Source organism: Colias philodice, chromosome 12, assembly GCF_061535455.1.
Source record: "Colias philodice isolate Cphi_HAF_F1 chromosome 12, ilColPhil1 Martin Lab GWU primary, whole genome shotgun sequence".
NCBI lineage: Eukaryota > Metazoa > Arthropoda > Insecta > Lepidoptera > Pieridae > Colias > Colias philodice.
Genome location: NC_143097.1, coordinates 5,217,232 through 5,339,127, shown reverse-complemented (window position 1 = coordinate 5,339,127; position 121,896 = coordinate 5,217,232). Strand labels below are relative to the sequence as shown.

The 121,896-nt window shown below is 32.8% G+C and overlaps 10 protein-coding genes and 1 non-coding gene across 18 annotated transcripts; 6 read left to right on the top strand and 5 right to left on the bottom strand.

The window, feature by feature from the left end:
• Nucleotides 1-4,737: 4,737 nt before the first annotated feature.
• On the top strand, nucleotides 4,738-22,437 carry LOC149483986 (dipeptidase 1-like). The gene is made up of 2 exons (XM_089702040.1): nucleotides 4,738-4,990; nucleotides 20,744-22,437. The coding sequence occupies exons 1-2, from the start codon at nucleotides 4,832-4,834 to the stop codon at nucleotides 22,085-22,087; spliced, it is 1,503 nt and encodes a 500-aa protein (XP_089558166.1). The 5' UTR covers nucleotides 4,738-4,831; the 3' UTR covers nucleotides 22,088-22,437.
• Nucleotides 22,438-25,162: 2,725 nt separating this feature from the next.
• On the top strand, nucleotides 25,163-31,381 carry olf186-M (Ki-ras-induced actin-interacting protein-IP3R-interacting domain olf186-M). Of its 5 annotated transcripts, none has more exons than XM_089701500.1 (6): nucleotides 25,389-25,485; nucleotides 25,909-26,372; nucleotides 26,504-26,659; nucleotides 26,818-26,911; nucleotides 27,460-27,544; nucleotides 28,134-31,381. In XM_089701500.1, exons 1-6 carry the CDS (start codon nucleotides 25,422-25,424, stop codon nucleotides 28,168-28,170), a joined length of 900 nt encoding a protein of 299 aa, XP_089557626.1. In that variant the 5' UTR covers nucleotides 25,389-25,421; the 3' UTR covers nucleotides 28,171-31,381. The 5 variants fall into 5 exon arrangements, 3 of the variants coding, with proteins under 3 accessions (XP_089557627.1, XP_089557626.1, XP_089557625.1); XR_016316371.1 differs by lacking the exon at nucleotides 27,460-27,544 and having other exon boundaries at nucleotides 25,395-25,485; nucleotides 28,134-28,499; nucleotides 28,774-31,381; XR_016316372.1 differs by lacking the exon at nucleotides 27,460-27,544 and having other exon boundaries at nucleotides 25,395-25,485; nucleotides 28,134-31,081; nucleotides 31,133-31,381.
• Nucleotides 31,382-31,494: 113 nt separating this feature from the next.
• Nucleotides 31,495-40,233, bottom strand: LOC149483984 (sodium/potassium-transporting ATPase subunit alpha-like). Its single transcript, XM_089701502.1, has 17 exons — nucleotides 40,054-40,233; nucleotides 39,832-39,981; nucleotides 39,589-39,761; nucleotides 39,334-39,504; nucleotides 39,089-39,218; nucleotides 38,781-39,017; nucleotides 38,434-38,646; nucleotides 38,234-38,254; nucleotides 37,865-38,055; nucleotides 37,277-37,711; nucleotides 33,643-33,844; nucleotides 33,316-33,470; nucleotides 33,001-33,187; nucleotides 32,464-32,703; nucleotides 31,928-32,116; nucleotides 31,736-31,853; nucleotides 31,495-31,620 (listed from the first exon to the last, which is right to left on the bottom strand). The coding sequence occupies exons 1-17, from the start codon at nucleotides 40,199-40,201 to the stop codon at nucleotides 31,506-31,508; spliced, it is 3,075 nt and encodes a 1,024-aa protein (XP_089557628.1). The 5' UTR covers nucleotides 40,202-40,233; the 3' UTR covers nucleotides 31,495-31,505.
• A 748-nt stretch (nucleotides 40,234-40,981) lies between these two features.
• On the bottom strand, nucleotides 40,982-42,780 carry Dci (Dodecenoyl-CoA delta-isomerase). The gene is made up of 3 exons (XM_089701498.1): nucleotides 42,310-42,780; nucleotides 42,041-42,130; nucleotides 40,982-41,394 (listed from the first exon to the last, which is right to left on the bottom strand). The coding sequence occupies exons 1-3, from the start codon at nucleotides 42,667-42,669 to the stop codon at nucleotides 41,125-41,127; spliced, it is 720 nt and encodes a 239-aa protein (XP_089557624.1). The 5' UTR covers nucleotides 42,670-42,780; the 3' UTR covers nucleotides 40,982-41,124.
• Nucleotides 42,781-44,432: 1,652 nt separating this feature from the next.
• Nucleotides 44,433-47,712, top strand: LOC149483982 (phosphoglycolate phosphatase). 4 transcript variants are annotated; one of them, XM_089701496.1, is made up of 6 exons: nucleotides 44,433-44,671; nucleotides 45,034-45,182; nucleotides 45,303-45,463; nucleotides 45,555-45,692; nucleotides 45,779-46,122; nucleotides 46,476-47,711. In XM_089701496.1, the coding sequence occupies exons 2-6, from the start codon at nucleotides 45,086-45,088 to the stop codon at nucleotides 46,642-46,644; spliced, it is 909 nt and encodes a 302-aa protein (XP_089557622.1). In that variant the 5' UTR covers nucleotides 44,433-44,671; nucleotides 45,034-45,085; the 3' UTR covers nucleotides 46,645-47,711. The 4 variants fall into 4 exon arrangements, with proteins under 4 accessions (XP_089557622.1, XP_089557620.1, XP_089557621.1 ...); XM_089701494.1 differs by having other exon boundaries at nucleotides 44,434-44,671; nucleotides 45,031-45,182; XM_089701495.1 differs by lacking the exon at nucleotides 44,433-44,671 and adding an exon at nucleotides 44,677-44,791 and having other exon boundaries at nucleotides 45,031-45,182.
• A 1,732-nt stretch (nucleotides 47,713-49,444) lies between these two features.
• ringer (tubulin polymerization-promoting protein ringmaker) lies at nucleotides 49,445-70,939 on the top strand. Its single transcript, XM_089701603.1, has 4 exons — nucleotides 49,445-49,603; nucleotides 68,630-68,770; nucleotides 69,232-69,513; nucleotides 70,686-70,939. Exons 2-4 carry the CDS (start codon nucleotides 68,633-68,635, stop codon nucleotides 70,875-70,877), a joined length of 612 nt encoding a protein of 203 aa, XP_089557729.1. The 5' UTR covers nucleotides 49,445-49,603; nucleotides 68,630-68,632; the 3' UTR covers nucleotides 70,878-70,939.
• Nucleotides 70,940-71,584: 645 nt separating this feature from the next.
• On the bottom strand, nucleotides 71,585-78,862 carry LOC149483980 (type 1 phosphatidylinositol 4,5-bisphosphate 4-phosphatase). The gene is made up of 4 exons (XM_089701594.1): nucleotides 78,674-78,862; nucleotides 78,272-78,441; nucleotides 76,432-76,641; nucleotides 71,585-74,528 (listed from the first exon to the last, which is right to left on the bottom strand). The coding sequence occupies exons 1-4, from the start codon at nucleotides 78,714-78,716 to the stop codon at nucleotides 74,244-74,246; spliced, it is 708 nt and encodes a 235-aa protein (XP_089557720.1). The 5' UTR covers nucleotides 78,717-78,862; the 3' UTR covers nucleotides 71,585-74,243.
• Nucleotides 78,863-79,136: 274 nt separating this feature from the next.
• l(3)72Dn (UTP4 small subunit processome component l(3)72Dn) lies at nucleotides 79,137-85,090 on the top strand. The gene is made up of 11 exons (XM_089701575.1): nucleotides 79,137-79,350; nucleotides 79,908-80,287; nucleotides 80,379-80,560; nucleotides 80,702-80,889; nucleotides 81,355-81,510; nucleotides 81,847-82,153; nucleotides 82,309-82,492; nucleotides 82,796-83,010; nucleotides 83,310-83,480; nucleotides 84,493-84,573; nucleotides 84,948-85,090. The coding sequence occupies exons 1-11, from the start codon at nucleotides 79,250-79,252 to the stop codon at nucleotides 85,074-85,076; spliced, it is 2,094 nt and encodes a 697-aa protein (XP_089557701.1). The 5' UTR covers nucleotides 79,137-79,249; the 3' UTR covers nucleotides 85,077-85,090.
• Nucleotides 85,069-87,711, bottom strand: LOC149483978 (uncharacterized). The gene is made up of 5 exons (XM_089701632.1): nucleotides 87,614-87,711; nucleotides 87,377-87,483; nucleotides 86,912-87,028; nucleotides 86,541-86,679; nucleotides 85,069-85,422 (listed from the first exon to the last, which is right to left on the bottom strand). The coding sequence occupies exons 1-5, from the start codon at nucleotides 87,694-87,696 to the stop codon at nucleotides 85,296-85,298; spliced, it is 573 nt and encodes a 190-aa protein (XP_089557758.1). The 5' UTR covers nucleotides 87,697-87,711; the 3' UTR covers nucleotides 85,069-85,295.
• An 11,110-nt stretch (nucleotides 87,712-98,821) lies between these two features.
• LOC149483977 (uncharacterized) lies at nucleotides 98,822-101,597 on the top strand. Its single transcript, XM_089701897.1, has 5 exons — nucleotides 98,822-98,863; nucleotides 98,958-99,105; nucleotides 99,217-99,600; nucleotides 99,708-100,106; nucleotides 101,212-101,597. Exons 1-5 carry the CDS (start codon nucleotides 98,822-98,824, stop codon nucleotides 101,595-101,597), a joined length of 1,359 nt encoding a protein of 452 aa, XP_089558023.1.
• A 769-nt stretch (nucleotides 101,598-102,366) lies between these two features.
• TRNAE-UUC (transfer RNA glutamic acid (anticodon UUC)) lies at nucleotides 102,367-102,438 on the bottom strand. The gene has a single exon. It is a non-coding gene; the product is annotated as a tRNA-Glu (tRNA).
• Between the last annotated feature and the right edge of the window lie 19,458 nt (nucleotides 102,439-121,896).

Here is a 121,896-nt window from a genome sequence, read left to right as displayed (position 1 = left end):
CATTTTCAAACAACGTTACCTTGGTTAATAATAGGTGTAAAATTATAAATATGATCGTTATGACTTACAAAATAAAAAATGCGTATTATCACAGAATAGTGAATACGAATAGTAACGTTCAGTATAATCGATCGCTTCGAATAAATTTGTTGTAATGAAAATAGTCGCAGTTTCTTATGTGTTTTCATTGTTAAAAAATTGTTTTGATTAATTAGCGTCACTTGGCATATATATTTTCTTATATATAAATGTAGCTCCATTGGCAATCTAAATAATAATATGTTCGATATATTCACAAGCGTATAGTTAGTTATATCAAACAGATGGAATGCGTTGTAAAAAAACGCTATCAATGACAATCATTGACGGTGTGTCGTCACAGCTACGCATTATCTATATAATATTCTGGAATCTGGATATCGCTGATACGACACACGTCGCTCGTGATCCCATCCGCAACTAATTGTTGACATGACATTGTGAGACATGCGACAAACTGTTAATGTGCTAGGCCACTTAACGGTGACCTACAGTGAGATGTCACTACTTCGTACGATTCTGACCCAAATATGCAAAAGTATGCTCCCATTTTATACATTTCACCCTTTTGTATCTTTTTAATTATAAGAGTCATGTGTTGCTTTATAATATAAAATCAAAAGCAGAAAGAGAAAATATTCGAAACAATTTTTTACTAAGCTTTTCATCTAAATATGCACGAAATAAAATAAGATGTTTGGGGTTTTTATGCCATGCAGAAAAAATGACAAAAGGCGCAGGCAGTCATTTCTGGAGGCCAAAATTGTTGTTTGTTAAAATCTTTTATATTAATTCGTGACAAGCATTGTTATCGTAGCTTGAGAGTAAGGATGTGTTTTGCAATATGCAACATTTCTGAGATACAAACACTGTAATTTATATGCGGCTTTGCAGAAATTACAAGCGAGACAGTTCTGAAGCGGGTGCTTGCTTTGCGAATGCCAAATGTCTTACAAACTTTGTGAAAATAAGTAGTAATTTACAATATTTCCCGAAATCGTGTCTATTCTCGTATGTTTCTTTTAATTATCGTTACCTCATGAATATGCATACTACTTAGCACTTATAATTATTGTGAAAACAGTCCTATATACTATAGTTCATTTAGCTAAACTTAAAGTAATGAGTGAATTAATAGATACAGATAAAGCTATATTTTGTTTCCTGCAATTTTTAAATCCAATCATTCCATCAAGAATAAATTCGTAGACAGCTCTACACATAGTTATGTTATGATTGTATATGAAATTTTTAATGTTACTGTTTTATAACTGTTGGTTTTTCTAAACGTAGGAGTTACCTAATAAAAACCTTTTGTGTTAGTTACGTCTCAACATCCTACGTCCTGCCTCCTACTTGATTTACTGAGTTATCAATTGTTTAACTTCAATTTATGGATTTAAAAAATTTGGGAAGATAAAGAAGTATATTGAGTGGGTTGTGTACTATTTAAAGACCATTTTTTTATCATTAAAAATATCATTAGAAACGTAGTTCTAATGCAAAAATAAAATTACAATCAAATATTGTATAATAAATTTGCAGAGAGCGTTTTTAGTAATATAATTTTTCTTTCATATCATTTTTAATCATATACCATAGCTCCCATAGCTGACATGTAGCAGCGACATGGGTCCATATAAATCAAAATTATTTTCGCATAAAACGGTGCCTTTGATGCATTCATTTTAATTTAATGGAGCGCTCAAACAAGGCGTATTTAACACGTTTTAGTTTTAATTATACAATATAGACATTAAGGAAATATGTACCTACCTACCTTTTTTTTACCGCGGTAAGAGCTTGGTTTTAGCTGACTATCAAGGTAAGCGGTTACCGTGAGTCTGTGTCCAAATGACGAGTCAAAAATAGATATAATTATATGCACTTGAAAAATTTGGTAGCATTTTATAAATATGTACAAGTACTTTAAAAGTTTGAAAAATCTAAAAGAGCACGCACACAATATTATATTTCTCGGTAAAAAGTAAAAACCATCGAATTCAATTCCTCTTAATACTGAAACAAATGAAAAAAAAACAATAGGTTATTTCGCTCGTTATAGTGATCACATACAGGATCCATACATACAGACGTTATACAAACGGACAACCAAGACAGAACATTTTTAAACTGTTTAATACTTTAAGATTAAATAATATTATAAATATAATGTGTCTCAAATATTGTCTTTTTTAGGGTTTTAGGAGAAAAAGTGTTTTGATAGACAGACAACAAGTGATCACGTGGAGGTGTAAAGCTGAAATTTATATTATATTAAATACTGTCCCTTGAAGCTGTGATTATTTTTTAATTCTAAACCAATCAAATAACGCGATCAAAAGACAGATTGCGAATTTCGAAATTTTGCAGCATAAATATGCATAAAAATTTCGAAACAAAAAAACAAAGAAACATGTAAAAAACAGGTTTGTTCGGAACCCTCGGCGCACAAGTCCAACTCGTACTTGGCCGGCTTATTTTTCTCACTATGTACCTATGTATTTATATTTGTTTAAAAGTCCAATATAACCTAAGAATATAACAATAAAACGTGACATTTGTCATGTTGCAAAATGACTTGTTTTTCGTAAAATAAGAGTAGGTAGAGCACTAATTCTCACGCTTCGCTTATAATTTTTCTAAATTTAAAAATGTAGTTTTAATATAATCACATTTCTGTGTTTTTTTAATAAATTGGTAGATATCGAATAGTTGGTATTGTGTCAAATAGTGATAGGTTGGTTTAGCAAATCCTATCAAAGTTATCATAGTCGTAAGAAAAGGTTTTGGCGTAGCTATCTCGTACTGGGCGTTGTTCCAAATATAGTGTTGCAGTTTCTTCCGCAAGTTATCATAAATATATTCTATTGCTAATATGCTTTTATGCCACCTTAAAACTTTAAAATAAGATTCGATTTTAATTACTTCAGATGTGTTGAATAATTCCGCAGATAAGTACGCTCGTCTTAAAAATCTATATAAGTAATTAAGTAAAGTTACTTGTCTACATGTACTCTGCAAATTTAAACTCAGATCGTATTTTTGTTTTGAGTTCATCTAAGAAAAATATTTTTTTTAATGTAATTATATGTGTATTGTCACTTACATGAAGAAAAAAATAATTATTGTTCATGGACCAAAATCAATTTGTTGGTTCAAAATCGAATTGTGTTATATTTCACTTTATGAAAGACTAGCGTGCATACAGTGGCGAAAAAGTAAATACATATGTATATTATTTGTAAAGATCTGACATGAATACAAAGTATCATTAACTTTTTTCTTTGGTTGCTATTTATTAGACAAAATATCCTATTGCTTAAAAAAGGTTCCTGAATACAGAGTATTCATTGCTTATTTACGTATTTTATATAAGTAATTGCGTAACCCACATTTCATAAAAATGATTTATTTATCCAACATTAAAGAAAAGATAAAAGGTATAAATTTCTTAATACGAGTTTAATAAAATAGATTATTATACATAACTTGGTCAATATGCGGCTTTATCTGAAGAGGAAATTTTCACTTTCTCCGGTCAATACCACATCCGTTGTTTTCTCCAGAGAATGTTCTTTGGATTACGTGTTTAATATAAAGTAGTCCAAAATAGGATATTTATACTATCTGAACACCGAGTTGATCAGATTTTAGTTAACACAGAAGTAGGAACTTTTCTTTTCCAAAATATTTTACATTTAAAGTTGCATTAATTTTTAATGAAGATTTTTTTCAGCAATTCGAGTAATATTAACAGAATTTCACACTGTTATAACATAATCTTTATATTGGCTAAAAGGCGTAGGTACTAATGGAAATAAAATACCTATATTACTCGAGTGTTTGTCCATAAATTGTATTGAATATTTACGATACTTTTTCTAACATATATTAAAAGTGACATAAATGTAACGTATAACGCTCCAGAGACATATTTTTGTTGAGATAAAGGACAATTTACTGTTTTTTACATAACAACGTGACATTACCCGTGTTGCTTTGCTACTTTAATTAAGTCGTACAAGGGTGATGATGAAATGTAGCAAAGGTGTAAAAGCTGATTGATATTAAGTATTAACTTATGAAGTACTTACCTACTTTACTGTAACTAAAAAGGAGGTGAAAACATAAATATTGTGTTACATGCAATTTACCTGTATAATTTTGGGTATTAGGTAATTAGGCCATAAATATATATTTATTGGTTTTATATATTCGCATTAAAGAAAATATTCAACATCTTAGTCGTAGAATAAGGAAATATAATATAATAAAATATTTGTATTATTTTTGTTAGACTCCGCCGAATATCTTAGGTATTCACCTGCATACCATAGATTGATAGTTAACGATTGTGCATCTGAAAGATTCGTCCGGCACTCGTTGCAGGGCACGGAGGCTGGGTCGGTGGGCGGGCGGGTTGTCACGTGGAGCTCGGGGCGCCGGCGCGGCCGGGTCGCCCGGGCGGACGGCCGGGCTCACGGCCGCGGCATTCCTCAGCCGACAGTCGGCCGCTACGCTATGCGCGCCGTCGCGCCCTCAGCTGCGCTCGCCGCGGCTCCCCGCTGCACGGCCCCAATGGCCCGGGCCCGATGCGAGCCTCGCGCCGCCGCTGCCAGCGGTGCCTTGCTGCGCTGAGCCACAAGCTGCATGGTGGAGGGCGCCGTGCGGGGGGCGGGGAGGCAGGTGGCTTCGCGCAGGTGCGGCCCGCGCAAGGCCTGGGGCTCTGTTAGAAGCGCGCGGAGGCGCGGGCACGCCGCGGCGCGCGCCCGCCCTCCTGCTCGCGCTCATGGAGCCGCCCTGGGAGATAGAGCTCGAGCTTCGTCGGCATATCGAGAGCTGTGCCTGCACCTGCGACCACATGGGCTACGGAAACTACATGGACTATCAGGTGGCGCCGGCCGCTCACCCCTGTATATGCCGCGCGATCACCTCACCCCACGCCCACGTATGTGTCCCCTAGTTGCGTCCTGTCGCATGCTAAATCATCCGCGGACCCTTATCACGCCTCTCTGTTTGTAGTGTTCACATGTCATTCACTGTGTATCATAGATGTGTTTTGTTTTCCGTTTATCTTGAAATTGTGTACATATCAATTTAACTGTAAGCAATAATTACATGTTTAAGTATTGTTTCTTTTTGTATTTTTATTTGCATTTCTGTTTCGTTTGTTTTCAAATTTCTAGACATCATCTGTGAAAAATAAATGAATATACTTTAACCATCTCTTTGTATTAAGCTTTTCAATGTTTTATGTTGGTTCTAATAACCATTTTCTTTATAACTTTATGTTTACGCATTAAGTTTAGCTTTCAATGTCTAAGTAGTCGAATACTAGATATTATGAACATGGTAGAAAATTTCATTCAACTAAGCTTTTAATAAAACGTACAAATACCCAGTAAATTTCATGTATTTACTCACAAGGGATATGTGTGAAGGCCTAAAACCCGTTTCACACATTTGTTCGGCCATGTATATGTAATAAATCGTGTTTATGGATTAGGCAATAAAAGATAATATTGTAATAGTAATTCCATTACCGACTGCTTAACATAATGAAGGCGCACTAACAACACATTAGGTTAAGGACTTTGATGAATGACTCATAATTAATTCGTCCACCAAACACTTAAGACTATTTTCGCTTGGCCGGCTAGACGTGTAGAAGCATACTCACACGGGTTCTATGAACGCCAGAGAGATCATGAATTTTAAAAGCAGATGCTTTGTTGAAGACGCCTTGTTGACTATCATGTTTGAAAGTTTTACAGGATTTTTCGATTCATACGTGGCGTGCTCTTGACATGAAGGACTTGTCACATGTGTGATATTTAAGTTAATCGAATGAACTATTAATTATTAACAACTATTAATCTAAAAGTAACGGTATAGAAGACAAGTATTAATTAGGTACTACCAACAATTACAACCAACATAGGTACTACCAAAAAATGGAATAAACATTATATCTAAGCATTATATTGAATGCCATAAAATAGTATACTTACCTATAAGCTTCGTCAAATATAACTAATATCTGTTGGTCAAGAACTACAACGAAAAGAAAATCAATGATAAATAATGGCATTAACAAAATAAATACATGCTTGTTTGTCGCCGTTACAATCATATACCTACTTATTATTTTATATGCCCAGTTCTCACACAAGAAGGCGAAGGTGATATTTGTACATTTTCATTTATAGAAACGCTTTGTGCGTGTATAAATTTACCAAAAAAATAATGGTACAAATAAGAATGTTTATATTTAGGAAGGTAGAAATAATTTTGTGCTATTACTTGCATAAACTATCCACTGAAATTATTATAGCTTACAATAACAGCATACGCTCAGCAAAATTATATATAGGCCTAGACCCTGGAAATATATATACTAAATTTAAAAATACAATTTCTTATATTGATTCAATCAAGATAGGGATTGTTTTGACAAATCTATATATCTTCTTCTTCTTATATATAAAAATGAATCGCAAAATGTGTTGGTAAGCGCATAACTCGAGAACGGCTGAACCGATTTCGATAATTCTTTTTTTATTATATTCCTTGAAGTACGAGGATGGTTCTTATGTAGAGAAAACGTAAACATGTACCACGGGCGAAGCCGGGGCGGACCGCTAGTATTATATAAAAGAAAGTCGTGTTAGTTACTCCACTTATAACTCAAAAACGGCTGAACCGATTTAGCTGAAAATTGGCAGGGAGGTAGTTTAGAGCCAGCTGAGAAGGATACTAAATACGTATCACGGGCGAAGCCGGAGCGGACCACTAGTAATATATAATTATTATAAATTTTCAATACTTAAAATGCCTTCAAACAATATTCTATTCTATTAAATTTATATAATCTATCCGTATTGGTTGATAAAAAGGAATTATGGTATTTCAAGGCAAATTAAAATGCAATATGGATTATTAGATTTCGGCAAATTTTTCCAGCATTCAATTAAAAAGTTGTTACTTTACTTTTTATACAAATCTGTCTCAAAGCGTGATAAAAGTTTTACGGAACGGTTAAATATAAATTGGATTTCTTTCGTAGTGATAGGGCGAAGTTAAACCAATAAATTGTCCTGATTCTAACTAAGATCAACATTTTATCTTGTAAAAACTTTCCTTAAAATGTTTATTTATCAACATATTGATTACACTAAACTTTTAAGACAATATTTTGTTTTGCGTATTTACTTGTTCGAAGTTTGTTTGTTTATTATGAAATTTTGAATATTTAATTAATTATTTGTACCTACATATTACCTACCTATGTTATCAGTTATGGTATTTATAATTATACCCTATTACAAAAAGGTAATCAAATGTAGAAATTGTAAATTAATCAGTTTAATTTGAAACCCTTCAAAGTCAAAGGGCTTTTAGACTGTATAGGCATCTTCTAGGCAAGAGCATGTACTTCAGTAAAGCTCTTAAGCTACTTTATAGGTATTATATATCCAATTGACATAAAAATTGAGTTGATAGCTAGTTTATAATCCTGTATCTTGCATCTTGAATGAAGTATCGTATAACAAATGCTCATAGTAGGAGGATCTAACAAAGTATATATATTATTATTGAATTAATATCTACATTTAAATAGGTAGATAATGTGTTTCTGTAGAGCTTTTTTAGAATATTCTGTTCGGAAAGGTCTTTTGTTAAAAAAATAACAACAAAGAAGTTGGTCTTGATACTGCACAATTTGCGGATTTCTGAATCTGAATAGGTTTGCATTCTATTGTTAAGTATATATTCAGTCGTTGAATAATCAGGCCATTACGAAAGAGACACGTCCGTAGATTTATCACTTATTTGTAATATGTATCAATATTGGAGCAATTCGTTGTTATAAATTAACAATCAGTGAAAAGAATTTCAAATCGGAGCGCGACCGCGTTTTCGTAATTACCAACCAACTCATTCGAGCAATTTGCATAACTGATTGAGTTGCAAAGCTAACATCTTCCATTCAAAACGAATACGGACGTAAAATATTGAGATATCTTCTCCTTAATCACGGCAGGTAGATGGTTATCACAGTTTGCCTTAATAAAATATTCCCCAGAGCTTTTCATGACTTCCCCTTAGTATTCCCAAGCATAAAGGATAACTTTTACAAAGTTGTGTTTGTTCTTACAACTCCGTCTAGTAAACAATATTCACGTACAAGAGAAAAGTACCTAATCGACCGTTAAAAAGCTTCTTATCCTACCTTACAGTTGTAGCCATTATTTATACGTAAATATTGATTCGTTCTATCTTTGTATACAACAGCTTGTTCATAAGGGTGGGCTGATGCCTAATTTTAAAGAATGACCTAGTTTTAAAATGCGGTCATCCAAAAAGGGTCTCACTTCAAAAAATGTTACGACGCATAATCGCTGCTTGCTCAGTAGAAATAGAAGCGGCAGCTGTATGACTAAACGATCGTTGTAAATTGGCTGGTATATACTAGAACTACCTCTATTTTTATGATTGGAAAATTGGCTATTTAGAACATCACGAAGGTTTAAAATTCAGTAAAGTTAACACGCAGATTTTTTTATATTTCATGGCTAGTTCAAGTAGTTTTGTGAATGTAGGTAGCGAAACAATAATTTTATTACATCATTATTTGAATTTTCTTTGTATAAAAATAAATGTGAGAAGTGTTCTTTATGTTACGCCCAAATCCCAATGTTGACAGGATCCGCAAAATCTCTGAATAGTAGATTGATTACAATTACGCCCTGCGTTCATTAAACCAGACTCGGTTGAAGGAACATTCAGGTCTCCGCGTTCTATAAAAGAGTGATGCGTTCGGATGGTTAGTTCCGAGGTAACAATGGGGGCGCAAATTTCACGCGACATTATACCGGTCGCTGGGGTACACAGTGCAGAGTGCAGACTACATAAGCTGAACCGCCCGGTATTGCTTTAAAGTTTAAATGAATCCATTTAACTCCGCCTACGCTCTTGTAAATTTTCTAAATGCAACTTAATTAACTAGTCCTTCAACCAACTATTAAGATTTAAGTGAATATAAAATATATAAAGTATATATAAAACGTTTCAATTAATAGGATCATAACATTCGATTTTACATCATTTTAATGTTTGTTTACAAAAAAAAGTCTCCATGCTTTGTTATAGGATCTCGTTTACCAACTGTAGCTTTTAACAAACGTTCTCGACGAAATGTTGAAAGCGAGTGTTGAATAGAGAAACTAGCATTTTCCAGGTAGTTTCGGTTTCTCTTATTTCATTCAAGTTTGAGGACTTTTAATGCTACTAGAGAGTTTATTTAGCCTTTTTACGTTTTAAATAGGGCAAGAAGGAAATTGTAAAGAAGAACGTGTTATTTTAATAAAATAAATTAAAATACCTACCCCTTCTTTCTTTCTTTCTTTATAATTTAGGTAATATTAAAAATCTTTTTTTAATATTACCTAAATTATAAGAGTATTTTTATAGAGCATTATAGTTTTATATACTAAATTATTTTAATCAGTATTCTTCTAAAAAATAATATGTAATTCGTAATTTAGGCGTGAGTTAATTAAGTATATTCAAAAATTCACTGCCTACAATTTTATTTATTTCTAGGAGCTTTTATGCATTTTTTGTACTTCGTGATTAAATATATCAATAATTTTTTACTTTGGCTCAATAAACCTAGTACATATATAGATTGTAGGTAGGTACACACTTGGAAAACTATTGACCGCTATGACCTCTTGTTAAACAGGGTTGAATATAGCTTGTCGGTTGGATTTTATCTGAATCTAAGTTATTGAGAGCTGCCAGGTTCAGGAGACAAGTAGGTACCTATCACGGATGTGTGATGTAATCTGGAGTATTTTGCATCAGGTAGCTTTTCATTACACATCCATAATTACATATTACACATTGCTTTGATAAACTAAATCTTTATTCTGATGAAAAAATCTAAGGTAATAAACATTTCAATAAAACTAAATAAATTATGATGAGAGGCCAACGTATAGGTATAATATGTAATATTTTATTTACTTTCGTATGATATTAGGTAGGATTATGGAGAATAGGTATTAGGAGGACCTAAGATTTTTTAGGATGACTTCTTTTTCGTACTTTATCACACACAAGTCATTTTGTACCTACTCAAAATTTTGTATTCAAAATACACTTAGGTACTACACTTACACAGGCATATATACATGTAAGAATCCGACATAACCCACGGCTCCTTCCCCGGGGGCCGTGGGTATCTTTGGAAGATTTCCCCACTATAAAAAAAAAAAAAAAAAAAAAAAAGGCATATATACATGTCTGTGTACACTTACCTAAATATGTACTATGTATATTATTAATAATTATATTGTTGTAATTGTAGCATTCAACTAACAGAAAACTTCAGTGTTTCTGTTAACTTCATGTTTTTACTTTTTACTAACATTAGTATTGTTTGTCTGAACACATTCATGCCCGCCACCGTCAGCTCTTGGAAATACTTACTAAAAGTCTTAAAAGTTTATAACACAAGGTCTCATACAGAAAGTAGAACATTGTGAAAAACATACAGCTGGACTCATTAAAAGATTTTTCTACATAACAAAAGGCTTTTTCTAAGAACAAAACGAAAAGTAATAAGATTGAAATGAACAAGATCATACATGTTTAATTGAAAATATTGTGAGTAGGTTTAATTTATAGTAATTCCTATTCGATAATATCAATTTTTCATCTAAAGGCTAAGTAGGTACCTATCTACCTATATATCGAAATTTATCATAAATGAATTGATGGGCTTATTTAGATATAAATATAATTCTATTATTTGCACAGATACTCTCCAATGACAAAATAAATGACAAAATAATTTAAGTAAAATTAATACCTACATGTATTTTTTTATTAGGTTTCATATTTACCTACATTTCATTATTAAGATTATTTTATAGCATTCTTTTATTTCATTTGTGTACATAAGTAATCAGTTTTAACGCTTTATGAATGAATAACAACATTTGTTTAATGTTTACTCCCTTGAAATCCCGGTTTGAGGGAGGCATTCACGCCAGTACTCTCTGTAAATGGGTCAGAGGCTATTCAGGTCCCCCTAGAACCTCCCCATATTATGTGTTCCCCTTGCATAATTGAACATGCGGCAAATTATTGTCATTCTGTTGAAACCTACACATGCAGCAGTCGAATTCTATTGCTGTGTTCTCAACGCCAATTGGATCACATATGCATATTGTAATAAAGGTGTCAAATATGATTTAAATAATTGAGTCACGTATTTTAGAAACCTTAATGCATTACAAATTACCATCTCCAGGAAATTATGCAACATATTTTTTATTAACTTGTATAATAAATAGTGTGAGATAATTTCCCGCTTCGATATTATAAAACAATAACACTAACCTTACCTAACCTAAATGTTTAACTCTCCAGCCCAATATTGAAAAACAAAACAATCAAGACAATCTGTTGATCTATGTAGATATTTAAATGGCATTAATTAAACCATAATTAAACTAGAATATTGGATTATAACTATAAGTGTTTTTAAAGATGAAAAATAATTTTAATTGTATGTGTGCATTTGTTAATTAAATTTATCGTTTCTTTACCCATAATTATTAGTATCACCATGTCTGGTGCACTACATACAAAAGACGATTAATGCCATCCGTCTACCAATAGATGCCGCTAAGTGTATCATTTTAACCAGCAAAAAATAAAATTAGATTTAATTGCAATTTCATTGCTTTTTATAATTTTTTACATACTTTTGTAAATGGAACCTACCTATTTAATTTAATTTTCACTCGATTTTAACTAATTTTACAGAAAAGTATATATTCAAAACAACGCCATCTCATGAAACTACTATAAACAAGTTATTCTCCTCCGATTTGGCGATGCTAAACGAATACTAGATGGCACTAAGACGTTTTTACGTTACTTTTCACGTTTTTAACACAGACTAATAATAATATCACAGACCACAGACTAATAATAATATACTACGTTTTTAATACATAACCTCATTGCCTTTGCAGTACCTATAAAAAATATTGTAAATGGGTTAAAGCCGTTATTAATTATTACTAACTGCGTTCCTGTAGCGGCTTATATTAGGTAGGTACCTAGTGTATTGATCGTTTTCATACGAAAAATGAATTGTCGGAAAACTTGCGAGATTGTGTGAATATTTGATTGCAAGATCTCATTACAAAATAATATACATAATACAACCTATACTTAAACCGTAGTAAGTATATTATTTCTAGTCACATTTAATTATAAGTATATAAATTATAAATAAATATTAAAGGACAATATTACACAAATCGACCTAGTCCCACAGTAATCTCAATTAAGGCTTATGTTGTGGGTACTAGACGACGATAAATATAATTTAATATTTTATAAATACATTTATAGATAACACCCAGACCCAAAAACAAATAATCAAGTTCATCACACAAATATTTGCCCTGACCGGGGATCGAACCCGCGACCGTCAGCACAGTAGGCAGTTACTTTACCTCTGCGCCAACCGCGTCGTTAAGAATATCAAGAAATCATCATAATGATAATAAATCGAAACTAAAGTTAAATACCTACCTACGTCATCTTGTTTTATTTTCTAAATAATCCTATCAGATTACCTTTATATGAAGTATGAACCAAAAAGTTTTGAGGTTTAAACCGTAGAAAAGGTTTTGAATGATCCTTTGCGTTTTTTTCTTTATGCGCCTAAAATTAAATATTTCGACATCGATTCCCATAAGAATGAAGTATTTTCCCGTTATAAAAAGTAGCCTATGTTCATCAGGTAGGTATAATTTTTGCTTCGAATGGTGAAATAATTTTTCAAATCAATCCAGTAGTTTCGGATCCTATTCAATACAAACAAACAAACAATCAAATCATTTCTGTTTTGTAGATAAATACGAAAGTTACTCCGTCATAGTAGGACAAAATAGAAAATAGTGGGACCACGAGAAAATAGGTATTCCCGCACGCGTCTGAACCGATTTTGACGGAAATTTCGGTATACATACACGGTACATACCTACGTTGAAAAAGGACATCTCAATTTTGTTGCATAAATAGGATTCAAGGTGTAGGAACAGGGATTAAATAAGGCACACGGTTGAAGCCGTAGAATGAAAGTTGGTAATTTATAAGATTAATTTATTGTAAAATAAACTACTTCATTTTACTTAAACATACCTATTCTATTTATCATTCATTGACTTATCATAAACTTTTGAGTCTAGTTAGGTACTAGTACCTATTATGTGAAAATTTTGAAAAAAATGTTTTCTTTAGGAAATTATTAGCATTAATTACCTTGTCTTGTCATTAATTTATTTACCTACTTGGTAATAATCGGTCGAACACTTGTTTAAAGTTTATTTTCCTTGTCTTTTCCAGGTAATCTAAATTATTTAATTTTTGCAGTAGGTAATTAATTCATTTCGGCTTGAACAGACAAGGCCATTAGGTGAAGCGAGATTGCCAAATATGGGTGATCTGTAGATTGCCGTCCTGCTGTCGAGCGTTCGCGGTACGGACGCCGCGCTGTTGCCGCACCGTGCATTTTGTATGAAAACAAACGACCGGCCGTGCGCCGTACGACAAACGCACAGCTTCGGCACTGTAGCGACTAGCGGTCCGATACGAAACGCATAAATTGAAAGAGCCATAAGTGTTGGAACAACATTCCACCACCATTTAACCAGTTTGACAAATATTAATAATTTTCGTTTCCAATACCGGAGACATATTTTAAAATCCTGTTCTAACCCTGCATTTGTATCGAATTACAGTTTACACATAAACTTTAATTAAATATTTATTTTATTTACTGGTTATAATATAACATAACATTATATAGACCGTTATTTTCTGCCTATTTATCATTATAATTATAAACATTGTAAGTATATGTTAACGGAAATGTATGTAATCCGTCATTGTATAAAATTCCCAGGAAATGTATGTAATTCCTAAAATCGCATGGAAATGTGTGAAATAAATTATTTTATAGTACACATTTCCTAGGAAATCCATACATTTCCTAACTAACAGTCGGAAATGTAAAACATCTAAGATATTGGAAGGTCAAGGTACGCGGGACGAGGGGTATGTATGTCGCAATCGGATTGTATAATCCGCCGAATTACAAACGGCCGGCATTTTGTAATATGCCGAAAATTCGTAATCAGAATTTTTTGGTTTGGATAAGGGGGTGGGTTAGGTTAGGTTCGTGTTTTTTAGAACTATACAGAACTGGGAACTTTAAAAAATTCATTTTGTTACTTTTATTAGTAGGTACGATCCTTATAAGTATTTTAGTGTATTCAACCAATTTAAAATGTGGGACTATTTTACAACAATTTGAATATGAATTGTATTATTGTATACAATATCGAAGCTTTTTAAGAAATGTATAAAATACTTTTTTAAGAATTATTATCATACATAATATTATGTTACCGGCAATATATTAAACCCGGCATTGTATGCAATTCTTAGTAAATGTAGGTATGTTATTCCGAGAAACAGTCGGAATTAAATAAATTAAATTCGTCACATTATCTATCTAAATTATCAGAATCTATAAAGGACTATATTATATCCCTCAATAATTTATAGGTAAGAAGATAGATTAGGCTTTTAATTTTCTTAAAATTGTACCGTTTTAGAGCATTGTAGTCTTTGATTTTTTGCATTTTATGCGATCATTGTGCTGGGAAAATCGTATTTCAGCGACAATTTTGTATGACGTCGTACAATTTTTATAAGATGATCGTAGATCTGAATATATTATCTTTAAATTAAGATATTACTTTGTTCTCACGTGCAATTGCTTTGAGTTAAAATGGTACCGTAAAATAGCGTTTTTTGTTAAAAATCGGTAATAGCACCCTTTAATAAATGAAAATTTGATTTGATTGAATATAAGTTGATTTAAGAAATGTTAATTAGTAAGATAATATGAACATATTATTATTATTTTACGGTAAGACTGTTACCCGATTGTCTCAATAAGTGCTATAATAAAAAAAATAACAACGTGTTTTATTACAGAAATCATTAATTACTTTATATACATTTCCTAATACGATATTGGAATTATATATAATTCCAAGGAAGATTATACATTTACTAGGATATTAAAATAATTTTTTTTTAATAATTAATAAAAAATATCCTGTCCAGGATTTTTCCAGTCAAACTATTTTTAATACACTTAATTTATTATAAAATTGGTCTCATTCTATTATCACGCCGTTGCATTTCGACTTATATTCGGATCTTAGACCACTAGGATTTGTATACAATTCCTTGATTTCATACATTTCCGGTAACATATACATAATTTCATTTTATTTATTTACATTAAGTATATACATAATTACATACTGATATTATATCTACCTATACATATATATATATGTATATATATGTATATCATGTTTTAACTGATGTATTTATTTATAAGTATTTATCATATTAATAGAAATATATCTTTCACATAATATACTCATGTTAAATTATCATTATATACAATTCTAGACTGAAACTCCAATAGTCACTTGGGGTCACTGAAAATCAGTGGTGGTGAGGTATTAATCACCTTGCCATCATATACTGAGTTGGCTCCATTTGTCAGGTCACTCACTGCCACATTACAGTTCTTAGGAATAAGATTATTTTTATTTAATTATTTTTCTTTTTATTTCTTTTTGTTTTTCCTTCGTTTATAAATGTATCTCGTGTTGTGATCTTGACAATAAATATGTTTTATTTATTTATTTATTTAATGTCCCTTACTGCATGCTTTTCATGCAGTTGTCCGCACAATATGTATTGTGGTCTTTGTCCATACACACTTTCTCCAAAGCCCTGCTTTGGTCTTGTTTGATGTATAAGCTCCTGTATATTAGTAAAAGTTAATCAAATATTTAATTCTTATTTCTTGAAATTTGGTATAGTATTCTTTGTGTGATACAAATCAAAACCAACAGTCAGGTTAGGTAGACTACAATTTACAAAACTGGCAGGGTTGCCATGCAATGGTTGGTGGTTAATGAAACACTTGACTCGACTGTAAGCTTGTATTGAACTGCTTAAACTGTAGAACAACAGGACTATATATTCTAGACGCACACATACAATAGATTACACACTACACTGTAAACTGTAGAATTAATATTAAAGACATAGTTCACTATACAGGGTGTCCCACTGTTGGTATACTAAGCTCAAAGGAGGTTATAGTTTTGCATACGCTGAGTACGTAAAAAATAATTTAAAAAATCCAGACGCATTTTTTTTTCAAATAGATGAATTTTTAAAACTCTATGTGTACACCCAAAACAAGCAACCTGCCCAACTTTGCCACCAGCACGTGAGCTATCGTTTAAGATTATGTTTTCATAGACAAAATGCTCATATTAGAGAAGCAGTATATGCGCGCTGCGCGAAGCTAGAGAAGAAAACATGGATTTTCAGGAAAAATTTAGCAAAAAATTTTGGACCCAATTTTTTTTTTAAGTATTTTTTACGTGATCAGTGTATGCAAAACTACAAGTTCCTTCGCGCTTAGTATACCAATAGTGGGACACCCTGTATAATTATTTTGTAGTCTTTGATTATTTATACAACAGACTAGAAATAAATACTATGTATGCGATTATACCTATTCTAGCCATCCATTTTCGTGTTCCTTAAAATTAAGTACATCTTAGTCAAAGGGCAACTTATTGTGCCCTTGCCCGTAATGCACTCATAATAATTTTAAGTTGAATGTTTGTCATTCTTTATGTACCAAACACAGTCACGGCCACGGCGCTCATTCCATTTTACTGGTATTAAAACAGATGAAATCCTTCATGATCCCATATCCTTCTTAGTAGCAAATGTAGAAATCCATAATCCATAAATCCATAATTGTGTCTACAATGTTTTTGTGGAGAATCGTATTTACATTTGGGATGGATTAATTCTTCTCCTCTCTTGAACAAATTTGTTATTGCGAACGTAAGCAATAAGTCTGTAATAAAACAATCTTATATTGGGTTACAAATCCAGAAACCAATCATTAAAAATCATGTTTGTAAAAATTTATGTTCAGAGAAAATATCAGTTTACCATATAAAGCTTATTTTCTGCCTGTAGATTCTACATAACCTCACAGTCCATCAATCATATTTAGCACTTATTTTTAAAATATTAGTCAACAATTAAAAACGAAAACAAACAAAGCTTCTCGTTTTGGTTTTGACAGAATCTCGTAAATAAACTGAACTAAATACCCACAGATCAAAGAAACTAAAGGGAGATATGGTTAGGGGGCGGGGCCGGTGTCGCAGCAATATGCCCAAAAAAAGAACACATGCTGTTTGTTCCATTCAGTTGACGTTCGACCGTCGGCCGGGTATTATTTGACAATGCCGTGTTGTTCCGTTAAAGTTTGTAAAAACCGAAGTGAAACCAGCAACTTTAAGTCAAATGGAATCACATACCATCGGTAAGTACTGAAAATTATACGATTTTCTTACTAAAATTTCAAAAACAATATTACGTAGAGTGATTTCTTGTCTTCATTATGTGACAGAAAAACAGTCACAATAATTTATGTAAATAGTTTACAATGCTTCTTCTGTACGTGACTCTATTCAAACGCGAAGTTCGAATACCGCAATGTATAATGAACATAATAAAGCTAACAAAACGTTCGATCGTGTAGTACAGGCCGCTGCTCGCGGTCGTTAGTTGAGGATGCGCGTCGAGTGTGTCCATGTCGATAAGATTCGGATTTTTTATCGTATTATGTATTATTTTACTACCTTATTTTTATATCATAATGTATAACTATTAGCTTAATATCTGATTGTATTATTATTATTTGATAGGTACTCGAGCAATAATTTTATAGTAATTATTATACATGGATTAAAAAAAGAAGTCACTTATTTCATACTTATATTACTTTACAATAAGTCAATAGGCAATGCTTTATGTACTTCATCACCATCAATGCTACCATCAAGGTGTCCATTTCTATTTTCTACGTAGTTACTGTATTGCCTATAAATTGTTTTAATTTTAACGTTTCTCATTTTATCGACAAGCAATCCCTATCGTAAACGCATATCTTGCGGCTGTGTGGTGCTGTATACGTACGTCACTTACAATCTAGTGTGCGAACGAATAGTCGCTCTCAAATTTTTGTGTGATGACACGCACACAACGCGAAGTATTGTTTTTATTTTGTTTACTGTTGTGTGCGTAAATTTGTTATGAGACACAGGTTTCGTACTCAGCGCAAGCGATTGGCATCTCTCTAGATCTCTATGTAAATACCAGTCATAATAATGTAGGTACTCTGTGAGTCAGCTTTGTCTAATTAAAAATCCGAGTAGGTACAAAATCAGTGTTGCCAACTTTTTTTTTCGAACCCACATATTGGAGCCTCGTGGCCCACCAGAAATCCACTAAAGTAATCGGTCTTTAAAACCACCAGAAAAAACACTAAAAAATATCCAGAGACATGTAAATATTGAATGCCCGTTGGCGAATTTTTTGCGAGTTATTTGTAAATAACATCTATTTTGAACTAAGTAATTTTTATTTTTGTTACAATATATGTATTTAAAGATCATCTTCAGAAGAATCTTCTTCTAGAGTTTCAGTATGTGAAGAATAAATTTCTATGAAAGAAATTTTTGTGTGGTTTCGGCATATTTAATGTAAAACCCTTTTAAGGTAAAACTATATTACTTCACAAAATTAATTAAAATACGACAAGCTAGAGGCTACCGCGCGGCCGCGGCATTACCAATACCGACTGATTGTTTATACAGATTGTTTTTGTACACAAATAAAGAATGTACAATGTACATATAACCTTTTGAATCAAATCATACTTTAGATCAATAGTAATAAAGTCTATAATCAAAAATATTCAAGCAATAGACAAACAACTTTCGGGGAATTCCCGTATGTTCGTTCTGTTACCAACATGACACAAAATCATACCCTTGTTTCACATAGTTCAAGTCGTTCTTTTTGAGTATTTATGTAAATCTTTCTATTGGTTGAAACTCGTACCTTACCACTAATTGAACTCATCTAAACCACTAGGAAAATCCACCAGCCACTAAAACCAATATTTGTCCGCTAAATGGGGGAGCTAAACCACCAGATGTAGTGGAAATTTCACTGAGTTGGCAACACTGTACAAAATATTATGTTGACAGTTGACAGTTGTCAAGTGTGACGCCAAAGACTTGAAAATAAAAGGTACGTGTACATATATTTACATTAGTGCCATCTAGTGGCTCTGGAAGGAAAAGAACATCAAGTCTGTGTTTAACGTGCCATCTAGTGTGTTAAAAGCAAAATACCAAGAGATATAATCGAACATGTAGTACGTTTATTCCCCACTGGCGCTTTAATTGCGTAAATTTATAGTGCATATTTTTTTGTATGGAGTGAACCGTCTGTTGTATACGTAGTATATTATTATTAGTCTGTGGTATCACAATAACCTTTTAGTCTTATACAGTGCCATCCACAACTAGGTTAATTAGCAAGTTAGATAATGACTTGAATATGTCAGAAATCAGAATCCATTAGTTATACCTTTATATAAATCTATAAACAAGTAACAATCAATGGAATGATAATGAGCGAATGAGATATGCGTTTCGTATGGTAGGTATTGTATCTGTACAGCATTCTGAAAATGTCGGTCACGATTGAAATACCCTTTGTGCCGTTCTAAGCCTATATAATATTATGTGTTGCTTGTGCAGGTTTTTTATGTCAGAAGTTTTTTTGGTTTGAACATAATAATCACTCTTAGCAGAAGGTTTATTAAGTAGTAATTAATAATTATTGCCTACCATATAAAACAAAACTGATACACAGTGATTTACTCTTATACAAGTTGTACCATTTTGGCATAACTAGGTACCAATACTTTACATGATATCAATAGCAATATTTGTTTTTAGAATCTGCTTAGAAGTAAATCCCACAGAACATAATATAGATAATAAGTATACCGGGATAAATCGTAAGATTTTACCAAATGAATAGTGTTAGACGTTCGTAATAAACAAAGATCACAGAACCTGTTCGGACTTTTATCATTACCATGAGTAAGTAAATCTTAGGTTTTACTCGAAAATCTTAGGATTTACCGTAATTCCCGAATTCAAGTAAAACGTAGGACCTACTATTATACGTATGTATATATTAAATCTTATAAAACCTTTACAGAAACATAATTGTATGCACCTTTATGTAGGTAATAGAAACTCGTGTACCTACCTAAGCTACACCACTTATGTATAAATAAAGAACTACTGAATAGATATTTTTAGATATTTTGATAATACCTAATCTACCTAATCTAACTGTTAAAAGTTTGAAAATCTAAACACGGTAACCCGGGCGTAGTAATGGTTACAGCACTTATAATATAAGAATAGTTGAAAGGATTTTGGACTAAGTATGTTGGATTTCTCTCCAATGAAAATCCAAATCCAATCAAAGTAAGACTAAAATAAAAGCTCACAAAAAAGGATATCTAGGCGTAGCCGAGACGTGAAACTACTTTATAATAATCAAAATTATGAAAATAGTGACAATTATTTATATTGCTTATCTTTTTTTATAGGCGGCGGTACCAGAAGGAATGACGTTTCCTGGTTCCATACCAGATGTAGCAGAACGTTGCGGTCGTTGGGCACCGGATTCACTCTCAGCTTCCGCATCAGGAAGCTCTGACGAAAAGCCAACGCCGAGGCGGCCAAGATGGAGAATTGCCCTTGCTGGGCTCGTCGTGTTGGCCGGTCTTGGCGCCGCCCTTGCGTTGCCTCTCGCTCTTGGTGGTGGTGGTCGCGCGACGCCCGAGCAGCGACTAACTACCATAAGGCGGATGTTACGTGATTTTCCATTAATCGATGGCCATAACGATTTGGCTTGGAACGTTAGAAAATTCTTACATAATAAAATAGGAGATTTTAATTTAAGTGCCGGCTTGGAAGGCCTCGAGCCGTGGGCTCGTTCGCGCTGGTCGCACACTGATATACCACGGCTACGACTCGGTCAAGTCGGTGCGCAATTCTGGTCAGCATATGTCCCTTGTGGTGCGCGAGACAAAGATGCGGTGCAACTAGCCCTAGAACAGATGGATGTCATTAAAAGAATAGTCGATATGAACGCGGCCCATCTTGCATTGGTTACTGATGCCGCAGAACTATTAGAGGCCCATCGTGATGGTCGGATAGCTTCACTGATTGGAGTTGAAGGTGGTCATGCCCTGGGAGATTCACTTGCGGTGCTGCGCGCATTTTATCAGTTGGGTGCTCGATATCTTACGGTTACTCATACGTGTGATACGCGATGGGCGCGTGCCGCTGGCACTTCTGGTGGACTCACAGAGTTCGGACGCGCCGTGGTGCGTGAAATGAATCGTTTAGGGATGATAGTGGATCTGTCACATGCAGGAGAAGAAACAGCGAGAGATGCTCTAGAAACAACTCAAGCTCCGGTCGTTTTTTCACATTCAGGTGCAGCAGCAATATGTAACTCATCCCGTAATGTTCCGGATGACCTGTTACGCATGATTGCTGCAAATGGAGGTGTCGTTATGATTAATTTTTATGCTAAGCTCGTAACGTGTGGAGAACGCGCCACTGTGGAAGACGTAGTAGCTCACATAAACCATGTTCGTCGAGTAGCTGGTGTAGAGCATGTAGGATTGGGTGCAGGATATGATGGTATTGATGCACCTCCTGAAGGGTTAGAAGATGTTTCACGGTATCCTCATTTGCTCGCAGAATTATTGCGAGATCCAGACTGGAGTGAAGATGACGTGCGTAAACTTGCTGGTATGAATGTTGTACGCGTTATGCAAGATGTAGAGCGTGTGCGTGATCAATGGCGACGTGCAGCCGTTTTACCGGGCGAAGAATCTCCTGGAGTTCGCCGCGGTGACTGCGTGTATGGGCCTGCGTGACGCAGGCTCCGAGCCGCGCGCTTTCGCGGCCCTCCTCGTACTGCTCAATATTGACATTTGTTGAACGTAGTTATAAAATATGTATATTAGTGTCCAAATGTGATTTAGCGATTAAAGTAATCTTTACCTGACCTCGAAGCACAAATTGTTTAGCTAAGGAGCCGTACGCGCTGGGCGCTTCGTCTCGGTGTCGGCACGCGCGGTCCGATCGCTAAACTCTTCTCCATCCATGCACACGACTTCGTTGACGAAAGCCCAATGCGATTCGGATTTATATGACGTGAGCCAATGAAGATATTAAAAACGGAATAAAGTGTTTATAGAAAAAAATAAATATTCTTTATTTATAATTCTGTCTTTTCTTTCTAATTCACAAATGATTAAGGTCTTTTCAGAAGAATTAATAATTAAGAATTTTGATATCAGTTCATCACTACATAGTATAAAACAAAGTCGCTTTCTCTGTCCCTATATGTATGCTTAAATCTTTAAAACTACGCAACGGATTTTGATGCGGTTTTTTTAATAGATAGTGGAAGAGGAGATTCAAGAGGAAGGTTTTAGTATATAATTTATTATGTTTTAGACAAAGCGGGCGAAGCCGCGGGCGGATAGCTAATAAAATAACTAAATAATAAGCATTTTTTTTTTCATTAAAACCATGTACAAATTTTAGTGAAACAACAATATACCTACTTCAATATCTGTACCACAGAATACATAATAGTAGCTAGACGCTATACTCATACATAACAGTGAATATTTGAATATGTAGGTATGTCTGTTGTCGGTACGCCATTGTTATTACATAATATAAAGTACATAAGTTTAAAGTAGATATATATGTAGAATGTAGATAGGTACGTTGTAAGTATACGATTTTCCCAAAAAACGAAAGTTCTTTAATTCGTAGCGCTTTTTTATTTATTTTTTAGAATGTAGATACGTTGTATACGATTTTCCCAAAAAACTAAAGTACTTAATTCGTAGCGCTTTTTTATTTATTTATTAATTATATATGCTTTGATTCAATTTGAAAGAGTAAAACGACACCACATCACTACAAATTTCGTTGTTTTATTTACGTAGTAACTTAGATATTATTATGTTCGAACAAGAAAGTAATATAATTTATCTTCTTCTATACTTAATAATATTATAAAGCTGAAGAGTTTGTTTGTTTGTTTGAATCTCAGGAACTACTGGTCCGATTTGAAAAATTCTTTCGGTGTTAGATAGCCCATTTATCCAGGAAGGTTATAGGCATATATATTATTGCGCTTTATATCTCAACAATAGATCATTGCGCTAAGACCAACAGGAGCGGAGCCTCGCGGTGGAAACCGCTAAGCGCAGCTAGTCCTTCATATTATACTCTTCGTTTTAATACAATATATTTTTTAATTCATACTAATATTATAAAGCTGAAGGGTTTGTTTGTTGATTAAACTTATTTCAGTGTAAGATGATCATTTATTGAATAATTCTTGTGATATTGTAGGTTGTATATTGTAGGTACAATGTATATCATAATATGTACCTATTAAATATAATGACAAAAATAAGCACAATATTTTTACTTTTTTATTTTAACCAACGTTGTTGTTTTAATTGTTAATGTATAATTAAGTTTATTAAGGGGTAATTTTACTATCATTGATTAAAACTTATCCGTCGAATAAAGTATTAAACACGATCACATTAAAATCTCACCTGCTTCATAAATATTAAAAGTCTGCCAAATAGGATACATTTTTGGAATGGTTGTTTGTTATGTTACTCGACGAATAAGCGCACATTGTTTTAAGAAATTAATATATTTTTTTTTGTAATTCTGATAGGAAGTTTTAGTCTGTGGGATAGGATAGGACAGGGGACGACGAAACTACTCATATACGGCTAAAGTAAAAAAATATTATCTATTGCCATAGGTATACCTACCCTTAGGGTTGCTTTTTTTTATGAGCGGAACCTTATATCAACTCGGAGCGGCTAGAACCAATGCTAGAACAGTCATAAGATAATGGTAGTTAGGGCGACCAAGAATTTTGTTTGACATTGTACCATCTCATCGGTATTTTTTTATTTTATGTAAGACTTAAAAGCGAGACGGTCTCGCTTGTAAGATAAAAGGCTTCATTAGGTACGATAAAAGCTATATTATTCAGCTATGTATTGAAATTATTACTTACGGTATTTACACTTAAATAAGGTAACATATTATACGTACACTATGTTTTAGTTTATTTTTGCATATACATTAAGTAGCGTATCATCAATATAATATGTACAGGACCTTTTTCTCGTTCGCTTTTCAAGCAATTTCTCCCATATTTTGTTAAGCCATGGTCACCTAATTAGAAAGAGACAAGTTGGGGACAAGAAAGCTCTCAGTGGGACCGTTTATTTAACATGGTGTACAGTTTACCCCGTTTTCCAATTACAGCACTAGAGCGCATTATGCGGCATAATGCTTAACGTTGAACGTTCCAACTACAGCAACGCTTCGCACAATCGAGCACTAGAAAAAGTAATGCGCGTGAATTGATGCGTGCAATCGATTTATTGTTAGTAATTATTAATTGTTGGAAAACATTTTAAAGCTTTCGTTTCATTGTAGTTTTTTCGAAATAATCAAAGTTAATTCAAATTATGTTAAAAAAATAAATATAAGTATGGATGAAGGTACAAACATTGAAAAAAATGTTAATGTTAATGTTAATGTTAAAATAACCGTAAATATTTTTCAACCAATTATTATGTATACCACTTTATGAGGTTATTGCTAACTCTATGAATATTTTTTTTTTCAACACTGAACTTAGCGCAACCTGCTGGTGCGTTTCACGTTCCAATTAAGCATCAGCATAATTCGGCATTGTGCGGCACTGAGTCGCATTATGCTCTGTAATTGGAAAACAGCCTTAGTTATTTGTATAACGTCTTTGTAAACGGATAGTTGTGCTTTTACCTATAATAAGATCTGTGTATGATGTATATAGATTATCTATGTAATATGTCACTTGTCAGTAAGCTTGTCAGTGACACTTGACAGCTCCCAGCACAGCTCCCAGAGTCCCAGCTTACGACTGACGTTTATTTTTATGCTGAAGTTCAATTCAATCTTTATTCATAGGACCTTCATCATAAAAAAAAACATATTAGAATATTAATTTATTTTACTTCTTCGAAGAATTGTACATTAAAAAAAGAGGAGAGTTTAATAGTGCTTATTTCATTTCATATACATGTCAAAAAAATTGTAAATTAAGTGGTAAGTACAATTTTTCTTCACCTTCACTTTGAATCAAACATTAAATCCCAGAATTTTCGCATGCAGTTAACAAATCCTTTATTGCATGCAGCCTTTTATATTAAAAGGATGGATCCAAAGCAAGGTTTGTTTCGTGAAATCATTGCATAGTTCCATTAAAAGTAGCATAGACTAATACGTATACTAGTATGTATATATGCGAAAAGATGTACTAGTCGTGTACTAAATGTTTGTTTTGTGAGCTGTATGTGCAAATGAAGATAATTTGTGATAGTGAAGTCATGAACTTTTTATGATAGTTCTCATCTGTGCATGTCATTTCTAATGTGAAGATATTATATATTATGATCATAAATAATGGAATCATAATATATGGTATTTGTATATAATGTAGGAACGAAATACCTGTAAACTATTTAACGTAGAATAATCCAAGACTTATGATAATAAACTTATGTTTAAATTATGTGGTATTAATAAGAGTAAATGCAGATTAAATTTAAATTTTGCATAATAAACAATTTCACATTTATAAATATTATTCTAGATACTTTCAATGAATCAGTTTCCTCAATATTAGAACGGAAAGTACGCGGTTGGCTCAGTGGAGTTATTGACGACATGCGTCGTAGCAGCCCGGTGCAGCAGTGGCTGGACTCACTGCCAATTGACAATGATCAGACTCAAGTTGAATCCAATGTCGCAATCACTTTAAATGGAACTAATGAAAATGAAGTTGATACAAGAACAGTTTCTGGAGATATCAAGGCTGAAGATACCATCACTGAAAACACAGTAATTGAAGCTAACCATGATATTTTACAAGATGACCAAACATTGGATATTCCAGAAACAAAAGAAATATGGAAGAGAAAATCTTTAGAGAGTGGAGTCCTTACTAATGTCCAATCAAAGAGCTCTAAAATAAAATTAAAAAGAGATCATTCCATTCAGTCTGAAGGTTGCTCACCTAGAATTAAAAATCCTTTACTAAGAGATCAGTCACTGCAAGTGAGTATTGAAAGTTATTGCTGATAAAAACTTAACTAATAATTTGTGAACATTGATTTACTTAAGATAATTTATCATGCCCTGCATACTGCTATGTAATTTAGATTTTATTTTATTTTCCATGATTTCAGTCTGATGCCAGTGGGTCTAGTGGCAGTTCTGTTTTAAATGTGCTGGGAGCAAGAAAAGTTGATGCCGAGTCTGTTTTATTAGCATTGGGCTTTGGTCCAAGTGAGAAGCAACAAAAACTTCAGAGAATACCTGACAGATTTTTAGTGCCATCAAAGGTGAGTTTTACATTTCCTACCTACCTATATACCATTAAACAATATCCTTATTTTTCTCATATCATAGACAAACAAGGTGTTAAATTTTGTAATCATTTATTAACATTGTTTCTCTAAATTATATGTGATTTTATAAGTTAATATGTTTTTTCTTGCAGTTGCAAGGAATAAGCACCGAGCAATTTATTAAAAACGAACAGCACTCCATGAAAATGCATGATTGTGGAGTGTTTGGCTACCGAGGATTAACTGGTATGTACTTTTTGACATATTTTATGTTCGTATTATTTCATATAAAAAAAATTATAATTACTAAATTTATCTTTTGGGTATCTCCTGGGCTTGGAACATTATTTACATTAAATATTTCTGGTGTATTATCTTTGTAATCCTATTTATAAATACTAACCAAATGCTTATATAATTTGTTTTTCATTTACAATTTTTACAGTTACAATTGTACAAATTGTAAATGAAAAACATACTTAATTTATTGTATAGGAAAAAATATTACTCAATTACTACTAATTATATTGATAATCATCAACATAACATTTATCATGGTAATTAGTAATTACAATTAAAAAAAAAGTGAAAAAAATATTCTGTTTTTTATTCTACTCAATTTCAACATGTGTCAATTATATTAAGTTATGATTTTATATTCATCATGATAATACTAGGTATAATTATAATGTGTTGTATTTACTAATATTCTGGTCATTATTTTAACAAACAGGGAAGGCTTTTTAATATAACAATAATGTGTTCACTAATGATACTAACAAAATTACTAACAGAGCACTGCACTCCAGTGTGTCGGTTTATGAAACCAGTAGCATCTAACTATCACATCTCATACCAGGTTCCGCAGATTGCAGTACAGTAAGTACTTTGTTATTTGTTTTTATAATACATATTATATTATGTAATAATTTTTATCAAATTTGGAGGTATATCCAATACAATTTTTTCCAGTAATATTACAACATTAACCTAGTCTTAATAATATATGGATGTAAGCTGAAATTGTTAATCTTTGGCAATTAATTGTGTAGCATACATAATGATAATAATAATTAAATATTAATAAATAATGATGAATCATCCTGTGTTAAGGAAACAACAATATGAAAATGAGATAGAACATGTTTATCGTGTGAATTACTTCATCAGTTGCCTTATTTTGTAAATATTGAAATAATCTGCTTTGTGTTTATGATTTACACTTTTGAATACTTAAACCGAATGCTAAAAAAAAGGGATTTTTCATACAAAAATATCCTCAGAGAAAAGAGATTTCAATTGGTTAATATCGTTTGATTCCTGATGTTTATTTTAATGAAATCTTCAAAGTTTATCAATTTAATTGCCAATTTCAATCCAATACTTTTGATACTAGCGTACAGCGGTGTTACCCTTATACATTATTTTTGAATATACATATTTCTATTTCTTTCTTAATTAATTGCAGGGAATCCCCATGTTCCACCATCGACAATTGTAGCTAAAATAATAGATTGTTTGCTACAAGACGAAGAGTGTCGTCAAGAAGCTTTAACAAAAGCTCGACATTCAATAGCCGACATGCGAAGCGCGCCTGCCATTCACGCACATATAGCTGCCAGACTTCGGAGCACCTGATTTATTTTTAACAAATCCGTAATTATTAATCTACCCTATTGTTAGTTAAATTTTTGAACGATATGGCATTTACAAACCAATAACACAGATCCCTTAAAGTAAATTAATTAGTAAAGTATTGAATTCGTATAATCGTGATATAGAATAACTTTTTGTAGGCTCAACTGACAATTCAAAACATAATATTCTTCATTAGGCGCGGGTCAAACACAAGCGGCGCGGGCGCGGGCGTGCCATAAGCGCACCTCTTGAATCTGTTTTGCACCACGTCCTTCTTATACATTTTGTATGAAAGAATTTTGGACAGGCGTCGAGACGGCACGCCACGGTTGTGCCAAGGTTGCGCCTTTCCAAAATTATTTCATACAAAATGCCAATAGCGCACCCGATGCACGCCGGCAGCGCGCCCGCGGCGCGCTCCCGGCGCGCCCGCGGCGCGCCGCGCCGCTTGTATATGTCCCGCGCCTTAGTACTACCGTGCAAATAGTTTGATAGACATGGTATTAGATAAAAATTGTTTTGAGATAATGTAAGGTATATTTTTTTGTAAATTATCTGTAGATCTGATGAGAATTTGGTCTGAGAGCACACTGATACCATATTATATACAAAATGAATTATTAATCATAAAGTAATATTTATATCTCAAAATATTTACAATGATATATAAATGTATTCTTATTACTATTCATTAGAACATCATGTTTCAGTGAGTGAAAAAAAAAATACCTATAATGGTTCAAATTATATTATCATTTTTAATGATTTGGCTGTGTAAAAGTTGCGTTGCTAATACTAAACTGTGTTTAGAAAAAATAATAACGTTTAACTGCGCGGCCACACACTCGACGAGTGGTAATTGATATAGGAAGTAACGAGGAAAGTAGGCAGTTGCCACGTTACTCGTCATGCCTCGTCACGTCATGCGTCGTGCTCATCGTCCTGCTCACTGCTCCCTATTTTGTCGGTTTTTGCGCGCGAGTCAAAGGACCGGCAATACGAGTGCGAATGACTGGCCATGTAATCACGCGATCGCACTTCGCAATTTCACATCGAGCGCTCGCGCAAGACGCACACGTATGCAAAATTGGAAATCATGTCGTCGCCAAGCATGGAATGGTCAAATGAAAAAGTGTTATAATTTTTTTATGTTTGAGGACGACGACGACGATGTATATTTATTTTGACTACCTATATTATATATATATATATATATTACAATTAGCTATATAATACATATTTTAATTAGCTATACTAAAAATGCATAGCGCGCACGCTGCCATCGTTTCAACGACCATTGTGTGAGACATTGCAAATGACAAGTGAGGAGCGTCGCGATTATTGCGCGAGTGGCCAGAGAGGGCAATGTCGCGGCGAATAACGGCAGCGCGATGAACAGCGCGAGGAGCATAGTGTGGCTGCAGCATAAAAACAATACGATGAGCACGAATAAAATATTAGATTGCGCACTTAAAATCTTGGCGCTAATCAACGATATAGCCTAATACTTAAAAATGAAAACCCACTAATGCCAAACATAGAGGCCATTGAGAGCATAATGACTTATTGTAATTTTAAATTTACTGACTCAAGTATAGTATAAGCATCGTGGCTCAATGTAATTTAGTTCTTAATCCAAGAGATACTTAAAAATTATCTGACCATACTGCAGCAACCAGTAAATATATTTATAATTATTATGACATAATAATTTAGCTTAATGAATTTATTTAATGTTTACTTAATAAGTTTTTAATGTTTTAGAGATGACCTTTTTCATATTATTATAAATAAAGATTTATCATATACATTTCTAGTTATAAGTAAGTATGTAATATCAATATTAAATATTTTTGAATAAGTACATAGGTAATATACATAGTTAAGTCTGAATTCGAATTTCTTGTTGTACTTATTTCCTGATACTTAATTGATTGACTTATTTTTTGTAACATTCTAAACTTTACATAAAACTTGCCTCAATTTTTATAACAGTAACGTGTCATTAGAAGTTGTAAAAAATTTTTGAAATGTTTTATGATTTATCTGTTGTGTGCTTAATATACCTAGATCCTATAGTCTAACTTGTCAACAATAAATAACAACAATTTTTAGGTGTGCAAATTGTAATATATAACATATTATAATAATGTAAATTACAAGCATAATGTTTTTACAATAGCACAATTTGTTTATCAACTTTTAATGACCGAAAATAATGTACAATGTAGTTCACAAATTTTTAGGTTGTGGTTTTTTATTTAGTTGGTTTCTTTTTATTCTGGTTACCAGTTCTTAAATGTATAAATGTCAAAAAAATTATAGTATAGCATTGAGATAATATTACTACGTATGGAGGAGACACCACGAACAAAATCTGTGCGCCATTTTTTTGCTCTAACTAAGTTTTAAAAATTATTATTTAGTTAGGTACTTAACGATGAAAGTTATTCCTTTGCACTTTTCCGTATTATTTGTATTATTTGTGCAATATCGTAACGCACACGAAGGCATGCTTGATGCGTTTCACTTTAAAACCATTAAAAAATACCGCTCAACATACGTCACATGACGTTTGTTGAGTGGAACATAAGTGATGTAGGCGGTGTCGTCTCCATATTAATATTATCTCAATGTAGTATAGTGAGATGTTCAAATTAAATTCTGAGATAATTAGATAATGTAGAAACCATTGTGATAGTAGATTATATTTTGTCCTATGGAATAAAAATCTCCATTTTATGTTGCCATTTCGCTCTTTTTTGTGAGAAAAAGTAAGTATGTTTTATTATTATTTAAACCTATTTTTTCTTAAGTATTAATTAAAAGAATAATAATTAATCTTAATATTTTGATTGATCCGTGCCTTAATCAAATATATAAATATCTAACATAGTAGAATTTTTGGAGGATTCTGTACTTCCTATATTGTTAATTTTATTATACTTTGCTCATTATAAGTTACTTAATTATTCATAGTTAACTAATTTTATAAATCTCGACAATTTTTTTAGATGTGCAATACTTTTAGTGCAAATATCTTTGTTGTTATGGAGTGATTAAATTTCTTTATATTTATTGGATGTTTTTATTTTAACACGTATTTTATTTATTGGAAACATATTATTTTCATTATTAAGAAATGGTTACAACACCATGAAGAATATGAGTATTTATTTTAAACCTAATTATATTAATCAAACTAGTAAAATGTAAGCTTATTAAACCAACCGGAAAACTTTTCTCTACGTATGCAATATTTTCTGAATTCGTCAAATATAAACATCAATAAAGAAAAAGGTAGGGCCAGGAACCACCTGCAAATAAAATTAGTTTCTTACATTATGTATATTAACAAATAAATTACTAAATAGCTACCTATATACATACTATATTTCTATTTTTATTCTACAATTATTATTAATGTCATACCATTTCAGTCGTAGGGGATACGCGCGAAAGAAGGTATTGACTCCCGGCACGTAGCATACTATACACGCAAGAATAAGTTCAAAAACTAATCCGAAGTTCAGAGCTTTATTCTTCATACCTATGAAAAAAAAATATTGTTACTCTTCCGAATATAGTCAAGATATATGCTATATTTTTGCTTTATAGTCTCACCGGCGTAAAAAATTGAATTGAATCTTGTTTTACAAATAATTCCGTTCGTCATTTGTGTTATAACAATCGCTACGAAATACGCCGCTTGGCAAGCGCGTTCTAATTCTTTCCGCTCTGGATACGTCCACTCCTGTCCGAGCGAATCTTGCACGTCACTGACGGCCTCATTATCCCATTTTTGCCTTATTCCTGTTGTTATAGCTTGGTTGAATAAAACATTACCATTATTGTATTAAATGTTAATTCTTTAAGGTAAGTAATAACGAAGCATGCTCATGCATTTTTAGGACATAAAAATAGTAACGTAAATAGGTATATAGCATATAGGTAGGTACCTACTCAGTAAGTATTTTGAAAATTAATGGTTAGGTAATTAAAATTGTTAATCAATAGCATAATTAACAATTCAGTTTGGTACCTAAGTAGTAGATATAATTAGAAACTACTTAACTCAAATATGTAGTTGGTCTAATGAATAAGTAGCGAAAGGTCTACGGTGAATAAAATGGTCATTAGTTTCGCATGTCACAAATTACCGAATAGCTGGTAAGGATAAAATCCATGCTCAGCCATCACTATAAAGTACGCGAACATGCCAGCTGCGAATTCAATGAGACCCAAGTGTCCATACGCTAATCGGATCATAGAGCAGGATACTAAAGGGTCGCCGTGTCGAGGAGGCCGCGCCATCACATCTTGCTCGGCTCGCTCGTGGGCCAGAGAAACCGCGGGCCACATGTCGGTACCCAGGTCGACACACAGTATCGTCATAACACCTTAAATGAGTTCTGTTATATAGTTTTATGAGTTTTATCGCTTGCAACTTCCATTTAATGTAATACATTAATTATAGGTATATATTAAACGAGCATTAGAAATAAAATTTATTTTACGTTCTAGATATAAAAAGCAATTTACTTGTGTATACCTATAATTATAATAGATAATATTAATTAACAATCGAAGAGCCTGTTAACATAAGGTCAGATAATAAGGTTATACATTTGAGTAAGAATTTACACATTTTTTTGTACTAAGTAACTAGGTAACTTGGAAAATAATTATATTTTTACCTAGCGGTAATGGTATTGAAAATAGAATGAACATCAAGACTGGTATTATTTCCGGTACGTTGGATATAAGGATATAGCAAACTGATTTCTTTAAATTATCGAAAATCTTTCGTCCTTCCTCGATGCCTGTTACGATTGTGGCAAAGTTATCATCCATCAAAATAATATCAGCAGTTTGTTTTGATACCTGCAACATGACTGAATTTCATCCTCTATATTGTAGCACTAACATTGCATTTCACTAACAGTACGTTTCAAAATACGTACAGTTTAACTGCATTACATATTTTTAATAAGTATATTTAAAGTAAAAACCTGTGATCCAGTGAGGCCCATGGATATGCCAATATCGGCCCGTCTAAGTGCAGGGGCATCATTAACACCATCGCCTGTCACAGCTACCACGCTGCCTTGCCTCTGACACGCTTCTACGATTTGAAGCTTTTGTGTGGGCGAAGTACGCGCGAATACTAATGAATGCAATAGTTGAGTAAAAGTAAGTTCCATTATAATGTATGTGCATGCTAGTGCGCTTTTTAACTTAGGAGAAACATATTCCATTAGAAATACTATTTCTAAAATGGAACTAAATCAACATTATTAATTTATTTTGTTACTACATCTACTTCCTTCCTTTCTAACCTATTTCATAATGCTTTTCCAAAGTCAGAAACAGAAGATCCGGGGTCATATTGCGTAATTCAGAGCCAGTGACCACGTGGCATTTCGGCGACGTGGCTATCCCAACTTCTAGCGCCACCGCACGGGCAGTGGCTGGGTGGTCTCCGGTTACCATTATCACTCGGACCCCAGCTGCACGAACTCTTTCTATGGCTGATTGTACCTAATAATTTAATATGTACCTACGTTGCTTGAAAAATCACCAACGCTACAGTTGCCGGCACGTAACTAGACAACTATTTAGCAGCTCCGTCACGCTGGAACCCGCTTTAAAAAAAACCTTACTTTTTTTCAGCCTATTTTACCTACAAACGATGCTAATAAATGTAGTATAGGTCAATTTTTTGTAGTCTTATTAGTTACTTAGAAAACATCATTGATATCGTTCGAAGTAAAAAATATAAATAATAGCGTGTTGATTAGTTTTGGAATGGGTTCCAAATTGATTGTAGTTTATTGTAGTGGCAAGAAAATTCTTTATTTGCGTTGTTTTATCTCAAATTATTGCAAGAAGGTCACAATAACAAGATTTTAAAAAATAAATAACACTTGTTCAAAAACTACAAACGATGCCAATAAATGTAGTATAGGTCAATTTTTTGTAGTCTTATTAGTTACTTAGAAAACATCATTGATATCGTTCGAAGTAAAAAATATAAATAATAGCGTGTTGATTAGTTTTGGAATGGGTTCCAAATTGATTGTAGTTTATTGTAGTGGCAAGAAAATTTTTTATTTGCGTTGTTTCATCTCAAATTATTGCAAGAAGGTCACAATAACAAGATTTTAAAAAATAAATAACACTTGTTCAAAAACTACAAACGATGCCAATAAATGTAGTATAGGTCAATTTTTTGCAGCTCAAGTTTTCTTTATTTGCGTTGTTCTTTATTTGCGTTGTTTTATCTCAAATTATTGCAAGAAGGTCACAATAACAAGATTTTAAAAAATAAATAACACTTGTCCAAAAACTACAAACGATGCCAATAAATGTAGTATAGGTCAATTTTTTGTAGTCTTATTAGTTACTTAGAAAACATCATTGATATCGTTCGAAGTAAAAAATATAAATAATAGCGTGTTGATTAGTTTTGGAATGGGTTCCAAATTGATTGTAGTTTATTGTAATGGCAAGAAAATTCTTTATTTGCGTTGTTTTATCTCAAATTATTGCAAGAAGGTCACAATAACAAGATTTAAAAAAATAAATAACACTTGTTCAAAAACTACAAACGATGCCAATAAATGTAGTATAGGTCAATTTTTTGCAGCTCAAGTTTTCAATACTTACGAAAGTCCGTTAGTTGGCTGTCATTATTTTTTAATACGAAAAACAGCACATACTTGTAAGTCCAACGATTTTGAATTTATATTTTGAGGTATAATCGATGCTACATTTACTGTAGGCACTATAGTAACTGTAAACTTGTGTACGCACGCTTATATTTAATCGGTAATGTCCATATACATATAAAGGTATGCTGTCGGAAGACAAACTGTGAAACTACGAACGATTTCCTTTTCTATTTTCTAACGTTTTAAAATGTATCTCTCTATCAAACACTAAGTAGATTTATTCATTCGCACTTATAATCAGTAATAAGCAAGACATACAAATATAAAGGTACTGTGACAATTGTTCATATCGTTTGTAGTTTTTATGCCAGTGTCATTTTATTATACCACTACAATTTGGCTAGTTTTATCTGATTTTTCTTGAAGTTATTTTAGAGGATAAATTATTTTACCAGTACTACAATAAACGATAAATGACAATATTAATTCCAATTTTTTATATTGCACTATTTTGAGTTTTTTTTCGTTTCGGATGGAATTTATCCATTATTTCATTTTAATTACTTTTGTCGTCTCAGCAGTTTCGGATTATTAAGTGACTTTGTAACATTGAACAGCAAACTACTGAACATTAAAGATATCCAACTCTTTTTTTTTTTTAACATATATCATGTGCAATTTAATGTACACTAAATTACGAAACTCCCACACGCATACACAAACACGCACGTGTGCGAAGATGTATGTATGAGCATGAATATTTTTTTTTAACTACAAACGACACGAAATCCAAGGCTCATAATTGTTTTGAATATATTAACTTATTGAACACTAAATTTTTTGTTTTTTATTGCTTACAGGGGTTCAGCAGCCACTACAAACATATGAGTTTAGCTACAATCAACTACATTGTTTGTAGTTTTTGAACAAGTGTTATTTATTTTTTAAAATCTCGTTATTGTGACCTTCTTGCAATAATTTGAGATGAAACAACGCAAATAAAAAATTTTCTTGCCACTACAATAAACTACAATCAATTTGGAACCCATTCCAAAACTAATCAACACGCTATTATTTATATTTTTTACTTCGAACGATATCAATGATGTTTTCTAAGTAACTAATAAGACTACAAAAAATTGACCTATAAGTACTACATTTATTGGCATCGTTTGTAGTTTTTGAACAAGTGTTATTTATTTTTTAAAATCTTGTTATTGTGACCTTCTTGCAATAATTTGAGATAAAACAACGCAAATAAAGAATTTTCTTGCCACTACAATAAACTACAATCAATTTGGAACCCATTCCAAAACTAATCAACACGCTATTATTTATATTTTTTACTTCGAACGATATCAATGATGTTTTCTAAGTAACTAATAAGACTACAAAAAATTGACCTATACTACATTTATTGGCATCGTTTGTAGTTTTTGAACAAGTGTTATTTAATTTTTAAAATCTTCTTATTGTGACCTTCTTGCAATAATTTGAGATAAAACAACGCAAATAAAGAATTTTCTTGCCACTACAATAAACTACAATCAATTTGGAACCCATTCCAAAACTAATCAACACGCTATTATTTATATTTTTTACTTCGAACGATATCAATGATGTTTTCTAAGTAACTAATAAGACTACAAAAAATTGACCTATACTACATTTATTGGCATCGTTTGTAGTTTTTGAACAAGTGTTATTTATTTTTTAAAATCTTGTTATTGTGACCTTCTTGCAATAATTTTAGATAAAACAACGCAAATAAAGAATTTTCTTGCCACTACAATAAACTACAATCAATTTGGAACCCATTCCAAAACTAATCAACACGCTATTATTTATATTTTTTACTTCGAACGATATCAATGATGTTTTCTAAGTAACTAATAAGACTACAAAAAATTGACCTATACCTACTACATTTATTAGCATCGTTTGTAGGTAAAATAGGCTGAAAAAAAGTAAGGTTTTTTTTAAAGCGGGTTCCAGCGTGACGGAGCTCTATTTAGCATAGTGGGGGAAGCTTTCGCATGTAACAGCAACACTGCGCCAATAACTTGTAAAAATACGTGCCGACAATAATTATATTTTTATACCCCTTTTAAGAATGATGATATAATTAATTCGCGCCCACATAGTCGAAGTTCATTGGAAAGCCCTGTCTTCATTTAACTCATTTGTAATTGTGCTTATAATTTATATTCTATATATTAAATACGTTATAAAATATTAATGCTAAAATAATGCCATATCTGGACTAGTAGGATTACTATCCTAAAGCTGAGATGATTACCTCTTCTCTCGGTGGATCGATGAGACCCATTAAACCAAGAAAACGAAGATTTTCAACTGGGAAGTTAACATCTTCAGCATCGAATTCATATCCCGTTGGATATTCTTTAGGATCTAGGTGCAGATCAGCAAATGCTAAGATACGTTCACCTGTCACAAATATGATTATATACAAATTAAAAAAAATATTACTTCCTGAGTTATCTGTGGGTTGGTTAATTATATAATTATGTAGTAATATCTTCATTTCTACATTGTTCATACCCGTGTTTGCCATTTCTTCAATAGCATTATCAATGACTTCCTTTATTTCTTCAGTAGTTTCAATGGTTTTGTTGTCGAAAGCGATAGTAGAGCTTCGAGCTAATATTACTTCAGGCGCTCCTTTCATTACCAGAACATATGTTGATGTTGATTTGTTTAAATGAATACTGATCTGTAAGTTTCAATGCTTTACAAACATTATGAATTAGGTACAAAATTCCGATGATGACAGATGATATTAAATACATATTATATCAAACCATCAGTTTTATAATACCTAAAAAACATTTCTTGGAGAGACGCTAAAAAATGTGATGAATCTTACTTGATATTTGTTAACAGAATTAAAAGGAATTTCTGTAAGTTTTGGAAAGTCCTTTCTAATGAAAACTGGGTTATCGCACTGGGACAAGAAATTTAATATCGCTTTTTCTGAAGCATCGCCCTGAATATACCCGTTCCCATTTATCGTAGCGTTACTGCAAAGTGCACCACAGATTTTTAAACTGTGGAATGCTGAAAATGTGTTTAATTTTAGGTATTGTAACAAGATTTTAATTTTCATTTAAAAATTACTTAAATAAATTATTATGGATAGCGTGGTCATCGAGGAAGGTCTTTAGATTTTAATATAAAATTTGTTACCTAAGTAAGTTTTTGACTACGCGGGCGAAGCCGCGATGAAAATACTTGCCTGGGTTTATTTTCAATTGTTCTGAAAACAATGAATAGGAATGTTGATTAGAACTTTTTGAGGGCTTTCATTTAAATGTAAAAATAGTTTATTATTCATAAATATTTTATAAAGACCACTTCAAAATAAGTAACTAGTTAAATAACTAATAACATAACTATATTCAAAATTCATTAAATTAATAAAAAATTGTTTTCTACCCATTTCTGAATCCGAGAGTGTGTAGGTTTTATTACCAATCCAAATATGGCGGACACGCATTTTATTTTCCGTGAGGGTACCAGTTTTATCCGAACATATTGTGGTACAAGCACCTAAAGCTTCCATGGCTTCCAAATTTTTCACCAGACAATTTTTTGTTACCATGTGTTTTGCTGTTAATGTCAATGACGCTGTTACCGTTGGTTGTAAGCCTTCGAAACATAGAAAAACTTTTTACTCCCGCAAACTTTAAACTCAGCAACATCTAGCAGAACTTGCACAAGTCGAACATTTTCATATTCTAAGTGTGTAAGGAAGTCAAGAGAAAGAATCTTTATCAACATACCTTCTGGAATATTGGCCACGACAATGCCTATAACAAATATAGTTGTTTGCATAAACGGGTATCCAAGAGCTAGCGACGCACTGGCAATAAAGAGACCTAAGCTCAACGCCCATACAGACATATATCTCATTAAGAGGCGAATTTCCCGCGACAAAGGAGACGGGGCTGGCTGTAGTCTTGCTGCAAGACCCGCAACACGACCTAGTGCAGTTAAATCTCCACAACATATCACGACACCTAAAAAAACCCTGGATAATTGATATTAATGTTGATTTACAATTTGGCATCTGTTTTATCTTATTTCTTACCATTTGCACATCCCTCCACACATAATGCAGAAAAGAATGCCACATTTTGCGATTCAAGTATATTAAGAGTACCTTCTGTGTTGCTACGTGGAACAGCTAAGCATTCTCCCGTCAATGATGAATTATCCACCTATCGATTTTTATTAAAATCTATTAAACATAGACCTTCCATACTTCGTAAAGCATATTAATTCAGCAGGACTGAAACTAGGAAAATTTGAAGTTTTGGATACTTATGTACATACTTTAAAACCTTTACTATCGATAATGCGAATATCTGCGGGGATAACATCACCAGCCTTGACATGAATGATATCTCCTCTCACTAAATCACGCACCGGAGTGTCCACATTCATGACTCCATCCCGAATACAACTTGTATTCATTGGTATCATGTTATTGAAGGTTTTCATTATCTATAGAGAAATCGTTATTAGTTTGATAAAGTTACAATGTCTGGTAAATAATGTAACTATCTATTAGCAAGTTAAAGACCATGCCTTAGAACTTTTATAGTTTTGTAGAAAGCTAAACAGTCCACAAATAACATCGACTGCAATTAACACGCATCCCAAATACAAGTTGTCTGTACTTGGATGTGGTTTAGTAAATACTTCGATAAGGTATGCAGTCAAACATAAAATAGCTCCCAGCCAAATTAAAATAGAAAAACCTGCGCAAAGAAAAAATACAGTTAGAGAATCCCTCTTATTCTTTATCAGGTTATATATTTTATCAAGTACCTGTGCATAATGATTTGAATAACATGCGAGACCATCCATATTGCGAAGCTGGAGTTAAGGTATTAGGACCGTAATATTCCAATAATTCTTTAGCTCTTTCACTTGTCAAACCTACTGCAGGGTTGGTATCGAGTGAAGAATACAATTCGTCTATAATTAAAAGAAAGCATTTAACGTTTGAAGATTATATAAAGGGTGAAAAAGTAAGATAATTATACTTACTTAACGGTATAAGATGCGCATCGGTTTGGATTTCTTTTTTCAAAATATTTAAACGAGTACTACTGAGATCCCTAGATCGAAGACCTTTAGGATTGTTAGGACGGAATAAATCGGATATAGAAGAAAAACTCGAAGTTCGCGAATTCATTTTTGTTATAAATATAATTTAAAGTAGGTATTCAAGTTAATTTTTTTTTTCGTGTATCCATCTAGATGGCTCTGGAAATTTCTTTTTAAATTTGGAATTATGGAATAATGTAAATTGATTATACCTAAATGTCGTTTTTTTTTGACTAATCCATACTAATATTATAAATGCGAAAGTAACTCTGTCTGTCTGTCTGTTACTGAATCACGCCTAAACTACTGAACCAATTTTCATGAAATTTGGTATGGAGATATTTTGATAGGTACCCCAGAAAGGACATAGGCTACTTTTTATCCCGGGAAAATGACGCAATCCCGGAAATCCCACGGGAACTATGCGGGTTTTTCTTTGACTGCGCGGGCGAAGCCGCGGGCGGAAACCTAGTTTGTAATTAAAAGGAGAAAAAATAAATAAATTCAGATCATGCTACACGGATAAATAAGGTGATAAATGACAACTCTAAAAATATCAAAAATATTATTATCAACATAACATATTTATGACTATACAAGGATGGAAAAACATCTAGGTACTATAATTGACTATTTCATTACTAGTGACTATTTCAAGGGAAAAACAAATGACACAGTAAAAGAGGACAATGCTTATTTAACATTAATCATTTTCCAACAATAGCGTCATATGGTTCTTTTTTTATCGGTAAATAATTATCAATTATCGCTGATTATTTTCACACAGAGGCAGCAATGAAAATAAAAAATATAATATAGCATTAAAAACTAAGTTTTCTGATTTGGGTGCAAATTAAAAGGATGTTATTCAATTAAAAGTATATTAAAATAAATGTTTGACATTTTATATACAAATATGATCTCTTTACCTACCCTCAAAATAACTTAAAAAAATATTAATTATTGGAAATACCTTCACCTATGCTAATTATATTATATTATATATAATTCTTATAATTTGCTTGTACCATATACCCTTTTACCTATATTTCTAAGTTCTTGAATTTCAAGTTTATTTATCTCTATGAGTTTCTTTATATTTGGTTCACGCATTAACCTTTTTGTGGTTATCAAAGAATGTTGAGATAGTTTCAGTAACTCTTTAATATTCTTCCATGATTTGCTTTGTAATTCTTGCTTTTTGTATACATTACTTATAAGTCCATATTGTAAAGCCTCCTTAGCAGTCATTTTGTAATTTAACATCAACATTTGACGTGCCTGCAAACATTTGGAAAAAAAAACTTATGAATTCAAATTTAACTACAGCACTAAATATTTCTGTACTAAAGTTCTACACTACTATAGTCTGTCCACTATAAGAATTGCTTTTTGACAGCTCGACGGGTGATACCAGAAGTGATGTTCAAAAGATTATCGATTGTGATAGCATTTCAATTATAAATTCAAAATATTATCATAAATCGAATCAGGTACGTAAATAATAATTACAACGTAAACGTACTAATAAGATATGTAATAATAAGACCACATATCTATGCATTGTATGTTAAAACTAAACTAAACTAATATTTTATTATTTATTGGTTTCTATCTTACAATTTGGTTGTCTTTACGTTTAAATTATTTATCATAATACAAGAGTTTTTCTGTATCGGATATATTTTACAGAGTATTTCTATCAAATATTTTAATCTATCGACCCATCATTGAATAATTCTGTGTAGGCATCACTAAGTGGGCGGGACCTGTCCATGAAGTACGATAATTATTTGTATGACATTTAAACATAGACAATACAATCCTACATAGGCGTGAAGCTGTCAAAAAGCAAATAATATAATGGACAGAGTATAGATGAATACACTTCTTTAAAATTTTAACCTCAATTATAAATATAACTTACCATTCTCTCTCCCAATAACGAAGGAAAAGTTATGGATGAGCAAGCTTCAGATACCAAATCCAACTTGCTAAATGGTGTATAAAAGAAAGCCTGAAACAAACATTATTTTATACACAAGTTATTAAGTCAGTTGTACATGTTACAGATATTTTACATATTGCATAGATTACCTCCTATACAGTTAAAAACTCACAAAACTCATAATGAAGTTATTTTTCAATACATATTACACAAACAGGTTATTTTTTTTAAAGATGAATACTACTTACATCTTCTGACGCATAAACAAAATCACATAGCGGTAAAGTTGTTACAGCTATTCCAACTGCAGGACCATTAACAATAGCAATCAAAAGCTTAGGGAATAATATTATAGACTCAATAAATTGTTCAATTGCTTTCAACAGAGCATCTGTATTTCCTGGGTCGTTGTTTAAATCATTACCACTGCAGTAGAAATCTCCAGTTCCAGTCAAAACGACGATTGAAATGTTATCATCTGTTGCTGCATTATTTATCAATTTATTTATCTCAACATACATATTATAATCAATGGCGTTTTTCTTTTTAGGTTTATTGAATTGTATTATTCTAACATTTGATTCATCGCGTACTTGTATTCTATTCATTTTATATTATTATGAATTTTATTTTTATTTTTTTAAACTTAATGCAAAATTTGTAAACAACACATTTGACATATATTTGACTGTTGACACATGAGTATGTTCTGCACAGATTACTATTTAGTATTTAATAGTCAGAATGTTCTGTGCACATGAGATTTAAGTTTTTATTCGGAGGTTCAGAGGTCAACATTTCCACAGATTAAGGGTGCTTTTACACCACAGTTTAACACCGTGAACACTGTGGTGAACATGTGGGTGAACAGTGAACACCTATTAAATATTAATAAGATTATGTAATTTATTTTATTTATTTATTTATTATTAATAATAATGTGTGAGGATATCTATTTAGCTGTGCTGTAAAAATGGCTGGCGATTTTCAGCAAAGCTGTGCGAGGAAAATATATGCGGTGCGAGAATGCGTTGAAATGTCTTTTATGTGTTAATAAAAATTTATATGGAATTTTCCTCCAATCATGTGCGAGGATGTACACTAGCGAGGAATTTGTTTGTAAATAACCAATAGTATCGCTACGAACGCTAAGGGGCTGACTCCACGAGCGAGAGAATCGCGGCGATATTATCGTCGTGCCACGTATTTCTATACACTCTCTATGGAACCGTCTCCACACGGCGATATTATCGCCGCGATGCGACGAGTGGCAATGAGCGCGCGAAACGTCATTACATCGTCGCTAGCCCGCCGCGACCAGCAGCGGGCTAGCGACGAGCGCGCGGCGGGCCCGCTGTCAAACGCAGCGTCATTTCAGCGTTGCCTCTGGTCTTCTCGTAGTTCTCTTCAAGGAAACGTGGCGATACCGTTACGAGTCGCCGCGGAAACGCTGCGATTCCGTTACGACTCGCGACGATACGCGGCGGAATTATCGCTCGTTCGTGGAGATTATCCGACGATATAAGGGCGGACTCGTCGCGATTCTCTCGCTCGTGGAGTCAGCGCCTAAGCGCTTCATACTTCAAATCATATTGTAGCTGCTCAGTTTGCACAGCAAGGGTTTGTGCAATGTGGACCCGTTTAGTACCTAAGCAGTAAGCAGTTTTATGTCGGTTCTGTAGCATACCTTAGCTATAATCTTTAGCATAGGTAGCTTTAAAGCGATAAGGCCGCCAAATTGTACATTTAAGTTACCTATCTATCCCCGTTTTCCAATTACAGCACTAGAGCGCATTATGCGGCATAATGCTTAACGTTGAATGTTCCAACTACAGCAACGCTTTGCACAATCGAGCACTAGAAAAAGTAATGCGCGTGAATTGATGCGTGCAATCGATTTATCGTTATTAATTTTATTATTAATTGTTGGAAAAAAATTTAAAGCTTTCGTTTCATTGTAGTTTTTTCGAAATAATCAAAGTTAATTCAAATTGTGTTAAGAAAATAAATAAAAGACGTGTGGCACTCGGGGACTGCCGCGGTAAAGCTATTGCATGCTATGCCTTCAAGCCACACCTCCGCGCCCGTCGGAGTGGGGAGCGTGAGGTTTTTCGTTACGCAATTTCTGGATTCGGTCCCCGCGCTCAAGGCCCGCGATAGAAGCTATGCAATAGCTTAATATAAGTATGGATGAAGGTACAAACATTGAAAAAAATGTTAATGAAATAATCAAAATCCAAATTACTTAAAATAACCGTAAATATTTTTCATCCAATTATTATGTATGTACCACTTTATTTACACATGCTAAGAATATTTTTTTTCAACACTGAACTTAGCGCAACCTGCTGGTGCATTTCACGTTCCAATTAAGCATCAGCATAATTCGGCATTGTGCGGCACTGAGTCGCATTATTCCTGTGCATTATTCTCTGTAATTGGAAAACAGCCTATAAATGTTATTTTTTGTGTGCATTGTACAGATAAAGTGTTTTCTATTCTATTCTATTCTATATTTTTGGACAATGTCAAAAAGGTCAAATTTGACGTTTTAGACATTTTTGACGTTCCGTTCCGTAACCGATACGTTTGTGATTAGGTTGTACTTCAGTAAGTAACATCTCTAAATAATATATTTTAATATCTTACCCGTTACAGAGTTCAATAAAACTGTGCTGACAAATAACTGGTTTAAGCTTATATACATTACTAATGAGTATAACGAGATAGGTGCATATATTTAATATCATATCAATCAAGTAATCAACTCTATAGGGTGATTGAAAAAAAAATTATTTAAACTACACTTATCCATTTCATAGTCAGTAATTTGAATCCATAAAGTGTCTTAAATTTACAATTGCTTTCGCTGTAGCAGAAAAAATTTGTAAATGAGTTGGTTTTATATTTAAAATGATCTGCCGCTTCATGAATAGAGTCCTAAAAGCCAATAACCTTTGTAATAATAGTAGGTTTCATTGTTGGAATAAGATAAAAGAAAACGCTGTCCTACAAAATAAAAGGATGTTCAAATCGGCTGTATTCAATCTTGAGGAGGCATCTAAGGATAAAATTCAAGAGTTCCTGAATTCATTTGACACTGTTCTGTCAGATTGTGATGGTGAGTGCTAAATACCCAGTTTGTTGCTTAATTTATACTTTGAAATATTATCATTATTCTATGTATTTATTACTACTACATTATTAATTTATTTAATATCATTTAACATTTTGATTGCAGGTGTGTTATGGATAAACAATAATGCCATACCTGGATCAGCTGATGTAATGAATTATTTTAGGAAAATTGGAAAGAGAGTATTCTATGTGACTAATAATTCTACAAAAATTAGAGCAGATTTTGCTATCAAAGCTCAAGAATTGGGTTTTGTTGCTGAACCGGTAAAGTATAACATACACTTTATTGATTAAAACTTAACAACAACATAATATTGAATTTTTATGAAATATAACATGACTCTTTGTTCTTTAGGAAGAAATTTTGTCAACAGCATATCTAGTAGCTCATTATTTAAAAGGTATTGGGTTCAAAAAGAAGGTGTATCTTATTGGATCAAATGGTATTGGTGATGAATTGAAAGCTGTTGGAATTCGGCACATAGGAATTGGAGTAGGTGTTTAATAAATTATTTACCTAATGCTTTTTCAAATGAGCAAAGTAATTACTAATATTACATCTTCATCATTTTATTTCAGCCAGATCATGTAAAACCAGACTTTAAATCCATGACAAATTCAGATTTAGATCCCGAAGTGGGTGCTGTTGTGGTTGGTTTTGATGAGCATGTTAGTTATCCCAAGTTAATGAAGGCTGCATCATACCTGGCAAATGAGGAATGCCTTTTTGTTGCTACAAACACAGATGAAAGGTTTCCGAAATCCAGTACAATTATTGTACCCGGTACAGGCACATTGGTGAGGGCAGTTGAAACATGTTCAGAAAGAAAAGCTTTAGTGCTGGGAAAACCAAATGATTATGTGCGCAAGTTTTTAGAGTCATTTGGACTGGACCCCGCAAGAACTTTGATGATTGGTGATAGGTAAGTCTATGTCATTTCATTCCTTAAAAGTACCAATCCCATATTATTTGTAAGTTTACATCAAAAATTAATTTAGAATGATTACTTACATTAGAATTAATTTATCTTGACTATTATGTTTATCTATTTCATAATACTCATGTTTTTTATCACAACATTGGCAAGTCTTTGTTTAATTTTGTAATAAGATAAAATACTTTGTCTTTCATCATCCTTCTTTAATATTATATAACACGTCATGTGAATGATATAAGTATTACTAAATTAATTAATAAGGATAACTTAATCCAAACAAAATAATCCACTGATGGATGCTAGCTAGCAAAAATTTTAAACCTATAATACTATTTCAGATGTAACACTGACATTGAATTTGGTGTGAGGTGCGGTTTTCAAACACTGCTTGTGTTAACAGGAGTCACTTCCACAAAGGATTTGGAAAAAATGAGGAGCGAGAGAAAGGAACCTTTGCCTGATGTAGTACTGCCTAAACTAGGTAGTCTACTGAACTTAGTGTCATAGTGCAATTATTGTTTAATAGTACAATGCTTTAAGCATAGTCATAGGTCAATTGTACAATCTTTGTGATACACAATATTTGTAATTTGTATTTATTTTATGCAATTATATTGCCATTATCACTGTGTGATTAAGACCTAAGATTTTATTTTGAACTATTTGAAACCATTTTATTACACCATCTTTTTCTTCTTTCCTTTGAACAAGTACACACATCATTAATTAATATTATAAAATGAAATGGAAAGTTCTTTGTTAAATTTTGTTATTTATTTAAAAAAAGTACATATTTTTTAAATAATTCTGAGATCATTGACAATAACTATTACTATAAATAGATAGTAAGAGTTTATAATAACTTAAAATAGAAACTTTATAATGTGTAGATGTGCTTTTAGACTTGCAAAACAAGAAAGTTATTTGTATTAGCTAATGCTGTGTATATTCTAAAGTATAATTATATGTTCTTGAAACAATTCAAACGTTATTAGTTATATCTGCAGTTCTATATCTCTACTCCAATTTGTAAAAAATATAGCAGAAAATCTTATAAAAAAAAAATTAATGTGGCACTCGGGGACTGCCGCGGTAAAGCTATTGCATGCTATGCCTTCAAGCCACACCTCCGCGCCCGTCGGAGTGGGGAGCGTGAGGTTTTTTCCTTACGGAATTTCTGGATTCGGTCCCCGCGCTCAAGGCCCGCGATAGAAGCTATGCAATAGCTTAATAATAAAAAAGGTTCATTCAGTATACCCACATGTTATGTATTGCTAGTTTTATATCAATTAGTAATATTTTATCCAAAATGTGGATAAAAAGCTTTAAAATGCTTTTATAAGTGTTCAAATATAATTAATCTGTATTTTAATGAAGGTGTTGAACACCTAAGTAGAGCGTAATAGGTACGTAAGTAACTTTTTTTGGGTGAGATTATTACTATTTTTGTATGATTGTAAAATAATAATGAGTAAGTGCTAATGCTTAATCTTTTTAATCGGTTTTAATGGGTCATTGAAATCAATTGTTCTTGGAAAAAAATTAATAAAAGTATGGTTTAATATAATATTATGTTTTATTTTATAAAAACTACCCACGTAAGATTAAATGGTCTGCAAATAACATAGCTCGCTAGTAAATTACTGTTTATTATTATCACGACAGTTTCGGTTTATATTTCTCAGCTTAGACCACAATGAACACGATACTCCTAACTCCACCACAGTCGTATACGAATTAAAATAAATTTCTTGGTTATATTTGTATACGTAGTATATTATTATTAGTCTGTGGTTATATTATGGTTATAGTCTAAGATCCGGCTGCGGGATTAGTGCGTTCATAGTTTTTTTTGCTAAAACCTAAATTTTTATGTATATTTATTACTCGGAGAATAGATATCTACCAGGTTGCCTATCAAAATTTGGCCGCTAGTATTTTCTATTATTTTTGGTAAACAATTTCGTAAAGTTGCTTTTTAAATAAAAGTACCTCTACATCACGGCAATTTATAAAGATTTTAAAAAATCACGATTGCCGTTGCACACCTGGCCGCACCAAATTAATAATTAAAACTATTTTTTTTCCATTAAAAGGAAAAACTAACTCACGAGCGCGGTTGAAACCGCGACACAGCTAGTCTGTCAAAATAACCAAATAGTGGCTACTATGTGGTAGGAAAAGTCTGTACTGGGTGTATGTGCATGTGTAAAATTAGTAGGTAGGTGTTTTGTAATTGTTTAGTAAATAAGTACCTACTCAACCTCAAAAAATATTAAAATTGATCCGATTTGCTAGTTGCTTAATTTTAAACGTACAACAAAGCCGGGACGGCATACGTTGTTCTGCCTCTCTTATCATTTAGAGGTATGAAAAATAGACGTTGGCCGATTCTCACATTATCTACCCAATAGGCACACAAAATGAATACAGTACAATGTGCAGTACAATCTTGATTCTTGCTACGTATCTGTCCACTGAATGTTATGTAAATCGTGCGATTGTCACATTTATATTATTAGGAATTTTAATTATCTATCTAAATATTCTTCTTTTGTTTAGTCATAAATGATAATGTGTACTTAAAATCCTTACTAATATTATAATTAATGCGAAAGTAACTCTGTCTGTCTGTCTGTTACTCAATCACGCCTAAACTACTGAACCAATTAGCATGAAAAACAAACTACTGAAAAAATTTGGTATGGAGATATTTTGATACCCGAGAAAGGACATAGGCTACCTTTTATTGCAAAATATGTACCACGGGCGAAGCCGGGGCGGACCACTAGTATAAAATAATTCTAGGTTACGTGAATATACGAGATAATTTTTTACAGCTTTTAGGTAAAAAGGTAGATAAGCCGCGTATTGAATAATAAATAATTAAGTAGGTTTCGGTAATTTTACCGACTAATAAACATTAAAAATAAAAAAGTTTTTCCTATTTTTTGTTCAGATTGTATTAGGTACCTAGTTACTTTAAACTTACCTACTTATTTTTTTAAATTACATGATTGAAAATTTGCCTCTATCTAGGTATATCTACTAGATACATTATACACTATCAATACAGATCTTGCTCTACTCTTTTATTTGGTTAACGTAAAAGTTACTATTAAATTACGGGGTTCGATAAGACAGTGCGGAAAATTTTATGAACGACTTTTTAACACATTGCTCCTAGTAACAAGAACCAGCGTTATGTATGCAGCCACTTAGCCATTCACCGAGTGTGTTCTAGAAACAATAGTGTAAAAGAGGGTTTTCATTACAAAGATGAGCCCCAAATCTGGGAAGTAGGAAGCGGAGGAAGCGTCATAGAACACGCATGCTCAGTTTGCAAAGCGCTCAATGGTCGCTTGTCAACAAAACAGTGTCGGTTGAGCCGTGAATAGAAACCACCGTGTGCTACACGTCGGAGTTAGTGCGTGTGACCTCATCATAAGAGGATACAAATTTATATGTGAGTTTGGAATTTTTTATGGCATTTATTTGTACATTTTATAAACTTGTGATAAACTAAAACTTTTACATCAAGCGAAAAAGAAGGTGTCACCAAAATTCATCTCAGATTTAATGAAATCATTCCTATATCAAGGTGGTGGGCTAGTGCGAAAAATTCGGCAAATATTCATTACTATTAAAATCAATTTATAAACTCTGCACATGAATATAAAATGTGAAATTAAATTAAATTATAAAAGAAGGCCGCTGAGTATTAGAAGTAGGAAAACTGAAAATAAACATCGTGGATAAGAGGTAGAGTGATCTCACTCTACCTATATTAAACATTTGCCGAATTTTTTTACGTAAGTATATCTTTTATAAATAGGTATATACAATTTACAATTATAAATAAAAAATAGTTAAGTGACGTCAGTATAGGAAGGGTGTAACCGTAATTCAAGTCGCTGACTGCCCTATCTCGCCCTAACCACTTGAGAATAGAGCGAACCATGAAAATTGTTTACGAAACACATTATGATCAGCTTATTATAACACGTATTACGAAACTTTATCAATAGGAAATTAGATTCGTGTGAATGTTAAACCTTATGATAACAACCTGATAGGACAATAACATGCAATTTTTGATAAGATAATAGTTTCACTTGGTTGCACTTGGTCCTTCAAAAGTGAATAACAAAACACTGGTATCTTTCCTTAAAAACAATTTATTTTCAAGGTAACACGTCAATGTTTACTGTACCTACTTTTAATAGAGCTGTCTTCTATGTATGAATTTGCGTATGCGCATCATTAGGTATGTTACGCCACAAGATGCTAATCATAAAATGAAGGCCAAACTATAATCCTTCAACAGAAATCTATGACATTAATATTTGTTAAACTAATTTGTTTTGTATTGTTATGTAAGTAGAGATATCTATTTTACACATAATATGCACAAGGCACAACCTAGAGCTAAGAGCAGTGTAGTTGGGGGAGCTTGTACCTAACTTATTCCTACATTTTACATAAGTATGCTATTTATTTGAAATTGATTTACATATATACCTACTCATAAATAAATCGTAAATATCCTACGTTTAAAATACGTACCTAGCTGTTAGGTAACTATAAGTACCTATAGGTGTACTGATTTGTATATAGTTCTGTGGGTAATAGTATTTATAAATATTACCTAAATGTTTATTGCATATTAATTAGTTACAACCCACTTCGATTTTCTCAATAATTGGTAGTGAAAATGTTGAGTTAGAAACTTGGGAGGCCGTTAGCATCTCAGTTTTTACTCGTGCTATTCACTTTCATCGTTTCCCGCCATGTCGTTTTTTACCAATTTCTCGTCTAGATGTTGAAATGATTATAAACTAGCTGTGCCCTGCGGATTTACCCGCAGTGCCTTTAGCCTTCTTCGATATCTAACACCGAAAGAATTTTTCAAATCGGACCGTAGTTCCCGGGATTAGCGCGTTCAAACAAACAAACTCTTCAGCTTTATTATATTAGTATACCTAGATTAGAAACGTTTTTTTATTAATACATTTCTATGCATAAAAATATTATGAACCTGTTTGTTTTTAAACACGCAGTACTTAGTAAATACTAGCGCCAAATAATAAGCTCATTATTTTGGAGTCAAATTTTTGCTGGAGGTATTTTATTCAGGTGTTCTGGATAGGTATTTTAAGTACATAATCAGATATTTTATTAACTCAAGTTGTACAAAAAATCAGCAAAAATAACTTTGCATTATACTGATTTTTCATGCTGCATTAGCAGAATGACAAAACTTGAATCAATATGCACTGTTAATTAATTTATTGAAGCTTTTTTTTTTACTAAGCTAGGTTACTGATATATTTATGGCCCCTTTTTGTGGGTTGTAAAAACAACGTTCTCTTTGTTAAAATAGGTGATTTGGATATGAACGTTCATCACTAGTATTAAACACTGTTCACGGTTCACCACATCGATGTCAAGCACAAAATAAAATTTAAATCGGTACCCATAGTGGTAGAGTTATTTTTATAAAAGAATGAGATGAGTCATAGCAAGATTTATGCATCTATGAATGTAGCTGACGTCATGCTTTCAATGGTGGTGAATGGTGATACGTGTTTCTACATAATGAAAATAATATTTTTCTATAGATAATAATGTATGGTTATGCAGAGAAGTTTTATACTAGATATGTTTAATATACTTGCTCATTACAATTTAATTGAATATCAATGATTTATAACTTGTTTTACTACACAACTAACAACTTACTACAAAGTACTTAGTTAGTTTTTATAAGAAAATTCTTGTAGTTTATTTTGATAGTAGAATAATAACAAAATTCGGCACCGATCAGCCAAATGTGATTCAGATTACCAATTTTATATACCTACCTGCTTACTGCGCAGTCAAGAAACTTACAAGAAGTCTTAGTTATAGCTACGCTACTATCAACTATGATGCCCTGATTTCAATGAATGTGTCTATTGCAGGCGCTAGACATGTGATCAAATACGCAAATACCTACAAAGTCGCGAAGTGTGGCACTGACATTTGCCTATTTGTTCAAAGTTTGAACACATATTTGAAGTTTGCCGAGTCGAGTCGGTTTTTCTGCGAACATCAAAGTAATCAAACTTCAAAGTTGCTTCAAAGTTTGTGCGCCCTGCCACACTTGTTGCAATGCTTAGTAACGCGCGCGCCGCTGACCGGAGCAGTTGTGTGTGTGTATATTTTGAGTGTCATAATGGAGTGGAGTAATGATGTAGTTATCGAATTTCTTCAGCTACTTGAAGCGGAACCCTCCATATGGGATCCAAAAAACAAAGACCACAAAAACCGTAACGTTGTAAACGACGCATGGGTCCGAATAAAAAATAATTTATCACTACCGTTTACGGTAGATGAACTAAAAAGAAAGAGAAATAGCCGCACTCAAATAAAACAGATTGACGGCGTCCACAAAATCGTCTTCCGATCTATCAGCCATCTTTGCAATAACTGTGCCGTAAAACATTTGAAAACAAGTCTAGCAGGCATATTTGTAATCGTGTTTGCGTCAAAGTTTTCACTTCAAAGTTTGTACAAATGTTTGCTCAAACTTTGAAGCCAATGTGTAGCGCCAGCCTATGAAAATGGGTCGTGCTTGAGAGTTGTTTCAATCTGCCACTAAAAAGCCCATTACGAAAGCTTATAAAGCACATTGGTAGATACTAGATAGCTGGGATTTATGAAATACCTATCTACTTATTTTTATAAATTTTTGTCTGAAGTACCGTTTACCTCATCTTCTATAAAATATTTCTTGATATTACCTGTACTGTTGTCAACTTCTAAATCAGACCCTAGGTATTGATGACAAGAAAATGATACTAACTAATACCCAATAAAAATTATTTTATTAGTATGAGTAGGTACTAACGCATCCACTGAGCTAAAAGAAAATTCACCATAATTTACCACATCCATATTATGTATTTATAATTAAGAGTACCTACTACTCATTAGGTATTATTGCATTACATTTCGCGGGTCCAATTAACTAGGTAAAAATATACCTAAAACCTTTTTAATCAATATATAATAAAATAATGAATCCTACTAATCCTATCCTACATTCTACTATCCTATCCTACTAATATTAAATAAAATAAATGCGAAAGTTTGTGAGGATGGATGTGTATGTGTATGTTTGTTACTCTTTCACGCGAATATACTACTGAATCTGTTACAATGAAATTTAGCACACATATAGACACAACTTAATAATAATAATAATAAAAGGGCGTAGGGATGTGACGACCCCATCGCCCACGGTTGGAATATCTATTGTCTACGTGACAATAGATATTCCACCCGTGCAATCAGTCAACCCGCAGGACACCTTGTGGCGGGGTGTCGGGGAGTAGCGACCCCGCGGGAACCGAGTGCTCCCGGGGGAGGCCCCTGTCTTCATCTCCGGCTCGCCTTCACCGGCCGGTCGGAGTGAAGCCTGACGAGGACAGGACCCCCACCTCTGGCTTGCCTTAACCGGCCGGCCAGAGTGGAGTCGCGAGAGCTTTTAGCTCGAAGGGTGGATGCGAAGCGTAAGTGGCGAGTGGGCACGTGATGCTGGACCCTCAGGGAGCGCGTGATCGTAGTTTAAAGTCCAGGGACGCCTCTCCACCCTTAGCTGCTCACAATATGTTGCCCCCTTGTCGCACTATTGCAGCGACTTATTTCGGGGGCCCATACAGTGAGAGGGCGAGTCACCACTCACCACCTGCCAACATATTTTTACTTTCTTTTAGTAGAAAGGCAGGTGCCATAGTTTCCCATAGTCCTCAGTACCAGTCCATTTAGCATCCCAATCCATAGCCCAATCATTAAATTTCCATACCCTGCAATAGTCCTACATCGGCCGCGGACTGCCCAGGGCTGTATCTCTATAGTGCAGTCATGGGCAGGCTGCGGCTGGTGTCCCACAACACATTAAAATTCTCGAAAGGGCCTCTGCGTGTTGGATCCGTGTCCCCACGTAAGCCTTCCAAAGATCCGGGTACCGTCCTTCTGGTGGTACCCGAGTATTATGGAACAGAGAAACATAATAATAATAAGGGCGTAGGGATGTGACGACCCCATCGCCCACGGTTGGAATATCTATTGTCTACGTGACAATAGATATTCCACCCGTGCAATCAGTCAACCCGCAGGACACCTTGTGGCGGGGTGTCGGGGAGTAGCGACCCCGCGGGAACCGAGTGCTCCCGGGGGAGGCCCCTGTCTTCATCTCCGGCTCGCCTTCACCGGCCGGTCGGAGTGAAGCCTGACGAGGACAGGACCCCCGCCTCTGGCTTGCCTTAACCGGCCGGCCAGAGTGGAGTCGCGAGAGCTTTTAGCTCGAAGGGTGGATGCGAAGCGTAAGTGGCGAGTGGGCACGTGATGCTGGACCCTCAGGGAGCGCGTGATCGTAGTTTAAAGTCCAGGGACGCCTCTCCACCCTTAGCTGCTCACAATATGTTGCCCCCTTGTCGCACTATTGCAGCGACTTATTTCGGGGGCCCATACAGTGAGAGGGCGAGTCACCACCTGCCAACAATTTTTTGCTATATCTTAGTAGAAAGGCAGGTGCCATAGTCTTCCATAGTCCTTAATTCCGGTCCATTAACATCCCATTCCATAGCCCAGTTTATTTTATTCCTTTATCTTGCAATAGTCCTACATCGGCCGCGGACTGCCTAGGGCTGTATCTCTATAGTGCAGTCATGGGCAGGCTGCGGCTGGTGTCCCACAACACATTAAAATTCTCGAAAGGGCCTCTGCGTGTTGGATCCGTGTCCCCACGTAAGCCTTCCAAAGATCCGGGTACTGTCCTTCTGGTGGTACCCGAGTATTATGGAACAGAGAAACATAATAATAATAATACAAAAGATTTATTGCAACCAACAGAACATACATAATAATACACAATACAAAAAAAGGAAAACAGACATAAAATAACACAAAATTATAAGGATTTTACAACACTTACAGTTATTAGTTACACTTATAGTACACGAATGTATTATCTGTGTTGCGCGCTGGCTGCAATTTGGCCCTGGCTCAGCATAATGTTGTGGGAGCAAGCTCCACAACGCTGATAATTCTGCCAGATACCCAGATGAATAGTTTGCGCCTCCAATCAAGTAGGTATATATAAGTATAATAAAAATAGAATAATTAATTATGAATGTAAAGAAATAATAAATGTGTAATAATAATAATATATAAGCAGTAGAATAGATATATTTGGTCAAGTAAAATCAGTATTTATATGTAGGTATATAGGTAGGTATGTACTATGTATGTATGTATAATGTGTTAATTTATAAGTTTGGATACGTATAGTCAAAGGAAATAAAATTACGATGATTGTAATTTGAGCAGTAGTGATTTGTAAGTGCGACGAAAGTTGGATTTGCACTTGAGTTTTTTTATTGGAGGTGGTATGTTGTTCCAACATTTCGTCGCATTATATTTAAATGACCCACGAAAGGCGGTAGTTTTATGTTGGGGAATTGATAACTCTTGGGTCCCACTTCTTATTTCACCTCTTTTAGTATACTTACGCCACAATAGTTTTGTGTACAGATATTCAGGCTGCTTTGTATTGACCGTATCAAATAAAAGGCAAGCTAATAATAAATCTTGCCGACCTTTCATTTTTAAAAACTTTATGCTATTAAGAAAAGGGGTGACGTGAGACCTGGGTGGGATTGTGACGCAAAATCTGGCACAGGAGTTTTGGACCCTCTGAATAAGACGGTGTGCTTTTGCCGTTAGACAAGGTCCATAAACAGGGAGAGCATAATTTAATTTAGATAGTACGATGCTTTCGCACAATCGTATTCGTAGATCGACACTCAGAAAAGGCCGAATATTGTAAAGAACTTTGAGTCGATAAAAGCAATTACTAACTAAATTAGTGACATAATCTTCGAACCTTAACTGAGCGTCGAAATCGATGCCCAGGTTACGAGCAATTGTAACCCGCTCTATAGGGGTGGAATTTACAAAAACGGTGGGATCTGCTTTAACCAAGTCAGAGACTTGCTTCTTAGACCCAACAACAAGATATTTAGACTTGGATGGATTAAGAACCAATGAGTTTTTATGAGACCAGTCTGATATGCGTTCCAAATCCTCATTCATTTTCCTGGTGCATTCTTCTATTCGGTCTCTATCAATAGGAATGTAAAGTTGCAAATCATCGGCATATAAATGATATTGGGAGTTATTTATGCAAGAGGTGATATCTGCCGAGTACATGATAAATAAAAGAGGACCGAGAATAGAGCCCTGAGGAACCCCTCTATTGACAGGCACAAGCGAAGAAAGATCTCTGTTGCCGTCACCTTTAACCAGCATTACTCTTTGGTGACGTTGGCGAAGATAGCTATCAAACCAAGATGAAGCAATAGAATTGAAACCATAGAAATTAAGCTTTGAGAGAAGAAGAGAAATATTTATACAGTCAAAGGCCCTAGAAAAATCAAGCAGAGTTAGAATCGATGGCTGGCCATTGTCGCGTGCAGAGAGCAAGTTATCCACAACATCAATCAATGCAGTACAGGTACTACGAAGTTTTCTAAAACCTGACTGGTACTCCGGTAAGATATTATTTGATTCGCAGTACTTAGTGACTTGGTTGTAGACAACTCGCTCTAAGATCTTGGAGAGGTAAGGAAGAATACTGATTGGCCTAAGGTCCTTGAGGGCAGTGGGATTGTTGTTTTTTGGTATGGGCCGCACCAGGGCTGTCTTCCACTGCGATGGGAAAAGTGAAGAAGAGAGAGATGTATTAATAATTTCAGTAAAAGCATGAAGAGAATGTGGAAGTGTTAAAAGAAACATGTCCCTGGTTATTCCATCAACTCCTTCTGCATTACTTTTGATGTCCAGAATAAGTTTTCCGACATAGCTTTCACTAACGGGTTCGAATGTAAAAGTACTGTCACAGTAACGATTTTCGTTAAAATAAGCAAGGTCGACAGGGTCAGCAGTACTTTGACCGGGAACATCCAGGAAATGTTTATTTATTGCGTCGGCGTCACACAAATGTTGCGGGATCTCACCAGTGCATTTAAAATCAGGGATAATATTTCTTTTCAAATTTTTCCACAGAAGTTTAGCGTTATTCTTGTGTTGGTTTATGTTATGATCGAAGAAGGCTTTCTTTTCATAGAACAAGCTAGTGTTCACTAATCCTTTCAAATTTTTATAGTCCTGAAGATGAACGTCAAGGTTAGTTTTTCGATATTTATAATGTTGCTCATCTCTCAACTTCATCATGTACCTTACGTTACTAGTTAACCATGGATACGACACTTTTTTTATTAAAGACTTCTTTATAGGGGCAAATGAGTCAAATAAGTTTATAATCAAGTGATTGAATGCATCTACCATCTGATTCACATTGGATAAACGCACAATTGTATCCCAGGGAAGAACAGAAACAGCTTTATTAAAATTATTAATATCTATGTCCTTTAAGGGTCTAAATATTATGTGTTTGGGGGACAAGGTGTTTTTTCTTAATTTGAATTCTGTTGTGATAAATGCATGAGCACCAAGGTCTGGGATATGCTCAACTTTTATTTTAGCTACAGGAGCATTTGTACAAACAACATCAATAAGTGACTGACTATGATCGGTGAAGTGTGTAGGCTCATTGACATGATTTACCAATTGCAGAGATTGTAAGAATGCATTCAAGCGTGCGGTATTTGGGTCTCGTTTGTTAATGAGATTTATATTAAAATCACCAGTTAGCACCAGATAGTCGTAGTCACTGAATGCAGATATAGTGTCTGTTAAAGTGTCCAAAAAGACATCGACGCTTAGCCATGGCGGGCGGTATGCTGTGCCGACAATGACGCGACGAGAGTTTATCTTCATCCTCAGCCACATCTGTTCGACAGATGCAGGAGAAGAGGGAATGGTACAGTCTCGCGCTCTCATACCACGCCTTACGTAGAACCCTACACCTCCACCCCTACTGCGTACTTCGGGAGGGCGGGGTCGGTGACGGAGATTAAAGCCGGGCAATGAAGGAGCATGTGCTGCCTGCCCATCCCGAAGCCAGGTCTCATTGATCGCAAAGATATCTGGTTGTGAGCGATCAAATGCAGCACGGAACTCATCCTGTCGTGTACCCAGAGAACCCGCATTAAAAAATCCAATAATTAAACTAGTAGACTTGGCCATAACAATTAAATAATAAATAGTAACTACCTAATGCAATAATTTTAAAATCATACGTATCCCGGGTGCGATTATTTAATTGATAAGAATAATTGTATGGTAAACTATAATAAAAATTTAAGGTAATAAATAATGTTTTGTGAAAATAAATACTTTTAGATACAACAGGAATAACAAAAATAATATTAAAGATAATGTTAGCATATGTTATAATCTCATATGGTAGTAGGTATGTTGTAATATATAAATAATAAAGTAATATTATTTGATTGTGTATGATAAAAGATATAGGATAAAATTTATTCAATAGCATTCCCAAAATTCTTAAAAGTTCATAATATGATATGATTTTATATTTTTTTATATGTTCATTGTCCAAAATGGTACCTGAAGAATTATCAGCTGTATCGTGGAGTAGGAAGTAAATAAACAGAATAATAGAATTAACATATAATATTGCCATAACTGACCACGATACCAAGTTTCGCACAACCACAACGCAATCACAGTTATCTACCTTATGTTTAATTAAAATAGCGACAAAAAGTAATATTAAATTAAGAATTAAAACAATTTTCACAATACTATAATATAAGTTCATACAGTTTAAACGTAACACATTATTTAGAAAAAAGTTGAGTACAAAGAAAGGGTCTGACCACAATATAAAGTACATAATTTTAAGTATTGAAATTGAATTCAAGATAGAAAATGAATAGTTCATTAACAGATTAATATCATATTCAAATATACGGCGCAATCCACCACAAATACATAGAAAATATTGAAATATATAAAACTCAAGCTTATTAAATAATACAATATTATATCTAATTTTTGTTATCAACATTGTACGGCACATTTTTGTTTCTGAATACACGGGTAATATCGTGTTCATTACGAAATAAACAAATTTTTGTGGTTTCACTTTGTCTTGCATATATACGTCCCTCCTTCGTCCAGGCAAATCTCCAATTTTGTGCCTTACACATTTCACGTAGTTTACCGAAAAGTAGGCGATTAGATTTAGTTAATCTTTCATTAATATAAATTGATTTTTGATGGTGAGGTGGGAGTCCAAGATCAGCTGTTGTCAAGTTGCGTTTAATGCGAGCCTGCTTTATAAAATCATTTTTTATTGATCGGCGCGTGAGTTTTACAGCGATAAGCCGGGGACGCGGGGAGCGGGAATCAAGGTGCAAGCCATTCGTAGAAATCGTAGAATCATTAGTACGATGTTTAGACCCTATGCGATAAGCACATACGATGTCGCGTTCTTCGATTTCGATGCCGAGTTTTAGTGCAGTGGTGATAACAAGATGTGTCAGGGACTCGTTGTTAGTTTCGGGAATGCCAGATATTTCTATATCATTGAGTAAATCAAGCTGATAACGTTCGTTTAACTCGGATTGTAATGCATTAACGGTATCACTAAGATTAGTTGTGTCCCGGGAAGAAAGTTGATCGCGTATGGTGCTTAATTCGGCCCTCAGTGAGACGTTATCGTTTTCCAGTGCCAGGATTTTCTCCTTGTGAGTATGCAGCTCGTTTTGATAATCAGCCAGTTGATCACGCAAGATGTTAATAGTGTTCGAGAATTCTTTTTTTATCTCAGTGAGGGCGGCACTTATATTACTTTCAAGTAGGGATTTCAACTGATCGTAAGTAAATGGGGAAGGTGGGACTACAGGGGAACTATTTGATGATGAGCTGGTTTCATGAGAAGTGTTTTCTAACTGGGCTTTAGCGGGTGTTTCATCGCCTTTACGTCGAGATGTAACGTTCTTACAGAGAGGACAAAGCCACGATCGTTTTAATTCTTTAAGATTTTTCTTGAAGTAGTCGACGGAAATATTGATACACTTGTAGTGATAAGACCCCGCACAGGTAGTACAGTCTAGTTTTTCATCATGCCTTAAAAGTTTCTTACACGCAGCACAATTCATGATAGATTAATACGTTAATAGTAAAGTTAAGAAACAATTTTTACTTGCAAACCTGCTTCACATAAATATGTCCCACTAAATTCACCAATTACACAGTGAAATGTAACTTATATACTTTAAATACAATTAATTATTCACAGAACTTTTAAAAACAGCTGTTAACTTTCGAGGCGCAAACTACCCTCTCAAAACTTGGTTAGGTTTCATCCCGGAAATCCCACGGGAACGGGAACTACGTGGGTATTTCTCTGAAAACGCGGGCGAAGCCGCGGGCGGGAAGCTAGTAAATAATAATTAAGAATGACGAAACTCAAAGCATTGCATTGCTAATAACGAAAAATTTTTTTGCCTTTCTTTAGGTCAACAAGACCCAACAAAAATTTTAATTAGCTATATATTCTTTAGACCGTATTAACATATTATGAAGACTTTTAAATATAAGTAGTACCTACATATTAGGTTATTGGAACTTACACTTGAAACCTTGGTGCCTAAACGACGCGACAACGGTTGATTAAATTCGGTCGCCATTTTAATTACGATAAACGGATAGACAGTATTATTGCAAGAATTGTAGGTTTGCCAAATACCTAATTCATTTTATAGAAATAATAGAAAATGATTTGCTATTTTCCTGTATTGTCGATTCTCAGTGGTCTATTTATACAATATACAGGGTAATTGCGCTGGTTTGCCGTCCAGTTTCGGTTTTCGTCCATTTGACTGACCTGCTACAATCACGTGCGTAAAACTTGAATACAAACCTACCTTCCCGCGCAAGTTTGCACTTTTTACGGTCCTTAATGTGTAAGCAACAGTACTATCAACATCAAAATTTGATTTGACAAGAAGAGAGTTCAAAAAATTAACGTAAAAGTAGCCGCTTCCCATCCGTGCCTTGCAGATGTCATCGCGCGAGAGAAAAATTTGCCGGCGAGAAAAGTTCATGGTAAGTTAAATCACTGTTTTAGCTAGTTAACGTACTTAATGTTTTTGGTACGTATGTTTAGTTATAAGCCTATTAAACGCAATAGGCATGACGACAGTATCCATAAATGATCGTATTAGTGTTTTTAAGGGAAAATGTACAATAGATAAATTACATATAGTGACTTAGAAATCTTAAAAACATTAAGATTAATGAGATTATCAATAAAATAAAACATTGAAATACTGCAGTTGGCCATTTTGACTAAAACACGCGTGACGTCATGCTTAAGTAAACAACTCAAATCAGATGTTTTTTGTTGTTATGAATATGTTGAGAATACGCATTTTTATTTATTTTCTATTGTTTCACGTATGATTTATCGACTCAGAACTGAAATATAATTGCGAATTCACGAATACATGGTTCGGGGTTCTCCGCGCCAACTTTATACAATCATTTCTTATTATTTTCTCGCTTAAAATAATTACTAACACATTTTTGAGCATTATTTTTATGTGGATTCACACTGCAATACTGCACACCACTTATAAACTTTGAAATTCGTTTCTATAAAACATATTAAATAAATATTTTTTTAATTTTCTTCGCAATGCGTACAAATAATTACGTATTTACCAAAATGTGACGTCACGCCTACGCCATGACACCTGCGAGCTGTTTTGGCACAGTTAATAAATATTTTTTGGAAAATGGCTTTTATCTTCGTTAAATTTGAGTATATTACCGAAATATAGGGTTTTTCTTGTATAGTAAACGTATACACACATTATGGAAGAGGATTTCAAAATCTTTCGTCATGCCTATTAGAAGTGTTTATCATACTTTTTTTATAATACTCTTCAAAAAATTGAGTGGACGGATACTAGGTTACCAAATTCTCAAAATATTTGGTTTTCGTCCAAGTGGACGAAAACTCAAACAGCTACGTGAATATTTGTTAGGTTCTTTTTACTGTATCGGACCTTTAAAATACTGAATAGTTTCACCCGAAGTGATCTTTATTGCTATTAGTTTAGATTTTTTGGTTTCCGTCCACTGCTTTGTCAGTGCTGCCAAAATAAAAAAATATTTAAAGAAGTGGACGAAAACTAAATTTAGCTTTAAACGTTTTAGTTTTCGTCCATGAATGAGTATTGGAGTGGACAAAAATTAAAAATGGCTATTCTTTTGCAGTACTTTTCGTCTTTTTTACGTATTGAAAAGTTTTCTATTCAGTATCTTCCTTATAATTAATAATTGGTGAGGGCCAGAGTGTTGTAGGTACCTAATATTGTCATTCATTCAGTCATGTATCATTCTCCTTATGTGAAGTAGAGTCAATTATTCGTGGCATAAATGGGGGTAGGTCAGACATAATACACTGTATTTTTCTGATTATCATTCACTTGAGTATCATCTTTTATTCTAGGTCTGTTTTGCCAATGCAATATTTTTTTATTCTACTTACTCAACGTATCCTGAAAGATCTTATTGTTTTTAGATGGCCTCGAAGGAGTCTAAGAAAGCTAGAAAAAAAAACGCTACGTACACTGAAGAATCTTTAATAAAGGCATCAGTAAGGCAATAATGCATAGTTCAGTAAGGTATAGTATAGTTTATTTTAGTAGCTAAAACGTATTATTATGGCTGTGTTTAATATATTACGTTTCATTTGATAAACAAAGTATTAGAATGAATATTTCTGTTTTTTGATGTAATTTCTCAGTCCTATAATTATTACTTTATTCATTTACATTGTAAGTAACGCATTCCTTTCTTTATTACGAATGATTAATCAGTCATCACTAACGCATATAAAGACTGCCAAGTGCTACATAGATCTCAGTGTTGACTAGTTATATTGATTATTATTAGTAAAACTAAACCTGTAAGGTAGTGAGAAATTGTTATGTTGATTAAATAAAAGTATACAGGGTGTCCCACTATTGGTATACTAAGCGCGAAGGAACTTGTAGTTTTGCATACACTGATCACGTAAAAAATACTTTAAAAAAATTACGTCCAAAATTTTTTGCTAATTTTTTCCTGAAAATCCATGTTTTCTTCTCTAGCTTCGCGCAGCCGGCATATACCGCTTCTCTAATATGAGCATTTTTTCTATGAAAACATAATCTTAAACGATAGCTCACGTGCTGGTGGCAAAGTTGGGCGGCTCGCTTGTTATGGGTGTACACATAGAGTTTTAAAAATTCATCTATTTGAAAAAAAAAATGCATCTGGAATTTTTTAATTATTTTTTACGTACTCAGCGTATGCAAAACTATAACCTCCTTTGAGCTTAGTATACCAACAGTGGGACACCCTGTATATTTACCTGTAATTGGTTTTTAACTTAATAGTTGACCTACCCTCCTTTTTCTACACGGTGGTCGAAAACTAGCCTACACTAGGACGAAAACCAGTTTTTTTGGACGAAAACTAGCATTTACCCTACTTTTGCAGAAAATAATTTAAATAAAAAGATACGTCAAAATGATTTATTTTCACTTAATATTATCTTAAAGAAGACTATATAAGGACGAAATAAAAATATTATATGTTTAAGGAAGGGTGCTCCAAAATATTTATTTCGCATCACAAAGTTGGCAACTCCCATAACTGGACGAAAACCAGCGCAATGACTATTATGTATTTATAATTAAGAGTACCTACTACTCATTAGGTATTATTGCATTACATTTCGCGGGTCCAATTAACTAGGTAAAAATATACCTAAAACCTTTTTAATCAATATATAATAAAATAATGAATCCTACTAATCCTATCCTACATTCTACTATCCTATCCTACTAATATTAAATAAAATAAATGCGAAAGTTTGTGAGGATGGATGTGTATGTGTATGTTTGTTACTCTTTCACGCGAATATACTACTGAACCTGTTACAATGAAATTTAGCACACATATAGACACAACTTGGTTAGGTTTCATCCCGGAAATCCCACGGGAACGGGAACTACGTGGGTATTTCTTTGAAAACGCGGGCGAAGCCGCGGGCGGGAAGCTAGTAAATAATAATTAAGAATGACGAAACTCAAAGCATTGCATTGCTAATAACGAAAAATTTTTTTGCCTTTCTTTAGGTCAACAAGACCAAACAAAAATTTTAATTAGCCATATATTCTTTAGACCGTATTAACATATTATGAAGACTTTTAAATATAAGTAGTACCTACATATTAGGTTATTGGAACTTACACTTGAAACCTTGGTGCCTAAACGACGCGACAACGGTTGATTAAATTCGGTCGCCATTTTAATTACGATAAACGGATAGACAGTATTATTGTAATAGCGGCAGTACACATGGGGCCAACGTGTTGGGCAAAAATGAAGATTCCTGTTCACACATTGGCTTACTGATCATTCTGCATTGGCGCTTCAAAGATGGACGTAGTCCGTAGAAGTTCTTGCAGCCGCGGCAATTTATATAAACAGTGCGTTTAATTATTACGTACCTAACGTAACGGCACCAGTCTTGTACAGATTAAGGGAAAAATTGAAGTTTTTTGCAAATTTCTCGTAGGTTTTTTAACTTTATTGGATATTGTTTAGTTATACCTTTAGTTCTATGTTAGTTTAACGTAACCAATGTTAGAAAAAAGATTACAATGCATAAATAATGAAGTTATTTATAAATTAAAAAACCACTTTTTTGCACCAGTGTTGGACAGTGAAAAATCTAATGATGGACACCCAGTTTTGGACTGTACCTAATGTCGTTTCTCCTGTTATTTACACTTGGAGAAGACTTATAGTTATCAATAGAATCTTGAAAATGGTGATTGGAATACAATAAATCGGGGATGTATTTATAAAAAATAGTACTTATTAATTATTTTGCATACTTATAATATTTAAAACAGTCTTAATTTCCATTTTCTAGGCAAAAATTGGAAAATGCATCGTTAAATACGAGTTATGTCCGTTAAGAAACACCAATATGGTTTTTTTTCTCAATAAGTCAGGGATGAAAAATATAACTAAAAAAAGGACTGCCATTCCATCCATTTTGGAACTTCTTCTTCTTCGTCATATCACTCTAGGGGGGTAGATGTTACCCACTTCACGATGTTCCGCCATATCTCTCTGTTTCCTGGCATTCCGCTACACTCGTGAAGTGAATCGCCAATCTGAATCCGCCAGCAGCCTTAATCTGATCGGTCCATCGATATGGATTCCAAATTGCAGCACGAGGCAAAAAGCTTTTTTTTAAACTGTTGTCAAGATGGTGTGGATGGAATTTAAGCGTGTGTGCTATATGGTGGTGGAATTTAGCAGCAGACAACGATCCAAACAGTTCATCAGAGAACTCTCTATGATAGATCCGTTACAATACGCATAAGTATGCGACTTCTCTACGCAGTGATAGAGAATGAAGCCGAGAACGAGTCGCACAGCACATAATGACCCATTGTTCTAAAATATATTCTTCATGTCAATCTAAGATAGATATTATGTTGTTGGACCCATTAGTGTAATTTTAACAAAAAATATCAATGTCCATTATAGGAACCAAAGCAAATCCAGTCATGGACAATTGTTGTACAATATTGGAACCCTTTGTTTGAAATGGTCGTGATAGGTATATTATTAATCAGAAAGAAAAGACAATACAGAAAAGCGCATGTAATTTTCAACCTTTAAAAAAAGTTTATTTTCGACATATGTCCATAAATGGATATATCCATAGAATTAAATCCAGTTATGAACACTGATGAATTTTATTTAAACAACATAACCTATCATGATACTAAATCGTGTAATATTTCGTACACTTAACTACTATAAATAAAAGTAATATCAAATTTTGCTGACATTAATACAAAAATTCTTATAACCAAAATTGTGTCCTCACTTCCTTAAGGATTTTCTTAGTAAAAACGGATTTCTTCGAAACGAGTCGCAGCATCTAAACATAACGTTCTGCCATCTTCAAACATTTTGGCCGAATAAGATGAAATGTCGTATTTTGATAGCTTATGAACCAAACTTTTATTTTAAGTATTGCCAAATTATATAACGTTAATTTTGGTCTTAATATTTAAATTTAATATTTATTTTGTCCATTACTGGATGCTTGTCCACGACTGGTGCCGTTACCTTATATGTGCACCAATAACAATGAGTGTACTCTGCCGTCTGCAATGATATCAATTTAATTTTAATTACCTATAAAACGAAACTTGAAATATTACGGACGGATGTACCTATTGATTGGTGATATTTGATCAATTAGCACAATTTAATCAAAATCATGCTCATTGTATATTGTTATTTAATTTTTAAGAACAAGTAACTGTTTCATACCTACTATTTTACTCATTTTATAAATATATATTCTTTTTTTTTCGAAAATGTATGAAAGTGAGTTATGAAAACATCTAGAATAATATAATATAATAAATAGAAAATAAAACATCTAATTTATTGAGTCATAAGGTTTTTATTTTTGTGTAGTTCATGCCGTCGATTCCAAATTATTAAATTCCTTCATGTCGATACAATTCTACGAATTGTAAAACCTCATTGCTTGTCAACATCGGCGCCGCCATCGCTATCGGAACATGGAAACGTAAATTTCATTGACGCGCAACGATACTGTCTCCGCTGACGAGTAACAACAATCTGAACAAGACACCAACGTGTGAACGCTGTTTGCAGAGCGCGCCAAGATCCTTTGAAGTGTGCACAAAAAACCGACAACATTCGGTTGGCCTGCCAATATTGGCGCCAACTAGGCTAATGAAGCCAACATACCGCCAAGTAGCTCTCTACACGTTGGCCCAACCCGTTGGCCCAACACGTTGGGCCCATGTGTACTGCCACCATTGAATTGTAGGTTTGCCAAATACCTAATTCATTTTATAGAAATAATAGAAAATGATTTGCTATTTTCCTGTATTGTCGATTCTCAGTGGTCTATTTATACAATATACATAATAGGTAGGTAGTGACCTAAATTTATATCGGCGATTTGGGTAGCGTTTGATTAGGCAATAGATAACTATACACTTTCATGTTTAAAATATAAATATATGTAATTACATATTTAAATATTTCCTATAAAATTATGATAATAAATGCTATACTTATTGTAACTATGTACATTCATTAAATTCTTTAGACCTGAATTCGATGGACCTAAAGAAACTTAAATCATTTTTTCTATACGCTGCAGCCTGCAATAGATATAGGTAATATAGATAGAATATTGTATTTTAATACATGAAAAGTAGGGCTATTTAGGATAAAAATATATTTTCATTGATTGTGATAAATGTCACATTATTTTCAATCTTCATGCATAGGTATTGATGCAAACGCGATGCTCTACCTACCTACCTCATTTTATTTTTCTCTGAAAATTGCTATGATTCTACACCCACTGAAACATTACTGGCTATGTAGTAGGTAAGTTATTTTAAATTAGGATAAGGTGGCCCCCGCAGTCTAGAATTAGCTAGGTCATAGATTATGTTATACCTACAAAAATTGGCGAACTGTTACAGTCAAGGTATACTCAAATATGATGTCATTTCTACGCTAATAAAACAAAGATAAAAATTTATCATGACTTCATGAGTTAAGAATACCTATTCACCTTAGTGTTTATTTATGATATATAAACGTATACCTACATTCAAATAAAAATTACCTATGTCTCGAATGATTAATACCTACATAACTAATAATTATTATCATAATTGCAAAACTATTTAAACAAACAGCGTAAAATAAATTGATAAGAAGCACAATTATTATAGTTTCGTTTTGGCAATTCAAATAACAAATTAAATAAAAATTGGAGTTGAAATTAGAAATAAGTACTTCAAATAACATTCATAGGACTACGAATTGTGGTCGAAATATTGTAAACTGAAATTGTCTTTGCAGACCTCGTCACCAAAGATGTCTAGTCTCTTTCGCATAAATAAAATTAAAGGATATTCTAGTAGTAACGTAAACACAGCTGATATTTACGGATATAGGTAAATAAATCGTTTTGCCGACAAGGTCGGTGATGTAATTGCCGACTTTAGCTAAAACACGGCATAACACGAATCGCTGTGCAAAGTTTAATTTGTCCGTTATTGTATGACATCACCTTGACATTGTAATAATTATCATTTGTATGTAGTTTTTACGCGGTTTGGCGCGAGTCAGATGTAATAACAGAAGTAAGCAGAGATGCTAAATTACCTATAGGTCTCTACGTATTACGTACGTACCTACTACTAGATACCTTAAACATAAAGATAATAATTATACTTAGGTACCTAATACCACCTAATACTCAGTTTTTTTATTGAGTAATCAAACTCATACCTACTAAATGGTAAATTTTTTAAATGTCGAAGTGCTTATGCTCGTATATAAATTATACTTACTATTTATTTAGACGATGTCGGCTGAACAAGCGCAGGAAGCGGTGGAGCAGGTAGCTCAGGAGGTGAAGGACATCAAACTAGAAAATGGGTCAGCACCAGGGGCGGCCAACGGAACGGCTGCGAAGAATGATGACAGTGCTATTCCTTTTAAGGTAAAGAAAGTATTAGATTAGTCTGTGGTGTGAAGACTCGATAGCTATATAATATATTCCGTGCAGTTTCATAACGCAACTGTGTTATAAAGCAGCTTTCATGAATTCACCAAAAATATAAATGTAAAACTTTAATAAATATGCGATTGAACAACCCCAGATTTCAAGAGTAAATCCTACAAATTTTAAACACAACGTAAACTGCATACCCTAAATAAAATATTATTTATTGTTATATTTATCAAACTAAAAATTTTCCTTTGTCGTGTTTAAAGTCATTACTCATTAATAGTGCATGCTTACTTTACAACTCTTTATCTAGAAAACTACATGCAACAAGGTTGCCGGTTTCTTAACCTTTCTTAAAAAAGTCGTTTATTTTTCATGAAAAATTCGGCAATCCAAGTGAAAACGGAAAACAAACAATTTATATTTAAAACATCGTTCTACTGTAATTTCAGGATGCCTTCAAAATGTTTTCAAAATTCGGCGATCCAAAATCGGATGGAAAGCAAATTACATTATCTCAAAGTGATAAATGGATGAAACAAGCAAAAGTAATTGATGGGAAGAAAATCACAACAACGGACACAGCGATTCACTTCAAAAAATTGAAATCTGTTAAACTAGGAGTCGACGATTACCAGAAGTTCCTCGATGATCTCGCAAAAAGCAAGAAAGTAGAACTCGAAGACATAAAGAAGAAACTAACTACATGTGGGCAGCCCGGCATATCTACCCATGTAAGTTTTTTTATAGCAAAGTAGATAGTGTGATAGTAATTGGATTTACATAAATATTAAATAATATATGTTTTACCTACTTGCTGTTCGCTGCTCAGTGCTCCGCTTGGAATTCGGAAAGACTTTTTTATTTTGCATGTTTTTCCAATTTTTAACATACGAATCCAGACGGAGATAACTAAATAAAATAAATACGTTCAGCGGTTCTCGAGTTAAGTGTGTAGGTTTAAATATAAATTAAAATTCTAATCAACTATATACTATATATTCTAATCAATAATAATACACAATAGATACGCATGTTTGGATAAAATTAGGTCACCCTTGCAACCTACATCGGTAGATTATGGGAGCGGCATGTGTAAAAACCTATATTATATAATGCACGATGGTGTTTCTTTTTATTAGTAGATAGAACAGGTCTTTATAGATCAAGTAGCTATATGCATACGTCCTCTAAACGAAACACAGACGAACAACAGACAGAATGACAGTGTAAGCATGTTTTTGAGTTTGTCGCTAATAGACGGACATACGCCACGCAAAACTTTATTTTGTAATAATATGTAGTGATGATATCTAACAAAATTCTCGTAAATACATAAATAAGACCGTAACAGAATAATATTCCACAATAACAGGTAATACCACATTACAGCCCTGAAAATTAAAGTCAATTTCACACGGTAGTTTTAGCGTGATGTGAAACACACACTAGTCTCGTTGAAAAATTTGTATTTTGGCTGAGCTGATTTCAAGGTATTTATATAATTTATTGTAAAATGCGCGATGACATATTTTTAAAATAAGAAAGTAATTAAGATTTGCTCGCAAACATTTCCATTAAAAACTGACCAATGAGTATGGTGGTAATGACTAATGAGTAAGGTGGCACCTGCAACCTGTGAGGTCAAATAATTATTATAAGATTTCGCCCGCGACTTCGCTCGTGTTCGAATTTTAAATCAAACGTTCAAAATCAAATCCACGTGAAGACAAACAAATTTTATTAAAATCGGTTCTGTCGTAAAATTTCACTGACAAAAACAGGCACAGAAAAAGGAACAATATACATAAATGCTACTACCTTCTAGGTACGAAAGGTAACTATACAATACTTATTTATCCCTGACTAAATTATACTTATTTCATTATACAATTATATTTTCCAGCTACCAAAGTCGCCAGCGGCCGCCGCCGCTGTGGACCGCCTCACCGACACGTCCAAGTACACCGGCTCGCACAAGCAGCGCTTCGACCAAACAGGCAAAGGCAAAGGCATCGCCGGTCGGAAGGATCTCGTCGACGGCTCGGGCTACGTCACAGGATACCAACACAAAGATACATACGACAAAGCCCACTAAGTTTAAAACTCTCTTATTACGTATATTTCTCATAAATATAGCGTACCTTTCGATATTCTAAATGTATTATTTAATGCACCGGTAGGAACGACGAACGCAGCTATTGTGCAGTGCGTTAATGTTAAGCGTGACTTTAAACGGAGAAGTAAATTTCGATATATCGACTAGTATTTGTTTTTGTTTTAATTTATTTAAGTTGAAGATGTAACATTCCCATTTTAAATTGTAAGATTCTGCTTCTATGATATACCAAATACCAATATATATGACTTTTGTCTTTGTATTTCTAGTCGTGATAATTAGATTTTTGTAAACAATTTTATTGAATTTCATGGAATGTAACATTATATTCAAATTTTAATATATTATATATTTTTTTATGGAATGACGAACCAAGTATTGTCGACAAAAAGTACAATTTTACATTTTAGCACCTCCTCGTACAAATAAAAAGGAAACATATTTCAAATTGATTTACTTTTATTGGTCAACTATATTAATACACATTTTAATGTATAAATAAGTGGAAATCAGATTTTGTAATATGTACGAAATATACCTAAAAAATGTCGTTTTTAATTTTACCTTTTACAGTAACCATTGTAACTATTATATCTACCTTTAAAAAGAATAATTAAACACTTTAAATTTTAAAAGCATTTTCATTTCAATCAAGTACGAAACAGGTACAATAACAGAATACTATATAATATTATAGATCTTCACAAATACTTGAAGTTAATTTATTTAGTTGACAACTTATTACTTAAATCTAAACATATCCATAAAGCCATATATTATTGTATGAAAATTACAAAAAATGTGCCGCTAAGTAATAAACTACACAAACTAAATAATTTTCATATAATTTTCTTAAGGAATACATTATTATAACAGTAAAAGATGGCAACACTGAAGAGAAAAGTTGAGAAATATTGACAATAATAGCACATTTAGAGGAATACATTTATTTTCATTAACGGTCGTTTATGTTTCATTCTCAAATTAATTTGTGTAAGTTAGCGATAACCAACATATTATATACCTGATCAGATCTCCCATAAAATCCGTGACTAGTATAACTCCAGATATTGCATTCAATTATTATTATCACAACGATTACAGTTGATATTCGCTAGCTTATACGTGACTATCGTATTGTTTACCCTGTATAAAATAAAAGAATAAAAATAAAAATTTTAATTCATCAATATAGGGAGAGTAAGCTAAAGTATCGCATCCAATTTTAAAATGCCTCAGATATAAATCTGGCAAGCCGTTTGCTATTTGCCCTTATAATTATTAGAACAAAGTAAATATATTATTTCAAAGTGCATTACAATATATCTAAACTTGTTTTATATTTCAATAAGGGCAAACAGTATTCCTACTATACGATTACAATACCGAAGCATGAATGGGCCGAGCAAAAAAATTTTGTCGACTCTCTCTTGATAATCTCGTGGTGTTTAAATAAGATTTTAATTGTTTACAGTTTTTGCTAAATTCGGCAACGTTCATAATACATGTCATGCCTCAATAACAATACATGAACAAAGAGATTGAGCGACATGTGATGCATATTTATTATTTTTGATAGGTATACAACTTCAAAGACATTTTTACAGAGATCCCATATCGACATATCTAAATAACTATAATTTGTAATTTCACATCGGTAGGTGGGAAATATTCGTATTTTTGAACAGGATAACATTCATGGATGTTTGATAAATCTAATCAAATCATAATTATAACACGTAACATTAAAAAATTATCGTATTAAAAAAAGTTTCCACATAATTTACTAAAATAGCACTTGAATGGAAGCGGGGTACATAATGAAGTTTGGATAATGGCTCTGGGATCTTCACATTATTATGAATTGTTATTCAATTATGAATTTATACCACATAAGTAAATAACATTCCTACTTTAAAATGAATGAAGCTATAATATTAAATGACTTAAGGCGATACATCTGATTTTAAATATATATATATATATATGTGTTAATGATAAAACGCAAAACCTTGTTTCGCAAATTATGTGCTTTAATACGGATATGGTATCTGGCCTCTTTATTTAATGTGTTTTTCTAGTGCCTTTCAAACTTCAAACTAACTTAGTAGAAAACTATGTGTACAAGGGGATGAAAAGTTGATAATATGTACTTGGAAAATAACAAAACAATTTACTTATGACATTTTATTTTATCATTTCCTTACATTAAGATTCAGGTATCTATTCTTTTGCGTTATTTCATTAACACGATATATATTATGTTTATCAATTTATATAATTTATACTTATATTCAATTTTCATATACAATACAGTTAAAATACATGAATGAACTCTTTTTTCGGAGTTTAAGTAGCTGCACTTAATTCCAGCATAGACATTAACTACCGAATATGTTTGTTTTAAACTAATATACAATATTTAATTGTTAGACTTTGAAACTAAAGCTGTTAATGCCGAGTATCATAATTTCTTTAAACGTAAAAAGTCAACAAGTAGCGGGACTTGACGTCATCGTTTTTTATCAATTAATAACAAATATTAATTCAAATAATATCAAATTATCATATACAAAATACAAATGTTTTTTTAAGTTTATAAATTTTCGGAACATATAACTATATAAAGGTTATTGCATATACACACATTTAACATATTTATGCGTTGATAATAACATGAAGGTCTAATGACTAATGAGTGACGAACTCATAAAAATTCACCGAGTAGGTACATAGACAGCCAATGTACAAAATCTACTTTCACCGTGTTAGTTTACTTAATAGTGATTTTTACAAATAAGTAATGTTACTTTAAAATTTCATAAAAATAAACAAACTTACACACACGATAACGGAATGCTTACCTATGTAATTCTACCAAATTAATTCTTTTAAAATGTCAAAGCACTAATGTTAATCATCGGGATACTAGTAAATAACAAATTGACGTCACAGTAAACTCTCGTTAAAAGCCCGCGATACGTTTTCACTATCAGATATTATATAGTACATTTCATAACGTAATGCTTATCAGTAAAATTATATTTTTCCCTACCAATCTGGAAATGTTTCATTTATATAGAATCCAGTGATGACCAAGGCTCGACACAACAAGAACTTAGTGTCACGTGAGTCATGCTTTTATTGTTTATTATTACATTAGCAAACTCTAATGTCACAACGTATCTATTATGAGATACAGTCCAGTCCATTATATAGTTTCAAGATCCTATCTATAGTAAAACATACGTTTATATAACATAATAATGCAATATGGAATCAAGATAATATTCATGTATACATCCTAACCTTACTATCACAAGTCAGATTATTCCTTCGGGCCTTCTACATGGGGCCTTCGATTATACTTACTTTCATCGCGAAATAATATATAGCTCGGCTGCCGAGAAGTAATGCGAGAACGAATGCTCCTACGTATGCTACATATACACCTCCTCCGTGGCTTTTCGCAGCAGAAAGAGTACCGAATGTGACTCCGAGAGCTATCGCCAAAACTATGAGTGCGAGAACCGCGAAAATCGTGCCTCGGACCATCGCCATCCGCGCTCCAACCGACGATACCTTGCGGCAGTGTGGGCATCGCACTGGCGCGTTTTTCAGTGGTTGATACTGAAATTATAACAATATTGACGCTTATTGGGTGTAATAAAATTTTAAAATTGTGACCTTCTGGTTCCCAATTTGGTATTCCAACCTTTATCACTTCTAGTAATTTTACAATAAGTACAAACATATTGCAGGAATATGAAATGACAAGTCGAAAAAAGAATTTGATGAAAATAACGGTTTAGAATATTTTTAGTTATGCATAACGCTTATCTAGAAAGAATACTTGATAAAAATTATTTTGACAGGACTTTGTTACATAGATCATTGAATACATTGAATTATTGGTCTACATAGGAAATGATTGTAACTTTATCATTTCGTGTTATCTTTAATGACACACATAGGTGTTTAAAGATATTTATTATTTAGAATACTCTCAATAAGCGTGCTGTTTCCTTTCTTTTAGTATATTTTGTGTCTTGCACAATTTTTTTTCTTTGTTGTGTAAAATTAATTTATTAATTCCGTCGTACTTCAACACACTTCAACTTTTAGGTTTTCTACACATAGCCAATGTGACAAAGCTACTTATATAGAAAATAATGTTTTTCCGTGCTACGTTCACTGTCCAGTGTCAGCTTACGACCGATAATGCGATAATGTATTTAGTGTCTTATGTTAAATGTATTCTGAGATTAACATAACCAGCTTCATACCATACAGAACAATATTTACTTATATATGTTTAAGCAAGTAAAAACCCTCCACGAATGAGTTTCCTTATGTAGTGCAATTTTTTTTCAGCGTCAACAAAGAAGAAGAAGACAATTTATACTATAATCGCCGGGTCGATATTTCCCATCCTCTTTTGTATAATAATATAGCTTTAAAAGGTTATGCGATGACCTATAAATAGAAATGTTGCTATAAAATTGCGTCTTTATCGAGCGACCTGATCAATATAGGTATAGGTTAAGATGGAAACCCTTAAAGTCCACCTTGTCTATAAATAACGACGAAAGTTTGACCATAAATAAAATTCAAAGTGCTATTAGTTAATATTTTTTTAGATACAAAGATTTTGTCCTTTTGAATTCCTTACATTGAATGCTCATGGATTAACCATTTTTCTGTCATTTTACTTCCGATATAATTACGCAAATGATTGCAATTCATTTGAGTTCTATGGTCAATTACTGGCAATCATCCATTGCAACCATTAAAAACAAATGAGACCTACCTATCTACCTACCTACCTAGTGAAGAAGATACATTATATACCTACCTACATATTATAAAGCATTCTACTGAGAACATTCATCGTTTTTGGAAACATCATTTAAAAATTCACATACATAATTACGTTTCAATCATTTCAATAAACACAAAGTACAGGCCGTCGCTCCATGCCCTGCACTATCCCAGTTTATTATTGACCTTGTTCTTTTAAGATGTGTTAGTATCGATAGCTCAATATTGACTAAATTACAATTCTAGCCTATTTTTTCAACATTCCTTATTATGCGTCAGAGCTCGCGCATGGACCGTTATGTGGCAACATTTTACTGTGTGATTGCATTGTTGGTAGTTGCTACCAACAATCTTCGCATATGTATTACACAATATACCCGCCACCCTAAAACTGAGGGCTAGCGGAACGGAGTCGCAAGATTGTTTGGTTAAGGTCAGAACTGGACAAAATTTAAATGGGATCAACCAAAAGGCACTAGCTTTCAAATAAATCATCAAAATCAGGCATCATTCACATTCACCCAATCGAAAGTTACAGTTTAGGTAACAAACGCAAAAAAAAAAGAATCTTCTCCTTTTTAGAAGTCGGTTGAAAAGAGGTATATGCAGGAGGAAGTACTTACACACACACACACAGAAGAATATTGCCATAGACCTCTACATACCCTCATAGGAGGCCCGTATCCTAACAGTGGGAATGTATAGAACTCACCAAAAACGTGTCCTGGCAATGCGCGCAAATGACGCGGCGCATGCCGGGCAGCGTGGGCACGGGCGGCGTGACGGGCGACGGCGCGAGGTTGATGATCCGCTTGCAGTCCGCGCGCGGACATGCGATGCGCTGCGACGACGACTTGCAGATCAGCAAGCAGTTGCAGGGGCAACGCACGTACTTCTTGCCGGGCGGCGCGTTCCGTATCGGCTGCAATTTGTATGATGCGATGTAGTGGCAATAAAATAAATACGAAAAAGAAATACGTTTTTATTTCCTACTAGAAACAAGACAAATGCAATTTTTCATTGTTGAAGTGAAAACTTCTTTAGCGGCGTTGGGTATAAAATCTTAAACTCGCGTCAGGACACGTGGCCTGATCGAAAAAGCGTAAGACGGATTTTTTTAGCCCTTATATTCCATGCGTAAGACGGATACCATTCCAAAATATCAAACATGCTGAACATTAATAATCAAGTTTTCACTTCTGCCGGCACTCCCGGAGTGCAACCCGTCTTTTTTTTTGTGAAACTTTTTTCAAAGAAATAAGAGTTTCTTTTGAATAACAAATATGAATAATATCATATTTTAGAGCTAACAATATATACAAAGCAGAACAATATATTTTTAACTGACCACAACAACCTTTGTGATAATAATACTAATCCTGACCCAATTTTGAGTTCAGTGACCTAATGAAATCTAAACAAATCTGCTTCATTACTGTTAAAGTTTAATTGAATAGAGATTGACACAAGACATGATGTTGGATAGGATTGAATTTGAAAAATTCCAATAACTTTTTTTAGGACCTATAAATCTGTAGTTGTTAGTTTAGACTAACAACTACAGAAGCAAGTACCACTTTACAAACTAGACAATATATTTAGATCACCTTCAATAATATTACCAGTAAAAGGTACAAAATTAAGGCAGTGAATGTCCTTTATCAGTAAAAGTATAATGGATATTTGAATGACAGAGATAAGAGTAAATAGACCATTTATTATTAAATAAATAATTATTCAATGAAATATTAAGGTAGAGGAGTAAATCTCAAGAATTTTTTTGGTTTATTAAATACAAGCATGAATTGAAACCTCATCAATGAACATAATACTATAACATCAATGCTATACATTTATGTTGAGCTCGTCAAGTGTGGTAAATATTGATAAGTAAGGTATCAAATTACAATTACTCATCCTTATGGTCAGTATTCTACAATCTCAGGTTTTAAGGACACACTTGTAATGATACAAAAGATTTGAATCAAATCAATTTGTCTTTCATATTGAAAAGTATGCATAATACTTTTCCAATAATGTATTTCAAATGTATTACGCAATTAACACATAAAACATAAAATGGACAAATAAATTTATTTCATTTCATTTAATTTCAATGTAATCAGTTATTGTGTGTTGTTACTATAATATAGGTATAGAATAACTGAAGAGAATATTGATCAAATTTTAAAAATTCCTATGTGCATGGCATTTATTATAAAATGAGCAAACAAGGAAAATATATTTTAAATGGTACAGTAATAAGCTAAGTTGAGAAATGTTTTTTATTTATTTTAAGCTAATAAGCCTATACATCAGTGAATATTGGGATAATTATAGCAACACAGTGCTGTCACAAACATAATAAAAAATCTAATTCTATTCATGTATAGCAAGCATCAACATTTAACTATCCTTTCACCTTGTTTGTAACAATAACACAAATCATAATCCATACTTAATTTAGTTAAAAAAACTTGTTGAACAACTCATGTAATGATCAGCCCATTATTGTATAACAAAATATATGTTATAACATGTTTGATACTCACCGTTGCTTCATTACATTCAGAACATTTTACAACATGCTGCTCCCTTTTACCAGATATGTCAATCATTGCTTGACAAACCCGGCAAGTGACCATTGGCGTGCCTGCTTGCTGGTAAGGTGGAGGAAGTTCATCCGGACCGATCGGCGATATGGTGCTGACATTCTCCTCCTCTGTCAATACAAAATGCCACAACCTTGCGTGATACAAATAACTACGTAACTTGTTGTTACGCTTTTATTTGGGATTCCATGTCAAATTAAACTAGTTGCACAATTTATAGATTTGAGAAAATAAAGGTAATACCTATATGGAGTCATTTTAGCAATGTTTAAAAACATAAAATAAAAATAAAAATTAGTTGAATCATCAGCTGTCAAAACAATTGTTCTGCTTTAAACTTACCATCTCTAAGCAGAGGCTGATTTTCACTTTGTCCATCACCCATGATGCTAACACTAATAATTTTTAATCAATTGTGCAGATATTTTGTTTATTACGATTTTTCCGAAATAAAATTGTAATACCAACTTAACTTCAGGTACATTCACAGAAAAAACTAAACCAGTTTGACAAATGACAATAAATCTTTCGGTGTTGCCGTATCCCGTATGACGACGTTTGAAGCCTATTATTTTGTAGATGTGATTGTAGACATAAATTATGATTTTATCTATGTTGAAAACGCGCTAAGAATTAAGAAATACTTCGATAAAATCGGAATTAGGTTATTTGTGATCTACATAATTTCTAAATTAAGTTTGGTTTCTATAATATTTAAGAAAAATAGAAAATACACGAAAATACACGTGCTTCATAATCAAAGCCACATTGACGCATATCCAGTATCTGTGCCAGTCTCTATGTCAGTAATTGTCAATGTCATAACCATGTGTTGGTTTGAGTGATTTGAATTTTGTATTAGATTTTTAAAGTTTGCATTTTTATTTCTAGGTATAATTGCTGAAATAAAAACCTGAAATGGAGACTAAAGTTCATAGGTTTAGGTATTATAATCCTAAACCAGAATCAATTGTTTGCGTTTCACATAATAAAAGCAACAAAAAGCTAGCTTTGGCCAGGTAAGTGATTTTATATCATAATTTTACTTCCATTTTATGTAGCATTAGGGATGTAACGATACATGATTTTGCCGATACGATACCGATACCGATATTTGTAGTAATGTATCGGCGATACCGATACCGATACCGATATCGATGGCTTGGTAGAAAATAAAAAGTTACCAACATTTAACAGAGACTCAACTGTTAATCATATTCTTTTAAATAAAAATGCCAAATCAAAAAACAACAAAACCATTTATTTTAGTATTATTATTTTACAAAGTCAGTTAAACTTTAAGTAATACACATACAATCAGTGCCTAATAAAAGTTTACTATTGGTAGAGTTTTTTCAGAAAACAAAGTGCGCACGCGCATCGGCCTCCCGCATCGTTCATTGGGCAATGGGCGCGGTTTTTCGAATTGTTTGATATCGGTATCGGTTGTTTTATTATCGGCGATACCGATATATCGGCTTGCCGATTATATCGGCCGATATATCGGTATCGGTATCGGTATTGTTACATCCCTATGTAGCATTATTAACATCATTGTACTTTTTACAATTTTCAGAAAGAATGCGTCAATTGAAATATGGGACATTAAGCATGCCCCATTCCTCTTGCAATGTATACCAGGTGCTGAAAATGCTTCTGTGGAAGCTTTAGGTTGGGTGAATGATAGACTTCTATCAACTGGTCTTGGAGGTGCATTATTGGAATGGGATCTTGATACACGTCGAATCAAGAAAACTGTCATGCTCACTGGTTATGCAGCTTGGTGTTTAGATGTTAATGACAACAATACAGCAGTTGCGGTTGGAACAGAACAAGGCTATGTTAATATCTATTCAGTTGAAAATGACGATATAGTTTATCAAAAGCTGTTTGACAAACAAGAGGGTAGAATACTGTGCTGTAAATTCGATAAGACTGGCAATGTTCTTGTGACAGGTATGTTATAGATATTTTAAATATACTACCAAATAAACATTTTTTAATTCTAATACTGTTCTATAATATTCAATGTACAATTTTTTTCTAGGTTCCATTGATACTATCAGAGTATGGAATGTAGATTCAGGACATGCAACTTGTCGGATTTCTTGTAAAAGAAGGGGGAAGGAGGTTATAGTATGGAGTGTTGGAATATTGTCTGATAATGTTATTGTTGCTGGCGATAGTCATGGTAGACTCAGTTTTTGGGATAGTGTAATGGGAGATCAGGTTTGTACAAAGGAAATATGTAATATTAATTTTTGACTAATTTTTTCTAGGTTTATTTAAATAATTAATATTACAACAAGTGACCAAAATGTTTTAAGAATTTGGTTAAAGATTACTTACTAATAACTAAAATCATTACAGATTGAGTCCTTTGCAACTCAAAGAGCAGATATATTATCTGTGACAATATCAGATGATGAAAAATCTCTATACTGCAGTGGCATAGACCCAATAATAACAATGTATGTTAAAGTTGACAATACTGGCGACCAGTCTGGAACACAGTGGGTCAAAAATATACAAAGAAATATTCATGAACATGATGTGCGGTAGGTTCATATAATTATGTTGCTACATTTTCTATTAGGGATACTTATATAGAAGAGTTATGGGTACCTTCTAAGGAAGTGTACATAAATTTACATTTTTGTCAAGTGTTTTTAAAAATAATTATTCAATTTATTAAGCTAAACATATAGGAATATTAATTGTAATGCATTTAGAAAATTTTATAGCCATGATTTTATATGTATTTAAATTTGTTATTGGATATCTTGCTCACTTAGCAATTTGTGTGCTGATTTAAATAAAAATTGGATTAAATACTTTCACCATTAATTAATGGTCTCTTTTTGATTCTTGTTATGAGTGCCATTTAGTTTTAAATATTGCCTTAACAATATGTTTTTCTCTCTTTGTTGCTACCCAACAAATTAAAGATGAACATATAAAGGACAACATTAACAATGGTTACATACAATCCAGTTGTTTTAATTTTCATTAATTATTTTCAGAGGACTTGTCATTAGTGGTGAAAGGTTAATATCCGTGGGGGCAGATGGATATCTTACACTATCTAGTTACCCACCAAAAAAAGTTATGAGAATCCCACCTATGATACCCAGCCCTCGTACAGCATTTTGTGCCCTGAAAAAATCACTACTACTTAGGTATGTAAGAAAGCCAATGCTTTTAAAATTATTTATATCATAGTAATTAAAGGAAAATGCATGACTACAGAATTTTTTATTACTAGCTGTACTATGTGGTTTCCCCCGCAGACGAATCCACGGCGAAAAGCTAATATTTCGCAATGTTAATCTGGTATATAAGCTACTTCACTGCCAAGTATCAACAAATTCTGCTAAGTCGTTTTTGCTTGAAAGAGGAACAATCACGTGTACATTCTTAGAAAGTTCCTTGTTTATAAGATTCTTAGGATTTCTACTACTTAAGTTTCTTCCTTAGTATATAATATCTTTTGCAAAAATATTTCTTATCTTTAGGTATAGTAATCACTTGGAAGTGTGGCAACTCGGATCATATGCACGAGATGATAGCGGCCAAATAATAGTTGACAGTAACATCAAAGAAGAAACCCAAACAAAGAAATCAGGGGACTTAGAGAATGATACGACTCTATTCCATATCAACAACCAACAAAAGGAAAGAAGCTTAAAAGTAACTGAAGAACCCATTAAACTTGTATCAATACAAGCAAAATCGAAAAAACAAATTGTATGCTCTGAAATGTCGCCAAATGGAGATCTCATTGTGTATTCTACAGAGAGTGATATAAGAATGTTAAAATTGGTAAGTGTTTTTTTGTTAATTTCGTGTGTCAAGTCTATTATCATTTATGATGTATTTGAATACATCAAAAATTATTCAGGTTATGGATGTCGTTTGGTTATGGTTATGGGTTAGATTTATTTCTCTTTTTTCTGAATATTATGTTTTGTTTATAGGATGAAGATCAGGGTAATATATCGCTAAGCAAAGTCATTATAAATGGTGTGAAGGCGTGCGATCGAATTGTTTTCACAGAAGATTCTAAAAAAATGATTGTGCATCATAATTCAGAGTTGTTCCTTCTACAAGTAGACCCTGATGCTGGGGCCTCTGTTACAAATTCTGTATCAACTGTTAAACGTAAGTAAATAAGCGTCGAATTAAGCCATTACTGGTGCATAACATTCATATGAATAAATGCATTGGGCAATGTTTAAAATTATATTCTTGTTTGAAATTAAATTAATTCTTTTCATCATTAATTAATAAAAAATATGATATATGATTGATTCCTTTATAAATGATAATGAAATGATAACATTGAGATAGCAAGTATTGTCATACATATGATCGAACTGTCTTGTTAAAATATATTTAAGGGTAGAAATATTTTATTCACCAGAATGTTCTAAAATTTAAATCCATAAATGTTTGTATTTTTAGATTTAAAAGGCAAACCCATCCTTCATCTAGTAATATCAGAAAATTACCCACAAGGTTATATTCTGGCCATAGCCAATGTTAAAGGAGATATATCAGTGTGGGGGTTGAAGAATAAGAAATTGTGTCACATGTATGATGTACCGAAACACACTTGTATTCCATCCAGTATGGCGATAATCAACGGGCTACTTGTTATCGCTTATGTTGACCAAAAGGTAGGTACGAATTTATTCATTCAACAGCCAAGTTATGTTTGTTTATCTTAATAATAATAATAATCCGTAATACTTTAATACAAATTATAAATCAAATAACACTTATCCCTTTAAGTAGTTGTCTCAATAAGTTTCAAATGATGTATTTGTCATTTAAGAAAGATAGAGAGGAATTAATTTCATAAAAAAAAAAATATTTTGTGATGACGAAGAATAAGATTCACAAAAGTCATTTGTATTTATAGATTTACTTTATTTTAATAAATATAACATCTTAATATATTTTAATATTATAAAAGGTGATAGAATACGATATAATGAAGGAAAAGATGTGGAGTTGGCCCCAACACGGCAGCGTTCCATACTGGGCGAGCCGCAACATGGCCGCCAAAACGATAAGCAAGCATCCCGCGAGAAACGCGTATGTTTTTACCGATGAGGTTTCCCTTTGGGCGGTGGAAAAAACTGCTGTGAGTATTAAATAGTGTACTTATTAAGTAGCACGCAAGAAAATGAAAAACAATGTTTTATAACTCATTAATAATGTAGATTCAAATAATTTTTAAAATCAGATAGTCATATCTTTAAATTGCCTTTAAATCGACATATTTGCATTTTACTCATTTATAAGTATACAAAATTTTAATTACTGTACACTTTAATTATTCACTAAGGGCCGATTTTTCAATCGCGAGATAAACAGTCTAATAACTACCCCTCGAATAGATTTATTCAATTATTTATCTAACTCATTACGGCTCGCCTATTTTTCAATCGTGATTTATTTGATGAATAACTATCTGACCAAATATTTCCATATTGGCAGCACTGCTCTCGGAGTGGCGAAACAAACATATTAAATTAGTCAGGTTAGAGCGGGATAGAGTCAAATCTTGCAATTTGTCAACAACCGTCATTATGACTCACGTCAGGAGTGCACTTGTCTTCTATGATTGTTGATTGTTGTTTTGATTCGAGTAAGGAGTTTGGTTAAATTTTTGTTTCAATTTATATATTTTACGATGGAAACGACATACTTAAAGGCAGCGTTCGGCAAATTTTCAATGGCATGGTCATCAGTACTATCAAAAACATCAATTTCAATATGATTTCAATTGATAATAATTATATAGAAAGAGGTTTAATTGTTAATAATTCTACGCTCAATGTTATGACATACGAAAATATCTCAAATTTGACGCGTCAGTTGTCAACTCAAAAGCCCAGTCGAATAGCGCGCTATCTGGCCGTTGGAGCGGCAAATAGATTTATTCCTCAAATAACGTAGTTATTCGATAGATAAGTCCTATTCGTCTATTGAAAAATTGAATATTTTGTTAACTGAAGAATAAAGTCTATCTAGCTGTTTATCTGGGCATTGAAAAATCGGCCCTAAGTAAACAATGACGTTGTCTTTGAATAAAGAAATAAAATACATGATAAATGTCGTTTTATTCATGACACTTAAAATTCTGATTTCAGAGCCAGTCCGTCGAACCAAACAAAAAAAAGGTTCCAATGAAAAATAACGACAGATTAGGGGTCAATGTGATGCCAGTTAAGGTGGGTGTTGTTTTTTATGTTCAATGCTTTTGTGAATAATAAAAAGGCAATACTATAATGTCTACAGTTAATGTTGAATATAAAAGGTTAAAAGGATATTTGAAAAAAAATAACAATAATATTTTTGGGTATAGGTTGTATGTGGGTTGTATATCTTCTTAATTTATTAATTTTACATAAAATAATTTATTAAGTCTACTTAAACAATATAAAAATACAATAAATAAAATACCTTGAAATAAAAAAGTAATTCATAGAAACAGCGAGATTATTCCGTTACTCTTATACTTACTATTATTAATGATTTTAAAAACAAAGCTTAAATAATATGTCATAACTACTAGGGTTTTATTCACTTTTTAATAATATTTCAGTATTTGGCGGGTTTCCACTGGATAGCGGAAGACGAAGCAGTGATCGTAGAAGTACTGCCAGAGAACATAATTATGCAATTACCTCCAGTAATGGTTACTAAGAGACACAATATATCCACCAAAATATAACATTTTTATTCAAATTTAGACTTGTTTTATTTATTTCTGGGAAATAATTTTATATTGAATATTGTTTAGATACAACATATTAACGGCCGGTTTCACAAATAGGTTAACAACTTAACAAATAGGGACATTAGGGACATCAACAATCTATAAAATAATGCATATGTTCTTTTAAAATACTAACAAAAATTCGACGTTATAATGATAATTATATTGGAATTTTTATTGAATATGTAGTAATTTTTCATAAGGTGACACGCAAAGTTGTTGTGGTTGTGCCCAGATATCGTCCTGTATGTCGTAGCGCGATGGTGGTAATTTGTATGATATAGGGTCTCCTTCCACGCTCCTGTACATATTAAAATATTATTATATTCATAACAAACATATTTTCCCTTTATACCTACAATCATCAATTTAAGATTGGATCAAATATTAGAAATTAATCTCAAAATATTATATTTTATTAGACATAACCATAGAAATCTAAATAATAATTTGGAAAATCCAAAAGTGCACGCCTCATAATTTTTTTTTTTAATAAATATTTATTAATAATTATTATTTTTGTTTATTTAATAACAATTAAACCACATCGAATCAGACCCTGAAAAATGAAAGGGTTCTATTCCTGAGCATACTCAAGCGTAAGAGAAAAAAAAAGACTCGATTAGTAAAGTATTTCGGTCGCTATCGTGTTAACAAGAAAAAGGATCCGCACATACAGACACACGGACGTCCAAGACAGAACTTTTTTAAACTGTTTTTTAACTAGTTTAAATAACAAAAATGACATCAAAAATATCATGAACGTTAAAAATAGTGTTTTTTCTTAATATGTGTGTGTATGTATTATCTTACAAGTGCAATGTATGATACATAAAGACATTTTAAGTTTGAAAAATCAGATGTTTTGCGCGAAGTGACAGTAGTACCCACCTCAACGCTTCGCTTATGAGGCGTGCAATAAGTATTATTTATTTAGATTTCTATGGACATAACTTTAGCAGTTTTATTTCAAAGTAAAAAAAATAAACCACTTTCAAGAATTGAATCCAATGAAAATATAATATTCATATTATGACAGTAATACGCCCAACTCGTAGAAATATTTTTTACAATCACTGTTATTATTTAGAAAATATGAAACGTAATAAAGTCTTTGTAAAAGGGCAATATTCTGTGACGAGTACGAAATGGGTCAGACTCATACTACAAAGAGTCACTTACCGTAAGGAGTTGACTACCGCGAAATCTTGTAAAATAAGGTTTGTTTTTTCGTTCCTTTTTATTATAATTGCGTACGTTGCTGAATAAATATACATGAGCTAATAAATACATACGACTTATAAGTATATTACCTATACTTCACATTGATTTATTGCATATGTTAATATTGTAAAGAGTGATAATAATCTGTTTTTCTTCCACATAGGTGTGAAGAGAAATGATTGATTGATAACTTACCCAAGGAAAACCATTGTTTGTTTATAAGGATCGTAGATTTGGCCTGGTGCTAGTGGTGGTCTGGTCGGGTAATTCCGAGGCGTGTAGACAAGTCTTCCGAATTTTTCCAGCGTACATTTAGCTCGGTGACCAATCATGCCTGTTATTAAAGTGTAGAAATCAGGATAAGTTATTATTGAATTGAATTAATTTAAGCTCTTATAAACAAAAACAATATGTAAGTTATGACTGAATAAAGGATTAGCTTAAAAGCAGAATACCTGTAAGTACATGGCTCATTCATTAGGAAATCAATCTATTTTAATTACAACGATTTAATGTTATTTAATAGTTAATTAAATTCATAAATTATTATAGATAGGTATATTTACCAGAAGTAGTAGGTGGTAGGGGTTTTGGCGAAGGTTCTACTGCTACAGAATCCTTAGGTTTCTCGGGCTTGCAACTTACAGATCGAAGAGCAGCACGGTATTCTTGAAGATTTAGTCCTGAAAAAAAAAAATTAAACTTTATATTAACTAGTTAACTAACTAATCATTTGTAAGTACCAACTTCCGCTACGCTACTACGCTAAATAATACGAATTTGTGATAAATAATGACAAAAACCTAGCACCGTTTGTACGTGTATTCTAATATACATATATTATGTAGAGGTAAATAACTATATCATTCAAAATTTATTATTTTGTAGCCGGGCTGCGTACCTAACGTAGGTAACGTTGTTATATTACTTAGTAAATATTTTATAGGGATTTTTACTAAAGCCTTAAAATTCATGCTCATATTCTATTAAAAAGGTACGTATTATAGTACATACTACAGATAAGTTTTTACCAATTTTTTGTGCTTCCTCCTCTTGAATTTCTCTCAGGTGTTTATAAAAGCCCCATCTTTGGGGCCAGAGGCGGGCTGCTTCTTTCTTTTTTTTCGTCACAGATGCCCTGAAAATGTCATGAAACTTACGTTTTATTAAACTCTAAACAGTTACATAGTAGATAATACCATAATAATACATAATTGAATTTAGTATTTGAATAGGTTACTGATTTAATTAATTACTAAATGTCGTACAAAATCCCCTCTGCCTTGACTGGATCTATTGAAGGTTCTTTTCGGGCTCCAACCCCTGTATTAGCCTGGTTGGTGTTTTCCATTGACACAAACTTTTATTCTATGAAGAAATACTCCAAATATTGGAATCTACACTCCAATAAATCGACCAAATGAAGCGTTGCTATCGTATAAAAATGTATACCTAAGTACTTACCTACTACCTATACCGCTATAGTTTCTGAAAATGGTATTAGTTAGGTACAATCAACTATATTATTATATTTAAGCTTGAAAGCTTCGTCCTTTGTTGTTAAAATTTATTAGATAAAATTCGTTACTGTATTTTATCCTGTGATTTTATCGTACAATTATAATATGTATTTGAAATTGGAACGAATTGCGCATGCTCCGTAAAAGCTATGTAAAGAACATTAATAATTGTGGTTCGTCCTCTAAGCGAACTCGTCATAAAAAGTCATTAAAACTTTTCCCCAGTAATTAGTTCTTTACGTTTATATTCTACTTCTTGGTGCTATGAAAATTTTCTTAATTAAATTAATGATAGTGCGCCTGCCTACCTGCCTACACGGACCTAACTATTATCGTCATATTAATACAGACTCATAATGATATTGGTTATGAGTACTTATAATATGATAAATTCGTATAAATTTATTTGTAGGTAACCCATTACTTCTTAATCCTTCCTTTATCACCGTCATCCTTTCCTTCGAAATTCCTCGCAAGCTTGAATACTTTTTAAGTTTAAAACTTTAAACATACAAAAATATTGTAAGGGCTTATGTATAGGTCTAGGTCTAATACACATAGGCAATATGAATCATGGTTCGTGATCGGTGTTGCTCATCAGTACCTACTCACCTCAAAATATGCTACCATTCTGTTCGATCGTTTGTAATCGAGGTGTGGTAAATAAAATTTGAATGTGTGTGAACGTGAGTCGATTCATGTCGATCCCTACTTGAAGCAGATAAAACCTATTTAGTATTGAGTACAATGAAGTGTATTATCTAGTTAATATGCTATGTAATAGATACTTAATCTATCGATAAAACGAAATAGTTTTCTTAATAGAATTTAAAATTTGTGTCCACTTAAAATATTAAGTGCATATCATGAGTTAAGTGTTATTGCACTCAAGTACCTACATTGTTTAACCGTGCAGACAAGATATGATAGTAATTTAAAACTAATCTCAAAGCTATGCAAAAGAAATCTTTTAATTTTCTCATTTTCACGTTCGCTTGGTTGAAAACAATATTATTAAATATAAAGTAACTTTCCATTGAACTGCCTAGACGAGTAGGGTGAGGGAGATATTTCTGTTTGTCTAGACTGCATATGTAGTTTCTCAAATTTTAAATGTTATTACCTTATTTTATTTTAGAACCTCTCATTGTACAATGGTAGCATCGTTTAAACAAACTAGCTTTCCGCCCGTTCGTACTGTTTTGTACCTACAAATCTTAACAAATGTTTTTTTGATAAATAAAGGTAGGTACATACCTACCTTTGTTTATTAAAAATATAGCATCATAATCCATTGCGTACGTATATATATACGTTAAAGATCTTAGCATATCTGCATAGGGATACACTAAGAATTCAGACATTTATTTAATACATTAATTAACATATAATCAAGACGTATGAATAAATATTTCATTTCAATTTCTAATTCTGTAGGTACCCAATAATTGTACTCCTTCTAATTTATAAAAATATTTAAAATAAAAATAGAGCAACTATTCCTTTGTGTGTCAAATTGCTTGCTTCATCTGGTTTCTTCCATATTCCACAACAAGCATAAAATATACCGACATCATAATATGTACGTAGATATAAACTCGTAATCTAAGTCAGACGCATAAAACTTGTCTGGAATACACCTATATAGAGCGAGTATATATCGTGACCTAATTCAACAGAGGAGGCGCAGCCCAAAGGGTCGTTTCGCCCTCGTGCCCATGAAGTGCCGACACCTTTCCGCCGCCCCCGCGTCTAGACATTCATGTTGCTATATCCAATATTCTATAGACAGTGAATAAATTGAACTTTTATCTAGTCGCATGTCCAGCTTAATCAGAGTATTCTGTGAAAAAATCTCAAGTCAGGTCACCCTGTTAAAGAAAAATCGAGGATATTTTCGATTGGCTGATCTATGAACATTTTCCGTTAACTGTTTTGTTGATTTCAAATTCTCACTTGTCAATATATTATATAAATGTGATAGGTACTATGAGTGTTTCTATGAATTAATATTTCAACCTCAAATTAAACAACATAATCATCATAAGAAAATATAATCTTGTAAAAGTTTACATAAACAAAAAAGTGTTTCAGTTGAGTTTCGATTTAATTGCATACATGGCATTGCTTCTAATAGTACTTTTGAGTGCTAGATAATGTTTTGGAACCGAAGCCGTACTTAGTCAAATGACCCCCTGGAGTGGGGAAAGAGAGGGGATTGCAACTCTCGATTTTTTCCCCTTGTCCCCATGATTTTTGTACGGCGTTGCGGAATAATGGATTAAAAGCAGTATAGAAATAGTATGACACAGATGCCGTACATGGTCAAATGACCAAATTTACCCCCGGTAACTCTCGGAAATTAAATAAAAATTCCGACTTTGTGGACCACCATTTTTGTACGGCACTGAGCGGTTTCTTATTATTTTTAATGGATCTATCGATGGTTAAGAATGCCGTACAAAAATATATGACCAAAATTTACCGAGTCTACCTGTACTTTTGAATTCTCATCTGCACTCAGTTGGACAGCTTACAATTAGTGACGGCATACGGGCATAGTGATGAATCTTATTATTTTATGCTCTTCTATCGTTCTAGATATGTCCCCTGGTGGTTCATTTGACCCATATTTTTTTCCTATGCCGGCTTGTAGTCTATTAGATCGTCCCAATTTTCTCAAATAACCGGTCAGTCGACAAGGGTGTACAAATTTAGACTTTAAGGTGAATCACTACATAGTATAAAACAAAGTCGCTTTCTCTGTCCCTATGTCCCTTTGTATGCTTAAATCTTTAAAACTACGCAACGGATTTTGATGCGGTTTTTTTAATAATAGACCTAAGTCCTAATAATAATATATTGATTAGGTATATTAAATAAAACCACAGGTAAAACTGTGATAATGTGATTAGTACTGGCATAGAATATGTACTAGGTATGCATATTACCACGTACATGTTTGATAATATCGATGGCGATTCTCGATTCATACATTTGTAAGCGACATTTGTTTGTGTGTGGCTCACTGTGGCTAATTACGCGTATCACCGCGCAGTGCAAGGGCGCGAGCAGTGCGTCTAGACAGCCCATATCACGGGAGCTTTAGGGCCACAGTGTAAGGGTTGGTGACTACTAAAAATACGGTCATAGCTTTATATTTTTAAACATGTTTGCATAAAATTACAATAAACTAGCAGCGTACGTAATAAATTAATCAACCCTTTATTCATTTTTTATTTGGTTTATAGCGTATGACTAAAATCGGTTTCCTTTTCTTGTAAAAGAAACACTTTTATGCAATTCAGTATAAATAAATATAAAATATTAATAGGATATATTATGTAACATTTATTTGATTAAAAACGGTTTTCAATGACGTACGTTAATTGGAATAAAATTGATGTAGAGCGATTTTTAACACTAAGTATATTTTATAGCTTCACTGGAGGAAAGGCCTTGTATTTCTATGCTATGTGTCGCTAATTAATGGCACTATATTATTCCGACTGACGATGCTTTCATTGTGACATGCCTTGAAGGCATCTCTAGGAATTCAAAGAAGATTGCAGGAAACATGTGGGTACCTATTTGCATCTTAATGATGATGAAATAATTTCCCCTGTACGATATGTGCTTAGTTAGCATGACACGTTACATTATGTGCAGATGTGCTTGAAATAATGACTTCTCTGTAGTAAAAGTTATTACTGTGTTAAATGAATTGGATTACATAATTTTATTTCTTAATTTTTATTATCATGATATTTCCACTTAACAACAACTTATTCATAAAAATTAAAAGATTACAATAACATGAAATGAAAGAAAAGTGTGAGTATAGTACGCAGATATATTGAATACCTAATAGCTACAGCCTGCAAGTTTTTTTTTGTGTCAATAGGATAAAGCCGAGGAATTCAGGCTAAATTTACTGCGTACCAGTTTTAAGAAGAGAAGATGTTGAAGTCTTCTTTTGGGGAGTTCCGATCAATCTATACAAAGTTTGTGATTAATAACACTAGCTGCAACACTGTTTCAGCCCCTAATTTTTTTACTTACTAAGTTTCAGCTATGACAAAAAACAGCATGAAGGAAAAGCAAACCTCACTACCTAATACATCCATTTAAACAAACTTTCAGTTTCATATTTTATATACATATTCAGTAGAATCAAATACACCAGTTTTTGACCCGGTACAAAATTATCCTTGAACTGTGTTTTCTTTCTATTCTCAGTTAAAACTAAAACGATATGCTTCAATCTGATCTATAGTAAACTGTAAATTATTAGATATAATAAATCATAATGTTCTTGTTCGTTGAACACAGCAATTGCATTCATTCGCCTTATAAAGTATTTAGACGAAAATTTTCATAATACAGCATGCAATATGCATTGAAAAGGTAATAAGGCCTTCGAGTAACCTCCAGACGATATCACGCTCCGTTTCGTGTCCCCAGCTCGGTCTAGACTAGACAAACAATGCTTTTACGTCATCAGCCTACATCTGAAGGTACCTTACGTAGTTCGCTGCATACCTGTTTAAATATTATTCATCGAAAGTTATGCAAAAATCACTCGCTGCAGTTTGGGTGTTACTTTTGATAAATTGTTCGAAGAAAATTTTTAGAATAGGGATATAAGTAAGTATCCAAAACGTTTAAGATTCACTATGCAATCCGATAATATTTTTTTTCGTTTCATCGGGATAATGGCTGTCAGGTCCGTCTAAGTTGAATGATTATTATAATTTGTAAAATTTACTAGCAATACTAATTTTAAATTGAATAGTAGATGACTGCAATGCATAATTGAATTTGAATTAGCATAGGTATAGTTTTTTTTTATATTTTTCTGTTTGAACGCCAGGTGCTCTAGGTCTAACAATGTAGAGCCACAGGTAATATTGTATTATAGTACCTATAGCCTATGTATTTTAGTACTACTATAAAATGTATCTATTGTTTAAGGAACATTGATTAAGGTATTAAATATTTACACATATTCAAGTAAGTGTGTCTTACAATTGTGGGTAGTTAGATAACGTATTACATATTATGTAATGTGAAAAACAACGATGTCCTAAAACTAGGTTAGCAACTATAGATTTACTATTAATTTATGTAGGTATATTACCGACAAAGGATGTATGTTTTAATTCCTCTGAAAGTCGGTATTCTAGACGAGAGTAAACTGTCTAGGAGTACTTAAGTGTTAAAAGTGCAGCGTACTGCTGGCTATTATCTATTTCACCTTCAGACGGTGTCTCCGCTAGGCACGCTCGCGAGCGCTTTGTAAAGTCTAGACGAATTGCATTATGGAAATTTATATACCTAGACGACTATTTACTCAAACCGAAAAATCAATATTAAGTACGCTTTTATTAACCTTAATGTTATTTGCTGACATTCATTTGTACACGGTACAACGTAGGTTGATTAGAGTTCTCTTTAGACGCCCTAAAAATTGATTTTAGAGTTTACCGATAGGTAACTTCACAACCAAATTACATAGGTACTTACCGAATATTATTTTTAAAATTATAAAACATTTAATTTTTTTAATACTTTTGCATTGTAGGAGAGTTTTCGATCATCGTCTAAACAAACAATTAACAAGGTTTATATAGTTAAGTAAAATCTCCATAATTGAAAATCGAATGAGGCATGTCAATTAGATAAGAAGACATTATCTATGGAAAATACTGAATAAATAATTGTTGATATGCCTATTTTATTCGCATTGTATTTTCCACGAACTGGTTCTTATCACACTACATCTCCCAAGATAACGAGATAGTTTCAACGAAAAGCAGGTATATGGAAATATCTAAGATAAGATTCTGGTATGACTTATTCAGCGAAACACCTGCGCGTGCAATCCTAGGCGATTCCTCGATTCTTGTCAAATTAAAATTTTAAATCTTGACATGGGAACTGTTGCTTATAGAGACAGATATCTTCATAGACATAACGATTTTAGAAAGGTATCCTTTGTCAATTACTATTAAGTAGAATTTTAATTTGTAGGTAATATTATAATCGGTTGGCTATGAAGTGGTCTTCCTCTATCCACATAAAAAAATACCTATTGTATTTATGTACCATAATAATAATAGCACCATATCCGTGCTACGAACTCAATGAATATGAATTTAAAAGACCAACTTAAGGCATTTTCCCATAACAATTGTTATACGTAAACATAAAAATGTATTCATTGTTTTTTCGTAAGACATTTGGGTGACATATTTGTTAATGAGTTTGAGTGAGGTCGAGCCGAGAGTGCGACCCCACGCGTCGCCGTGCGTCCTATTTTTTGCTGCGTAGCAGATTGGCGTAATCGCGGACAGACGTCGACGCGCCAACCGTTAGTTACGACCGCTCCACTTTAAACCTCATCCATTTTAATTTAACAAAAGTGCCGGCCGATAGCGCGGAGGAAGCACTCATTTCCGTCGGCAACTCGCCTCTGACTCATGTCTCCCTTCGCTTGGACAAAAAATGCCCAATATTCCTTATTGCTCTTTAACAAGGTTCGTCGCGACTCTAATCATCCTGACTTGACAACAAATTGTTATCTTAGTCTGATTGGCATTACCTAAATAGATCAATATATATCTATCTGTAAAATTATTTTTATTAACATAATATGTGGTTATAATTTTATAATCACTATTCACTACCATATAGTTCAAGCATAATTTAATTAGGGCAATGAGTTTCAGTGGCTCTACAAATTGCTTATGGCAAGGTCATATTTTTTTTCATGCAATTAGCTATTTCAGAGCCATTAACTTGTCGTTATAATTAATATTATAATAGATTTCTCATTTTCTCACATTACTGAAATATTCATAAATTAATTAGTTTAATCCCATATACCTACTCATTAAAGCACTAGAAAAAGGGACACAACCTCAATAAACACTAGATGGCCTGCAGCCAGCTATTCTATAATGTCATGACGTATATAGAAACCTATAAAATCAAAAAGGTAGACGTAGCACATAACAATGATAATGTTATGGTCATGCACTTTCGGCGGCTAAAATTGTGATTGGATGCGCGCTTACATAACGGCCGGCACGCTCCATTAACGCTTACCCTCACAATGTCGTCTGTGACGTCACCTAATAGCGCTTCAACTGACGACGTCGAACAGTCTGCGCAATTTAGGGTTGTGAGTACATTGCGTGATTTATTTACGTGAAATTCGGCTACGTTGTGATAAGAAGGCTAATCGTGTACAGAATGATCCTTTCCTTCGCTCTCAAAGGTTTGTTTCGAGGCTCTACGTGTGTACGAGTGCATCTAAGGACACTCTCTTATTTAAATAGCACTGACCTATTTGCTTCGAAATATATAAATAATACGGTGAATGAACGTTATTCCGGGAATTTCTTTCATCTAACCACCAGTTAACCAAAGATAAATTTATACGTAGATCTGTAAGTCATAAGTATTTCTGTCCACACTTGTTTGTGTCTGCCGTTTTATGACTAAGGCTGGACAAGGGCTGGACTCATTGTATTAAACCTGTTACTGTTACATCACACATATATGTAGTAAAAATTTTATGACGTCTTCACAGACGTCACGGCTATTCTACGATTAAACTATATTATGTTTGCGTGCCCGATGGTTTGTTTCTGAGTTTTTCACACGTATGCGGTACGGTCTACGGATGGTATTGAATAATTAATGAAAAACTATGTTGTTTACCATAGAAATCTAAATAACAAGACACATAGAAGTGCTATAATGTCATAATTCGTATGAAAACCGCTGTCGCCAAAATCAACACATTCAAACCGAAAGCTAAACAGTACACACAAGTAAACTATTCCTTTTATTGGACAGCTTGATTTTAGTGAAAACTAACTTAACTATTAAATTAAGCTTTTGAATATGTATCCTAACGCACGAATTTACGGTTTATTTTAGAATAACATCCCTAAGTATATGAGACTTTTTGCTCCAATACGAACAAACGTGATAATAAGAATGGTTGACTGTGTCATTCATTGTTATTTCGATTACTATGGTGACACTCGTAATACTTGTAAATATTCTATAATTTTAAGGAAAAACGGCATTATTTCTAAAAAAAAATATTTTCCGATGAAATATTATTCCTTTATAAGTATAATTACAACTTGTGGAAGAATTTCCGCAATGGGAATTGCTGAAACACACCATGTATACACTCATACGTCTCCAGAGCAACTGAACAGTGACGAATGCACTGGTGATGTGAAAATCACCTGAGTGGCGACAAGGTCACGCACGCTTACGACTTCTAGTGTCTTGTTATTTAGATTTCTATGTTGTTTACACTATTAATTACAAAAAAAATGTGTGCGTGTACTAGTGTACACACGTAAGAAGTGAAACTTCTTTATGACCTTATTTGTCAAAAAATAATTTACTATATGCAACTTTACAGAAATACGTCGAATCAAAGATGGCGCGTAACGGAAAAATGTCACGCGTAACGAAAAAATGTTACACTAAATTTTTATCCAACCCCGATAAAGAAGTTTCACTTCAAAAATATATCTGTTTTTCTTAATTTTAAATACCGGGTAATTGCAGCCCTGACCCACTCAAGTGATTTGCATTCATGGTGCATGCATACATCTACGACGCACCTATTTGGATTGGTATAAGGTCAGTCACCACTTACCCGTAATGTTGTCATTTGTCTTTTTAGGGCAAACATACAATAGAATTAATATTATCGGTATGTTCATATACTAATGACGTATCTATATTGAAAAACATTCGTAATGATACTTCTGATTCCAGCTACTTCATAATATACATATATATATATATGTTACGTTACGCTACGTCATAATATTAGTTCTCAACAAGGTTCTCGCATTTATAACTTTAATAAAAATGGATTTTCTTTAATTTAGTTGTATGATTATATTAAGAAATGTAAATCGTTTGTACTATTATTGCACCCTGACTTTTTAACGAGTCAGAGATAGAAATCGCAATTACTCTACGGGAAAGGACAAAAAAAATGCAAATCAATCTTCTCTTCATACAATGACTACTCTTAAATTCGAATCGAAAATTTATACTTAGCTTCAATATGAATGGTAAAGAACATGCAAAATATTTCATGCATCACTTAAGTGCACTCGATATTTTCATAATTTATTATCTTTGTTCATGTGATGTAAAAATAATATGACCGTACTAAGGTAAAAACCCTGTTTCTTTATTTATAAATTATTCTAATGAAATGTTTACGTATGAATAATGCACCCACGTAAATATTTTCAGCAAGGTGTGTCGCCCTTCACGGTGTAATCACGTCAGCGTTGACCGTCACGATTATTTAGCTGCGGTTTCGTTACACGTTCACAATTGTTTAAATTAGGTACAATTCGTGTGGATCTATATTATATCATTTATATAATTATATTCTCATTTATTAAAGGTTAGAGCAGGCCTTGCTCTACAATCTAGAATTGACCTGTATTGTTTTATACATTTTCATTCAAATTTTGAAATTGCTTCTGCAAATAAAGTGTTCATTTGGTACAGTAATATGGAGTTAATGATCTTAATTTTTAGAAGATTTTCAATAGATAACCTATGTTTATGTCATTTTTTTAATCTAGTATATGTACAAAGTAAAATACAGTAAATTACCTATAACGATATGAGTTACGTTCTTATGAGAAAGTGAATTTTAAACAGATATTAACTACAAAAAATATATAAAACGCCACTATATTTTTTCTGTATTATTCTGTACAAGCCTCATGTGCTAACAAAACACCAAGTATAATACTGCTAAAAATATGCGGGTTGATTTAAGTCTCATCTTAAGTTGAGACAATAGGTTCGTAACGATGCAATATACCTAGCTACAATCATGTCGGCCTTCACCTTGAACGTCGCCGTGTGACCCTGCCGCCCTAGTCATCCCCACACCCAAACCACACCAGACATTCACCCCCACTCCCTCCCCTTGATAAATGAGCCTTGTAATCGTGTTAAATTTACGAAATATTAGAACTCTAGGTACCTTTTTTAATGCTATCAATGTAGCTGGTGATAACCATAATACTTAATCATTTAGCTGCAACTCTAACAAAATATTTACTGATGCATGTCCAACTTATTTACCTACCTATAATTTTTATAGTAAACGTAAAAATGTTGACATACATAACTTATTTTATGGTTTCATAAATCTCAACAAATGACGTGCTAAATTTTAATTTACGAAGCAATTAATGTCATACTCTAATCCTTATCTATCTAGTGTAGAATAATATTATTCATAAACCATTATTAATAGTTCAAACATAATAAAATTTTAAATTAGGTACATGATTAAATTTGCTTTTTTAACTCTTGGTTAAAATAAACTGTAGGTAGGAAATGCATTTAATTTTAAGCTTATGTTATGCATTAACACAATTTTTTTATTTTAATAAGTATTAAGCTTTTTAATTCAATATGTAGGTACCTAGTTAAGTACATGTGGTACCTAAAATTTTGTAAATTTTACTATGCTTTATGAGGAACCTACAATTTTCACTTGCACTAATTTCATTGTGAATAAAGTAGAATAAAATTGAATGTAACATTGTGTGTAGGCGGAGAACAACAATTAAATTATACATACCTATAAATTATAAAAATAAAAAAACTATATATGAGCTAGTACCTATAACCTGGTTGTCCACAAAGGTTAATTATACAGTTTATATGAACTGATTAACATTTTAACGGTATGAAAACAGATATGAAAAGTATTTCTATGATATTTTACTATCGGTAATACTTTACTTGGCACTAAAAATATTTTTCAACTTCATCGCATGTTTTGCGTATCAAATAAATAGAAAAGTTAATAAAAAAGTATAAATAGGTCCCAAATGGAATAAAAATCACATTTTATTTCACATACGTTCGAAAATGTCTACTATTGGTTCAATAATTATTATGTTCGCCTTTCAGGTACATATAAATAGGCGTTTTATTATTATTTTATACTCTTAAATTAATTATACTATTAATATATACATATATATTAACGAAATAAATGTTATAGGCGGTATCTTGCATTCACGCATGGGATATTTATGATTATTTTGAACGTGATCTAACAAACAATCGAACGGACGATGGTAAGCATAATTTTTGGGAAAACCTTTCAAGCACAACCATTCAACCTCCAACGTCAAAAGTTACTACTCGACGTAAGTACATAAAAATATTACTTAATTCAAATGGTCAATGCAATTACAATACAAAATGTATTTTTTCCATTAATTAATAATACTTAGTTACTACGCACATGACATTTTTAGAAGCACCAAATCAACAGCAATGTAATGAAAGTTTGTTTAGAAAAAATGATGTTGAAGCTATTGTAAATTACATGTATGACCAGTTAAATCTCAACAAAAGTATTAACGCGTCATATTACACATTTGGAAAAGATGCGCATGACAGTAAGATGGAAAGAATTGATGGATTCGAGGAATGGTTTAGCGGTCGACCGAAACACTTAAAAGAGCTAATCGAAGATATATCTAATAATCATAAGCTCATTGAGCCAAGGGTATCAAAGTTAAGTAACCTTCTGAATGAACAAGAAGCAGTAAACAATCAAATAAAAAGCCAGAAGAAACGTTATGTATCCTTATCAAAAAAGTATAACCTGTATAAAAGTCTCTGTGAAGAAAATTGTGGTGAGTAGGTAGCAAATTTATATTGTTTAAACTTCTAATAGTTTACTAACGTGAAGTGAAAAGATAGGTGTGAATAACTGTTCAATTATATATTTATTATATTTTAGGTCATAAAATATCAAAGAGGAGTATTGACGAGAATCTATATTGTGGCACTGCCAAACAAATTAAAGACAAATCTACATTAGAAATGGAGAATTACGTCGAGAAGCTAAAACCAGAGCTGATTACGATTATAAAAAATGTAAGTGAGTCCTACGATACTGATATTCAAGATATGGAACAAAAAATTAAAGAGGCAGCATTAAAGGCCTATGGACCGACAATGTATAAAACACTACTTTTACAAGACGATTATAGAACTTACAAAAAACTTGTGAGTCAAAATTCTGAAAAGAAAATTTATGATATAAAAAAAACCGTCTCGATGATGGATGCTCAATTAACGGAATTGGAACTTGCTGTAGATAAATACAAACAACACTGTATAAGCTGTTCTGAAATATGTAAGTTTTTGCTGATTTAGCTTAAAATGAAACTTAGATTTTAGATTCTTTGGCTCATACTTAGTTACTCATAACGTCGCGGTCGTTTGCGTATATTTTTCACTACTCAATTTTTTTTCGTTTATAACAGTGCTGATAGATTAGGTTCTAGAGCATTCACTTGTAAAAGAACATCAGGCAATCGCTTTTTTTTATCAAATTTCACTTGCGCTTGATGTAATATAGATACAATGTAATAGAAAGTACCATGGACGTATAAAAAAAGACGGACGCCGTATTACGAACAAACAAGGTGAAGCCACCATAGTAAGCTAGCGATCGTGTAAAGACAATAAACACGCACACACTCTCACCATAGTAAGCTAGTCGGCCGCCATTACGTCGTGAACTACCGACTGATTAACTGCGTCACTGTTTCACAAAAAATATTTAAAATGCCGTCTTGCGTGGTTAAATGGAGTCGCAACAGTACAATTTTAAATAACAAAACACAAGGGATTACATTCCACAGGGAAGCAAGTTATTTCTTTTATGTTTTAATGACAAAATTATTACGGCAAAATTTATAGAAAAAAATACAGCCGCCATTTTCATCAGGACAGCTGTTGCCATGGCAACATGGCACAAACACATGGATGTTTCGCCGCCATTACTAGGCTTCACTCAATGTTTAGGCGATATACCGTCCGTCTTTTTTTATACGTCCATGGAAAGTACCTATTACATTTAAAAAAAAGAACGCATTGGTGTAAAATATTAACAAACTACCAAGCCTAATCAGGCTTTGCAATTGTAATCGCAAGGGACTACGAAATGTTACAAGTACCTACTTTTATATAAGGTAAGATAATAATTATTAATATAATTATTCACTCGCTGTGAGCATTACCTATACTGAACGTCATAGCATTCTTAAGAATGTTCCATTGTATAGAAAATTCGAGAAAATGCTTGAGTGTTCTCTGTTACATTTTACATGTTACAAAAACATATTGATGTAAAAAAATCTATATTTACGTCCTAAGTACCATCTCTCAAGTGTGTACAATTACTTGATGATTTTTTTAAAGTGATTTTTTTAAAGGTGTCTTTATTTTCATTTCAGCAATTACCAGGGTTTCTCGGATGATTGTAACTTCTGCGGACGATGTCATAAATTCTCAGAATGAATTTGGTTCTTTGTTAGATATTGTTATTGAATCTAAAAAGGAGCAAATTCGTAGTCAAGCTATGAACGATATTACAAATATATTCCATGATGTGAATGAAAGAATTAATGCAATGTTACAACGCGAAATGGACATGAAAAACTTTGAGCCTGTTCAAGAAGACATTAAAAATGAACTAGATAAAGAAAGGGATACACTAAGTGCCTTCATAAAAATTGTTTCCAAAGAAAGTATTGATGCATTTTTCTCGTTGGAAGAGCCTGCTGAGCAATTAAAATCCGATATTAGTAATTTGTTCAATGAGTTACAGAAAAATGCTTAAGTATCGATTTCCTAATAAATTTAAACTATTTTAATAAACTATCATTTCAAAATAGCATATATCACATCACATACCTTGTTCACATACCTTAGTTCAAGAATGTGATATAAATAATTTATCTTTGATTTGATAACTAAATTTGATAGTAAGATTTAAGATGATAAAAACAACAAAAAAAAAACCCTAATCATCATTATCTTGTATCTGTGAAAGATTTTGATCCTCACGTTATGCGCTATAACATATGGATTTTAGTAATATTGTGATTTGTGAGTGGATTTTTTTATATAGGTATTTTAAATTTTTATTTTGTAATTGACACCAAAGTCCAAAAATTGACTCGTCCTCTTTAAAATAAATCGTTATGATGCATTTATAATAAAGGGTGAGCGACCGGCGGCCGATTACCGATATACAGCACTTCACAATAGGTATTGTGCGCGGGCGCATACAAAAGTGTTGTAGCTTATTGTGAATTATATTTGAGAGGGTTCAAGCAGACGTTGACACTGAACAGCAAGATACACTAGGTTTTTATGTATTTATTAAATAAATGTGCTAAAAATAAATCATTCAATGATACAAATGGTTCCTTCATTTAATCGATTTTAATTTAAAACCTGTATTTAAAAAATAAGAATAACTAATATTCTAATAATATCTACTCTTCACCCAAATTTAAAGACAGAATAATTTAAACCTATTTAAATTTAACAATAAATTTATTACATAAAAAGTATAAGTATCCAATGAAAAAAATAAAAAAGGTTTCCCGTACCGGGAATCGAACCCGAGCCTCCTGGGTGAAAGCCAGGTATCCTAGCCACTAGACCATACGGGAGTTATCATTACGTATCAAATATGTTCTTTTAATAAAATAAATACTAGAATATCCATATTATAGTAGAAATGATTTTCGTTATCCTAAAAAATATTTGCAAGGCAAATTATTACAACCTGAGGCTATGAGATTATCATTTGTAAAATAACTTTTTTTCGAATGTCTCTATACTACACATTGCGCACGTCTTACTATCAGCTAAATTCATTTACAGTTTGTCTGTCTTGTCTATGATATAGAAAGTGATATTTTTCGTATTGTGATGTTCTGATAAAGGATTTCTTAACAAATCTGCCCGCATTTGTACGGTCTGCAGACTGTCCAAAATGCATGAAGCGATAAATTTATCCGGTCTGGCAGACATGAATGCGAAATTAAACGTTTATGGAGGCCTTATACCAAAGCGACATTGGTTGCACTGCGACGACGCCTGAATAAAGAAGAAACTTCAATTGCATCATTGCGCCAGAAATTCAAGTTTTATTATTTTTTAAAAGCGTCACATCCAATTTTAAATGCTGTTTAAATTATATGTATATTTGATGACGCAAAAATTAAATTACTGCTGGTAGCTAGAAATGATACGTATCATACGTAATATCGGTTACGTATTTGCTCGTAGAGGGTCTACTAGTTGTAGCCACTAGCCACAGAATAATAACTATATAGTAGGCGCTAGCTAATGTAGCGAACGCATAGGCACAGAATTCATACCTAATAGTAGCTAACGTGCAGATTTACACTACCTCTGAAATTTGTTTTTTGTTTTGTTTTTGAAAAATGAAACATTATACCTACTTACCAAAAAGCTACGTACTTATGTTTGTTTAAACATAAATGTGATGTTTCATGGTTCAGTTACATATTCATATTCAATCTCCTAATGACCAGAATGACAATAGACATTTGTGAAATAGCAGTCAAGGTAAATGCACAGCATACGAGCCTATTTTCGTTTACGTAACTACGCATAAAAAAATCATTTTTTAAACTTTGTGTTTTTAATTTTTATATTTTGCAACTTCAACTCTTTAATATAAACGACATAAATTGTAACAACATTTGATAAGGAAATCCATATATTTTTGTAAAAAAGAAATGAGCGATCGATTGCATTTTAAAAATAGGTACCAACTTAGATAGATTAGCTATATCTAATTAATGCATATAAAACTATTTTCTTTTTCTAATAATAAAGTAGAGTTAACATTAAATTTATTTTATTTTATTTTTGAATGGACGTGATTTGTATCCTTGACAAGGCATTTATTTTACATAGAAACATCTAAACTATAAACTACATGACCACAAATGCATTGCTCAATACTCGTATATATGAAATCTTAGTACCTAATAAATTAGGTTGCAACACAAGAGTAGGTCTAAACTCTTAGCAGACTGCAGGGTGCATCTACCGTCTGTCGGCAAGGGCATGCATCGCCCTTGCGCCGCCCGCTCTGACCTCGCGGCGACCTATGTGGGCGTGGACGTGATACCTCGGTGTAATACTGGACAGCTAGCATCATCGATTTACATGAACTTGATGAAAATTCTTATGTAACGGGCGAATTAGTATGGTTAATGTTGGTTAAGAGTTCTAGGGAAAATAGATTAAATAACTGCAGTTAGGATTTTAACTTGTACACGATACAACGAAATAATAGGAAACACATTGTAAGTAGAGTTAAATGAAAAATACTTTATTTTAAGTTGAATTTGAATTAAGTCAGATTCCAAAAATTGATGGGATGATAAGAATATTTATACATTAATTACGCAAAAGATTTTGAAATATACTTACATCTAAATTTATGACAAGGTACCTACACAATTAACCTGCATGATTAATGTTATAATTAAAGGTAAAAAAACTTATTAAAAACCATTGTGTAAATTTTCGGAAATGAATATATCACGGTATAAAATTTGTTTCTATGTGAGATTGCGACTAGCAGGTGGCACTTAGGAAGTATTAGAGCAAAAATCTCAAAGTGATTTTGAATGATATCCAATTATTATTCTTATATTTTTTATTTCTCTTTGAGTAAGTAACTAACAACTTTTATTGCACGCCTCATAAGCGAAGCGTTGAGGTGGGTACTACTGTCACTTCGCGCAAAACATCTGATTTTTCAAACTTAAAATGTCTTTATGTATCATACATTGCACTTGTAAGATAATACATACACACACATATTAAGAAAAAACACTATTTTTAACGTTCATGATATTTTTGATGTCATTTTTGTTATTTAAACTAGTTAAAAAACAGTTTAAAAAAGTTCTGTCTTGGACGTCCGTGTGTCTGTATGTGCGGATCCTTTTTCTTGTTAACACGATAGCGACCGAAATACTTTACTAATCGAGTCTTTTTTTTTCTCTTACGCTTGAGTATGCTCAGGAATAGAACCCTTTCATTTTTCAGGGTCTGATTCGATGTGGTTTAATTGTTATTAAATAAACAAAAATAATAATTAATAAATATTTATTAAAAAAAAATTATGAGGCGTGCACTTTTGGATTTTCCAAATTATTTTAATTTTGCAATTATTTAATGTAACTCAAAAGTAAAGATATAGAAATCTTATATGTAAAAGATGGAAGGAATATGTAAAAGAATCATAATTAAAGAGAAATATATAAATAAGTCACATTCAATCTGTATTATTACGTGAAAATGTCTACAGATACTGAATTATAAATTGAATTTTTAAGAATAACAATCACCTTTTCAGTTGAATGTGACTGCAAGGATAACGGGTCACTGTCATATTATAATTTTCGTCAACATGTGTATGTTTTTCCAATATTCTTATGTTAAACATGTGTTCGACTAAAATACATTTTGTATTGATACAAAATATATAAATTTTAAATTCAGCTTCTCTGAATAATAATTGTCTCTCTTATTATATTATAGAGTAATGCAAAATTACATTATATGTTCGAATATTTTGAATTAATTATGAGATCAGGACTGTTAAATACCTACCTAGTATAAATGTATACTATGCTTTACGATACACATAATGCCAGATTTTCGTACCTATGGAATGTGAAGTCTTTTTTATTTTTAAGGCGGCATTCGACGAACCTTGTCTTTTAAATACATACCTAATAGTGTAATGAACTAAATTTAAAATGATATGTATAATGTATATCTCTTAACTCAGTCTGAACTGAGTTAATCACTTATGGTCGAATAGGTTCATCAGTCAGCCACCAGCAAGTAGTTTAGGTAGATACATGTCAATCATTAAATTAAACGATCGTTCATATATGACACCACGTAGTATATTATTATTAGTCTGTGACACCACGTAACTGACGTGATGGAGCGCTGCCGAACTAAACCGAATAAATTATCGTCATTTCCATAAAGCTATGTGTGCTGTCATTTCGCCGCTGCACTGTACGTACACGGTGCTTCTGTGTATCTATGTTACATAATATTTCTTTGGCACGTCCTGCAGTATAAACCGCTGAACCGATTTTGATTTATGAGATGACCTTGCAATCATCTGAATTATTATGGTAGTGGTGTTAGTAACGTTGGCTACATAAATATTAGCTGTCAGGTTTTAATTTTTATATAAATTCTTGTTTATGATAATTTTTTATAATATTGTAAAAATTCTATTGTTACATAAATGATAAATTTTGAATTAAATAAATTTGATAAAAAAATGTTTCAAAATTACAATGATTACCTATATTATCTTTTATTTTCAAAATATATGAATGCGGATAGCGGTATAGTTTTTAGTCGAGAACACGGGACATTTTATTTTAGAAAGAAAGAAAGAAATAAAAAATAAAAATAATAAGAAACCATTTATTTCAATACACACAAACACACAAATTAAATTATGAATAATTAATTGGCATTGTAAATTATGAATAATCTTCTTATATATAAAAATGAATCGCAAAATGTGTTGGTAAGCGCATAACTCGAGAACGGCTGAACCGATTTCGATAATTCTTTTTTTATTATATTCCTTGAAGTACGAGGATGGTTCTTATGTAGAGAAAACGTAAACATGTACCACGGGCGAAGCCGGGGCGGACCGCTAGTAGGTAATAGAAAACATAAATTTATGTATGGTTGCTTGCGCTAAAATAGGAAGCCACTCAGGATACCTGAGGCATACCTAATACCATAACACTGATTTTCAGTGACACTTTACGGCAACCACATTGTCAGCTGCTTTACTGGGTAATAAATAAATATAATTCCTGAATAATAATAATTTTGTCATATCCATCACGGAGTTCAAATGAATTAAATTGCGGGCGAAAACCACTCTTACGTTTTTAAGCTATATAAAAGTAACAAAAAAAAGTATTATGCTTATTAAAATTATCTAATAATGATCATGAACCTTTATTGCACTATACAAATAATCACATTCACGATCGAAAAATCCAACTACTACTACCCCGAAGATCTTTTAACCATTTTACCGTTTTACCCCTAAAAATGGCAAATTCATTTTCAAAATGCTGGCAGCATACGTTGAAGTTTTGTATTCCTTCGTATATGTAAAATTATTATTTGTATACAAAATTAAATAAGCGAAATAATCTACAGAAAACCTGTAAAACGATGTTTTATCTTTTTGTTTGTTTGAGACAGTTTTTTTTTTTGACATTTTATTACTAAAATAACAAACCCCTTTTGACGTATTGCATGACACGTTTTTGATTTCGTATTTTCTTTGACAAGGGCGATGGATGATTGTCATGCTCCATCTGCCTTTTATTTTGTAATCTAAGCGTGTACTTATTTAAATAAGTATTAACATAAATCATAAATGCTACAAATGGAATTAAACTAGGGCACCTAGTCTCTATGGGAGACATATACGATTTTTTATCACTACTCCATTCAGTTCATCATAGTTATGTACAGTAAATAAAAATTACTTTCGCATTACAAAGAGACATAAATCATAATCCTATTATCGATTATTTTACTTCAGGATTTTGCGCCTCTATTCTAATTTAAGGGTAGCTTTAATAATGCTTCTTAATTTCAAATTGTTTGCACAGTATGAAAGAAAGGTATAGATAGTTACATTAGTTACCACAAAGTAACGTAGCACTGAAATCAGGTTACAAGTGGAACAATTTTCATTTAATCGGTAATATAATATCTTCTATACTTATATCGTAAGTATCCTTAATCTGTTATTCATAACCATAATCTTGCAATATTATGACTTTTAATCAGCACATTACATAATCGTTGCAACCAGGCACATAGGTTTCACTGAACCACAGCAAAACCAATTTATACGATCACCTTGCCGTGTCTGAGTCGGCACTTCGTCACCAACTTTCCATTGTGATCAACAAGTTGAAATGCTGATTCACTAAAGGACACATGAAGGTGTCTGCCGACATCGGCCACCGCACCGAAAGAAACGACTCTTTGTACCTGACGACCGCAAACACCTACATATTTAAAACTAAATAATTGCATGGATAATTGAAGTAAATTATCCGACAGCAAACGTACCGTACTTTGTGTTAACTGCGCAAAAACGCAAAATTAAGGTCCAAAGTTTCCTTATTTCTTTTGTGTATTGTAATTCGCCGTAATTGTATACAGAATAAGCTTTGTCAAAGTGCTTTTGTGGGGTTTTAATTAATATTTGGAACTGGGTTTTCTTTGTTAATTGTTGAAATAACAGTTTATACAGAAGTTTTCTTAACAAAAGAGTAAATATTATTTGGAAATAAAAATAAATTCTTCATGTTGTTCATATCAAAACAAAAGTTTACTTTTTTACGATTACGAAAAGATTATAATTTTTCAAATATTAATAAATTGAATTTAATGGACCTGTCTATATACATAAAAAAGTATTATTAAATTGTACAAACTTAACCACTTATTGCTAATTTTAACTGAGCTCTCTTTGACTTGCGCTTTCGCAAATTGAAACTTATATTTACACCAAAAAAAACATACAATACTATTTGCATTTTAATCAGAAGGTTAATTAATGTTCACCGTTAAAACTCTCCCCAGTCAAAAAATCCAGACGGCTGCGAATATCAAGTGACACGAAACAGTTATGTTATTACATACGTATTTCGTATAGCGACCATGATGACGAAGGAAATGAGACGATTATCTATTTTTTAAATCATGAAATAATGGTTGGTAGTATAGTTTGGGATGATTGTGTATTTTTTAATAAAAAGTGCTATTAAATTACGAGAAAAGTAAATTATTTGTAAATGGATCGAATGATTATAACTTAAAAATCCGACTTTACAATAATTCCTATCGTTACTCAATAAAAATCGTATTTTTAAATTTGTGTAGGTACATATTTAAGCTATTAGCTATTAACGCTAAAGTTATATGTACCTAGTCTTTAAAAATTGTACAAGTGAAAGTTGTTTTTATCACTTGTTTTCGTGTTTAAAAACCTTCTTGCTGTTGCATTTTAAACACAATATCGGAAGGTAAAAACAGTTGTGAGCTAAATTCAATCGACTTCGACTACAGGTTATGAATCCAGATATTTACTTTATAAATTTTATTTTCATTTTATTCAATGGATTAGTATTTTTTCCAATCTATCAAAATATCTTAGGAAAAATAGTTTCTTTACAGGCTACTTAGACTTAAATGTTAAACTAACCAATAAATTAAAACAGGGGAGCTATTTATCTAAACAGTACAATAGGAAAGTTCCGCAGTCTGTTGCCGTTACGGAAAACCAAACTATCGGCCTAGTCTCATTTCAACGTCATTTAAAGGAAAACATGGTGACCACAGCGTGATCTGGATACACGGGCGTTGTTTTAGTCGTCATCCGGTCTCTCACCGCAAATTTTAACGCGACAGTGACCCAACAGGACTTCTATCTTACCGGTTCGCCACCGGACTTCCTTGTTAGTTTTTAGGGTTCCGTAGCCAAAATGGCAAAAACGGAACCCTTATAGTTTCGTCATGTCCGTCTGTCCGTCTGTCCGTCTGTCCGTCTGTCACAGCCGATTTACTCGGAAACTATAAGTACTACAGTGATGAAATTTGATGGGAATATGTGTTGTATGAACCGCTACAAAAATATGACACTAAATAGTAAAAAAAAGAATTGGGGGTGGGGCCCCCCATACATGTAACTGAGGGATGAATTTTTTTTTTTCGATGTACATACCCGTGTGGGGTATCAATGGAAAGGTCTTTTAAAATGATATAAAGTTTTCTAAAAAACATTTTTCTTAAAGTGAACGGTTTTTGAGATATCAGCTCTCAAAGTCGTAAAAAGTATGTCCCCCCCCCTCTATTTTTATAACTACGGGGTATAAAATTCTAAAAAAAATAGAGGTGATGCATGCTAATTAACTCTTTCAACGATTTTTGGTTTGATCAAAGTATCTCTTATAGTTTTTGAGATAGGTTGATTTAACTGTAATTTATTATATTTGCTGCTACGGAACCCTTTGTGCGCGAGCCCGACTCGCACTTGGCCGGTTTTTATCGCTATGAACGATATGGATAGTGGATATTGCATTATGTTCTATTTTTTGTACCTAATTAACAATAATTATAAGTAGAATGAAATTTGGCGACTTTTTTGCTTATTATTATTCATGATTAACTTTAGCATAAGTATATAAGTTAGATTAAATACCTACCTAAGTTGAATTTAAAAAACATAAATAAATTCAAGTTGAAAAATTAATTTTTTTAAAATACAAAAATGTAAGGAAAAAATTAAAAGCATTTACTTATATGCAAGAACATTATGCGATATCATGCGATTCCTTCCAGTGCGATGCATTGAATGCACTCGCTTGTTCGATCTAGAACCTTCGGTGTGGGTCCAAAAATTATTTGCAGAGGTTGTACCTAATTCATTTTTTAAACTTCCAGAATTGACATGAAATTTATAAATGAATTCATTAATTATATAAATTCAGATTAATTAATCAACTCATAGTAAACGTAAATCTGGTGAGTGGGAATTTCATAAATGGATTGTTTTTTCTGGAATTAATTATTATTAGATATAGAATGAATAATATTCGTGTTGCTTTAATTTATTTTATTTAAAAGCCTTTTTGATTCAGTTTATTGAAATAACTTAAAGAATTTAGAACATAATGTTAGGATATAATATATATCATACTTATTCTGCAGGTTAAATAAAAGAAAATAAAAATACGTCTGTGTTTTACGATATAAAAAGTCCGTTTATAACTTCCTACTTGATTGTAAAAATGTTCGAAAGGCTAACATACCCATACATCAATGCACTCTGGAATAATCCGTGCATTGACGCTGCAAGCGCACCCATAATCTCGTTCAGTACGAGCGACACCCCGGCGTGCATTTATTTACTGTAATATGCGCTACGGACGGACATACTACACTTTAATGATGTTTTCATAAATACATGCAATATGCACCAGAATCTCGTTTAGTTTGTCCACTCTTTTTACTGCAGTTTCTCATTTCAACGAAATAATTCAAAGATGGACCCAAAATAGACATTTAAAGCTAGAAAATATAATAGACGTACTGAGATTTATCCCATTCCATGGAAAGATGAAGAATTTTAAATGCGGTACAAAAGTTCTCGCAAATTTCTCTTCCAACAAAATGTTTCTTAAAAAGTTTCCTTATTTTAATTTGGAAGGCAAACAGCTTGAAAGAGCAAAGGCCAATTTGAAGATCAATCCAGTTAGTCACGGGGAACACTTTGGTTTTAAATAAATTAGTTTTAGGAACATGCGTTGTATTTTTCCTCAACGATGAGTTTGTCATGATTAGATGTTGTTCTAAGGTTTTTATTCATACAAATGAAAGCTTATGAATCCTATGAGTTAAACTTATTCAATTTGCATTTGGAAATTAGTTTCTACGCAACCTAATTGTCCTGTCTACCCTTAATTTAGTGCAAGTTAGGTGCGTCGATTGCGTAATCATAGTAAGGGGCAAATGGGCGCGGCTGGCGGTGGGGGGAGGAGAGGTGAGGGGGGGGGGGTCGGCGGTATTTCGGCGGCCTTCCTGAAGAGCCTTCTGACGCGACGGACCGTCTAGACGTCTGGCAGCTACCATGTGTCGTAAGACCCATTATAAAATCGTGTAACTTTAAGACCTTCGCACTGTGTTTTATATCTTTTGTTTATTCATAATGCGCTGTGTTGCGATGTTATTTATCTTTATGATTGATAAAATAAAACAATTTTTATTGAAGGTATTGTTTTATTATTTTAATAAATTTAAAAACTTAGGTATTAGTGTGTGGAGTCTATAGTCGTAGTCACGTAGGTTTTCTTTTCTGTCTACACATATCTAATTATTTAAGTATTTCATTTTATAACATTATTTATTAGTTATTAGAATATTAAGATATTCTAGTTGCTAAATAGGCATAACTTTTCTTTATTTATCAATAAATTGCTACCTACGTAATAATTATATACTTATGTGACTAAATGAAATAGGTAGGTACCTATTTAATTCTAATTAGGTACTTTGGGTCCAGAGTGTTAACTTTGATTATAATAGGGTACCATTTAACATTGAACATTGAATACTTTTCTTACAGTTTCTAACAGTTACCTACACCAAAATCCCAAAAATATTACAAACGGATGCAAAAAAAATCGAGCACATAACCCATGGTTGCATAAAGCATAGTCGCATAACTCGACTGCAACTCGCGCGAAACTCGCGGCAATTGATTCCCGCGAATCGGTGTGACGCACGAATAAATCCGTGTCGAGACAAGGTCGGCGAGAGGGCGCGGGCCTACTTCGCTCCGCTATGCTGGGAACTTTTCACATTGTATGTAACGATAATCCATGGATACAAGCCAAAATTTGCCTCAATTAAAATGAACCGAGGCAGTGCATTGATCAAATATTAAAATATCAAATAATTTTTGGAGAGGTAAATTTTCGCAGCTCTATATGTTTCCTTAATTCAAATTTTATCCTATTTCATCCTTAAAAAGTTAAAGATATTATGTGCTATTAAAAGTAGGTAACGTAGGTATTAAAAGTATTGGCATGTACTATGTAGGTATTATATTTACATCTTGCGTATAATGATAATGATACCTCATGATGACTATTTTTATTAAAATAAATAAATTAAACAATTATTATTGCTGCGTTATCGACATTGAATTGTTATATTATATCAATTAACTCACGAAGGTTATTTATTAATGAATGAGCAAGTAGGTATATTTATATCTGTGCCACTCTATGCCACAGACTGAACTACTAATAAAAACCCAGTTGATATGAAAACAGGCTCAATGTTGTGCGCGACGCGCCGCAAAGCTAAACAATAGCAGACAGCCATGAGTCACCGAGAGCCGTCTCTGCACCGCCCGGTGTTTACCCGATCACCTGTCTCTCCAGTCTTCAATGTAAATAAGGAAGCAATCGTTCTAATGATCTTTAATCCTATTGAGAGCAAATAAAACTAGATCTTTGAAGTTTTGCGGTGTCACATAACATTCTATTTTTTTAAACTTTTATCTTATATTTATGCATTAATGATCTGATTGATCGAATTATATCGATTTGTGATGACAGTGTTATTTAATATTTATTTGATAAATAATTATAATGAAAGTTTTGTTTTGCATTTGCAATTTCCTTCCAATTTTAATGAAAAGAAGATTATATTTGGAATATAATACGAGATTTACAAATTAATGACGTCTGAGATATTTGCAATCAGCACTTGACTTCATGCATAAAGCAACCTTGGATAAACGACTTTCTAGAGCGTCTACATTTTTAAAACGCCAGACGATTATTATTCTTAGTCTGAGTCAAATATACAAACATAAAATTTTTAAGGTGCATAATTTGCCATTATTATGATATTATTCCTCTCTGTGATCATTATTCCTCGTTATATTAAAAAAGTAATCCTGAAAAATGGAGTCAGATTATTAAACCGCACCAATTTTGTAATAACATCTATGAACGACTTATGTTGAAACCACTTCGTAAAATTTCCAACACCGTCTTCGCTTATTTACCAACACGACATTTAAAACCCGCGTTCCTGCAGGAAATTGTGAAAAACACCTTTGAGTTGTCAATATGCTATGACGTATTTCCGGTTTGAAAATTGTAAACAGTTTAATGCGACATGGCGATTTAGTCACACGTTTCCAAACATCTTAATTTAATCAGAGCGAATATTTGTAGACGTGCGGTACTATACCTAGGTATCTGGTGCGTCAATAACGCGTTATCTGGAGTGATAACACTTGATATGGTTCGTTTGTAGAACACTTCAACGTGTCTGGGTAAACATTGACAAACGTTGTAGGCATGTCTACTCATTAAGGCCATATCCACCTACACCTGATCGGAATCAGAATATTATGTAAAGAATCGTTAATCTTGTGTTATTTCCGATACGATAGTCTCCTTTATGTGCTACTAAAAAAGAGACATAAAAAATACAATTTCTCAATTTATTACTTATCGCTTTTATTGTGAACGAGAAAGAGGCAACTGAAGTAAAATGTGGCTAATTGGCCTCATTGCGACATATCATTCCCGGAGCGCTAATAACCTTTCTAGTTTCTACACCTTTTTACTTTTAATATCATTTATTATAATAATATTATTTCATAGAGTTCTAGACAATAAAAAAATATGTAAGTTCTAAATTCCACAATAAGTGGGGTAATACATATAGTAAATTGAAGATTACAATATCTTACTTAACATCTTATATTTATAGTAGAGCCATTTTAATAGGCAACATTTGACAGTTCAACAAAATTCAACAACGTAACCTAGTAACGACGACATAGAATAACATGATATTTCGTTTTGTTAGAACTGCACATTTGCTTAACTTTTTTCAATTACGATTACCTATTTATAATACACTTGCCGCTCCGCGCCGTTTCACCCCCGTGGCTCCTCTCCTGTTGGTCGTAGCGTGATGGTATATAGCCTATAGCCTTCCTCGATTAATGAGCTATCTAACACCGAAATAATTTTTCAAATCGGACCAGTAGTTCCCGAGATTAGCGCGTTCAAACAAACAAACAAACTCTTCAGCTTTATAAAATTAGTATAGATAATAATGACCGATACAAGTAATTTTGAGATTTTATTTTACTGATAAACCATTCTAAACATAATTAACAATTTCTTATTTAAAGAACTGACGTCGCTACAATTTTGTGTCAATATTCCTTTTTTCTTTTTAAATACCAGAGACATTACTCTAAAAATCGAAATCTGACATCTAGAATCGAATTCATTGATTACTTGTGAATCATCATAAATTAATAAATGCTTTGTGTTTTTTAATTATGCATTATATTTGTCTTATTTTGCTCCTTAAATTTACGAAAGAAAGTATATTACTGGGACAGGGATTCGCCTGATGAATTTTAAAATAGGCGTGTGTTTCAAGTTCGATTGACAAATGTTTCAAGTCTGTATCGATTAATTCCTGTGATTAATTCACTTTAATCGATGTTTTTAAGCAGGTTACCTCTCTTCGAAGATAAAATTGATAGACGTCAAATTTTGCCAATTAAATTGGCTCGACTATAATTATTATTAATAATAAAATAAAATATGCAAAATCTTAGCCAATTTTATTGTTTCAGAATTCAGATCTACTTTTCTTTTATCAGTGAATGGAAAATAATTTGAAGTGCTTAGTTTATAAAAGAATTAGTTGTTTTAATTCTATAGCTTCAATAGTTAAATAAGTACCTACAAATGTTTTAAAATCTGTTTAATATTAAAAAGGAAGATTTAAAACTTATTCAATTAAGATCATCACGAGGATAAACCTCTTATGTAGTAGTTTTGTAGTCGGTTTGTTTGTATTAATGGTAATAAAATACTGTATGGTGGGAATTTATTAATTATTGTTGAAAATATTCAAAGATACTCAATTAGGTTAGTGCTTTAATTATACCATTGTTTAAAAATTCAGCTAATCATATACTTTAATGCATAATAAAACTCGCGTTTAGCTCTTCTAGTCCCCTTAATGGTGTATTCAAAAGTACGAATTACAACAAACATTACGTATTATTAAGAGCGTTGCCCGTCCAAAATTATTGAACTTAATTGATTATCTGAGTAAAACGTTGATTTAACTCAGTATACATATGTATTATATATGTTTTAAGGTCTTTGACCTAGACTAAGTATTGTTTTGAGCTAACCGGCGCCAACAAATTCGTAGACATGTGCAAATTTGATATGTACAATATATCTCCTTAATTAACCATATGGCTATAGACTTCATAACTGAAATATTCATAATGTTATATTGCATTTTTTGTGAACATTTTTATTTCTAGAGTCATAAAAATTATTACATGCTCAGACCTACGCATAGTTTAGGTTTGGATTATCTTATAATAAAGATTAAACTATGTGATATAATGCTTATGAAAACCATTTTTTTTATTGTATTATTTTATTTTAATCCGTCTATTGTGTCTCGGCCCGATCGGGCCGCTCGGTGGTCAATGGGTTAATTATTTTATGAACTTCTATAATGTAGGTACATATAGATTCATCAGCTTAGCTATAAGCTACGTAGGTATGTAGGTAGTTTAAATTTAATTTACTTATACCTGTACGACAATAAGTATCACCATTCAACATGCAATCCATACCTTCTTACTATAGGATTTCTGGAACAATAAAATTTCGAATAATAAAAAAAGGTTATGTAACGAAAACGGAAAAATAGGTAGGTACAACTTTCTTAAACTTTCCACCCCGACACTCCTAAAATAACGCATGGGTGAAACTATAAAGCCTTAGGCCTCGCTTTTCAAATCTGTGTATACTATATAGGTAGTTATACCTATTTAAATTATTTGATTATATTGAAAACACACACCTATAACTACAACTTCCATTAATTCACATATTAGGTATGTATTTATAATTTACCTACTGTAAATTATTTTAAACACAGTAAATTACTTATATTAGAATTTTTTGCATATTTTTGTTACAACTTGATCAATCATTGCCAGTTGTAATGTAATGCTACTAAGTCAGACTTAGTTCTCTAGGAAAAGCAAAATATAATGATTAATACAATTAAAGCAAAATGTAAAGCGCAAAAATCCTGTATATATTTACGACGTATTTCACGGAACTGAACATAGCTTGCCACATAAACACAAACAATACCAGTGAACGACCTCTTGACACACGAAACAGGGTCGTTCGCGCTGTTTCCGTACAATTCCTATTGATTCAATCCCGCTATGAGGAACATTTTTCTCAGGCGACGGAGCGTGTCGTCTAGACACATAGCCCGGACATCATTTCTTGAAAGCTGCCCATATGTGACAGGTACTATGACATTTACGCATGCTACAAACTACAAAGTATAATGAAGCTCATCGATCGATGTAACCTCGATATGAAACGAAGTTATACAGATACCTACCATTTTGTAGTGCTGTACTCTGTAAGTAGACATTAATCTTTTCACAATAAAATAATTAATTATTCAGTTATAAAAGCAAATTCATCTTTGAATTTCATACATCCCTTAGAAGTTAGAGACCTAATGTTATGTAGTATTTTTTAAGAAAATTTATGTATCATGCGGGGCTATGTGTATCTCAATCATTCTAAAAATAAAATTTGAAGATAAGATACCTATTTTAAAGAATGTTCACTAGGTACATAATTACTTTCCATTATTTTTATCTCATAATTTATCACAATATTCTAATGCAATTACATCATTGCTTCATCATTGCTACTTATGACGCAATAAGAACATATTTTTTTATTAATTTTGTAGACTAAACAAATGATACGAAATGACAATGTCAATTAACATTCTGATAAGAAAAAATCATTAAGTAAATAATTTAATTCTAATTAAGTATGTTTTAAACGTTTCATTGACTTGATGTGATCAAAAACAAAACTTATTTATATACAATAAGGAAAATGTATTCAGATATGATAATAAAAAATGTTATTGAGAACAATATAAAGGACCTATATGCTACTCTCAGAAAAACCTACTTACCTACCTCTTAAAATTGTTTTAATGAATAATAATAATTAATCCTCAGTTTTTAGTTTAGTTACCTTTCTTTCATTATTTTTGGTTCTCATATGTATATTGACGAGCAATTTATGGCCGTTCCCAATATTCAAACTACGGTTATAGATATACATACAGCTATCTCCGATAGCTAGTAAGGTTCTATCTTGATAGATAGAACCTTACTAGACCTATACGATATTGGGATCGGCCATTACTGGCTGACAGCTGTCAAAACGTTATTGGGACGCTCAAATAGACAAATTCAAAAAGAAAAATATACCTCTAGTAAGCAGTTAGTCCTCCAGACGATAGATAGCGATCAGAGATAGGTTAGCTTATCGCTAGTAAGCTTATTGCATTTGGGACGCAAAAACAAAAGATACATAGCATTTTCTATTTTTAGTAGGGTCAAACCAAAGATAGATACGATATTGGGAACGGCCATTAGAAACATAGACTAAATAAGTGATACTAGTAAAATGATGACTCATTTACAATCAAAACTCAGATATGGATAAAAGACAAAAGTTAAAATTCCTTGTATTAAATATGATTATTTTAATTCAGATTAGGTATCATTCGATTTTTTGTTAGCAAAGTCCTGCATTTTTTTATCATTTCAAGAGCGTCATTTAAATTATATCATTAGCAATACATAACATTTCCTTTATGATCGATAAGCGACGTTCTGAGAATTCTGATTACTAAACAAAATTAATAGTTTGAGACACGTAAATTGATAGTAATGTGCGACGTTATCTCTTACCCATATATAGCGATGACTGCATGTCTAGTGTCTAGACATCACTCGATTTCTTTTAGCCACAGATGTATGGGTGTACAATGAGCTGTATCCTAAGGTCAATCGCCGACCAGTTGGCTGAATTGGAATTTTACCAGTCCACCTAACTAGGAGTTCATTAGTGCACCGTAGCTTCCGCTAGATTAATTGGCTACCCTTTCGAAGCAACACATTCCCTAAATTCCTTTTCAATTAACTGTACTGTTTAATCAGTAACATTTTCTTGTAATGTATTAAAAAATCTTTATATAAGTGGCCATGAAGGTTAAAAAATATATCATTGTTCTAAGATTTGCGACCATTATACCCAAAAAAGTTCTTCGTATAGTAGCTAAGCGCTCTTAAAGTTCTAAATAATTAAATTTCCAATTATTGTCCTGTTTTTAACGTAGGTTGGTACATACCTACTTTATCGCAGTCAACGATTACCTTAATGTTGTTGTTAAATTGACCGCGAGATTCTAATGCGATACACACCTCGTTTGTAGCCCAACAACACTGATTGTTGGGTACTAGGATTTAAATAAGCGGAACGAAAATTGTAAATCAAAAGCAAGTGTAAGAAATGCTATTATAGTAATGACTTCCACTTTTTGTGTTTCGCAGTCGACTTGATTATTGTTAATCTCATATGTCTTGTACCTATCTGTTGTAGACGGGAGGTAAAAAATGCAAGATTTCATTTTTAGTTTTTATTTGAATATGTACCTATCTAGAGACAGGCGTAGACATTTGCAGTCGAAACAATGCAAGAGGTTTGGTTTTAACTTAATATTATATTGATTGAATTTTAACCATTTTCTTGTTTCTTATAATATGAGCTATGTTTAAGCTTAACTCCATCGTAATCTCTCTTTATAATTTTGCCACCATTTCAAAGTTAAATATTAAAAGTGATTTTTAATTGTTTCAAATCTACGTAAAAGCACAGAATACTTAATATTAGCTAAAAGGTTTATTGTTCAATGTTCATTATTAAATCATCATGTTAAGAATAATTAAATTTAAAGTTACTGAATCTAAAGCCAAACTACAATTAAGTAGGTATATTTACTTTGTAATTAAAATCAATCTATCATAATATTCTTATTCCCCTATTTCTATCTAATATTAAAACTTCTATCGAAGCGACAAATAATGATTATTTATCAAGGAAAATCGTATAAACTATACGAATCCAGTATATCTTATCACCATTTATAAAACCAATTACATACTATACTTTGAAAATCTGCTGCAACAATGTCACGTAAAAAGCTTAGATTAATATTGAGTGTCACAATTATTTAACGTGTTGTAATCCTATATTAAAACGCTTGAGCTAAATTTAAATTAAGACAAGAGCTACAAACTTTCTTATTAAGGTAGAATGTAGAGAGAAATGGATTTAAAATAAGACGCGGTACACAGTTTAAAGTACCTTGCAGGAAGGCTGCAAATCTTGTTACTCCGTACGCGTCCGGATAGACGAGCTTTGAGAAAACTCCAGAGACAAGTTGAAATAGCCTTTACTTATTCCAGCATGTTCCTCCTCTAGGTGTACCTACTATTTATTTAAACAACATTATGATATTCAGTTTTATGAATCACTCTGATACTGATAATTTAAACTTAATCCAGAGTGATAATTTGATGAAAATGTACCGGAAACCTTTAATATTTTGATCCAATTATCAAAACTTCAGCTCATTTTAATAAATAATAATAATAAATAATAAATTCTTTATTGCACACCAAATAAAATAACAGAGAAGAAAACAGCGCGTAGGAACAATGTACAAAAGGCGGTCTTATCACTTACAAGTGATTTCTACCAGACAACCTGTGATATTGGAAAATGCTGGAAGAATACATTTATGGAGGTGTGAGCAAAAGAGCACTTAAAATTTAATAAAAAATAAATAAATAAATAAAATAAAATACATGTTAATATATATAATAATATACATATATACATACATATACATATATATATATATAATTAATATATAAAAATATATAAATAATATTTATATAAGTACATGAATTTAAAATATGTATATAGAAATAACTAATAAATATTATATGTATAAATTTATAACGAAAGATAATATTTTTTCACCAAATTATCGAACGTAGATATGGTTTGTGCATGTTTGATTGAATCTGGCAACGAATTCCAAAGATTAATAGCGTACATAGTAAAAGAGTGATGGTAAAAGTTAGAGTGATGAAATGGAATTAGAAGAGAAAGGGAGTAAGGAGATCTCAATACCAAGCTATTGGAGTGACGAAATATAAATCTTTCCTTAAGATAGTTCGGTGTTCTAGCGTCAAACAATATGCCGTAAAGAAGATGAAGCATGCGTGCATTCCGCCGAGAACGTATTGGCAACCATTTGAGTTTCGTACGGAACTGGGATACGTGGTCATATTTTCGCAAACCGAATATGTACCTAATACCGAGGTTCTGAAGGCGTTCGAGAGCATCTAATTGGTTTTCATTAAGATCGGGATAGGCACAGTCACAATAATCGAGGATTGGATGAAGTATAGCTTGTACCAACTCAATTTTAGTGGGGATGGGAAGAAGGTTACGTAAACGTCTGAGAGAACCGTAAGAACCGAACATTTTTTTTCGCACTTCTTGAAGCTGCTGTGTCCACGAAAGAGTCTGATCTAAGTATATTCCTAGGTTTTTGACACTGGAGCTGTAAGGAATAGTAACACCGTCAACAATAACTTTGGGAATGGTGACCCAGTCAATTTTATTTATGAAATGTCGACTTCCGATTATGATTGATTGTGTCTTAGCTGGATTTATATTCACTCCGTGTGCTTTGCTCCATTTTATTATTGATTCAAGGTCCTTATTGATTTGACGTACTGCATCAGGCAAATTCTCGTATGATGAGTGAGTATATATTTGCAGATCATCTGCGTACATGTGATATAAAGAGGAAATATTATGAGTGATGGTATTAATAAATAGAGAAAACAAAAGAGGAGACAGTACGCCGCCTTGAGGAACACCGGCAACGACATCACACCAAGATGAATGACAGTCATTACTGTAGATACGTTGACGGCGTCCCCGTAGATAGTCGTACATCCAGCTAATTACAGGATCGGAAATATTAAGAGAAGAAAGTATTTTTAAGAGAATATCATGATCTACAGAATTAAACGCATTACTAAAATCAATTAATGTGAGGAGAGTAAGTTGCTTGTTATCCAGTGCCATTCGGATATCGTCGGTGATCTTAACTAAGGCAGTGGCCGTACTATGACCAGTTTTAGTGTGGAAAGATAAGGAATATGTAAGATATAAGATAGTATGACTAATAATTCTAATAAAATATGATAAATTATACTATTTTTACATATATACGATACAGATACTAAGCAATATTTAATAAATGTGTAAAGGTTGTACATAATTTATTTAGATTCAATATCGGCGATATTTAAAAAGGTGTCGTTATTACTTAATTGTTTTTTTTTTTGTAATATCTGTAATAGAAAAATAAAGTTTCAAATTTCATAATAAGAACTTTTAATGGACTTATTAAATTTGTGAGCGTGATAGATCACAAGAATC

Excerpts from the sequence above, each read along its gene's own strand:
- LOC149483986 (XM_089702040.1), top strand. The coding sequence starts at position 4,832 with ATGGAGCCGCCCTGGGAGATAGAGCTCGAGCTTCGTCGGCATATCGAG. Across the intron at positions 4,991-20,743 it reads TCACCTCACCCCACGCCCAC|GCGGCGGTACCAGAAGGAAT; the intron begins GTATGTGTCCCC and ends CTTTTTTTATAG.
- LOC149483978 (XM_089701632.1), bottom strand. The coding sequence starts at position 87,696 with ATGGAAAACACCAACCAGGCTAATACAGGGGTTGGAGCCCGAAAAGAA. Across the intron at positions 87,484-87,613 it reads GTCAAGGCAGAGGGGATTTT|GGCATCTGTGACGAAAAAAA; the intron begins GTACGACATTTA and ends TGACATTTTCAG. Across the intron at positions 85,423-86,540 it reads CAAACAATGGTTTTCCTTGG|GAGCGTGGAAGGAGACCCTA; the intron begins GTAAGTTATCAA and ends TAATATGTACAG.
- LOC149483982 (XM_089701493.1), top strand. The coding sequence starts at position 44,975 with ATGATCTGCCGCTTCATGAATAGAGTCCTAAAAGCCAATAACCTTTGT. Across the intron at positions 45,183-45,302 it reads TGTTCTGTCAGATTGTGATG|GTGTGTTATGGATAAACAAT; the intron begins GTGAGTGCTAAA and ends TTTTGATTGCAG. Across the intron at positions 45,464-45,554 it reads TGGGTTTTGTTGCTGAACCG|GAAGAAATTTTGTCAACAGC; the intron begins GTAAAGTATAAC and ends TTTGTTCTTTAG.
- LOC149483984 (XM_089701502.1), bottom strand. The coding sequence starts at position 40,201 with ATGAATTCGCGAACTTCGAGTTTTTCTTCTATATCCGATTTATTCCGT. Across the intron at positions 33,188-33,315 it reads TGGGCCTCACTGGATCACAG|GTATCAAAACAAACTGCTGA; the intron begins GTTTTTACTTTA and ends GTCATGTTGCAG. Across the intron at positions 31,621-31,735 it reads TATCCCCTACGACTGAAATG|GTGGTTCCTGGCCCTACCTT; the intron begins GTATGACATTAA and ends TTTTATTTGCAG.
- Dci (XM_089701498.1), bottom strand. The coding sequence starts at position 42,669 with ATGAATAGAATACAAGTACGCGATGAATCAAATGTTAGAATAATACAA. Across the intron at positions 42,131-42,309 it reads TTGTTTATGCGTCAGAAGAT|GCTTTCTTTTATACACCATT; the intron begins GTAAGTAGTATT and ends TGTTTGTTTCAG. Across the intron at positions 41,395-42,040 it reads CGTTATTGGGAGAGAGAATG|GCACGTCAAATGTTGATGTT; the intron begins GTAAGTTATATT and ends AAATGTTTGCAG.
- LOC149483977 (XM_089701897.1), top strand. The coding sequence starts at position 98,822 with ATGTCTACTATTGGTTCAATAATTATTATGTTCGCCTTTCAG. Across the intron at positions 98,864-98,957 it reads TTATTATGTTCGCCTTTCAG|GCGGTATCTTGCATTCACGC; the intron begins GTACATATAAAT and ends TAAATGTTATAG. Across the intron at positions 99,106-99,216 it reads GTCAAAAGTTACTACTCGAC|AAGCACCAAATCAACAGCAA; the intron begins GTAAGTACATAA and ends TGACATTTTTAG.
- LOC149483980 (XM_089701594.1), bottom strand. The coding sequence starts at position 78,716 with ATGGGTGATGGACAAAGTGAAAATCAGCCTCTGCTTAGAGATG. Across the intron at positions 76,642-78,271 it reads CTGAATGTAATGAAGCAACG|CCGATACGGAACGCGCCGCC; the intron begins GTGAGTATCAAA and ends TACAAATTGCAG. Across the intron at positions 74,529-76,431 it reads ATTGCCAGGACACGTTTTTG|TATCAACCACTGAAAAACGC; the intron begins GTGAGTTCTATA and ends TTATAATTTCAG.
- ringer (XM_089701603.1), top strand. The coding sequence starts at position 68,633 with ATGTCGGCTGAACAAGCGCAGGAAGCGGTGGAGCAGGTAGCTCAGGAG. Across the intron at positions 68,771-69,231 it reads ACAGTGCTATTCCTTTTAAG|GATGCCTTCAAAATGTTTTC; the intron begins GTAAAGAAAGTA and ends CTGTAATTTCAG. Across the intron at positions 69,514-70,685 it reads AGCCCGGCATATCTACCCAT|CTACCAAAGTCGCCAGCGGC; the intron begins GTAAGTTTTTTT and ends TATATTTTCCAG.
- olf186-M (XM_089701499.1), top strand. The coding sequence starts at position 25,422 with ATGCAGTTAACAAATCCTTTATTGCATGCAGCCTTTTATATTAAAAGG. Across the intron at positions 26,373-26,503 it reads TAAGAGATCAGTCACTGCAA|TCTGATGCCAGTGGGTCTAG; the intron begins GTGAGTATTGAA and ends CCATGATTTCAG. Across the intron at positions 26,912-28,133 it reads TGGCTACCGAGGATTAACTG|GGAATCCCCATGTTCCACCA; the intron begins GTATGTACTTTT and ends AATTAATTGCAG.